We start from the raw sequence: 144,179 nt of genomic DNA on the forward strand, positions 1-144,179 counted from the left end.
GAGCTGGTCCAGCCTCTCACCTCCTGCAGCACTTGGTTAGAGCCTGGCAAATATAGTAGATCTGGCTCTGGACATGGTTTTGTTGGTGACCCTGCCCCAGAGCTTGCTCAAACCTTTGCTGGCTTTGGCATTGGATGGACTATCCAGGGCAAGACAGGAGAACTCACACTGGTGTTGTCTCATAGGCTTCACATTCAATTGTATATTCATTGGGTTTATTGAAATTTGTATATGTTTAGCAGGAGAGATGATGGCACAGTGATTAAGAACACATAAGTACTCTTGCTGAGTTCCTGGGTTTGGCTTTAATTACCCACATCAGGTGGCTCATAACTGCCTGAGACTTCAGCTTAAGAGAATTTGCTACATGCTTTGGACTTTGTGGAAACATGCACTCATGTGTACATGCCTACAAAGCCATACATATATACATGATTTAGATGTTTATATTTAAAATTTTTGGTGTGTGCTTTTATTTCCAATTGATACTTTATTTTTATTTGATTATAATATTTTTATTTTTGGTTTTCAATGTAGTTTTTCATTATTGTTGGTAATAGTATAACTTACCCCAGAGCCCTTTAAAGTAAGGAATACTACAGGATAATGAAATGAACAACAACTTAATATGACTAAGGATTAGAAGCGGTTGTTGAATTTCAATGCTTTAAAATAGAAATCAAGAGTTCAGCTGCATGTGGAAAAACCCAATGTACATTATAACTATTATGGCAGAAAAAGAAATCTTGCTACTAAAGAAAAAGATCACAGTTTTTAGCTGTTAAAGAGTCATGTTAATGAACACATTAACTACCACCCATTTGTATTGCTTCAACTGAGAAAGGCAATTTCAAGTTCAATCAAGAATGGAAAAGTGGCCTCTTTGTAAGATCAGCTTCTATCATATAAAGGTCAACAGTATCTGCCCTTTTGAAAACCACTTAAAGACCCTGGGAGGCCATCATATTTCAAGGCTGGCCTTCCTGCTCTTCCTCTAAATAAAAAATCTTATTAAGAAGCAAAGAAAACAAGGAGTTTTGATGTCAGTGAAGTAAATATGATTCAAACTCTCTGAGAAAAGTGACTGGGTGATTTCTAATATTCTGCAGGGTATACTGTCTTTAAATTTTCAAGGATCATGTTTTAAAAATACTTTTTAAAATTTGACTTTCTTATTATTATTGTACTATAAAAATTTCCATCAGATCACACATACTTAGACCACTAGCATTCATTTAGGATGGCTTGAATGATTTCACATGTATGATTGATTTCTGGTGTGATTATAAATGATAAGGCAGAGGTCATTATATAAATCAAATGCTTATAAATTAGTGAAATCAAGCATAAATAGATTATGGTGTAGTTGTTCAAGATCTTTGTTGCAAACAACTTCAAGAAATGGTTAAAAGATAGAAATGCCCATATTTCTTGTGACTCATATTCTCATTTTACACAATAACAGTCAAGAGTGCTGTGTATTCATACCTGGTAACTTTTCTGACACAAATGAAACAGATGTGAATTGCCTACAAACCATATCAAATGAAGCAATAGTGATATATTTTTATAGTTTTATTTTACAGATACTATCTCCATATTTATTAAAAGTTAGTGTTACCCAAAATTAAAAAATGTCAATCAGGTATACTTATTTTCAGAAACAGAATATACAAGGATAACTTTGCTGTTTCTGAAAATTGTATTTAATGGTTCCTTATGAACACTTGAATGTGCAAAACTTTTTAGACATACTAAGGATTATGCATCCTGTGTATAATATAGCAAATATTCCATAATTGCTATCTCTTAGATTGCCATTGTGTGAAATAGCACCATGGAAATTTTCTCAAAAACAAAAAGAAGAAAAATAACAACAGAGGTAAGGTACTTATAGGAACACAACCTTAATAACAACATCAATAGAACTCAGAAAAGCAATGCATTAAGTTACAGAATTAGCACTCTTTCCACTTTTACACAAGAGGTCTCTTAAACATCCCATTATTGTGTTCTCTGCCTCTTTATAGGTGACAAGGAGTGGCTCTTTATTTATATGCGTAAATATAAATGTATTAAATAGTAGATTCTTGTTATAGGAGTTGTATTTAACATTAAACCTATACAAAGAAAACTTATTCAACATGTACACAATTTCATTTTCTAAGATGTGTTGCTCTGCTGTTATTAGAATGGAAAAGCATGTGGTGTCCATGTCTGAAACAGGTGTCATTTTCCACTATATACATACAAGCAAGCACTGCAGAGGCTATCAGAACAGATCAGAAGGCTTCTATAGCAATTCAGTTTCCTACTTTTGAATTGGGATTGTTTCTGTGAGCTCTTCACTGGCTGTCAACTTCACATCACACTGTAGTAATTGTTGGGTGCTATTAACCACGTGTGGATCCAAGTGGTTGACCTGTAGGTCAAAGACCTATTACTAATCCCTGAAGCACTTCAGGCCCTTACTTATTATATGCCATTGAGTAGTCTTGATTCATGTACACATCTCTAAGAAACATCAATAGAACTTCTGTGTGGGGATCAAGAGTGATGAAGGCTGAGACTTTATTGGAAACATAAAAATATAACAGAAGCTGGATGAATTTTAGGATTTTTGAGAAATGACATTTCATGTCCTATATACATAAATCTTGTACTGCCAATTACCAATTTAACCAGTGCACAAATCTGACATGTGGCCACACAATTATAGATGTATTAAGGACACAATTTCACTTTCACTTATTCTTTAATGTGATGAGTATAAGTGAAGTATCCTATGTTGAATTCTGTTTTCCAACAGAATCTTTTTTATTTAAAATTTATTTTCCTGAATATGAGTTTTCAGAATTGCTTTTGAAAAATAAAGCCTTGTTTGTTAAAGAGAAATGGTGAAGTACTCATATTAACTTTGTGGACACTACGTTTTTAAAACGTAGAATTTAACAATTATGTTGATAGTTTGAAGCTACTAGATTGATTTGGTGTAAGAGGAGGAAAGTTACAATTTTTAACTGTGGGAATATTATTGTTTAGAGTAAAATACACTGAGCATACCTATATTCACAGTTACATAAGAGAGCAACATGAAAGGTTTTTTATTTTCACAAAGATACCTAGTGTGGGTATAAGACAGGAGAAGTAAATTTCTTCTAAAATATAATATGCTATGAAAAAAGGCACAGTATATCAGCCAATGAAATATTGGCTATAAAAGATGTTTAAAGTTTTTTATCTAGGACCACTATTTGACTGGTATATTTTAAAGAATCTTTAATATTCATAAAAGGTATATTAAATCTATAAAACATTTATTGCTAATAAAGCATAAATAATTTGTATTTGAAATATTTCTTTGTTGTGAGTATAACTTTATCATTTATTAAACATAGAGGTAAATTGGCATACAACTGTGATGGATGTGCTTATTTATTTTTGTATAAAGAATTAACGGGTGATCTGCCTAAAAATGGTAAAGCTTGGATGCAGGCAAAGGTAATGGCCAAACTCTGCCAAGACAGTGTAAGCAAGTCCTTAATAGTTCCTGCCTCACAAATATGTCTGTTAATTATATTGGGCCAGAAGGCTGAAGATGATGCTCCAGTGTTATAGAGAGTTTTGAGTGACTGTTCAAGCAGTAAACTGTCTCTGTCATCTTTTCAGTTTGGAAGCTGCTAACCTGCACTTCTGGTTCACTCAGGTAATTAAGTTTTATTCCTTCTCAAGTTTCTGATGAGGTTGAAGACCAGTTGTTTAGTCTTACAATTAAGCTTAGTTAGCTGGGCTTAGGGGTTAAGATTCTTTTTTAGATATAGGTAGATGTTTTAATTTAATAGAGATGAGATAGCTATGGATTTTCATTCAGAATTTTAGACTCAACAAGATAGGAAAGATGTTTATTTCAAGTTGGCCAAATATGAATAACCAAATCACTATGAATGTAACAGTTATAAAATTCCTGATTGTTCTGTGGTTCTTCCTCCTGTATGTAGTTTATTTTATTTATGTGTAATAATATAAATGTGTATGTTAAAAAAGATATAATAATAAAAAGAAAAGAAAAGAAAAAAAGAATTAATGGTCAAAAATATGACATGATGTAGTGTACCTTTGATACTTTTCTGAGTTCTTTTACATTTTTATTTTATAAATATCAGTCCTGGTAATAGCAGGAGCTGTGTTGTGAAAGCATCAATCAGTGTTGTTTATATGCTTAACTTACATTAAGTTACTTTAGATTTAAAAATCACAAAGGCAGTTCTTGCTGCTTTCATCACTGTTAAAGAATAGATGGTAGAGGCACTAAGGATCCATATTATATTTGGAGAACTACATTGCTGTTAGACCATGAATCTCTCATTGGTTAAAGTCCCATAGCTGGTGCAGAGCCTATACTAGCTCTCCTCTACTGAGACATTTGCTGCAGAGGCACCCTGCTACCTTTTGTGCTATTTACATCATTAGAGAGTTACCATATGATATCTTATAAGTTCTCTAAGACATTCATGCAGATACTCATATCTCAGGTTCTATTCCTAGATGATAACATAACACCTCTCATAACATTCAATTCACAAAGCCTCTTCAGTTCTCAACTGCTGAGCGTTACCTTTATCCATCTGAAAAGCGCTGTGCCTGATGCTGGTGGCTGATCTCCCTCACTGCCCTCCTGTTCCTCTTGTAAGCTTGACCTTATCACATTTCCTCTATAAAATTGCAAATATTCTTGGATCAGTTCTTATGATTCAAGTGGAATTGTTTCAAAGTTCTCCATCTGAACCATCTAAGAAATATTTATTGTAAGACCTAAGCTATGATTTGAAATTGAAGCCCAGTGTCCCTTTGACCTAGTGATGTCTCTCACTGTCTCACACACACACTGAGATGCTTTGTTCAATCATACTGGTTGCTGATGTTGTCAAAGCAGTATGTGTGCTGCAGAAATTGCAATTCAAAGTTTGAACTTTTATCTTTCATTAGGCTAGTGATATTCAATTGCCCCCCCCCCCCTCTCTCTCTCTCTCTCTCTCTCTCTCTCAATACTGGACAGAAGTATGAAGTGACAACTCCCACTTAGCCACAAGGTGATACGTCATGAGAGAGGACAGTTAAGCCAACCGTGCACTGTGTCCCCATAGTTTGCAGGTGATATATTCAATCTTTTATTGTAAAATAGACTTTGGGTTTAATGATTTTGACAAGCTGACAGAAAGTGTGCATTCTGAGTAGTTCTAAGGCAGGTCTAAGGATGAACACTATGCAATACTGTGACGTCTGGTAGGTTACGTGACTTAAATACTTTCTCACCTCAGGGTATTGTGAACTAATGATAGCATTATAGGGGTACACTTTCTTATGTCAAGGAATGTGTCTATTTACATGTAAATGGAACAATATGGATTCCTATGCTACTCCCCAAATGCTTTTCATGTCCCATGCTCTTTCACTGGCTTCTGTTCAAATGTCTGACTTTTTCTGGCCTCTGAAGGACAAGGGTAGACAGCCATCTTGCAGGGTTATACACTTTTGCTCCATGGTGCCTTAATGAAGTTAGAAATGCTAGATGAAGATATGTTGATAAGTAAACAATTTTATGTAATAGTCTGTACCCTTAATTTAAAATTTACATTGCTAGGCCCTACCCAGTATCTAGAGAATGAGATTTCTGGGCTCTTCAAGTCATATGCCCTGTCCAGGTAATGCATCCTTTCCCATACAACGTTTGTTCTTAAATCACATAATGATAGTAACAAACTCATGGATGACACCATTTTATCTGGATGTTATTCAGGGTCACTTCCTAACTTTGATTCTAAACACAGTTCATTGATTTAATTGTGGCTTGTGACAGGATGAGCAGTAAAAATGCACGGCCCATATTTTCACTGCAGTACTTAATTTGTTGCATGGTATTTCACAGGTCACCTAAATGAGGTTCTTATTTGAGAAGCAGTTAATGGGTCACATTTTATGTTTTTAATCCCTTCAGTCTGTGTCTTTACTAGTAAAACCACACTCAAAATTTGAAAAAAAAGTGGGTCCCCAAACCACATCCTGTTTCCAACCAAGGCTGGGCTGAGTGCCTTATTCAGCATTGTAAGGCATTCTCAGAACTTAGAGTTATCATGTGTCTCACCGGTCCAGGGACTAGTGTCTCTGAAAAAGATGTTCCGAAGTTCTTACATTGGTGTATGCTTAAGAGGCTGTGTCCTACTTTGAAATAGAAAATAGAAGCAACAACAAAAAGCTTATGCATTTTTACACAAGTATGTCTGATGCTTTTCTTAATACTTGCCAGAGTCTTTTGACATCATGTTGGGTGGTTAAAAGACACAACCGCTTAAAAGACTCACATTTCCTTCTCTTTTTTCACTTGAGATGGAACTTAAAACTCTGCTTTTCAACTCACCATACCCCGTTTCTCTTAGAAAATGTGACTGGAAGATGGTTCATATGAAGAACTCTTAGCCATTCCAAAAAAGATTCAAAGTTGGCTTGAAACATTCAGAACAGCATCGATGAAAGAGAATGTTGGTCCCTATATTATTTCATTAGTAATTGTTTCTAAACCATCCTTAAACAGATTTGATTTTTTTCTTGCCATTCAATTCATTGTATGTCATTCTTTTTAAGCTTCTCTCCTAACGTTTCATAAGAAAATTAAAATGTAGTTACTGACATCTTTGCTGGTTTTATTTACTTTTTAAAGGTGAACACATGTTTTACTTCACGTGATGGCAATAAAAGTCATTTTGACCAAAAAATTTTGTTTCACTCCCCAAGAAACACAGAACATTTTAGAAGTGTGGGTCACTTTCATTACCAGGAAGTTTAATAGAAAATAGTCCCAGAGCTATTCAGAGAGAATGTAGTGTGTTTTCATGTTTACATTGACCTTATTGAGAGCTCATGGAGAAATAAAAGTATATCAGATATTTGCCTCCATAAACATCATCAGTCAAGGAGAGAGCAAACCTTTCTGTCCCTTTTACATTGTGAACCATAATGCATAACAGGCAAGGCTGACTAGCAATAAGCTGTAAGCTTGTTTGTATATTATGTGGTAACACTTTCTATAGTCAAAACTTGATCACTGTCACCAAAAATAAATGTCCATATTCCTTTATGATTTTGGGTTTGGGGTGAACTCATGTATCATGATTCATGTTATTTCCCATATCACCATATTCATTAGTTATATTTATTTATATGTTATGAATAAGACAGAATTGATTTAAATAATGTGTTTTCTATTTTGATGTGTTCTTCTGTGACTGAGATGTGAGGAATAGTGTTACATAGAAGTATTACCACAGACCATGCTGAAAACTACTGTTAGTCCAATTTCTTGCACAGATATACTTTCTGTATATATCTGTTAGTTTACTTGAATCTGCTGCTATGGAGAAAGAATATTGTTTCTTTTTTTGGCTTTTGAGACAGGGTCTTTCTGTGTTGGCCTTGGCTGTCCTGGATTTGCTTTGTAGACCAGGCTGGCCTCGAATTCACAGCAATCCGCCTGGCTCTGCTTCCTGTGTGCTGGGATTAAAGGCATGCACCACCACACCTGGCTATTATGTTTCTTTAAACATTTTTTTCTACTCTGCTTAAGGTCATATAACTTTACCAAGCTTAGCTACTTTTTTTTTTTAAACATCATCCATTAACTAGACTTTTCCCACATACCTTGAATTCTCTAGTAAATATTAGTCTTCAGCAATGATTAAAAAGTAGCACGGATGACACCTAGTGCCTTCTTGAGAAAAGGGCATTTCAAAAAGTATAACCTAGTACAAGTCCAAAACTTTTATCAACTTTTACAAATGTTTGTTAAAATAAATCAAAGACTTGATACCCTATGAGCATATATAGGGGGAAGTAATCCCCCTCAGGAACAGTCATAGTGGAGGGGAATAAGGGGAAAATGGGAGGGAGGGAAGAATGGGAGGATACAAGGGATAGGATAACCATTGAGATGTAACAAGAATAAATTAATAAAAAAAGGAAAAAAATAAATCAACCATTATATAAACATTGCTAATGTATTCTGTAACCTTACCTCTTTGGGAATTATCCAATTAACAAAGAAAAGAAAGCCTAATCTAGCAATTATGTGGGGTACATCTATATATCACAAACTTGTTAGCACCAACCATTTAAAATTAGATTTAAATAATAAACTTGTTGACACCAAGACTTATAATTTGATTGAAATCTATTCCTTGCTAATGTCCTTTGATCCCTATTATATTGAGTTGTAAAGGTTTCTTTTTCCTACTCCACCCTTTATTCACCCTAATTCCTTCTAACCCCCAAACACTAGGTAAGAGAGCGAGGACTAGAGGGGAAAGGAGACTACGTTCTCCTTAGCTACTTCCTGCTGGCTCCCATTGTTAGGTTCCTTTGGGACAAATTTAATCTTCCTTTCAAGATATCTCCAATTTATTCTCATTAAACTGCAATGATAGCAATCAGGAGCAGCAGGGGTAGCACTGGCATCCTTCTTCTTTCTCAGAGCCACCCATGCCCACCGTAGCTGGCAAAGAGCACCTCTCAGAGCCTACATGAGGCAAACAGTCCTGTACCCCACATCTGGGATTAAAACAAAAATATGTTTATGTAACATAACTGAGTTTTTAAAAACATACCAAAACTTTCCACTACATTTCCTCTCAATTATGTGCTGAATTGTAAGCATTATATACTTTTTCAGACCATCCAGCTTTTCACTTTAAAGGAGTTGTCATTTTAGTACTTTATCAGGACACATGAGAATGAGAGATAATCTTTTTTCCCCCCTAAGGGGTACTAGGAATGTATCCAGGAACAGTATGCTACGAAGGGCACTACCACTGAGCTACATCCCTAAACAAATAGCTAACCCTTTGATTCGGCACAAAGATAAACACATGTGAAAATGAAACCTAAGAGTAGAGCAAGCATTACTGATGGAATAATGTGAGAGGTGAAACTATGTGCTCTAAGTAATACAATATGCAATATGAGCGTATGTAATCTGATTAATAGCAGTAGTCATTTTATGTTTAAAAAATTAAAATACTCATTTCAGTTCTAGTTACATTGAATGCTAACTGTATGTCGATATCCAGAAAACTATAGTATTTGCATTTGTACATAAAAGTTGAATTGTGTAGATCAAGAGCTAGTCATGGTGATGCTGTTCATTATCCTAGCACTTTGCAGGAAGAGGCATGAAAACTGCAAGAGTAATGAAACCTAGGTCACAAAGGAGCCTATGCAACAACCTTCCCCTCTCCCCAAAACAAATCCACGGACCAAACTGCTGTGTTTCTACTTCTAATTTGGAGAATGGAAGGTTTGTAATGCTTTAATACTAATGAAGCTCAGGATTTCTGAAAGCTCATCATCCTTAAATGCTCAGGAGACGCCTCCACAGGTTATAAAAGGATGATGCATTAGTGGATCTGACTGTAGATTGTGCAGAGAGCCCAAAGAATGCAGTGTTTACAAATCATCATGCATGCTTTTCTTTGATTTGCCCTTAATGCCCAATTTTGGAATCTGGGGTGCCTAGCAGTCAGTTTATCTCTTCCCAGGAAAAGTCAAACTCCACAAAGAAACAAAGCAAAGAACATTCACCTTACATTCTCCAGGACAAAGCTCAGATTGCAACTTTAGTGGCTGAAATGGGACTTCACTAAACACCCTGTAAGGAGAGAATGAATTTAAAAAGAGTCGAATGAGGCACACCTGAGAAAAGCAGGAGTTGAAATCTCAAGAGAACACATGCTGACTGTTCTGAAAGAATATTTGCGGGCTTATCAGAAAAAGAATGCTGTACTTACTCAGTGTAGGTGACTGAATCCAGAAATAGAAGCCATACAAACGTGAGCTTGTATGGGTCTGCTAAAGAACTTTAAAATAATGCACATCTCGCATTCACTGCCTGGCTTCTCTTTAGAATGTTCATTTCCCTTCTCTTGCGTGGGTGATTAGGGGACACTCCTAGATTGTATGTTGTTATTCATTTTAGTAATATTTATGAGAAGAGAATCTAGAGGTGACTTCTAACATAACTTCTCTTCTGAGTACCTCTGATATATCATTGACTTTCCTTTATTAGTCTGTTTCTTTTTAATGTACAAAAACATTAGCCTTTAATAGGCCAGAAAATATGAAGTAGGTTTGACCTCTTGTTTGAATATCACTTGCCCTCACTGCACTTTTGTTCCTGTGTTCTTTACTCAGTAAGGCCTGGGCTGACCGCTTTCTTCAGAATTCGCCCCGTCATACTCCTCTCTCAGCACTCCTAACTGATATAACTTGCTGTGTATTTTTACATGTGCACAGCATTTAACACTCCCATTCTAATAGCTATTTATCTTTCTTTATATCCATTGACTGGGATATAAACAGAGGTTATTTCTATAATTGGTTTGCTTGATTTTTTAGCACTCAAATGATTTTTACCATCTATAAAGAATTCAGAAAATATATGCCAGATGATTTTTTCATTTTTTTATAAAAATGAATTTGTCTTTAAAGTTTAATATTTCCTCAAAGGTGACACACAATATTTCCCCAGTTGAATTTTAAGAGTCTTTTAGTTTTTATATAGAATGCATGATAGGTGTTAAATTTCAAAGACATTTCGAGGCTTTCTGTGGATACCCCCATTTTACCGATCTGCTTTTTAAGTTATAAAACTGTAAAAATATCGGTTTCATTTCTATTATCATGACTAGCTAAAAATGCTAGAATTGTGTATGATTTCATGCCAGCATTATACAGTATATTTTTTATCTATTTTCAGCCTCATGTCTTTGATTCTCACTCATTTTGTTGAATGCATCAGTAGTATATTCTCTTTTATAATTTATTCTGTTCTTCATTTTAATTTTTTATACCCAAACTATAGCTTGTAAATCAGAATCACTTGTTTTTGATTTTTCAAAGGATTTCATTTATCCTTCTAGGCCTCGCTTTGTAAATGTGTGCCATTTAGCATTTTTGATACAAGATATATGCTGATTGACTATGAACATAGTATTTGAGGTGAGGAAACCAGAGAGCTTGGAGAACCTGTTTCTGTGATTATCAATTTTGCCTCTTGTTTACATGCACTCCATCTCTCAAAAGGATGACGGATGAAAATGCGTATGGGTTCATTTAGCACTTTCAGGCCTTTGGTTGTGTTAAAAGCTCCAGTGAGGTTGGCACTTGGAATACCATCAACATTTTCCATTTAGGATGCTTCCTGATATTACCCATTTTACTTAAAAATGTTCCTAATGACACTAATATTTTTCATGAGCTCTTGTAATTTTACCCAAAAGAAGCTACATGTTTCAATAACCTGATTTAAATTGATTATTAAGGTTACTTTTCCATGTAACTTTGGTAACTTTTGATAAACTGATTTTATGCAGATAATATTTTTATCAGAAAGCTGAACCAAGTGTACTATTGTACACAAACCTCTGACCTTCTACTTGAAAGCCATGCCATGGCTTTAATGTTAAAGCTTTTAAATGGTGAATTACTTAATAATGTCAAAGTATGGGTTTTTTTTGAAATGTTTACTTCTTTCATTAAACTATCTTATGTTTAACTAATTTAAGCTGATCTTTATTATTTATTTATTCATTTGCTTTTATTATGTGTGCATGAGTGTGTTTAGTCTGTTGTTGCATCAACCCACAATGGCACACATGTGGAAGACAGCATTCAGGAGTCAACTGATGCTTTTCTTCTATCATGTGAGTTCTAAGAACAGAACTTCAGTACTCACCCTAGCCAATAGATGATGCGTTTACCTGCTGAAGTACTTTTATAGCCCAGCAAATCTTGGGCAAGCAACTAAACTAAGCTACTCTGCCATGAAAAGCAAATACAATGCTTTAAACAAACAAAAATTTTAAGTAAAATAGACTGTCATCAATTTTAAATAAAACATAATTATGGGACATGGCTTCTGGTTTCAATAACAGGAAAGAATTTTTCTTTTTGCATGAAAACAAATAATTCATAGAGATAAAATATTTCAAGACAATCTGTTTTATCCAAGTCACCTATCCAAGTAATAGCTCATATAGGTTAGCAATTCTTCTTCACAGTCAATTACATAAGCATAAGACATGAAGTGGTATAATTTTTTAATTAGCAAATTTAAAATTTTTATGTAACTAGAAAAGGATTTCATCATATGAAGCATTTTTATTTTCAACCAGACAGAACTGAAAAAAGAAGATAAAAAAACAGCTATCGTTTCAGCTGTGACTTGAGCAGAGAAGATGGAGCATTTCTTGCTTCGTTTGTTCCCTACAAACCTGGATGCTTCCAGAAGAGCAGCTGGAAATTAAGTCATGCAAGTTGGCTAACAGAAGTGGCCTTTACAGTCAAGAGCCACATGGAGAGGAAAATGCTGCCACAGCAAAATTGTGGCTGTCCTAGCTGTCCAACCACAGAAGACTGGATTAAGTAATGCGTTCTATATACTTGATGAAATTTTATACAGTCACACAGGACAAAGGGAGATTGTTTGCAAGAAAATTGATGCAACCATGCAAGCAGAAATTTTCATATTAACTAAATTAAGTCAGACTCAAGAACATAGATAGTTTTTATGTTTCTTTTATGTGGATCCCAAAATTTGTATAGATTCACAGAAGCACATAGCATTTATGAAAATGAAATGTGAAATATGAAAAAAGAGGAGTAACAGGGCTGGGAAAGAGAGGAGTGAGATGCCAGGGGGCACAGAGGAGAAGATGATAAAATATATATATATATATATACTTACGTATCTACTTTTAAATAAAACCTAGTGATGTATACAATCGGTATACTCTAATGTGATGGTCTGAATGAGAATGCCCCCATAGTTCATATATATTTGAATGTTTAATTCAACTTCTACAGTTCATATTTTATAAATGTTTGGGCAGTGTGGCCTTGTTGGAAGAGGCCTATCACTGGGAGTGAGATTTAACATTTGAAAAACCCATTCTCTTTCCTTCCCTCCCTCACTCCTTCCCTCCCTGTCTTCCGTTCTCTATCTCTCTCTGTGTGTCTCTTTGTGTCTCTGTCTCTGCCTCTCTCTCTCTTTCTCTCTCTCTCTCTCTCTCTCTCTCTCTCTCTCTCTCTCTCTCTCTCTCTCTCTGCATGCTTCCTTCATATCAGGATGTAAAGCTCTCACCTACTGCACTAGTGACATGCATTTCTGCTTCTTCCCATAATGACCATGGGCTAATCCTCTGAAACTGTAAGCAGCCATCCAATTAAACGATACAGCGACTATAGAAAAACTAACTTTCTGGATCCACAGCACTAGAACAATTGCTGAGAGTAGGTCTAGAGAGGAAATAACAGTGTAGGATACAGAAGAAGAAAGGTCATGAGTTATCTTCTGTCAGGGATCCACCCTTAAACTCTTTCATCTGCCAATTGGCTCAACTGTGGAGCCACAATGAACCTGCCATTATTAAGTCTCTCACACAGCACCTAAACTTTTTGTGGGTAAATACAGCAAATAGCACAGTTGTTGGGAAGGTGTAAAGTTGACTCATTTCCATCTCTCCCTCTATTTAGAGATGCATTAGTCAGCATTTGTTTCAGTCTCAGCTGTCCTTTATTGGGACATTAATTCATGCAAATTAACTTTGAGTAATAAAGCTCATTGATTAATGAACTTGAGAAGCATTTATTTTGCTAGATATTCTTTTGATTACTGCAGTATTTAGGGGGATGTTCGGTGTTGCACATATGTAGCAACGCCATGTAATTACCTTCTGTAATTTTAGTGACTAAAAAAATTAGAAGATAGTCCTTATTCTTTCATCCTTTTAAATATTCTATTTAGACTGCTTTGCAGTTGACATTATGTTTCAACAAAGCATTTTTTTACTAATAATAAAAACAAGTTGAGGAGAAAGGAAAATCTTCGACAGAAACATTAAAATATCTCAGATGTTAGTAGCTTAGTTAACTTTTCACTTGCTGTGATAAAATACCCAAACTAAAGCAATTTGAGAGAAAAAAGGTTTATTGAGCTTTCAGGTCTCTGTACAGTCTATCACTGTGATGAAGTCCAGTCAACATGAACGTGAGACAGCTAGCCAAGCCCACAGGGAGAATGGGTGGTGCATGCTTGCATTCTGCTCTCTTTCTCCTTATTTGTACTGTTTAGGACTCAACCCTAAGAAATCATGCTACCCAATTTTAGGATGGATTTTTCTGTATTTGTCCATTAAAAAGTTCAAACTACATGCTCATAAACCAACCTAATCAATAAAACCATCATCGAGACTCTCTTCCCATGTGGTTCAAGATTTTCCCAAATTGACACTTAGATATTACCATCCCAATTCCTATTTTTTGTCAACTTGACATATAAGCACATCATTTTCAAACTTTCTAATCCTTCCCCAGAAGTCTCATTTGTTTTTTTTTCTTAATGTAAATCAGTTCAATTTTAAAAGTCCTCATAATCTTTAACAATTCCATTTTTTTCAATACTCAGAAATATTCTTTGAGCTTATGTAAGATGAACACACCGGTAATATACTCCCTACATATAGCGGTGCAGAGACAACATTCTTCCAAGAGAAAAGAACCAGGCAGGATATGACCAGTATTTTAGTTACTATTCTATTGCTGTGAAGAAGCACTATGACCAAGGCAATTTACAGAAGGCATTTAATTGGGGCTTGCTTACAGTTTCAGAGGGTTAGTCCATGTCCATCATGGTGGGGAGCATGGTAGCAGGCAGGCATTGTGATGGAGCTATAAGTTTGAATCCTGATACATGGGCAACAAGCAGAAACATAAAGCGTGACTGAAGCTAATGTGGGCTTTTGAAACCTCAAAACCCACCTCAGCGATACACCTCCTCTATGAGGGCCCAGCTCCTCACCTAATCCTTCTTAAACAATACACTTACTAGGGACTAAGCATTTAAATATATGAGCATATTGGGTGCCAAACTCCTCCAAACCACCACAATAAGGAACTCCAGTAGAGAAACCCCAAATACTTTAGTTCTATGTCAATCATCTAGGATGTATACCATAATATGCTTAATACCAAAGGGTATATAAGTTGCTGCATTCTGCCAGCTATGCTATCAGCCCCATACACAGTTTCTCTCTTAGAGATGGGATGGCACTATTCCACCTTCCCAGCTCTCCTGAGCAGATTGCCATGGTCCTCTTGTCTCCAATATCTTATTGTTTCTGCTAAAACTAAGGATTCACTCTCCTGTCTTTAAATGTGGTATCTTGGGTCTCTTTTCAGAAAATTGTACACATCACATAGCTTCAGTTTCCATCTGTATTAACTGAACGCCAAGTTTTAAAAATAATGAGCCAATCTTTTTAATTGTTTAAATTTGTGACACATGTATATACATATATATATTTGCGATTGATATACAGAAGTGATTTATAAATATAAACACATACATCATCTCATATATGCACAAAATCATAGTCCTTGTTTAAATACATTCAATAAAATGATGTTGATATAAAATTCATATTCAAGGCTATATATGATTAAGAAAAAATAAAATTTCAGAATAGGATACTAGTGTTTGTGGAGAAATACACATGTGGTTTTCTTTCAATACAGCTACTTACTTCTAAAAGTGACATTTGCTTTGTTCTCCTAGAATCATGTGGATTTTTCATGGGTAGAAAGGTTAAACTCCACAGTGATTTTGAGACCGATTCCATTAAAAATGAACTCTAGTTTTGTTTTTTTTTTAAGTAGGAAAAGCAAATGAGTTACTCTTTGAAATTCAGAGAATTTTTTTTTCTAATGACTCAGCTTACATGGGGACTCATGGCCTTTCCTTTGTAAAGAAAGAATCCCTGTTTAAAATGTAGTAGTCTTACAGAATCTCACTGCTTCTAGGTATCTGTAGTGATAAATAGCAATATGTATGTGTATGAAGAAGTAAATGGTGTGCACAAAATGGCCTTTTAAATCATTGCCCAGAGTTATTGTAAAATATTGACTTTGTCCCAACAATAAATTCACTCTTCAGGTCTAAGCCGCCATCTGAATTCCAATGTGATGTAAACAGAGAGGTGGCCCTTGGTGCCTGCAGTCTTCTCCCTCTCGCCAGCCCGTGTGGGCCCCACACACATATGCTCCCATTGATTTGTAGGCGGTGTTAATCCATCCCCTCCACTGGGAGTGTGCTGGCAGGTGTATTTGATCACAGACTCTGATAATTCCACGTTGAACTGTTTACTCAAGTTCTTGACTTTTTTCTTTTTTACTGTGTTTGCCAATGGTGTTACAAAATGTTTTTAACGTTCCATTGTAGCCTCCTCCAGTTGGTTATGGACAATTGCTTTTCTTTCTATAAGACACATGGGGCTATTGTTTGACTTTTTCTTTTCAATTTTAGCACAAGATGAGCTACATATTAATACATACCTTTTTTTTCTAATGTCTAAAAATTCTTGTTTATAAAGACCATCCTGATTTTATAAAAAATTTTACATGATATAGATGCTAAGAACTTATATTCAACATATACTCAAAAAATAAATTGTGAAAATAGTGAAAATAATCTATGTATTTTAAAGGTACTATCATTTAAACACTGAAAACAGGAAGAACAGTTAACACAGTGTTTAAAACGTTAGCCAGATGTTTGTGATTTCATTTCTCCTTGACAGACTAGAATAGATCAATTCATTATATTTATGTGTTCCTTTGAAAATATGCAGAGTTCTAGACTTGTTGCACACTGTCATAATACTTTCTGGTAATTTCTTATTTAAAAATAAAAACAATAATTTTGCTACTTACAATTTATCATAGCACTATGTACACAAAACCTCATTGAAGGCAAGTTCTGTATAAGAATAAACTGAAATTTTTTTCATATAGATGGAGTGTCTTGACAGGAAAATTCAAACTATATTGTATTATGTAACCTTAAAAATGAGTTTCTTAGGAGCTTCAGTTATAAACAAGAAGCAGTGTGTTGGTTAAGGACTAAAGAAATGACCAATGTTAACTCCTTATTGTTTTTAACTTTTTTGTAGATACTCCAATTCCAGGTAAATAAAAACAGTATATTTTTTCATGCATTACATATTGATGCTGCAATGCATTAAGCACACAGTTTATATTCCAAGATCAATGCCTGTCGTTAAATTCATAGCTAGCTGCTATTACATATTTAGCTCTTTAAAATGAGCGGTCTTGTTGTTCATTCATTGGGAGATTTTAAAATGGAAGTTGATGCTCTATTCATTATACATCACTGAACACATTCTATGGACAATTGCACATTTAAATCTCTCTACACACATCTGATCTACAGTGACCCTATATAAGCACTGGCACCTGTATCTGTGTGCATTTAAAAATAATTATTTGCATATATTACTGAAATTGTTATTGAAAACAATTTCTGATGGTATAATGTAAAATGCTCTGTAAGTAACACTATAGCCATTAAAATTTATATTAATCATTTTCTACATATTTTATCAACTACTGAACAAAAAAGTTGTTAGTACTTACTTTTGTAACTACTGCTTCTAATTTTGTGAGTGTTGTTTCATGTATTTGAAGGGTTTGTCCTTAAGGATCTCTTTATTTATGGTCATTTTACTTTCCATATAATTTGATTCTTTTGTGGTTATGAATCAGCTAACTTTTCCACTTTAGTACTTTTCTTAAAAATATTTGTTGTTATTTTGGTTTATGTGTTTGTCTACATGAGCTTATAAAAACATATACACAAACATGTATTGAATGCCCATGGAATCTAGGACATTACACACCCTGAAATTAAAATTTCAGACAAATTATTAACATGGACTTTCCTAATATTTATCACCTACTGCCCTTATTCTTAATTGTTTTCTCTCCTTTATTGTACTCTTTCACTACCCCCTTCTTCACCTCTCTCCCTCTTTCTTGTTCCATAAGACAGATGACAGCACTTAAGCTTCAGGTTTTTCATATAATCAGTTATTAGCAAGTACCTTAAACAGAAGGTGGAGGCCATAAATAGATACATATTCCTTAAGTCCACAGAGATTCAGAGACAAAGAAGTAACAGCTGGTGGTATGGTTTAAGGATTAAACCAAGTTTAAGGTGAGAATAGAATTTTTTTCACTTTTAATTTCTGAAATCATCATTCTAAGCTAGAAAATTTTTATGTTTAAATTTATATAGTTTTCATATTATTTTAAATTTTAAATAAGTGGAACATAATTTCTACTCATGAAATGAAATTTATATTCTCAATATTATAACCTTCCAAGTTCAATGCTGAGTGATTTTAAAAACTATTTCCGCTTATGGATACTTGAATTTGTCAAACATTGTCATATCTACAGCAGTATTGCAGAAAGCAAAAAGAAAATATCATTTGGTCAATATGTGTAAGATTTTTTTTAGTTTTATCTGTAGTTTACCACTTGAAGAGATGAAACAATCATAAGAGCTCTTGTGAGCTCCTGCGACATTTTGTTCTCGTAGTAAAAAGCCCTGTGCGTTTCACTTAAGAAGGAAGCATGTAGAATGGTAAGAAACCTGTTTAACAGTTTCAGGTTCAAGCACAGCAACTTAGGCCCTCACCGAAAATGTCACGCACAACTAAATAAAATAGCTGAAGAAAGTGAAAAGGCACATAACAAAGTCAGATGTTCTATGAGGAGGTATAGGTAGAAGTGCTTCTTAATCTGAAAAGTTAAATGCAAAGGAGGTTTTCAAAGACAAAGCACCAGCTCACCATATAGGAGAAAGTCAGAGAAACAGGATGCACCTGAGAGCTGGAGAATAAAATTTGGTGTTATTTGGCAGATAACAAAAATCATCTGGAAGTGTGACTTTCAGATCTTGATGTCTTTCCCAGAATACAGAGCTGTGGTTATTAGACAACTGGGCTCCTGGAAAAGTGTGACAAGGTGAAGCTGCCCACTCCAGTGGATGACAGAGGATTCCTGACTGTTGCAGGACAGGATTCTTCTTTATTTATGGTCATTTTGCTTTCCATATAATTTGATTCTTTTGTGGTTATGAATCAGCTAACCTTTTCACTTTAGTACTGTTCTTACAAATCTTTTTTGTTCATTTGGTTTACGTGTTTGTCTGAATAAGCATATACAAACACGTATTGAATGCCCATAGAATCTAGACGGGGACATTACATTGCCTGGAATTACTGGGCTCAGAGTCCCCTGAGGATTCTACTCTGCAGACACTAAACATCACAGGTCCTGCCAGACTTTAGCACATACAGTGGAAGAAAGTGGATGTTTGCTGTGTTTATTTCCAAGATGAACTCGCTTCATGCACTCACAGTTCAGAACACTTGAACACAGTTCAAAACACTGTTTGTCTTGTGTTTTGTTGGCGGTTTGCTTGTTTTATGAAGTGCCTTCTCATTCTTACATGCTTTGTGTATGATTAGGTAGGACCTTTCCTTACATGCAATGTATAAATTTGGATTAATAGTCAGGATGGAAGAGCTGTGGTCTGTGGAAGGCAACCACATCCCTTTCTGTGCTATAGATATATCTACATGTGTCTTAGGCATGGAGTGCTAAGAGCAAACGAATGCAATGTGGATTGAAATTTTAGGTAAAATGGGGCTGGTGAGATAAAAATCACATGGTAATCTATGCAGTCGATCCACTAAAAAGACCGTACCTCTGAAATTAGTTAGAAAGTTCAGCACACTGTATCTCACACAAAATGGCATCAAGTGTTTGAACAATAGAATGGAAATTGAAAATTGGTCTCTAAACAATTACCAATATTGCCTGAGGTCTTGTGCCTTCAACGTCAATACTCTTGCACTATCCTTGGTCTTGGTAAGCATTCAGTTATTTTACATGATGATCAGGTTTTTATTTGCCTAAAATATTTTTATAAAAATGCATAAGCTAATGGATCTGATCAAAAAAGCATTCTTAGAACATCCTTCAAAGCTCATTATTTATTTCTACAATCAGACTGATAAATACAAATAAATCATTCAAATTATACAAACATCTATTTACTTCATTAATCTGGCCTCTCAGACCTTTAACTCAAACATTTAACCTAAAATAGTAGCCCTGTGGACTCAATGCCTTTACTCTTCTATTACATCAACATGAAACACCCTGGGCCCTTCTGGCTTTGCTTGGACAAACACTAACTTTCCTAAGACACTTGAAGTGCAAATATGTGAATAAGGCAGTTGCTTCAATTACATGCATCTCCCTGGGTGACTGACAGGCTCCACAAGGTACACTCAGGTGTAAATAAACACATCTTAGATTGGATGGGTATACTGGGTCGTTAACCTGCTTTTAATTGGTTGACTAGTCATATACTTGACCTAAGATAATGGTGAACGGTGGAAATCTAAATATAATTTGACTCTTCTTGAGGAAACCCAAGATCAAGGAAAGTAAATCTATATGCTTCAGAATAACGATTATTGTCCAATATACGCTGTTACCCCAGTGAATTACGGTCAACCATAAAAGTGTTATTGCTTACCTTTAATTAGATTAGGGTTTTGGAAGTTTGAAAAAGAATGGGGAACACTAAACCTGCAGATAAACAGAATTCAAGTGGTGCAGGGTTGGGGGCACATCTCACTGTTTTAATGAATCAATCTGGATTAATAAGACATTTGGAACATGCTTCTAAAGCTTAGAAAAGAAAAGGTTGCAGTCATGTATTTATATTGAGGGGTGTGTGTGTGTGGGACTATAGATATTAAAGCCAGGCAAGAAGACAGCCTAATTTCTGAGACTAGTGGGTAAAATTTAAAGTAGACCAATGCAGTAGCAAGGTGGGTAGAAACAACACTACTTTGCAATAGAGTAGAAATTGAGATACTAATGTTGATACTAAGATTTAAGAGCAGGATTATTGATTATTGGCTACTGTATTATATTATGACTACCTTAAAACAACCAGGAGACTAGATGTTTAAAACAATAACTATTTCAATTTCCCTGATAACTAAGAATGTTGAACATTTCTTTAAATGCTTCTCAGGCACAGATATTCCTCTATTGTTAATTCTCTTTTCATTTCCTTATCCATTTTTAAAATTGGATTATTTAGTTCACGGTGTTTAATTTTTTTGAGTTCTTTATATGTTTTGTATATTAGCCCTTCATTAAATGTAGGGTTGGTGAAGATCTTTCCCCAATCTGTACAGTGTCCTTCTGTTCTACTGACAGTGTCTTTGCCTTAGAGAAGCTTTTCAGTTTCATCAGGCCCCATTTATTAATTGTTGATCTTAGAGCTTGAGCTGTTCCTGTTCTGTTCATGAAATATCTATTGTGCCAATGAGTTCAAAGTTCTTCCCCACTTTTGTTTTTCATAGATTTAATGCTTCTGGTTTTATGTTGAGGTCTTGGATCCACTTGGATTTGAGTTTTGTGCAGGGTGGAACCAAAACAACTCTGAGGTTTCATCTTACACTCCCCAGAAAGGCTAAAATAAAAAACACAAGTGACATCACATGCTGGCTAGGATGTGGAGAAAGGAGAACACTTCTCCATTGTAGGTTTCTAGGATCCTTTGGATACTTCAACTTTGCCATTCTCCCATGCTTCTCTCATCTAGAGTCCTGAAATTCAATGAAAATGAAGGAAAATTCATAGCATTACCTAGCTTGTTTTTGAGCCAAGAACATTTTCTGGTGCTTGTAGGCTGGGGAGTTTCTAGTTACTTTCTAGCTTTCTTCTGTGAATCACTTTCTATCTATAATGATAGATATTGGTTCGGTGGCATTTGGTACAGTTCTCAATGGCTACTTTGCTATTTCCCACATCAGTTATAATCATTTGCCCATATCCTCCTCTCTTACCTGCTACATAAATAACCTACCTACCATAAAGATCTCAATAAATTGTATTAGACTTACATTATCTTTAACATGTTTTTATCAATATTTCATTAATTATTTGAGCATTTTACACAATGTATTTTGATCATATTCAGAACCAGATCCTCTGCTTAATTCATCTCAGATCCCTTCACACTCTCATTTATATCTTCTTTTTCTTTTTTCTATTTTTTAAAGTATATTTTATTAATTTATTCATATTACATCTAAATTGTTATCCCATCCCTTGTATCGTCTCATTCCTCCCTCCCTCCCATTTTCCCCTTACTCCTCTACCCTATGACTGTGACTGAGGGGGACTTCCTCCCCCTCTATATGCTCATAGAGTATCAAGTATATTCTTGGTGGCCTGCTATTCTTCCTATGAGTGCCGCCAGGCCTCCCCATCCAGGGGACATGGTCAAATATGGGGCACCAGAGTACGTGTGAGAGTCATATCCCACTCTCCACTCAACTGTGGAGAATGTCCTGTCCATTGGCTAGATCTGAGTAGGGGTTCAAAGTTTACTGCATGTATTGTCCTTGTCTGGTGCCATAGCTTGAGCAGGACGCCTGGGCCCAGATCTGCCTATCATAATGTTCTTCATGTAGGTTTCTAGGATCCTCTGGATCCTTCTATTTCCCCATTCTACCTTGATTCTTTTACCTAGAGTCCCAATAGGAAGTCTTCCCTTCTGTTGCACTTTCCTGGTAAGTGAAGACTTTCATGGGACATGACCCTTGTGCTAGTGTTCAGATATAAGTGAGTATATACCATTTGAGTCTTTCTGTTTCTGGGTTAACTCACTCATTATGATCATTTCTAGTTTAATCTATTTGTCCACAAATTTCAGGAATTCCTTGTTTTTAATGGCTGAGTAATATTCCATAGTGTATATGTACCACAGTTTCTTTATCCATTCTTCTACTGAGGGACATTAGGCTGTTTCCAGGTTCTGTCTATTATGAATAAGGCTGCTATGAACATGGTTGAGCAAATTTTCTTGTTGTGTGCTGTACCATCTTCTGGGTATATTCCAAGGAGTAGAATAGCTGGGTCTTGAGGAAGCCTTATTCCCAGTTTTCTTAGATAGCACCAGGTAGATTTCCAAAGTGGTTGTACTAGTTTGCATTCCCACCAGCAATGAAGGAGTGTTCCTCTCTCCCCACATCCTCGCCAGCATGTGGTGTCACTTGAATTGTTGATCTTCGCCATTCTGATGGGTGTAAGATGGAATCTCAGAGTTGTTTTGATTTGCATTTCCCTGATGATTAAGGAGGTTGAGCATTTCTTTAAGTGTTTCTTAGCCATTCGATATTCCTCTGTTGAGAATTCTCTGTTTATTTCTGAGCCCCATTTCTCAATTGGGTTATTTGGTTTGGTGATGTTTAATTTCTTGTGTTCTTTATATATTTTAGATATTAGACCTTTGTCAGATGTATGGTTGGTAAAGATCTTTTCCCAGTCTGTAGGCTGTCGCTTTGTTCTGTTGACAGTGTCTCCTGCCTTACAGCAGCTTCTCAGCCTCATGAGGTCCCATTTATTAATTGTTAACATTAAGGCCTGGGCTGTTGGTGTTCTGTTCAGGAAGTTGTCTCCTGTGCCAATGTGTTCCAGGCTCTTCCCCACTTTTTCTTCTAAGTGACTTAGTGTCTCTGGTTTTATGTTGAGGTCTTTGATCCACTTGGATTTAAGTTTTGTGCAAGGGGACAATTATGGGTCTGGTTGCATTTTTTTTTTTACATATAGGCATTGAGTTAGACAAGCACCATTTGTTGAAGATACTATCATTTTTCCATTGAATGGATTTGGCTTCTTTGTCAAAAATCAAGTGACCATATGTGTGTGGATTCATATCTGGGTCTTCGATTCGATTCCACTGATCAACCAGCCTGTTGCTGTGCCAGTACCATGTTGTTTTAATTACTATTGCCCTATAGTACAGCTTGAAATCAGGTATGGAGATTCCTCTGGAGGATCTTTTATTGTACAAGATTGTTTTAGCTATTCTGAGTTTTTTTGTTTTTCCATATGAAGTTCAGAATTGAACTTTCAATGTCTTTAAAAAATTGTATAGGTATTTGGATAGGGATTGCATTGAACCTGTAAATTGCTTTTGGTAAGATGGCCAATTTTACTATGTTATTTCTCCTGATCCATGAGCAAGGAAGATTATTCCATCTTCTCATGTCATCTTCAATCTCTTTCTTCAGAGTTTTGAAAAAATTTTTAAACAAGTCCTTCACTTGCTTTGTTAGAATAACTCCTAAATATTTTATATTGCTTGTAGCTAACGTGAAGGGTGTAGTTTTCCTAATTTCCTCCTCTGCATGATTGTCATTTGTACATAGGAAGGCTACTGACTTTTTTGAGTTGGTTTTGTATCCAGCCATGTCTTCTTTTTCTTAAGTTAATAGCCCATAGAGTATAATTTGTGCCATCTTTATATTTCTAGGTCTGTGGCCATCCACTGGAGCATGGTTGACCTACTGTGAGCTCCTCTGTTAAAGAAAAAAAAACCCTTCTAATCGCCTAGAATATAACATTTGTATATAACTTCTCAGCTGAGATTGTGAGCTTCTATATTCCTTTCCAGTCCAGAGGTCAGTCACATACAACTGGGGCAAAACACTGAATTTTGGACATGACAAAATAGATAGAGTGATAAACTCCAAATAGATATCTTTTTAAGGTTATGTCCAGATTCCCTGTCCACTATTTTATGTACTAGAACTCCTGGTAGGTAAGCTCTTATCATTGAACCCATTAGATACATGAAGTACAGATTCACAAGCTGACACTCTCAAGAGGTCATACTTCAAAGACACACCAAATCTTACACAATAAAAGATATTACAAAGATATGAATAAAGATAACTCAGTATTCAGAAAATAAAACACCAATAGAGCAATAGAAAAATAATGCAGAAACATAGGAAGCTCAATGCTTGAGATTAACTAGCTACCAATAAAAACGGCCACAAAAGAAAAAATTGACAAATGCACAAAATCCTCTACCTGTCAAAAAAAAAAAAAAAAAAAAAAAAAAAAAGAAATGGGGAACTCAGATTTAATGAATCTCTTGATTTTTAAATGTTGGCCTAGTGGGACTCTAGATGAGAGAAGCATGGAAGAATGGCAAAGTAGAAGGATCCAGAGAGTCCTAGAAGCCTACAAGTAGAACATTATGATAGGCAGATTTGGGCACAGGGGTCCCACTCAATCTAAGGAACCAGCCAAGGACAATACAGTCGATAAACCTTAAACCCCTACCCAGATCTAGCCAATGGTCAGAACATTCTCCACAGTAGAGTGGAGAGTGGGATATTACTTTCTAACATACTCTGGTGCCTCACCTTTGACCATGTCCCCTGGAGGGGGAGACCTGGTGGCACTCAGAGGAAGGACAGCAGGTTACCAAGAAGAGACTTGATACCCTATGATCATATACTGGGGGAGGTAATCCCCTCAGGAACAGTCATAGAGGAGGGGAATAAGGGGAAAATGGGAGGGAGGGAAGAATGGGAGGATACAAGGGATAGGATAACCATTGAGATGTAACAAGAATAAATTAATAAAGGAGAAAAAAATAAATAAAAAAAAATAAATGTTGGCAATTATTCTAAAAGATTTACAATGCTGAACAAGAAAACAATATGTGGGCCAAACCAAATATACCTTAGGGAAAAATCTTGCCTTTTGTATGCCAACATTTGACCTCTTCTATACAATATAAGACTGATTTTTAATTGCTTATTAAATCACTCTCATTACCGTATCGTCATACCTTAGGCTGGTTTTGAGAGCAAGTTAGATCTTTCCCCCCTATTTCTAATGATGTGCCATTTATACTTTCAGCCTTCCCTATATTAATACAGCTTTGTACTTACATTTGTAAGGTTGTTTCTATAGAGCTCTAAAAAGTTAAATATCGAATAAAAATAACTACTAGGTAGTTTCTGTAAATTTAATGTAATTGTTAATATAGTTTGTTACTGTAGTTCTAAATAGAGCTGTAGATATTTTCATGAAGTGTAATTTAGAACATGAATAAATTAAAGAAAGTAGAAAAAATAATAAACTAAAGCCATAAAACAGGTATTCATGAAAAGGCTTTGAGGAACATCTACATTGAGATATATGTTGTGTGTGTGTATGTGTGTGTGTGTGCGTGTGTGTGTGTGAACGCATGTGTGAGTGTGTTGAATGTGATCAGGTGCATATGCATGTCTATTTCCTATTGCATCCATACTCATTTGCCAATAGACATAGACATATTAGAGTACATGACACCCTATGTCATGACTATTAGTAATGATCTCATGTCAAATTCACTATGGTCACAGTCACCCTAGCTCATTTGTGTTGATTTGACTGACTACCCAAGACTGGATAATTATTTACAAATAACGGAATTTTACTTAAATCCCAAATCTTCATGCTTGCAAGCCAAAACCATGGCACGAGTATATGATAAGGATGGTGCTGTGGCACAGACCATGGAAGACAACTGAAGAAACAATATGTGAGACGTAGAGAGAACAAAGAGGAGAAGGCAGTCAACCAATTGTCTTAGTTACTTTTCTAATTCTGTAGAAAGACAATGTGACAAGACAATTTATGAAAGAAATATTTTGACTAAGGGTTCATGATGCAAAAGAACATTAGAGTCCATGACCATCACAGTGTGAAGCATGGCAGCAGGTAAGCATGTGTAGTGCTAGTACAGTAGCTGAAAGTGAGAGTGAGAAAATGATCTAGAGGCAGGGAGAGGAAGCAGGGACTAGGAATGAAATGGATTTTGCTCTTCAAAGCCCACCTTCATAGACAAACTTCCTCCAATGAGGCAACACTTCCTAATCTTTTCCAAATACTTTCACCAACTGAAGATCAAACATTCAAAAATATAAGCCTAGCAGGGTCATCCTTATTGAAACCACCTCTCCAATCCCTTAATGAGAGTAAATAACCAATTTTAAAATATCTGCCCTGATATACTCATAAAGACCGTGGCATGATGGACTAATCTCCTTTGAATACCTCTTTGCAACACTGTTACAATGTCAATTAAATTTCAAAATGAATTTTGGACAGGGAGTCTAACCATAGTAACTGCTTTTCTCTTTTTCACTTAAGTAGTATCATTTTGCTATCTACACTTCTTATGGGAGTAATAACACTGTCCTCTTAGTAGTTTGAAAAACAAAAGACTCGATCCAAGGTGGCAGTGAGCAGTGTGGACCATGTTTTAAAGCTCCAGCGAACAATTCAGGGAATTGCACAGATTTCTGAGCCAGGAACACCAAGGTCTCCACACCATGGCAGCAGAAGTGCTCCACAGTTTGGAGGGACCTGCTTGCCCCTGCACACGGGAGGAGCGAGGACTTTCTCGGATCAGAGCGGCGGCGGTGGGGACAGCAGTGCCATCAGCGGCTCCGGCAGCGCCAGCAGCTCCAGCAGCGCCAGCGGCGGTGGCTGAGGTTTGCAGCTCAGAGCCTTCCAGTGGAGGCGATTAGTGTGGTGGATGGTGGAAGTTGCTGTGGGAGAGGGGACTCTGGACAGGATTTGGGTCGCATGGTGCCTTGAGACCCAGGCTGGACTCAGCAGACGGTTCGGCCCGGAGTCCTGGGTTTGTTCAGTGAGCTGTGCTGTGGAAAGGCTGGCTCGGCTCGGCGGGCAATTCTGCCCGAGGCGCAGCTCCCCTGCTGTGACGCAGGCTGGGCGGAGTGCCCTCTTCTACCCTGGGCTCCGGCTCAGCACAGATGCAGTTTTCCTGCTGTGACGCGAGCGGGGCGGAGCGCTCAGTTATACTCTGGGTGCTTGCCCAGCGCAGCCTTGGTTTTCCTGCTGTGACACAAGTTGGGCGGAGCGCTCGCTTCTACCCTGGGTGCTTGCTCAGTGCGGTCTCAGTTTCCCTGCTGTGACACAAGCCTGGCAAAGCACTCACTTCTACCCTAGGTGCTTGCTCAGCGCTGCCGCAGTTTTCCTGCTGTGACGCAAGCTGGGCAGAGCACTCACTTCCACCAGGTGCTTGCTCAGTGCAGTCACAGTTCTCCTGCTGTGGCAGACGGTTCAGGCCCTGAGAAACTAGCTGAGCTCGACGAGTGGCTCGGGCCCAGTATCCCTGGCTGAACTTGGCAGGAGACCCAAAATGTTGTGGATACCTTGGCCTGACCCAACGATCATTCAGAGACCCAGAACGATTGCAGGACCCACAGCAAAGGGGAGCTGAGAATCACTGGCGGTGAGAGCCCAAAACTACAGGGCTAACCTCTTGCCATCCACACCAGTGAAGTTTCAGGGCTTCCAGCCTACGGAAATCATGAGAAAACAAGTGAATCTATCACCAGACTCCCTCCACTCAACTCTGGAAGTTACCCAACAAAAACAGAGACGGCAAGATGCCTAAGGGACAGCGTAAAAGCATTCGCAAAAAACCCCAAAACAACATGATGTCTCCAGTTCCCAGCTATCCCAAAGACAACAACCCGGAGAACTCACATACAACGGAAGCACAAGAAAATGACCTCAGATCCTTGGTAATGAGGATGTTAACGGAGGAAACAAATAAAATTCGAAATCAGATGCAGGAAGAAGCAGCGAAGCAGGTGCGAGACATAAAAGAAGCACATAGAGTGGAAATGGAAAATTTTCAGGAAAATATAAACAACCAGATGAAAGAAATTAAAAAATCTGTTCAAGATATGAAAATGAAAATGGATTCAATGATAAACACACAGACAGAAGAAAAACGAGAACGTGAGGCCTCAGAGAAGAAGGCGAATGACACAGTGCTGAGCTTTTCTAACAGAATCCAAGAGATGGAAGAACGAATCTCAAGTCTAGAAGATACAATAACAGATCTTGAAGCAACCAATAAAGAAAATGCCAAATCTGGAAAACTCCTGACACAAAACATCCAAGAAATTAAGGACACCATGAAAAGAAGAAATCTGAGGATAATAGGCATTGAAGAAAGAGAAGATATCAGACTCCAAGGCCCAGAAACTCTTCTCAGCAAAATCATAGAAGAAAATTTCCCCAATCTAAAGAAAGAGATGCCTATAAACATACAAGAGGCATACAGAACACCAAATAGAATTGACCAGAAAAGAAAAACTGCCCGTCACATAATAATCAAAACACAAAACATACAGAACAAAGAAAAAATATTAAAAGCTGCAAGGGAAAAGGGCCAAATAACATTTAATGGCAAACCTATCAGAATTACACCCGACTTCTCAGCAGAGACCATCAAAGCCAGAAGGGCCTGGACAGAGATCCTGCAAACCCTAAGAGACCACAGATGCCAGGCCAGACTACTTTACCCAGCAAAACTATCAATAACCATTGATGGAGAAAACAAAATATTCCATGACAAAACCAAATTCAAACAGTACCTATCCACAAATCCAGCTTTACAAAAGGTACTAGAAGGAAAACTCCATCCCAAAGGGTCAAGCTACAATCAAAACTACTCAGGAAATAGATAACTATACCATGGCAAAAACACAACTACACAAACGCTCAACTGGAACCAACATCAAAATTAAGACTCTTAATAGTAACTGGTCATTAATATCGCTCAACATCAATGGTCTCAATTCTCCAATAAAAAGACACAGACTAACTGAATGGGTGCATAAACAGGATCCAACATTCTTCTGCATTCAAGAAACACATCTCACCCATAATGATAGGCATTACCTCAGGATAAAAGGTTGGAAAAAAATATTCCAAGCAAATGGACACAAGAAGCAAGCAGGCGTAGCCATTTTAAATCGAGCAAAATAGATTTTCAACCAAGATTAATCAAAAGGGATGAGGATGGACACTTCTTACTCATCAAAGGTAAAGTCAACCAAGATGACATCACAATTCTGAACATCTATGCTCCCAATACAAGGGCACCCACATTTGTAAAAGATCTGCTAAAAAGGCTTAAACCACACATCGATCCCCACACAATAATAGTGGGAGACTTCAACACCACACTCTCACTGAAGGACAAGTCATTGAAACAGAAACTAAGCCGAGAAATAACATCATTAACCAATGCCATGGGTCAAATGGATCTAACAGATATCTATAGAACCTTTCACCCAAACAAGACAGAATATACCTTCTTCTCTGCACCCCATGGAACCTTCTCCAAAATTGATCACATGGTAGTTCACAAAGAAAGCCTCAACACATACAAGAGGATTGAAATAATACCTTGTATCCTATCAGATCATCATGGGCTTAGGCTGCAATTCAACAACAACAGAAATAACAAAAAGCCTACACGTATGTGGAAACTAAACAACTCTCTGCTAAATGACACCTGGGTCAGGGAAGAAATAAAGAAAGAAATCAAGGAGTTTCTGAAATTCAATGAAAATGAAGGAACTACATACCCAAATTTGTGGGATACATTGAAAGCAGTGCTAAGAGGAAAATTCATAGCACTAAGTGCCTTTAAAAAGAAATTGGAAGCATCACACATAAACACCTTAACGACACAACTGGAAGCCCTAGAAAAAAAGAAGCAGAAACACCCAAAAGGAGTAGACGTCTGGAAATAATCAAACTCAGGGGTGAAATTAAGAAATTAGAAACTAAGAAAACAGTCCAAAGAATCAACAAAACCAAGAGCCGGTTCTTTGAGAAAGTCAACAAGATAGACAGACCATTAGCCAAACTAACTAAAAGGCAGAGAGACAGTATTGAAATCAACAAAATCAGAAATGAAAAGGGAGACATAACAACAGACACTGAAGAAATACAAAGAATCATAAGATCCTACTTTGAAGGTATATATGCCACAAAATTTGAAAATCTAAGGGAAATGGACGATTTTCTTGATCAATTTCACTTGCCAAAGTTGAGTGAAGAACAGATAAACAAGCTAAATAGTCCCATTTCCCCTACAGAAATTGAAGTAATCATTGATAGTCTCCCAACCAAAAAAAGCCTAGGGCCAGATGGCTTCAGTGCAGAATTCTACCAGACCTTCAAGGGCGAGCTAATACCGATAATCTTCAAGCTACTCCAAAAGATAGAAAGGGATGGAACATTACCAAACTCATTCTATGAGGCCATAGTCTCATTGATACCTAAACCTCACAAAGACTCAACAAAGAAAGAGAATTTCAGACCAATTTCTCTGATGAACATCGATGCAAAAATACTAAGTAAAATACTTGCAAAACGAATACAAGAGCACATCAGAGATATCATTCATCATGACCAAGTAGGCTTCATTCCAGGCATGCAGGGATGGTTTAATATACGGAAATCCATCAATGTAATCCACCACATAAACAAAATGAAAATAAAAAATCACATGATCATCTCTTTGGATGCAGAGAAAGCATTTGATAAAATCCAACACCCATTCATGTTTAAAGTTTTAGAGAGATCGGGAATACAAGGCATTTTCCTCAACATAATAAAGGCTATATATAGGAAGCCAATAGCCAAAATCAAAGTAAATGGTGAGATACTCAAGGAAATTACTCTAAAATCAGGAACAAGGCAAGGCTGCCCACTCTCTCCATATCTCTTCAATATAGTACTCGAAGTTCTAGCCAGAGCAATAAGACAACATAAGGAGATCAAGGGTATTCAAATGGGAAAGGAGGAAGTCAAATTATCCCTATTTGCAGATGATATGATAGTCTACATAAGTGACCCTCAAAATTCCACCAGAGAACTCCTATAGCTGATAAACACCTTCAGCAAATTGGCTGGATACAAAATTAACTCAAAAAAGTCTGTAGCTTTCCTATACACAAATGATAAGCTTGCAGAGGAAGAAATTAGGAAAACTACACCCTTCACATTAGCCACAAGCAATATAAAGTACTTAGGAGTTACTCTTACTAAGCAAGTGAAGGACCTGTTTGAAAAAAATTTCAAAACCCTAAAGAAAGAGATTGAAGATGACATGAGAAGATGGAAGGATCTACCTTGCTCATGGATAGGGAGAATTAACATAATAAAAATGGCCATCCTACCAAAAGCAATCTACAGATTCAATGCAATCCCTATCAAAATACCTACACAATTTTTTAAAGACATTGAAAGTTCAATTCTGAACTTCATATGGAAAAACAAAAAACCCAGAATAGCTAAAACAATCTTGTACAATAAAAGGTGCTCTGGAGGAGTCTCCATACCTGATCTCAAACTGTACTATAAAGCAATAGTAATTAAAACAGCATGGTACTGGCACAGCAACAGGCTGGTTGATCAGTGGAATCGAATCGAAGACCCAGATATGAATCCACACACATATGGTCATTTGATTTTTGACAAAGAAGCCAAATCCATTCGATGGAAAAGGGATAGCATCTTCAACAAATGGTGCTGGTCTAACTGGATGTCTATGTGTAAAAAAATGCAACTGGACCCATATTTGTCACCTTGTACAAAACTCAAATCCAAGTGGATTAAAGACCTCAACATAAAACCAGAGATACTAAATCACTTAGAAGAAAAAATGGGAAAGAGCCTGGAACATATTGGCACAGGAGACAACTTCCTGAACAGAACACCAACAGCCCAGGCATTAATGTCAACAATTAATAAATGGGACCTCATGAGGCTGAGAAGCTTCTGTAAGGCAGGTGACACTGTAAAAAGAACAAAGCGACAGTCTACAGACTGGGAAAAGATCTTCACCAACCCCACATCTGACAAAGGTCTAATATCCAAAATATATAAAGAACTCAAGAAATTAAATACCACCAAACCAAATAACCCAATCGAGAAATGGGGCAGGGAACTAAACAGAGAATTCTCAACAGAGGAATATCAAATGGCTGAGAAACACTTAAAGAAATGCTCAACCTCCTTAATCATCAGGGAAATGCAATCAAAACAACGCTGAGATTCCATCTTACACCCATCAGGATGGCTAAGATCAAAAATTCAAGCGACACCACATGCTGGCGAGGATGTGGGGAGAGAGGAACACTCCTTCATTGCTGGTGGGAATGCAAACTAGTACAACCACTTTGGAAATCTATCTGGTGCTATCTCAGAAAAATGGGAATAGGGCTTCCTCAAGACCCAGCTATTCCACTCCTTGGAATATACCCAGAAGATGCTCCAGCACACAGCAAGAAAATTTGCTCAACCATGTTCATAGCAGCCTTATTCATAATAGCCAGAACATGGAAACAGCCTAAGTGTCCCTCAATAGAAGAATGGATAAAGAAACTGTGGTACATATACACTATGGAATACTATTCAGCTATTAAAAAGAAGGAATTCCCAAAATTTGTGGATAAATGGATTGAGCTAGAAATGATCATAATGAGTGAGTTAACCCAGAAGCAGAAAGACTCAAATGGTATATACTCACTTATATCTGCATATTAGCCCAATGGGCATGTCCCACGAAAGCCTTCACTTACCAGGAAACTGAGACAGAGGAGAGGACATTCTAGTGGGACTCTAGATGAGAGAATCATGGGAGAAAGGCAAAGTAGAAGGACCCAGAGGGTCCTAGAAGCCTACAAATAGAACATTATGATAGGCAGATTTGGGCACAGGGGTCCCGCTCAAACTAAGGCACCAGCCAAGGACAATACAGGCGGCAAACCTTAAGCCCCTACCCAGCTCTAGCTAATGGACAGAACACTCTCCACAGTAGAGTGGAGAGTGGGATATTACTTTCTCACATACTCTGGTGCCTCACCTTTGACCATGTCCCCTGGACGGGGAGACCTGGTGGCACTCAGAGGAAGGACAGCAGGTTACCAAGAAGAGACTTGATACCCTATGATCATATACAGGGGGAGGTAATCCCCCTCAGGAACAGTCATAGGGGAGGGGAATAAGGGGAAATTGGGAGGGAGGGAAGAATGGGAGGATACAAGAGATGGGATAACCATTGAGATGTAACAATAAATCAATAAAGGAGGAAAAAAAAAGAAAAACAAAAGACTCATGTATAAAGCACTGCCAATTATGTTTGACCAGGATACCATTAAATGAGAATTAAATAAAATAATTTAGTATGTATATGCATATTCATTTAGATACATATATTAACTTATCCCAGATATGAATCATTTAATATAATTATCCATGCCAAAGGATAACATTGTATTTATTCAATGCTTACTACTTTTAAGATGAACACAAACATTATTATGTTGACTCTTTTGATGAATGGCTAGAGCTAGAAAAAAGAATATCTGAAGGAGAAAGGATATTTTCAAGGTCATTCTGAGTGATATTTATTAGAAAAAATAAGTAGTGTTATATTCCATTACGTGGAGTACACAATAAGACATTCCAGGCAGCATATGTGGTTGGCATCGCTGAAGAACATGACATCAACACGCAGACTGTCAGCTGCAAAGAAATCTCCCTTTAATGCACCCACAAATTAAGGACTTCTATTAGTGACCATCATAGTAATTCAGTCATCAGGAAAGACGTAACTCTTACATATTGTATAACAAGGCACTTAAGATATTGTTTCCTAGCTACTAAGTAAGCCACTGCTTTTGTCCTTGACAGGAAGCAGATTGTTTGGCACAGAGGTGAAATAAAAGAAAAATCTAAGATAGATGATCATGGTGCTGGGCACAATTCTGAAGTGCCTCAAGGTCAAAGTTCTATAATGGTAAAATGTCAATTTCAGAAGATGTTTTCACATTGTGCTTTCTATTATTGTTCTGTGAGATTTTTTTTTCAGTGAATCTATTCACTAGTATTCAAAGATATATTCCTGCTTCTCATTGGGTCATTATTTTTCTTCATTTTCCCTCTATAGGTCAGGCTCTTTTTGAATTCTTCACAGCCTTGCAATTAGTTTTCCTGACACCTCCATCTCCACCTTCCTTCTCTTTGCTATTGGAAGCACCCTTTGGAAATGTAGTGACCACTATGCTGTTTGCTCTCTAGTATCCTGAGTAGCCCATTACTGACAATTATATTGTCAACACTAAGACTGCATACTCTTTTCTTGACATGTCTATGTAAGTGTTTAACTTTTGCCAGGATTTAGATCTTATAGTGGAGTTTTACAGACTTTTTGGATATCATGACACAGCAGGTTAAGATTCACTGTGATCCATGACTAATTTTCTCAAGGGTAATTGTTTGTGTAATGTCTCCCTTAGTCTCTCTCATGTGTTTGAGTATCCCAGATGTTGATATTGTTTTGAGATGTTTCAGAGCCTAGGGAACAGGATGCCTAGATGACATACATAGACTACTATGGTCAAGCCTTTGAAGGGGGATCTCATTCCAATCTAAATCCCCCTCTTCCATAGCTTTAGTAGTGATATAAGTAACTTTGTCACAATTCTGTCAGCAAATGAAATGTCTCATGCCTTTGTGGCCATGGCAAAATGAAATACCTGTAATCCACCAGCTCAAATAAATCCTTTCTACTTCAAGTAGTTTTTGTTGGGGCCTGTAGCATAGCAAGTAAAAGGTAGATAACATATCAAGAATAGTTATTCCTGTAATTAATAATAGTAGCTTTCTGGTACTCTGAAGAATGCTATGCTATGTATCATACGTTGGACAAGTGCTTAAATAAATTGTATTTATTTGAGATATACAACTTTTTATTGAAGAAATAGTTAACTGGTTAAACTAATTTTGGACTTAATTTATGATTTATTCAACAAATGACTAAAATGTGGCAGAAATAGGACTTACATCCATGTGTTTAATAGAGATCCTTGCTGATACCATCAAAGTCTACTTATATATCTACAGACATAGAATTATCTCCTTAAATTTCACTGATGTATATGTGAGCTTCTGTCAATTTAATAATGTATGTGAGAGATAATAGTTTTCTTTCCTCCTATCATACCTGAAAAAAATCATGTACCATGTTTAATAAATTAAATAATCTTCATCTCCACAAAAGCCTACTACTTCATAAACACGCAATGTAAATATTAGACTATCTTTTTACCCTCATTGAGTAATATGAAATATATATGATCATTAAGTGTAAATAATGAACCACTAGTCCTGTTTAGAATTGTTAAAAGGCTAAACAAAGATTTGAATATAAATGTTTTCCTAGTGTTTTGTTTTTATGTATAACTGTAGTTTTCTTTTATTGCAGTACTTTTTATAAACATTGTAAATGAGCAAATGTTATAATAAATATTTAAGTCCAATGAAGATGTTTGTGGCCATAATTAAGGAATGGAGATTCTTTACTCATGGGGCTTACCCTGCAAAAAAATTAATCAAATTAAGGACCTTGAAGATAAAGAAATTCATAGAGGATAAATTACTTTTTATTAGTAGGGAACTAGGTCCTTTGATTTAACATTTGAGAAGAAGCAGCTTTGTTTTCACTTGGATTTAGTGTTTTCTAAAGAGAAATTGACAGTCTTTGGGTCTACTCTTCTCAGTGGTTAGATGATGATTATATCCGTTTTCAACATCTTCTTTGCCTTCACTCTTCTCGGATGTGTTTATGCCATGTCTTAAAACATATTTATCGTATTGCATCCCATCTGAGATAGTGGTTCTCTAAGTGTACATTTATTAAAATAAATAATTTTATTTTCCAGATATATTCAAATGTATTTTCAGCCCTGCTTTTCTCCTCCTTCAAAATAGATGCTGAAATGAGACAAAATATGTAATACTTTTGTATCCTATAAGGGTATATAATCTCTGACAGACATTTAGACAGAGTGATAACTATTATCTGCTTTCATATACTGTATTGCTGCCTGAGCTATCTTCTCCTGGTTGAAAATATCCATATTGCTTTTTACCTGCAGGTGTTTGTCTTTAACATCGGTGACACTTTGCGTGTCTTTATTCTCTTTGAGTAGGTTTATAACTGCACATTTCATTACTTTTTATTGTGCCTGCTTTAAAATTCTTGTTGAAATTCTAATAGTCTTATTGAAGTGCTCACTACTGATGATAGCATTTCTAATTTATCTTGAAATATGTTTATTGTTTATCACACTATAATGATTTTATAAGGGTCCTGAATATTTTGATAGTACCTCATGAGTGTTTGAATTACCTATTTTTTCAGCGGTCATCCTTTTATATCATGTCAAGTTTGAACTATTACCTCCCTGGTGCTGGCTGTATAAGAGGATCATTTTTCTGGCATGCCTCGCTTGAGGATGCCTTAGGTAGAATTTGAAGATTTTTTCATTCCGCTTCCTACATGGTTTCCATCGATTCTATGATTGTGTGCTGGCAGTACTTACTGTCAGGTATGGATAGCAACAGCCATGGTGAAAAAGAAGATATATTATGACAGATGAGGGAAGTCGGGGATCCAGCCTTTCAATGACACCAGTGTAGATAACGATAACATTAAGCCACATTTCTGTATGTTTTGTTTGCTTACTATGCATTGTTTTCTTTCTATGTCTTTTCTAAAAGAATGACATTTCTTGATTTTCATCACAATTTTTTTTTATATTCATTGATGATTCTATGTTACTGTCTTTCTCAGAATCCACAGTATATTAACAGCAAAGCAAAGCCACATAAGTCATAGCAGAGTGACTACTTGGATCTGCAAATTCTTAAAATATTTCTATTTTTTCCTCTTGATCTTACATAATCTTTGTATTTCTTTAAACATAGTATCCGGAACTTTTTTGATAAAAATAAAAATATTTATTCTATTTTGTCTTGAGAATAGAATTTCCATAAAATTAAAGGGAATATTAACAGATAGATGTTATTTAGACTCTTTCAACTAAATACAACAAATTAAACTGCATATGGCTAGAATTCAGTAGAAATACACATCAAGGTTAACTTGTCATTAAAAAAAATCATCATAAGAAAATAATCACTGAATGAGAATAAATACAAATGTTCAAAAGGCTGTAGTGATGCCTCATTAGTTTAAAATGTGTAGTGATCTTGCAAAGGACCCAAGTTTGATTTCTAGCAAACACAATGAGCTATAAGTCTCAATATTTCTTTCACACACATTTAGAATGGTTCTTCCAAGTTCTATTAACCAAATCTAGGGAGTCCTTCATTGATATACCCAGGATAATTTCATACCCAATCAAGGTAACAACACAAATTAACCATCAAAGATTGGGGAGGAATTTTGCAAATCCCCATCCCTACTTTAGGACCTATTGATAGTTAATAGTTGTTGAAGAATGGATAATCATTCCTTCAAGGATGTTTGACCACTGGTATACTGCCTATGTTTTAATGTATGGTCTTATACCCATGCACATTTGAATAGCACTAGAAAAATAATACTGAGTTACTTGGGGAAAAAAAACAGGAGGACATGTAGTTTACAAGGAGACATAATTGAATCTATGTGAATTTAGAGGGGGAAATGAAGGTGGCTGGGACCATATTTTGCTCTACACATGTGTTAACTTCACAAAGAATAAATTACAAATGATTAACCATTACAAGATAGTATCTTTTTATTTTATTTTTAATATATTTTATTAATTTATTCATATTACATTTAAATTGTTATCCCATCCCTTGTATCCTCCCAATCCTCCCTCCCTCCCATTTCCCCTTACTGTCCTCCTCTATGACTGTGACTGAGGGGGACCTCCTCCCCTTGTATATGCTCACAAAATAGTATCTTTAAAAAACCAAAATAAGTGAACTTTTCAATTGAGAGCAAGGAATTATACTTAATTAATTGAAACTTTGAGCAAAGGTCACACTAATAATTGGCTACCCACTGAAAATTACTTAGCAAACATTAGGTATACTAAAAAGAATAGTGAACAGTAAGTGACTTAGAATACTTTAAATTATTTAAAATTTACATTACAGATGGAAATATGAAAACAGTAACAAGATCAGTTGTAATAAATTACAAACGGGTCTTATTAGATTGAAACAATCTGATGCTAAAATGATGGATATGTCTCTTCATAAATTAGTCAAACCTGTGCATAGTAAAATTTCAAGAATGAATTCTAATGTTAACTGTAGAATTTAATTAATAATGGCATGTAAATGTCTTATTAACTGCGAAATCCAGTGTACAGTTCTGGAGTGGATCATCTAGAGGGTGTTTGAAGTCATTTGGAGAACAAAGGGGAACTCAGGATGTTCTCCTTAGTTTTTGTCTCTAGATAAGGCTGCTCTGAAAATAAAGCCTCTTTTCCCAAAGAAACAAAGATGTTTTAAAAATATCCACTCAGTAGAAAATGCATATATTGCAAAGGAATTTGAGAAAAATGCCAATAGAAATTTCAAAGAAAATTCTGTTCTGAAGAGGAGGTGAAATGTAGAGGCAGCCAGAGAGAGTAGTATAGTCATGGAACTGGTTTGTCTTCTATTCCAAAATGGAACTGGTTCATGTAGTACAAGACAGAAAAGCAGAAATGGGAGTTACAGAAAAGAGTACAGAATTTCCAAATCAAAATGATTTGACTAAGTTCAGATCCAGCTGAATAAGCAAAGTCTCCATGTAGAAAAAGAGCTTCACACAGAATCAGTCATTTATATTGGGTCAACAAAGAGTAAAAATATGTGTGTGGTATTTTACTGAAAAAATATTCATGCCATTTGTCTTTCGCAGAGTTGACACTCAGATCCATCTTAGTGTTAAGATTTTAGCCTTTGTATGCCATGAATTTACTTAAAGAGTCAGATAATAAAACAACTAGCAACACCCTTCTCTGAGTCAAAATTAACTCTAGATTTGCTACAAGCATGAGATAATGACACAGGAGATTTTCTAGATGTAGGAAATAAGATTTCCTTGGTAAGATATTGACATATTTTAAAACACAGTAAATGACAGAAACTAATAAACTGAGTTTATTTCCTTTGAAATGCTCCTGCAAGAAATAAACGTTTAATATTATGCTATTTATAAAGATTTGGATGTTTTTAACATTCACCTGACCAACAAAAATTAAGTTTTTATTTCATGACAGGCCTAAATTCTGTGCAACATGACTGTTTACTTTCTTTAAAACCATTACCCAGCTGAGCTACTTAGCATTGTTAATTTCCCTGCTTCTCTTTCTCTGTTTCACAACACTCCTCCACATAATGAGACCCATTAAACAGAACAATAGAAAACATTATTGGTTATTTCAATGGCAGATAAGTGAGTCAGTTTATGGGAATGGGTGCCAGTTCAGCTGTGAAGTGGTGTGATACGATCCAGAGCTTTGAAACATATTTTATGCTTGACAGTAATAATATTGAATTAATATGTCTCTGCAAAGCTTCGGAAATCTGGTTCAAATTTAGCCCAATTTATCAAGGTTTGGCAGAGTTATAAGAATTAACAAATCATGCCGTGACTTAAAATTAGCATTATGAATATTTAGGAGCTGTTAAAACTGTGGGCTAAATATATAAAATGTCACTGTCATCATATAAAAACAAAGTTTCAAACATAAGAGGGAAAGGCTTATTACATAGTCCAGTATAGTTAAAAATAATATAGCACTTGATTTTGCATTTGTGTTCAATGTCTATCAAAATGTTTTCTTTTAGTAGTAAAGATCCTCGACATCTGCTTCAAAGATGTGTGTTCAGAATGTCCTTCTTTGCCTGGATCTGGTCTTCCCTTTTTTTACTCATCTCACTCAGGACACCTATAGTGATGCTTTATCCTTTAGCAAGCAGTGCAGAGATGTTTCAGACAGTGTCTCCTTCCTCTATTGCTGCACCATTCATGGGGATGCTGGAGGTTATATTCATTAATTTTAACACTAAGTGAATAAAAGTTGCATACAAACTTGTGACAGTTAAATGCATATGGTATCCATTTGTCTCCTGAAAGTCAGTCATCTACACAGTCATATCAGAACATGGTGTAACTTTCTTCTTCTTTTTAAAAATCTCTTGGTCTGCAATTTAAAATAAAAATAGAAGCAACCTAAATGTGTAGGATGATTTTCTTTTCAGCAGAATGAGGTCAAGTACATCAAATGACATGATGAATGAGTGGCTGTGTCCACAGAGAGCTTGTTAAAAGGTTACTTATGATCGGTAATGAGGATTGAGAACCTTGTGGAAAGCAGATAACTTCATTTTTTATTTAAAAATACTTTTAAATGGAGTTTTGTTCTCATGAAGAAGCTTTGTCTATTTATAGGGACAAAAATTAGGCCATTAAAACAATTTAAGCAAAAATGTTTTGGTTTGGTTTTTTTGTTGTTCTGATTGACCATTACATACAAGTCTTTACCACATCAAGTCTGGAATATTTAGACAAGTTACATTTTCGTTTGTGCAGTTTGCATAGTTAAAGAATTGGTTCAGGTCTGGCATCATATTTTCAAGTGTGTGAGGAAAACTCTTCAGCTTGTCTCAAACTTACGGTATTTCACATGACAACAACTGATGGTGATTTTCAAATTACCTTCGTTTGGAGGCATATTTGTAGAACATTCTTTGTTTTTATAAATACCAAGTAAAGTAAAAGAATAAATCTACTATTAGAAGTGTTGCTTTAAAAATCCAGAGAGACTAGTGTGAGGACCTATACCTGAAATCATAGCAATTAGGAGTTTTAGGAAGAGGGTGGAGGGCCGAAGGTGGGGGATGACAGGAGTTTGAGGGATTCCTATGCTTCATAAAGTGTTTCAAATTAGTGCAAAATGTTTCAGATTAGTGCAAAGTGTTTCAGATTAGTGCAGGTTATTATCTTCAGAACCAAATTACTTTAGGTGAGAGAAGCATGGGAGAATAGGGAAATAGAAGGATCCAGAAGGTCCTAGTACCCTACAGGAAGAGTATTATGACGCGCGGATCTGGGTCCAGGGGTCCTGCTCAAACTATGGCACCAGCTAAGGACAATATAGGCAGTAAACTTTGCTACCCAAATCTAGCTGATGGACAGGACAGTCTCCACAGCTGAGTGGAGAGTGGGGTCTGACTTTCACGCGAACTCTGGTGCCCCATTTTTGACCATGTCCCCTTGATGGGGAAGTCTGGTGGCACTCAGAGGAAGATTACCAAGAAGAGACTTGATACCCTATGGACATATACAGCAGGAGGAGGTCCCTCTCAGTCACAGACATAGGGTAGGGGAGTAGGGGGAAAGCAGGAAGGAGGGAGGAATGGGAGGATACAAGGGATGGGCTAACAATTGAGATGTAATACAAATAAATTAATAAAATATTAAAAAAGAATGCTTATGTAGCAATAAGTGAAATTAAAGAAAGATAAGGACTTTAAAAATCAAATTAAGAAAGAAAACAAAAGACAGAGTGCAATAATGTTAATTTTAGTAAAATAATCATTTTTTTTCTGAAAGTACAATGAGCTCTAAAATACAGATTTGATGAGTAGGTTGAAATACATATGTATAAACAACAAAAGAACTCCCAAAAGAATTCTTACCTTTTCAGCTAAATTGCTAATGCAGTGCTGTTATATTGTCACAAAAATAAAGACTTAAACAAAGTTTGGTGCCAGGAATCTTAGACCACAAGTCTTAGACACACCTAAGAAAATCAACTTATAATTTAGAGAAGAGAGGAGGATCTATTTTTGTCCATTTTCTGTGCTCACTCAAGAGCACAGAATTATTTTCTACCTCCATTAAACCCCTGTGGGATAGAAAGAGTTACCTGTTGGCAAGGGAAAGATGTTCTTTTTAAATGTATGTTTTATTTATTATAATTTATTAACATTCCATTCTGATTGTCATCCCTTCACTCTTATCTTCCCATTCCTACCCTTTCTCCCTCTTCTGCCTATTCCCCTGCCCTCCTACCCCAAAGGTCTGGAGACGGCCTATTAGGTCTCATCAGGATAGCCTGTATTCCCTTCCTCTGTGTGCCTGCTAGGCCATATTGCTAAGGGGCAGTGACCGAATTGTGGGGAGCAGAGTGCATGTCAGAGGTTCAGCAGTAGTCCCCCCTCCCCTCCAGGTGGAGAATCAGGAAAGATGCTCTTTAGAATTTCTTTGGTTGCATCTTGGTGATAGAGAAGGGAAATACTTTCAGTGTAACAGAATCAGACACTTTAATGCTAATGGTGCCTGTGTCTCTCCCGGATGTGTGTCCCTGCAGAAGGGCTCTGAGTGATAGCTGGGAGATGTAAGAACGCTGTGTTCCTGCTCTTGAAGTAGAGACAATAGGTCAGGAAAGAATTAGGGGGTGGGTTTAGCTTCAAGAATGTTACCCTGAGTGTAGCATTGATTAAAGTAGAAATCTGGCTGTATCTTTCCCATACAGGAATGACTATTTATTAATTTGACATGTCATGTGAACATCTGGAATTGTCCTATGCTATAGATCTTGGAAAAAACAGAGAATTATGATGTTATATTTCTGGGGCTTGAGCACTAAACAGGTTAGTTTAAGCATATCATTTCCTTAGTGTCACAGAATAAAATATCTATCATTTATCATCTATCTATCTATCTATCTATCTATCTATCTATCGTATAACATCTATGTAATATATTCCTAATTCCCAAAATCTATAAAATTCTACAAATCATATATGATTTGAATTTTAGTTTTGAACATCAAAGGTAATTTAATTTTAGTGGAATAATTAGGGTCTAATTGTTGAACAAAAATGTTCAAACAATATACTCCCACACAGACTAACAGAATTGGTCAGGAGATAAAAACTGAGTAAATATATAATTGAAGTTGAAAAATGAAGGATTGGATATGTTAAATATTAGTTAAAATTAAAAACTGTAATATTCATATTATCTTTAATATGTGCTTTTCTTATTTTTTAATAATAAGAATAGACAAGGAAACAAAGTAATTGAAAAGTGGTACTAAGACTTGCATAATAGTGACTTATTTCTACAACATCTAAAATTTTACTTAAATATATTAAACATAATATTATGCTGTCATTAAAAGAAGGGGATCCTGTCAGATATGACAGCCTGAGTGAACCTTGCATTATGCTATGTAAAATAAGCCTGTCTTGGAAACATAAATATTGCATGATTGACTGTATGAGGTAGCTAACATAGTCAAAATTATTTAAGCAGAAAATAGAATTGATTGCCAGCAGCTGTGAAGAAGGAGAGATGCCCTTCTGTGGGCAGAAGGAGAGCCAGCTACAGTGGTACACCTCTATAATTCCAGCACGTGGAGGCTGAGGCAGGAGGATTGCTGTGAGTTGGAAGATAAGTTGTGTATCAAAAATTCAAAAATAAATAAATAAATAATGAAAAGTTTAATCATACACAATAAAGAACTTCACAGAGTTGTTACATGACAATGTGATTACAATTAAGAAGGGTTCCACAAATGGGAGGATACAAGGGATGGGGTAACCATTGAGATGTAATATGAATACAGTAATAAAATAAAATAAAATAAAAAGAAGGGTTCTACAATAATACAGATAAAAAGACAGCAATGCAAAATATAGTGATTAAAAGTTGATAAAACAATTTCAACAGTACATACTTTCCAGTCTTTGGTGTATAACTTAGCTTCTAAGCAAACTGAAAATTTTCCTATTTCATCATCCAAATTTTATACCAAAAGAGTTTTAAATAAGGAGATAGTTTTTGAGTAAGGGAAAAAATAAATAGGACTTTGCAGTGTGCTTTCTACACACCCCAATATCTTAATATTGTTCCAGGGTAGGATTTCCTCAACTCAGTCTAAGGTGTTGCATCGTAAGACAAGTCCCACTATCTCTATTCAAAGTCGGAATTCTGAACTTGTGAAATGTAAATCAGAGGCTTTTGATAGGTTTTCTTCCATTATATTTTAATACCATTAAATATATAGTTCTCTACATTTTCTTGACTGTGTCTTGAGAGCAATGCCCCAAAGGTAAAAAGGAATATACATACATGTATACATACATACATACATATATACATGCATGTGTGTGTGTGTCCCTGTTCTTGATTCAACTTGTACGATTTTGGGCTCACCAACAGGTTTTAGAGCACATTATTATGCTTATTGCATAAAATATAAAGGCAGTAGTGTCGGCATTATCAGTGGCTTGTTACTAGAGTCACAGTTCTTATAGGAACTGGTTCTGGGCTTTCTTAGATTGTTGTATTCCCTCTTGTAATAGGCTGTACTCCTAAGGGATGTCTTGCTTTAGTGTCTAATTCTACCCAACACTCTATGTACTATGTAGCCCTTCTTGATGAATTTTGCCTTTTAGTCCTTTTACAAGTGCCATTTTTTTATTTTCAAGGTGCTTTCATTTTTGATGTAGAGAAGCTATGATATTGCCAGTTAATTTACGGAATCTCTAGCCCTTTACACAGTAATTGCAAAAAGTGTATGCTTTCCAAAAAAGAAATACTTGCCCTGCTTTAAATTCTTCAGATATTTTATGTTACATATTTGCATTTTCCTACATGGCTTCCTCTGGAGAAGAAGTATGGTTGTGTAGTTGCACAGCTTGCAAATTCAACATGAGATCTCTCTGTGGAAGCTTGCAGATGCACAGAAATTAAATACAGTAAAATTATGTAGGAAATGAATGATCTGTAAATTCATTTGAAATGCCCATAGGTATCCCCTTTCCAAAGAGGGGATATTTTTAGTGATATGCTGCATTGATTTTCTTGTATGTCACATTACATTGGGTTTGTATGTCTCATTATACGATGTTATCACTTTATGCTACTGTGCCTTATGTGGTGACACTGTGAGCATAATGTAATGTGATGCACCATGGCTGTGAAATGCCATTAAACTATGACACTCCAGAGAGTCAGTGAATTATGCTCTGTCACCACTGCCACTTCAGAAAGCTCAGGGAGCTGCAGGAGGCACTTGCTTTGCAGAATTATTTGAATTTGTTTATATACTTCATTTGAGCTTTGCCAAGCTGTATATTGATAGAATCAATACGGGGTAGCTTCCATTCGGTTTGCTCCTAAGAAAATCACCTGTCCCTGAAGTAGTTTGCCATCATGCTTTGTTTCTTTGGCAACTGTGGAGCAATGATGTAAAACAGAAGCTTCTGTCACCATAATCAATACTTTCTTCTTGTTATACTTGCTAATAGGGTCATGGTGGCTTTTCCCTTTCATGGCTACTTGTTTGGATAGCTCTGTCAGAATTCTCCAGAAATGACTTGGTGGTTTGTGTTGTCATTTTTACTGTAGTTTTTTTCAGGTTTTTGATTCATCGTGAATCTTCTAGTCCAAAGACACCTTCAAATAGTGTAACCTTGTGTTTTCTCTCTTTTTTTCTTTTCCTTTTGATGCCACACTGCTGTGATTTCTTGCCTGAGGGTTTTCACAAAATATTAGTACTAAGTTGGAGAAGACAGATAACCTTCCAGGCTCATCTTTGGTTTTGGAATCTTATATTAAAGGAAGATATTCTTTAAAGGCAATTCTTTTTATTGCAGTCTTTAAAGGTAGAATCCACAGAGAAAATTCTCAGTAGTTATTATGTGCATCAAAGGACATGATGACTCTGGAATCCCTTATAAATGAAAACATCTAAAAATGTGGAATTCTACATTCTTTGTAAGAAATTCTTTTCAATAGGTATATTTTCATTTTATTCTGACAACAAGTATTACATTATTATTTTTATTGAGTGTAGGTAAAGAAAGCAAAAAATTATCTGAATAACCTATTCCCCAGTTTTTCTTTTATGGCTTTTTTGAAGTAAGTCTTTATTGTTTCTATCTCTCTAAATTGTCAATATTTTTCAGGAAGGTATTATTACCTAACACTTTAATTATATGTTTGCTTAGGTACTATAACAATAAATAATGATCTATTATAGCAATATGACACATAATTATGAAAAAAAGCCAAGTAGTGTAAATGCTGTCTCATACTGTGTCATCATATCACCTAAATAAGTATGTGATCTCTTAAAGCCTGTATGTTTTGTAATAATATAATCACCAGCTCTTGTTTGAAAGATCTTCATTCCATTTGGACTTGACTAGGCTCAGCAGGTAGGTGTGGCCTCTGTGAAAGACGCTGCATTCGTCAGGCAGTTGTTGTCTTTCCTTTTGTTCATTTTTTCACATATCTACCACATAGAAACATGGCGCTTCATGATATTTCTTCTGCAGTGATTTTCATGTTGTTTCTTTACACATGAATACAATTCCATTAGGAGATATATTTTATTAATCAACTGAATTGGCCTTCCATCCTGGCAGTTTAAAAAGAAAGAAAGAAAAAGAGTGCCCAGGGTATATATGTCTTTTCAATTTGTACATAACTTTAAATGAGTCAACTGTAACATTGTTTTTCGGACTGCATTTAACTTGATCTTATATTTTGTCAATTAGTAGTCATATCCTCATTTTTCCATATGACTGTGATATATACTAAATTTTTAATAGCTTTAGAACATTTATATGTCACATAAAGACTACTGGTGAAAGGATATGTTAGAAGACTCACCAATTACAGATGTCCAGCTTAGTAAATTGGTTAATTTGTAAGTTGGTTCTCCTTTATCCTTGGACCATGTATACAATTCTTATATGAACATACAGCTTTTGTAAAACAAGTTGTATGTTGTCAGTAGAATAATAAAAAATGTATTTTTGATGCTGCATCTTACAAATCATGACTGTGGTTACATCAGGCTTTAGGATGGGAATTTCCTTTCCTTGTGGTCATCTCCATAGGTGTCTTTCTCCAGGATAAAATGGAGCCCTATATAACATGATAAAATTTCCAGAATTGCATATCTGCTTAGCAATCTTTTGTTGGTTAGGTCATTGCTTTCACCTGCATGTATGGAGATGACGGGACTCTTTGGGACTCACTGAAGGGCGTCTATAGTACAACTTCTCCAACTGCATCAAAGGATATACTTGGTGTGAAACACAATCCAAATTGCTTTTTTTTAAATCAGCATTTTCTGTGCCTCCTCTGGTGCAAGGTTGACTTTGCTCAATGTTCCACGGAGTAATACAACTTTTCAGCAGGAAATTCTGAGAAAAATAATACATTATTTGTACATCCTTTCACATTGACAATTTGATAGGATATTATCAGCATTCCTTAGCTTTTTCTGATTTTAATAATACAATGTTGGAGTGCTCATGTAACCTCACCTAAATAGTGATAATCATGGACACAGTTTGCCCGTTACTTCTTTTTAATATTATAGTGGATTTCTTTATAACAAGGCAAAAAGAGAATCATTCCCCTGTCCTTTGTATGAAACAAGAAAAGAAGACATAATTTGATGAATTTTCCTGAAGAAAAACTAATAATGAGAAAAATGCATTTTAAGTAAAATCTGGATGAAATCAAAGTATTCACACTCATTATAGTTGTTTTGATTTTATATATAAATGCCCTTATTAGAAAATATCTTACAGTTTATTTAAAGAAACTTTTATGAACATTAGGAAAATCTCTTTATGCAGGTAGATTTTGGAGCAGAGTTATTATGTGTAATTCTGGAAACCTTTATGAAAGAGATGGTCATACTTCACTGTTCACGCTTTGTGCTTGGTGATGATCTGTCATGGCATGAGAGTGGAGTCAACAGGTGGTGAACAGAATTACTAGTTTCTGACAGTTGTAAAACCAAAAGTATTTCTGGAATCTGGTAGATATCTAGGAATAAGAGCATTTCCAGAACTACTTAGGGTAGTTTCCATGGCTCTAGTCTGTAAAACTATCTTTGTACCCATCTCCATTTCAGTTCTTTAAAAATTATATTACTGTTTAAAGCAACTTCCAATTTAGTGAGAAAACATGCTTTGTTCATCAGGTAATGAAGTTTGGGTTTTAAACATCCAGTGACTTTCAGATCTTTGAGGATAGCTGTTGTGGTCAAAGCTTTCAGACCTTTTTTACATGACTAATAGAATAAATTAATATTATATAGGCTAAAACAAAAGTTTGTCTCCTCACAAATAATAATATAGGTAGTTTTCTTTCTCATTATCTTAGACATTAATATTACTACATTATATATTAGGTATGAAGAAGATCTATCAACAGACTAACAGATAAGGAAAATGTGGTGCATTCACAAAATAAAATATTATAAATCTGTAAAACAAAACAAACTCTTAAATTTTTCATTAAAATATACATGCTAAGGGTGTACATTAAGTAAAATCACCCAAGTTCAGAAGTTAAAAAAACACCATGTTTTCTCTCACGTGTGTATCATAGTCTACAATGTGTGTGTGTGTGTGTGTGTGTGTGTGTGTGTGTGTGTGTGTGTAAAACATAATATTTATAAAGGAGACTCAGAAAGAACAACATTGTGTGACAATGAAGTAATAAAAAGGCAAAGGAAAGAAGTAATGAAAATAAAGCTAATTATTTTTCTATCTTCAATTCCAACATAGTATTTGTGCATTCATAGTGGATCAGTTCATAAGAGTAATTGATAATTCATGATAAAGCATCAAACAAATCTTTTTGCTACAGAATAGCCATACCAACTGTATAGAGACTTACAGAGGTGCAAAGATTTTTGGACTGGCCAAGTGTTGGATTGAGTGTCTACTTTAATCTACTATATGATGATCATTGCAAGATAATGACTAAAACAATAAGATAAATATAAAAAACAAAACAAACAATTCCATTGCATATAAATTACTTTCTGTGGCTTAAGTTCTCCAAATCAAGTTTAAATAAAAAATATGGAAAAGATAAAACCCAGGAAGTCTTTAAAAGAAAAAAACAGAAGGAACACGGAAGGAGCCTACCATAGATGTCCTGTGAAAAACTCCACCCAGCAGGAGAGCCAAGCAGATAGTGAGACACACAGCCAAACTCCTGGGTGGATCACAGAGATTCTTATGGAAGAGCTGGGCAATAGAGGGACCTGGAGGGATTAGAACCTCCACGAGGAGACCAGCGGAGTCAACAAATCTGGGCAGAGGAGGAGGGTGCTGCAGAGACTGATGCACCAACCAAGGACCTAGACTTTCTGCTCATATGTAGTAGACAGGCAGCACAGTCTCCTTGTGGGTCCCGTAATATGAGGAGTAGGGACTACTTCTGACATGGACTCCAGCCCCGACACATGGATCACTTCCCCCTGGTGAGGTGGCCTTGCCAGGCCACAGAGGATGAGGGTACAGGCAGTCTAGTTAAGACTTGATAGACTGAGGTCAGATATTAGGAAGAGGGCCACTGTTTCTGAGGACTAGGGGAGACAGGGGGTAAGGGGGAGGGAGAGAGGGACCAGGAGGCCACGTGGGGGGAGGGGGCGGCTACAATTGGGATGTAAAATGAACAAATTAAAACTAAAATTTTTTAAATTAATAAATAAAAGAAGAAACAAGGCATTTAGAGATACTGAACCTTCCTAGTAGTCTCTTTTCAAAACATTCAGGATGTGGTGACTAGGAAGCTGCTCAGTGATGTCTGTGTCTCCTTTCTTTGCAGCCCAGGGCATGAGCATCGACCTTTAGTCTTCGCTTGCTTTTCAGAATGTTTCCTCTATCAAACTAAAGTAACTGTTTATTCTGTAATTTTATGGTCATCTTTTTCTTTTGTTTTGCTTTTGTGTGTGTTTGTTTGTTTTCCATTTTAGGGAAAATACATGTATTTTAACATTTCTTTCTATGTCATACCTATTTGTTAGCTCAAGCTACCTTTTAACAAAAATAAGAGTGCTCTCTCAACCTTGTTAACATTCTTGATAAAATACAAATCAGTACTAATTCAGAAAAATTGAATATAGACTCCTCATTTTATTCACTGAGAAGATAACAATTGTGCAGTTCTTAGTTTTCTCATCTCTGTGACAAAGCATCAGACAGAACAACCTAAGAGAGGGCTCACAGTCTCAGGTGGCACTGGGAGGCTCTGGTAGCTGGCACAGACTCATTGTAGTGATTGAATCTGCAGCTAAGGCTCATAGTGCCTCTAAAGATGAGGAGATTAGAAAGACATGGGGCCAATGTATTTTCCTCAAGGCTAGTTCCTCATGACCTACATTTGACAGCTAGGTTTTAGAACCTAAAGTTTCAATCATGCTCTGAAACTGTCCTACCAGCTTTGGATAAATAGTCAAGCACCAAAACAACAGACCCTATGTGCATTGTTTCACATTAAAACCATAGCAAACTACTAAGAAAATAATAAGCAAAGTTAGGGTTAGCAGCAAGAGTCCTGGAGACTGAAGAGTGCACCATCAAAGCCTATTTTTTAAAATCAATTCTGTCATTTCACTTCCAAATTTATTTAGCGGTTACTTATTTAATACTCTACTGCTGTATACTTCTTATATTTGATCCCAAACCTTTGTTTTGAGAATATATATCTCTCATGGTTTATATGATATTAGTCTGCCTTTTTCATATTTGCTCATAAATATCCTGAATTTCTTCTCTTACTGCCACAGTGACCTACAAGTATCTTTACTTCTTCTTCCCTTCTTTCAAATAAAACCTTCCAGTCTCACCCCTAGCTATGTAACAGATCACCAACTTCAGCCTCTCAACTTTCTATTCTCATTCCTAAGTGACCAAGCAGATGCTCATTAACACCCAGCTTTCCTCTCTTTTGTGAAACTCCTCAGCCCTCCCTTTCTACCTGATCCCCATTCCAAAGTATCAGCTCCCAATACTTAGAAATACATTTTACCTGGAATCCCGAATGTCCGAAACTATTAAAATTCAGAAGAATCCCTCACCAGGCAACATACAGTCAACACATTTTTCTAAGAAATAGAGAGGCAGCAGGATCTACAAAACAAAATACCTACCCAACAAGGATAAGACCAAATATCAGCACCTAGAGTTACTATCATCCTAAACCAAGATGCCTAGATGTTAGTATGAAAATCACATTATTAATCATAATAAAAACTAAACTAGAAATTTTGGGAATTCCTTGTTTTTAATAGCTGAGTAGTATTCCATAGTGTAAATGTACCACAGTTTCTTTATCCATTCTTCTACTGAGGGACACTTAGGCTGTATCCATGTTCTGGCTATTATGAATAAGGCTGCTATGAACATGGTTGAGCAAATCTTCTTGTTGTGTGCAGGAGCATCTTCTGAGTATATTCCAAGGAGTGGAATAGCAGGGTATTGAGGAAGCCTTATTCCCAGTTTTCTGACATAGTGCCAGATAGATTTCCAAAGTGGCTATACTAGTTTGCATTCCCACCAGCAATGAGGAAGAGATCTCCCTCATTCACAGTCATAGGGGAGGGAAATAAGGGGAAAATGGGAGGGAGGGAAGAATGGGAGGATACAAGGGATGGGATAACAATTGAGATGTAATATGAATAAATTAATAATATATTTTTTAAAAACTAAACTAGTTTGCTAGATCCCAACAACTCTAGAACAGAGGGCCCTGAGAATTACAGCAGAGACATAAAACAAAAACTGTAAGATCCTTTTTATGAACATGATAGAGGTTCCTCAAAGGGAATATAATAAATTATTTAAAGAAATCTATGAAAAACCAAATAGTAGAAGAAAATGTATAGAAGAGTTTAAGACCTGAAAGTAGAAATAGAATCAATAAAGAAAACCCAAACTGAGAAAAGTCTGGGCATGAAACATTTATGAACTCAAGGAAGAACTTCAGAGGCAAGTGTCACCAACAGAATACACAAGATGGAAGAGAGAATTCCAGGCACTAAAGAATTCAGAATAAAGTGAATAGCTCAGTCAAAAAATGTTAAACTATATCAAAACAAAACTTCTGCCAAAAAACATTGAGGAAATCTGGACACTATGAAAAGATTAATTCTAAGAATAATAGGAATAGAGGAAGGAGAAGAAAACTATGTCAAAGACACAGAAAATATGCTCCAGAATATCATAGAAGAAAATTTTCCTAACCTAAAGAAGGAGATGACTATCGAGGTACAAGAAGCTTATAGTCCATACACCATGTAGACTGGATCAGAAAATATATTCCCCTTAGTAGAAAACAATCAAAATGCAAATATACAGAAAAAATAATACTCAAAGCTGCAAGGGGAAAAGACCAAGTAACATATAAATGAATGTAATGACATTTTGATAGACTCTGATCAGTGCCTTGCTCAGCCACTATCACAGATTCTTCTTCCTGAAGCAGATGTAAGAGATACATGGACACATAGCAAGACATTATGCAGAGACTCAGAGATCCTGGAACATTCACCTTAAATGGAAAATCTCCACCTCTCCTTGGAATCCCTCTCATCAAGGTTCAGTGAACCCTGCAGAAAAGGAGGAGGAAGTAGTATAACAGCCAGAGGGCATAAGGGGCACTAATGAAGCAAGGCCTTCTAAGTTGACAGGACTGATGCTCATGGGAACTCACAGAGGCCGAGGCGGCATGTAAAGGACTTGCAGGGGTTTGCACCTGATTTTGTCTTGAAACCAAAAAGAAAAGCATACACATACTCCCTTCCCCCATTTCTTTCCAGAATATACCTCCAATTGATATCCACCTGCAAATGGAAATCCAGTTTTCTTGAGGGCATCTCACTGGGGAAACAAACTGCTCTGAAGGGTAGGGTGTATTCCCAGAAAGAGACAGGCAACAGAAAATAAAGTCAGTGGCCTTTTTGGAGGTACCTTGTCTCACAATGTTTCGCTTGGACTTTTAAAAATTAACTTTCATATTTTAATTTTATTATGTGTGTTTATATAATATGTGTATATAATATGTATGCTAAGTTTTATTTTTATCTTACTATATTAAATCTAATTAAATTTTATCCTTCATAAATCTATTTGTTTTCTAATGTAAGATGGAATGAAAGTGGATTCAAAAAAGAGAAAAGGTAGGGAAGAACTTGGAAGAGTAAGGGAGGCCAAAACATAATCAGAATATAGTATGTGATAACACAATCTAATTTCAATACAAGGAGAGCAAGAATGCTGGCATGAGAGAACTACCCTTCAGGCTAAGTTTCCAGGAGCAATGCCAACATCTTTCCTGCAGAGTTCACCTGAAGTGTGGCTGCTGCTTCCACTCTAAGGAGCAGTGTTGGTAGCATAGACTACCAAGAGGAAGCCAGCTCTGTTCTGTCAAGTGACATCACTGCTGTCTGACCTTCTAATTTGATACCTTAGGCATCACTGTTATAGGAAATGGAGTGCAATTTTGATGAAAAAATATTCTTGAGATTTTTCTTTTAAATTCTGGTTCTTGAGATGTTTTATAGACTCTCCTTCTGGAGGAGTCAATTTTTATGTCTGAAAATTAATAGGAAAAGTGTACAAAAGTACTTTATAGAAAATTAAACTACATCTATAATTTCATATTCTTTTCAGAAGACAAAAAAAATGTTTAGGAGCTGTTTACAAACACTGAAAGTTTTTCCTTAATCCTTCATTTAGGTTCTAGGGATTTCAAAGTTATTGCAACTTTATGTCTAAAACTTTCAAACTCTAATAACCTTTAATGATATTAATACTCAGGTGTAATTCATATCAAAGACACGATTTTTTAGTTTCTCATCTTTTAAACTTTTTCTAGAACTCTTTCACGTCAGTGTTACAAAGAAGTCCAGGTATACTTTTCACTTGTTCCTCAGGTAGTTCCCATTATTTTAGAATTAAGATCTAAGTTTGCTTTCTGGATTTTAACATATATGTTCCATATATTAAATTCATCTGTGTTTAGATACTCGAAGAGCAAGCTTAAAGCAAAGAGATCCAGAAAGATGCAATTTAGCCCTGGAAGTTGGGTTCAAATGAGAGAGTAGAAATCAGAATACTAGGTGTTGACAGAGTATTACAAACTCATGTTAGAGTTCTCATAATGGAGGTCAACAATATGGACAAAATACGTCTGTGAAGAAAGAAATCTATCTGCAGAAGATAGCTTGTAGCGAAGAGTTTTAACTCTTGTTTTCTAATATCTCAAGTTTTCCTAAATGTTTATTTAAAATTCACATCACACTTATTTAGCTCCCTAAAGAAGTCTATCAGAACTGTTTTCATGAAATTCAACACACACACACACACACACACACACACACACACACACACACACACACACACATTTGCGTGGATATTAACATTGCTGACAATAGCATTTGTTGACAGCAACAAGATTCCTTTACAAATATCATACATTGAGTTCATGTTTAAAAAACACAAGTTGACGGTGTGGTAATAATTTTGTGCTCAACAGCAGTCTCCTTTTCTGCCGTTCCTGGCCCTGCTTCCCGACCCATAATGCCGTCATGGCTCCCGGTAATCACAATTCGTGGACGCTTGGAAGGGGAGCAAGGCAAGAATGGCTGGGGGAATGGAGATTTCAGATGGCAGTGATCAGCTGAGAAGCAGACTTCTCAGGATACAGCTTTAGTGAGAGAGCTCATTCAAGTGAGAGGAACAGAGGGAGCTGGTAGAGGCTTTCAGGGTGAGTGTAAACCGTCGGCTGACGCCAAGGTGCTGGAAATGCCTTATTTGTATGAAGAGGGTTCCCAGGTGCTTGAAGGACATGACCTTATACGGAGAGAGGAAGTTTAACCTATAACTCTGCAGCCAGGCTACATGACCACCTCAACGGTGGCAGAGGTTGGGACTATATTTCCCAGAAGGACATGCGGGCCCAGGGCAGGGAGAAAGCAGCCTGACCTCTGGGATTCAAACACGTCTGGACCCGACTTTTGCTCCAGATGGATACCGTTCGTTGTACAGATCCTTGGATGTACATTTATTTTTACTGCTATCCACTAATTTTTATGGTGCTATGATAGTCTCCAAACAAAATCCTGGTGTTTCTAGATTCCTGATAGGTTTATAACTGTTTATTGAGAATGGTAAAAATAAGATAAATCTTATTTACTTAATTCCTCAAATATATTACACTGAGTTGCATTTGTTTGTTCATTGGGAAAATGACTATCATTCTCAGTTGCTACTTTAGATGGCCATAATAATTTTTCCAGGCCATGCCATCTATAGATCTTGCCTGTGCCAAGTCCTACAGTGTATATTAATATTTCTGGTGTACTTTTTCAAACCCAAGAAGCATAGAAGTAGCAACAAAAAATGCCTATCTTGTTCTATTTTACTCTGTTTTCTGTGATGACTTTCAACATACATTCTCCCCTCTAGAACATTTCCAGGACCACTCGATCCTTTAGAAGAGATTATAGTGCTTACCAGTGCTTTCAACGATGCAGGGTCCTCTTGACCTTATAAAATCAATAATGTTTATAAAATCATTTTAAAATTTACCTGACTTTTAACAAGAAGGCTATCCTGTCCTTCTTACTATTTATGCAATGAATCTTATTCCTTATATTAGATTTATGTAGATATGAGATCAAATAAATAGGAGTATAAGTTAAATATGAATTAGAGATAGGTTCTACAAGAAGTTATTTTATTTATTAGATGAATCTTTTCATAGTCTATATTTATATACATGGTTATATAAAAATATATCTTATAGATACATGATTTTTGTCTTTCTTCATATCCCTATTATAATTTCACATTCAAAGTATACTGAAACTTTCATAAACTTAGATTCTCTCTCTCTCTCTCTCTCTCTCTCTCTCTCTCTCTCTCTCTCTCTCTCTCACACACACACACACACACACACACTTTTTCTGTCTATCATTATGCATTCTTCAGCATCTCTGCCCCATTAGCTTATCTTATTTACCATAATGATGCACTGTCTTTTTCATGCAGACAATATGCTGATTTATCTCTCCCAGTGAACTTTTCTGTTGCAATTTCTAAGCTGTGAGGTATAAGTCTAAGATTAAACACCAAAGTCCAAGCATTTCTGCCGCAGAGTGTATAGAAACACAACAGCCAGCAGGAGAGCCTCCCTCGATTTGATGATCTCCTGGAGTGGAGAAGTGGAGAGACTGTGGAGGAAGTGCAGAGGCAAGGTCATAGAGAAATGCACCCCAAAGGTCTTGGAGTAGTATTTTTCAGTTGTTGCTTAAATGTTTAATTTAACTCCTAAGGAACATTGATCAAGCATGACCATTGTTCTTTGAGACTGATTTATAAGTAGAGGAACAGCTGGAAAGCATGCATTGCTAGATTAAAAATCACAGAATGAGTGTGGAAAATTTTAAGAGAGGTAAGTAAACCTGGTTTTCTCCTTTAAATATACAGGATCCAAATCTAGAGAATCATCTTACCCACTTTCAGGATATGTCTTACAATATCAATGAAATCAATATATGTCCACAGAGGCGTGCTCAGAAGCTAAACAATCTCTTGTGGGTGGATCTGGAGGATATTTTTCTACGATACTTCAAGGTCCTATATAGCTGATCATTGACAATTAACCATCATGAGCTCAGTTCAAAATTTCTCCAAATTTAATGTACTGGTTTTATTAGCCACATCAACATTGCACAGCTCAACCTCTCATATCTCTTACATGAAATATTTCAGTTGGATTTTCATTTGACATTTTTAATTTACTTTTACCTCCAGTTGAGCTATTCTCCATACATTGAGAAATTTGTTTCTATTCAAATATTAGTTAAGTGGCTGGTCTCTTTTTCTCAGTGACCTCCAGAAGCAATGTCTATAGAATATCTGTAAGAAGGAATCATCTGCAATTTTTATTTGGTCTAATTATCTCCATTTCTCTTCTGTTTCTCTGTAGACAAAGCATATCCAAATGACTCAGGGATTTTTCCTTGTCCCAGTTCACTGGAAGCATTTTAATATTCATGCATTCACATTTCTACTCATCTTTCTATATTTTATGAAAGTCATTTTTTGGTGAGAATTTTCTTGACCCAATATTAAAACTTCAATCTAGTCTTAAAAGACTTAAATTCCCTTGTCTAAATCCATATTTTTCTTTAGTATATGTCAAAACATTGGATTATGTGTTATTTGCTTATTTCTATTATTTGTCTTCCTCTCTGGGATATAAATCCCATTGTAAGAAAGATTGCATATATATATGCACACACACACACACACACACACACACACACACACACACACACACAATTTTATTTATATGTGTGTGGCCCCATGAGTTTATGTGAATGATGTGTGTAGGTGTTCATATAGTTCAGAAGAAAGCATTAGTCTCTAGAGCTAGAGTTGCAGACATTTGTGCGCTACCTGATATGTGTCATGGGAAGAAAATCTGTGTCCTCCACAGGAATAGTGTAGCTTAGTTTCTTAGGCAGTGCTAAACACTGGTGACCTATGAGACACAGTTTTTGTTTGTCGTTTGTTTGTTTTGATTTTTCAAGACAGGGTTTCTCTGTGTAGCCTTGGATGTCTTGGACTTGCTTTATAGACCAGATTGGCCATTAACTCACAGCAATCAGCCTGTCTCTGCCTCTCTGAGTTCTGAGATTATAGGTGTGTACCACCATGCTCAGCTGAGAACATTCTTTTTTATTTACTCTTTTATTTTTAAGAGTTTTTTTCTTCTAAAAAATCTATTTATTTATTCTACATGCAATTTGTAGCCTCCTCCTAATCTCGCCTGGGTCCTACTCTTGCTCCCTCTTCTTCTTCTTCTTCTTTCCCTACCCTTCAAAAAAGGGGCTGTCCCCTCCAGCCCACCACAACACATCAAGTCATATCAGTACTGAGTGCATCCTCTTCCTTTGTGGTCTGTCAAGGCCGACTAGCCCGGGGAGGTGATCAAAAAGCATGCAACAGAGACCTTGTCGTAGACATCCCCAACTCCCCTTACTAGGAGACCCACATGAAGACCAAGCTACCTTGGACAGGGCACTTATGTCCTTGTATGAAATGTGCACATTTCATTCAAAAGTATTATTTAGTTTCAATATTTAAAATATTTTTAGAAAAGCAGTCTTATTTGCTTATAATTTAAACTATATAGAATACCCCAATTAAGGGGCTAGAGAGATGGCTCAGACGTTAAGAACACAGTCTGTTCTTCCAACGTTCCAGTGTTCAATTCCCAGCAACTACATGGTGGCTCAGAACCATCTATAAAGAGATCTGGTGCCCTCTTCTGGCATGCAGACAGAACACTGTATACATAATAAATAAATAAATAAATAAATAAATATATATATATAAATATAAATATAAATATAAATAAAAAATTAAAGTAAGCTTGTCTACAAGTTCACTAAATTTTAGAATTTATACTGCTCTCTTTTATCTATTTTGGGCTAACATGAAAGTGTGACATGGAACAAGCATGAATTGTGATGTAAATCTTCATGTTAGGCATATTAGGTGCAAGTAAAATATATTCCTGTCTATGTATTAAGTGAGTGTGACAGTGCTAATATTTCTTCCAAAAGACATGATCATTTTACACACTCCTTAAAATGTACCTATCTGTACACATTACTTCTTAAAATGACATGTTTGGATTTAAGCTGAGCTGAAATTAAACTCTCACCTGGCACTTAGTAGCTGTCCAAACAAGCTCAAACTCTCTATTGTATTATCTGTAATATGTGGATTATCAGTATCATTTGTATTATGTAGATTGTAGTGATACTCCAATGATATAAAAAGGACCCATGCATTTCATTGCCAACATCTTCTCACAAAACTCTGTGCCCTCTCTGTCCCTGACTTATCTCTGGATCTTTCTGTGTCTGTCTCTGCCTTTCTCTTCCTTCCTTTATATGTGTATGTGTGATTTGTGTGTATAGTATATCCATATTGTGAAAGAATCATTTAGCACTCAAGGTCATCACCACACCTTTAGGACCTGCAGTAACCACGTACTTAGAAATAACTTGAATACCATGGTGGAGCCTACATCTCTGGCTCACTGTGATAATCTTTTCAGTGCAGGAAGGGTTTAGTCACTGTAGTTCTTTAGTTTTGTATGAGAGTGAAAGACCTATAATTCATTTCCGTCTAGTTTCCTGACACTCAAAACTCAACATTAATAAAGACAAAGATGGTAATGGTCAGGCAGCCTATGCCCCATGGGTAATCATTGCTTTGACCCCCACCTTCACCCCCTTTTGGTGTTGCATGCATTTAGAGTTATTAGATGCAGCTCTGGACAATTCTTGAACTCCTTAGTTCTTGATAGTCAATATCCAAGCCATTCTAATTGCTCTGTAGACCTGGACCATTTGCTTAAAACCTGTCTGACAAATGCATCTGGAATGATTAGACTTGATTACCTTTCTATGGCAAACCACTCAGTGCTCATAATGCATGGGCTAAGTAAAGGTCTAGCCAACAAGACATTCGGGAGAGATATTTTTTCTTTCATCTCTTAGAGGATCTTTTTAAAAAATTACTATATACCTTCATTTTGTGTTATACTTTAAGATACAGTGAAGTAGTATGGAAAATAAAACATACTCTAGAAATTATAGTAGAACACTGCCTTACATGTGACTGAATCGTTTTTCTTAATTTTAATGTATTACAATTTATTCAGGTTACATCCTGAATGCTAAATGCTATCTCTCAATTGTACCTTCCCATTGTCACCCTCCCTCCCTCTTCTGCCCTCTTCCCCTCCCCTAGATCTCTGACAGAGGGGACCTCCTCCCCCACCATATGACCACAGCCTATCAGGTCTCATGGTGATAGCCTTTTTTCTCTTCCTCTGTGTGCCCACAGGGCCTCCCCCACCAAAGGAAGTGATCAAATGGGAGTGGGAGAGCAGCAGAGTTAATGTCAGAGGCAGTCCCTGTTCTCCCCACAACCATGGAGAATGAGCTGTCCATTGGCTATATCTGAACAGGGGGTCTATGTTTACTAATGCATTGTCCTTGGTTAGTGTGACAGTTTGTGCAGGCTCCCCTGGGGTTAGATCCACTGGCCTTGATGGTCTCCAGGATCCAGGTCCAGGGATCCTGAACCCCCTGGGTCCTTCCATACCCCCATTCTTCCATACCACTCTTAATGCTCCACCAGGAGGCCAGCAGCAAGTTCTAACATCTGTCCTTATCTCTCGCTGGGTGGAGTCTCTCAGAGGACATCTATGTTGGGCTAATATCCATTTATAAGTGAGTATATACCATGTGTGTCTTTCTGGTATGGGTTATCTCACTCAGGCTGATCATTTCTACTTCCATCTATTTGCCTGCTGAGTCAGTTTTTTTTTCTGGTTTGTATGTAAGAAAAAGACTTTTTGGATTTTTTGAGCAAAAAAGTATTTGTGGGTGTTACTTAGTAGTTGATTCCTTTGGAGAACTCTGGATAAAATGTATTTTTATAGTCTTAAAAAATGTATGTGTATGTATGTGTACTTGCATGATTTTATGTGCACCCTGAAGATACAAGTGCCTCAGGAGACCAAACAGTATGCAATCCCTTGGAACTGAACTTCCCACCATGTGGGCACTAGACCCTCTTTACTACTGAGCGACTTCTCCAACTCCCTACGAAGGTATTCCTAAAAATACTACTTCAAGGATGAAATTGTTAAGAAAATGATGGCAAGAAGTAGTAAATAGTCAAAAGGAACTTTGCTGTTCATAAAGCACTATGAGGAAAGATGACATTTCTGCCTATTTGACTAAGCTCTTACAGATCTTTCAAAGAGGCTGAAATGAAATGGAAATTCAGCTTGTTCTGATTCACGGTATCAGAGGATATGAAGTGGAGAATGCCTGCAATATAAATGGCATTCTCCCTCAAAAAACATGAAGCAAGGTATGCAAGGATTTGAAATAATTCACTGCAACGAACATTAATGAAGGAGATGAGTAATTGGAATATGTAATTTAGACTAAAGATTATCATCTATAGGGAAATTCAGCTCCAATCAGAGGACTAGCCTTGTGGCTTTTACACCAACCAGGGCCACTGCTCCTAGAAGATGCCATAAAGGCAGCCTTAAGGTGCATGTGACAAATTATGTGATTCCCTGAGAGGCTGAAGACCTGGGACCAATAATAACAATTTCTAAAAGTAATTGCCTGAGGAAAGATTCTCAAAGAAGGAATGAAGCCAAAACTAAATTAGTTTTAAACAGATCCCTGAAGCTTTGCTCTCAGTGGTGTCTCTTTTGTGTCTTGTCATATTTCTCCAGTCTCAGAGCCCAATTCATATTTAAACTGATACATCCGTATTACATCTTGGAACAGACTGACAGTTAAAATTCTCCCTTTTACATCCCATTTGGAACTTTCCCTGAATTCTAACAGTGAAACAAACAGCAATATGTTGGCCATCAAACAATCATGTTCTAATGTATATTTGCTTTAGTCAAGAAATGCTTGCAGAATAGAGAATAACTACCGACACACTGCCACTGTCTCCTGAACTCATTTTTAAGGGTTATAGATGGTGCATACGCACACACATGAATCATGTAATACCATGGACGCCCAAGTTCTTACACCAGTTTCTTTAGATTTGATTACAACACAGTGTTTGACATTGGTATCATGGTAATTTTGTTCTATAGTTTCAAAATGTGTTCTCAGTCAGATCGGGTGAGCTAGAAATATCTTGTGAGCTAATTTGATATAAAATGGAATTTTTCATTTGGAGTCTTTTTGTATAAGAGTCACATAACCAAATCCACACAGCTTGAGTAAATGCAGTTGTGATTCATCATGTAAGTGAAACTCATGATGTGAGACTATTAAAGCCAGGCTGATTGTCAAATCAAAACAGTATAAAACAACAACAGCAAAACAATAAAATATGGAACTCTATGTCCATTGAGAGGAGATAGATACTGTGTTCAGGGAAGAACAGAAAAGTATTGGTCAGCAGGTACATTGTAGCTAAAATCGTAAAGCAGACAACTTTGCAAGTGCTTCTTTTTCACAAGGAGCTACATAGTCATGTCTTATTGAAGATTTATTTTATAAACTGCATATTCTTTGGTATAAGCATAATTAGATAGACAATATGTAAATTTGCATAGAGCAGTCAATTTCAAACCATGAAAAATATTTTGCATTAAGTGGTCAAAATTCATGATGATAGAATATTTTATCCTTGTTACTGTTTTAGGCAGTCTTAAAGTTTGAAGCTGATTTCAAACTTTCTGTATAGCTGTATAGTCTACCTTATCCTTTAATTATTGATTCTTTTGCTTCTATAGTGTTGAGAATATCTGTGCATCGCCACATCCAGCTGGAGTAATAATATTTTAAGAAATTTAAAAAATTGTTTTATTTACTTTTAAAATTGTAGCTTAATCATATTTCTCCCTTAATTTTCCTCCCTCTAAACTCTGCCATATACCCTTCATCAGTCCATGGCCTCTTTTTTCACTAACTGTTAATACATGTATATATGTTTAAGTATATCCTTATAGTATGCCTGTCTGTCTGTCTGTCTGTCTGTCTGTTTGTTTGTGAGAGCAGCAAGTGCACTTAGTCTCTAACCAATCTCTTCAACATCTTGTATTTACTTCTTATTTGAACAAGAAATACAAACTTCAGAATGACTATTATATATTCTTAGTTAAGTAGCAATTTTACTTTACTAAAAAGTAAGAAGGATCAATAAAAGGGTTAGGCTACACCTCTGCGTAAGTTAAAAGAAAGTGATTTTTAAAGCTTGAGTACTTCATAAATACTTAAAAGCATTTGCCTTTGATGAAGATAGAAAACAAATGAAGATTCAATAAATGTTACATGCTTTTCATATTCATTATTAATCTTAATAGAAATTTGGAAATATTTACTTCAGTTCAACTAAAAGCAATTAAAAGTCAAGTTTTCACGTAACAGATTTATACATGCTCATATATACACACATATAGACTATAAAACTAATTAAAGAAACAAGTTTAGGTGCCTTACTCTTTGCACATGTATTATTTATTAATTTCTTATCAAATTATATAAGGTAACATTTTTTAATAAGCAAATCCTTACTGTTGTTCTCTTGTAATCCTCAAGTGCTGGGAGAAATTCAGATGTCATCTGAAGCAAAAATGTTGAGGTATCCTTTTATTCACCAAAAATCATGTTTCTCGTGATCTTTATCACCAAATTTACCTTTAGGTCAGAAGTAAATGGTATTTATTGAAAAGGGATGAATTTTAGTAGAATACTGTTCACCATAGTTAGGAGATCTAATGTGGTTATATTTTTATTAAAGCATAATGCCTTTCTTTAGTAATATGTAATGGCCATCAACCTTTGACTATGAAGGGTTACTTCTGTGTAACCAGAAGAATAAATATATACTAGAAATGTATATACTTTCCATAGTGTTTTCATTATATGTGATAAAAATATATAAATTACTATATGCTTTGCTATTCTATTGAGTTGGATTTTTTCTAAATTTTTAATTATACCTTCATCTTATACTTTTTTCATTGGAAACAGGTTGGGTATTTTCATAAATGTCTAATGGTATTGAAGAAACTATTGTGTTTGCTAAATTAACTGTGCCATGCTCATAACTACTTAGGTAAATCATTCTCAGGAATGTAATAGAATGTGTCAGGTGGAAACACAGATATTTCTATTTTCCTCTGAGATGTGACCTCTCATATCACAAGCAGAAATAAAGAATAGATTGGATCTGCCTATGCCAATCTGTGTGAATATAACTTAATTTGTTGACAGAGTGTTTTTCCTCCTTTAAAAACATAAGCACAAGGGAGTTAGATTTCCAGTGTATAAAGCCTCTGGTGCACTATTTTCTTTCCCACTCTAAGGGAATGAAATTAAATACCCACTTCTATATGTGTAAATCCTTTAGCCCCTGGGTAAAGTACATACGGGTAACCTGGGAAAACAATGCACTGATTTGTTCTTTTCTACCAAAGAAATGTATCACAATTAAAACTTCTTACTTTTCTCACAAATAGTATAACATTGTTTTATTAATCATTTGAAATGATGTTACTCTGTATAAGAATTCTGCTTAACTGTTGAAGAAACATATAATTGATATCTTTCACCTTTTAGGAGGTACAAGTAACTTTCTAAGGAATTTTCAAGAATAAAGTAAGCAAACACAGGATAACACTATACTTTACTTTGACCAAATTCATCTCTAGATGTAGTACTTAAAACAGATAGTTCATGTTCAAGGCACTGATAAGTTTTTAAAAGTTTTATTGTGAAAATAATATTCAAAGATTAACTAATTGTACTTAACAAATTTAATTTGGAAAATTTAGATCATGTTACCTCTTTATCTCTGCATATATAATAGACAGGAAAACTTGTGGGTTGAATGTTTTGTGGCTGAGTTGGCATTCCTATGCCTCCTTTGGGAGTCTTGTCTGGTTGGAGAGGGTGGCCTTTTCAGGCTGCCTAGCCACGTTTGCTAGGAGTCTTAGGTAGGGTCAGCTTCATGACTACTGGGAATTTCCATTATCTATGTTTCTAGCGCATCTCAGAGGCCCCATGGCTCACCTATTCCAGTTCTCCCCTCCTCCTTCCTCCCTGGAATTTATGGACCCGGCTCCTCCCCTTGCCCAAACTCTTCTCTCACATAGATCCCTCACTCCATCCACTCTAGAGGTCTATATTATCCCCACTTCCGTGAGATTCCAACATCCTCTCTTGGCCTGTTCTTGTTCTTTAGCGTCTTTGGGTCTGTGGCTTGCAGCATGGCTCCACTATACACTATGCCTAATACCCATATATAATTGAGAACACACCAGGTTTGTCTTTCTGTATCTGGGTTAATTACCTCACTCAGGATGACCTTTTCTAGTACATTCATTTGCCTGCTAAGTTCATGATTCCATTGTTCTTAATAGCTGATTAATATTCCATTGTGTAACTATACAGCATTTTCTTTATACAGTCTTCTAGTGAGGGACATCTGTTTATTTCCAATTTCTGGCTATTATGAACAAAGCTGCAATGAATGTAGTTCAGTAAGTGTCCTTGTGGCAAGTGGATCATCTTTTGCATATATACCTAAGAGTAGTATAGCTAGGTCTTGAGGTAGAACTATTTCCAATTTTCTGAGAAACCACCAAATTGACTTGTAAAGTATGTGCACAATTTGCACGCCTATTAGCAATGGGAGTCGTCTTCTTCCACATCATCATCAGTATGAACTGCCCATTGAGATTTTGGTCTTAGCCATTCTTACTGGTGTAGGTTGGAATCTCAGAGTAATTTTGATGTGCATTTCCCTTGTGACTAAAATGGTCTTGAGATTCCTCTGTTGAGAATTCTGTTTAGCTTTGTACCCCATTTTTATTTGGGTTATTTGGTTTATTGGTGTTTCATTTTTTGAGTCCTTTATGTATTTTGGATATCAGCCCTCTGTTGAATGTAGGGTTAGTGAAGATCTTTTCCCATCCTGTGGGCTGCCTTTTTGCCCTATTGATGATGCCCTTTGCCCTACAGGAGATTTCATTTCATGAAATCCCATTCATTAATTGTTGAACTTAATGCTTGACCTGTTGGCATTCTGTTAAGAAATTTATCTATTCTGCCAATGTGTTCAGAGTATTCCCTACTTTCTCTTCTATCAGATTTAGTGTATTTGGTTTTATGTTGAGAACCTTGATTCACTTGGACTTGAGTTTTATATAAGGTGATAGATATGAATATATTTGATCCAGTTAAACTAGCAACATTGGTTGAATATGCTATCTATATTTCCATTGTATGGTTTTGCCATTTTTTGTCATTTGGTGTCCTTGCACCTTGGGCATACATATTCAGAACTGAGATGTCATCTTATTAGATTTTTCCTTTGATAAATATGAAGTGTCCTGAACTTCTGCTTTTCCTCTCACTGCTGCCACTGAGAGCTGCACCAGAAGTTAGCATTTCTCCAGTGCGAGAGTCCGAGTTTGTTGCCTTCTAGGCAGGAACAGAGAAACCTCCTGATCAAAGGTTCAGCTTCTCTCAGGATCAGCTCCTAGTCTCCCTGGGTGTGTGGAAAAGAGTTTTCTACAGGGTGTTATAGTTAGCTCTTTTTAATGAGATTGCTGGTACCAGATGGCAGTGGAAATTTGGCTGATGGTGCCAATGGTGATACTGCAGTGTCAGGGCCCTTTGGTTAAGCTGTTGTTCTAACTGCAGAGGATGTGGTGGTGGTGGTGGTGGGTGACACATCTGTGCTGCTTAGTTGGCAGTCAGAGACTCACCTCCTTTTCAGTGGTGACTGAGGCAGCTATAGTTGTCTGGCCAGAAGCCAAACTTCAAGAATCCAGTGGTAAATTCTTCAGGGAGAAGGTGAACTGGCCTTTCCCCAGAATAAATGACAAGTTTCATAATTGAGCATTTATTTTATGAATTCAGGCACAATATAAATCTTCAGCAGTGGGAGGAGTTTTAAGGGTGAATGTATTTGATTCACTGGGGCTAGGGGTACCAGGGATACTTACATTGCGTGCAATAGCACAGTTCTATCATAAGAAGGGGAACACAGTACTAATTAGTCTATGGGGAACATTTCTAGGTACAGTTAAAGGTTGTTTGCTGAAAGCTAAGGTCTCATTAGCATAGGATGGGTATATACAGTAATCACCAGGTGTTTGCTGAGTAGGTTCTACCAGTGGACAGGGAATTGAATCTGTATTTCCCTAAGGACTACGTGACATTCTAGGGATGTGCATTCTCCAGACCAGGCAGAGAAGAGGGAGCCCTTCTGACAAAGGGAGTCCATCATTTTTGCACCAAGCTCAGGGGCTATCTGGAAATGACAGACTTTGACTTCAACAGCAGGATCCCACACTTACCCATCTCTATTTATTAATTTGGGTTGAAAGTCAATTTTATTAGACATTAGAATGGCTATTCCAGCTTGATTCTTAGGTCTACTTGCTTGGAAAATCTTTTTCAGTTATTTATTATGAGGTAATGTTTGTTTTTATTTTGCTGTGATGAGTTTCTTGTATGCAGCAAAGTGAAGGGTCCTGTTTTTGCATCCATTCTGTTAGCCTGTTTGATTGTCTTTTCCTATATTTATAAGGGATTTCCTCTTTAAAGGCTTATATTATCTTCATAAGATTGGACTTAAGGTCATTTTCTTGTGCACAGTTTCTTGTGTTAGAATATTTAGGGCGTGTTGTAGTAGGGCAGCTGGGCTATGGTGGTGACACATTGCCTTGTTCTTGTTGGTTGTGTTCTTACTTTGTCTTTTAGCTATTTGTCCCTAGTGCTGGCAGGCATTTTTGTCAGGCCTTACTTTTTGGGAGGCTTTATTCCCAGGCAGAATTGATGGCCTGACACTAGAGTGCAGGGGACAAGGTACAGTTTGTGGAGGCTGGGTATAGGCTATGGGAACTTTGCAGGTAAGGGACCTTGGGCAGGGTCCTATCTTGTCCCCGGTACTGGTAGGTCTCTGGAAATGTAGGCTGAATCCTGGGCAAGAAAATGGTGATCAAGTCACATGACACAGCTCACTGCTGCTCTTTCAGGCTCTTTTTAATATATATCTTCTCTCTCTCATCACCAGTCATAGCTTCTTTTTTCATTAATTGTTGTAACATACACATGTATGTATGTATTTATGCATGTATGCACACATTAAGTATATCTATTTATACATAAATATATATGTATATAGATATATAAATATTCCTAAATTCATAAATATGGCATAGTCATTATATATGTTACTTGTATGCATATGACCACAAAGATGACCATTTATATTATATAACTAGTTGATGTGCTCTTTCCTGGGGATGACTATTTGTCCCACCTTCAGAATCTTTAGATGCTTATATTTACTTGCAAATGTTCAGGCCTCATTAAGTTTCACTTATGCACTTTACTGTATCTATTCATGTCATCCTTATTCACCTCCTGTTTTGGCAGTCAGATTGGTGTGTGGCTTCTGACATTCCTAGGAAAAGCAATCTCACAGCAATGTCCCTAATCCTCTGGGTTCTATAATCTTTAATCTCCTTCTTCCACAGTAATACCTGACCCTTAAAATGGGAGTTATATTGTAAATATATGAGTCGAGATTTGGCTCTACAAGCCTGCATTTTAACTAGTTGTGGTTTTCTGTAATGTATTTTTCATCCATCCCAAAGAAAACTTTGCTGATGAGGGGTGAGGACTGCACTCATCTGTGGTGAAAGGAGAGACATGGGGTGTAGTAGGGACTGTGCTAACTTAGTAAACTGCACACAGTGACTTCCCCACCAAGATCTCTAACTTTAGTAGCTTAGTGTAGCTTGCTAGATTTCCAGTACCAGGCATTATTTTTCTATCCTTGAGTAGGCCCTATGTCCAATTAGAGAACTCCTGGTGATGGCCACGGTATGTATGGTAATGCTGTATACTTAGCTTTATTATGCCATGATGATCAGTGTTGTGGTCCATAAGTACCATAACTTGGTAGAATTCTGTTGTTTCCCTCCTTGGATGCCTTAATGGCACTGTAGGTACCCTGAACTTTAGTTCAGTGATGAGCCATAAAAGTCAGTTCCAGCTCAGCTGCCTCCAGGCTGTGTCTTCAGTGCACAGTATATTCAGCAAGAGGGACTTGCTGTCCATCCACTTATGATGTAGAAACTTTGAACAACAGCAATAGAATATAATGTTTTTGGGAATCTTATAGACCACTCTGACCAACTCAAAAGGGAAATTCTCATGCCTGGTGTTGGGATTTTTTTGTTATACAGTTTTTAGGTCTTAGAGGAAGCATTGTCAGTTCAGATAGAAAAATGGCATATATACTATATTTATACAATTATTTAAATAATGACTTACATGTATTTTCATTAGTATTTCATTATTAGTATGATTTCTTTGTCTTCGTCTTTGAAATATCAGGGATTATTACCATTCATCTCAAACTTTACACTGAAACTAAACTGAAATGTAACCTGCTTCTCACAAATGTTTAAAAATAAAGTCTTGTGCTTTTGAAAACACAAGTATAATGGCCATACATAGGAGAACATGGCTTCCTTTTATGCAGACATTTTGTTCAGAAATTGAACATTGTCAATTTAGTCTACATATGGACACATTTCTTGGTGAAATGAAAGAGAACAAAAAGAGAACAGAGCATTGGAAATTGTGTAGCAGAATCCTGGACCAGCTAAGGATTTGGATCGCATTCATTTTTACCTACTGGTCAGTGTAGTTAAGACCATCCACCAGGCCAGACACAAAAGCAGGCTGCTGGGGTCTTGAAGCTTTGTTACCTCATGTTGTTTCCTCAGAAAATCAATCAACTCTAAAATGTTTTTGTTTTTCTAAGGGAATTCAAAGGCAAGAAGGAAAAGAGAAGAGATTGATTTAGATTGGACAAGTTAAGTCACATATCACTCACTAATAAATCAACAAATAAATTGAAGGGAAATTTGATTAGAATACCATTGGGAAACACACTGTACTTAAAGTCACAAGAAGGGAGAAAGGTGTCTCCAAAGCAGAATGCAAGGAACTGTATTACTGCACTTTAAATTAGCATCATTTTAAGAGACAGTATGTATATTTAAATAACAAAACTTAAATCTTTTACCAGGTGTTCTTTTAAAACATCCTAGGAGTTTGTCTATTCAGATATGCAAGTCTGAAAAGTTAAGTGTGGAATTTTGACTTTTTTTCCCTATATAATCCTTGTTGGGAATTGCTTTTTAAAATCACAATGCTAAAGTATTGATTTCGTACTTAGCTTTCCCCCCCCTCTGATAGTTTTTCTTTGTTAGACTTTAAGTCTACAATTTGCAAAAATCAATAAAAACACAGCTCTCCCCTGGAAGAAATGTCCTCCAAAGGCTCACCTGAAAGAGTCTGGGGTAAGATTTCTGTGACCTTGAACTATTTGTAAAGTACTAGTGGTGACTTTTCAGAGTGTCACATCAAAATTGGTTTTGTGTCTCCAAGGAGGGTTCAGCTTGTAATGTCAGTAACAGCTGGATAACGGCAACAATTATATGTCAGCTCCACTTTCTCTTCACAGAGAGTATTTTCCCAGGCTGACACATTGCTTGGGAGAAAAAGCACACATACAAAAGTTTGTTTTCATTTTCAATTATTTTTGGAGATATGGAGCCTGTGACAAGCCAATAATAGTAAACAAAAATGACAGAAATTGACATTGCTGACCACAAGATGTGGAAGCTACTGTGGTCAGCAGATGTTTAGTTTGACCACTTTCAATTTTCTGTATTTGGGGAAGGAGAAACAAAATCCAGAAAACCATCACCATTTAATAAGATTTTTTCCTAGTTGTAAAAATACACACTCTCTCATGCCTTTAAAACTTCCACCTTTTAGGGAAAATAAAAATAATTGCTCAGCGTGAAATCATTGCAAAACAGTTTAGATTGACTCAGCCAGGCATTCTCCATTTTATTAAACACGAGGCTGTGCCATTGTTCACACATTATAGAAGTTTATTTGTGTTGTTCGGGAGCTTGCTGTAAAAGGATCACTGTAAAAGGAAAACAGCAGAACTTGGCTATGACTAATTAATGTTTAATCTACACTTTATAAAATGGAAAAATAAAGACTTTCATTTATTGAAAATAGTATGGGAAGTTGCTGGGAAAAATAAGTGCTATGTTATTCTGCGAAATAATCAGAGGAAGAAACCTAATGCTCTTTTCATTGCACGTAAAGGAGCCTTTCTAATATCACAAGAACCTTGAGCAGAGCCTGCAGACAAAAAGCAACGTAATTAAGTTGCAGTTAAAGGCCTGTCAGAAAACGGTGAGAAGAACGGTGCTATTATTCTTAGTAGGCTCTGCTGCTGGTTCTGAACCCACATGTAAACACCAATCAATGAAAGCTTCCTTTGTTAAGACTTTGCCTGATCAGGATTTTCAGCCATGCTGTTGAAATGTATAGATTTTAAAAAGAAGGTAAAATATTCTGGTTTTACTGATAAAAAATATTCAACTGCTGTAATATAACCACTTTCATTAATTGTAATCAAATAATCATGATTACATGTATTGTAATCAAATAATGATTACATGTAATCATGTAATCAAATTACATACTAGAAAAACCATCTTTTAGAGGGGAGACAATAAATTCAAGGTTTCCCTGGTTTGTGTCTTATCTCAAGCTCTCATTTTATTTATTTGGTTGCTTTTTTGACCTTGTTTTAATTCTGTTTTTTTCCAGATCAAGTATCAATTCAATCTTTCCACATAACTGAAGGAGTTAGAGGTGGATGAGACACTAACAGAGGGCTACAGGAGTGTGGACCAATAAATTCCTTCAGTAAGACTGCTACAGGTAGATGGTCATTAGGGCAGAAGGCCACAAGTCTCTATAAATTGAAGGAAAGAAACCTCAAAAGCAAAAGGTACATTCAAAGGGAAACCAATTAAAGCTAGGGAAAGTCAAGTTCCCTAACAATCCTGAGTGTATTTTAGAAAGTAAACTATTACTTTAAGATGGGCGATGGGCAATTGAATGTAAAACCCTGAAGGGACAGGAGCACTTTGGATGAATTTAACAGGAAAGATTAATGGGGATGCCCATAAACAAGCTATTTATGTGTGTTTAGATTGAGCATGCAAAGGGAAAAGGACTTCAAAACTTTTCCTGCACTAGCCTGAAGCAGTGGGGTATTGCAAACCCTGTCATTTCAGCTATAGAGTAAGCTTCATGGAAATTGTGAGCCAGACATTTTTCCTGAAGGCATTGACTAAACATCCCCAGTGGAGACACATTTAAAGATACTTCTGTGAAAGAAAGGAGACATAAACACTGCTATGCATTGCGAATACTTCTTCTAATAAGGTCTGTGTGCCTTCAGACTTTCCCTCGGAACTGTGTTAACTATTGAGCCTGGAAACATTTGTAATAATGTCCTAGCTCTGAGCCTAGAAAATGTTTAGATGCCATGGGAAGCAAAGAAATCAATGAGGGGTAAGAAGTAAAGTGGCCCTGAGCCAAGGCGTCAAGTAAAGGGATGGTCTAGACACAAATCTTTCATTTCACTAAGCTGAGAATTTTTTTTATCACTTTGTAAAAATTACTTAATTAATTTATTCAGATTACAACTGAATTGTTTTTTTTTACTTTATTAATTTATTCTTGTTACATCTCAATGGTTATCCCATCTCTTGTATCCTCCCATTCTTCCCTCCCTCCCATTTTCCCCTTATTCCCCTCCCTATGACTGTTCCTGAGGGGGATTACCTCCCCCTGTATATGTTCATAGGGTATCAAGTCTCTTCTTGGTAACCTGCTGTCCTTCCTCTGAGTGCCACCAGGTCTCCCCCTCCAGGGGACATGGTCAAATGTGAGGCACCAGAGTATGTGAGAAAGTAATATCCCACTCTCCACTCTACTGTGGAGAGAGTTCTGTCCATTGTCTAGATCTGGGTAGGGGTTTAAGGTTTACCGCCTGTATTGTCCTTGGCTGGTGGGACCCCTGTGCCCAAATCTGCCTATCATAATGCTCTACTTGTAGGTTTCTAGGACCCTCTGGATCCTTCTACTTTGCCATTCTCCCATGCTTCTCTCATCTAGAGTCCCACTAGAATGTCCTCCCCTCTGTCTAAGTTTCCTGGTAAGTGAAGGCTTTCGTGGGACATGCCCCTTGGGCTAATATGCAGATATAAGTGAGTATATACCATTTGAGTCTTTCTGCTTCTGGGTTAACTCACTCATTATGGTCATTTCTAGCTCAATCCATTTATCCACAAATTTCGGGAATTCCTTGTTTTTAATAGCTGAATTGTTATCCCATCACTTGTATCCTCCCATTCCTCCCTCCCACCCACTCTCACCTATTCACCTCCCCTAGGTTTAAGACCAAGGGGGCCCTCCTCCCCACTATATGGTCATGGGCTACAAGTTTCATCTGTAAAGTTTTTGCTTATTTATGTCATATTGTTGAATGTTTTTCTTACTGAAAAAGCACAGAGTTCCTTTTCTTATTGATTATTGCAACTTGTTTCCTGAGTTAGAAAACACCGAGAAACTGTCATTTTTGCTAGCACTATACTTCTACACATGTGTTGGCTGAAGAATCATACATGTGATGTTTACATACATATCTATCTATCTATCTATATGGATTTAAAAATATTATCCACCATTCCTATTGAAATATTACAATAGCATAAATATGTGTAATTATAAGTTATACACCAATCAAATAATTATTTATAAAGATTTATGACATGTCCCACGAAAGCCTTCACTTACCAGGAAACTGAGACAGAGGGGAGGACATTCTAGTGGGACTCTAGATGAGAGAAGCATGGGAGAATGGCAAAGTAGAAGGATCCAGAGGGTCCTAGAAACCTACAAGTAGAACATTATGATAGGCAGATTTGGGCACAGGGGTCCCGCTCGAACTAAGGCACCAGCCAAGGACAATACAGGTGGTAAACCTTAAACCCCTACCCAGATCTAGACAATGGACAGAACACTCTCCACAGTAGAGTGGAGAGTGGGATATGACTTTCTCACATACTCTGGTGCCTCACCTTTGACCATGTCCCCTGGAGGGGGAGACCTGGTGGCACTCAGAGGAAGGACAGCAGGTTACCAAGAAGAGACTTGATACCCTATGAACATATACAGGGGGAGGAAATCCCCCTCAGGAACAGTCATAGGGGAGGGGAATAAGGGGAAAGGAGGAGGAGGGAGGGAAGAATGGGAGGATACAAGAGATGGGATAACCATTGAGATGTAACAAGAATAAATTAATAAAGGAAAAAAACAATAAAATAAAAAAAGAAAAACAAAAAAAACAAAACAAAAAAAGATTTATGATATGTTATTAAATGGTGAAATGTTTAAAAATTAATCTCTACTCATTACTAGAAAGAAGGCACATTTTTCTCTGCAAACATTTGTGAAAAATATTACAAAGTTTTACATTTGAGTTTTGATAGGGCAACCAGATTTCTAGACAGATAATAGATCTTTGTGATGTGTCTAGGTAGCAAAAGGGAGCCAGGTACACAGAGACTAGGGACCAAAGTGCTGAACATTCTTCAGTGTGTTTACTGAAAATGAGGTGTATGGCAAATAAAAATCATTAAAATTGTAAAAGTTATGACAATCTGATTGGACAAAATTTCTATTCTTTTGGAAGTTTCTGCATGTACCTATAAAAAATACATGGATAATGGAGTAGCTGAGTAAAAGGTAAAGGTGGAAACATGAGCAATAGTAAAGTAGGTTACTGCATCAAGGAACTGCTTGTCTAGTGTCTAGGGTTTTACATTATTTGTAATGTCTGAAGTTGAAAGGTTATATAAATATCTGTATATCTGCCTCTGTTGCAATTGGTACATTTTTGTGTCACACTGGGGATTGAACTACCCCAAAATTTTGACCTTTTTTGATAGATGTTCTCTTGGGAACAAGTGACTTCTATAAGTTGGGGTGCCTCTGCCTCAAGCCTCTATGCCTATGTGCCTTGGGGTACTCTATCATTAAAGTACAAAGAATTACAACCTTCCCAAACAACAGAGGCAGCTCAAGTGTTGAAACGCACGAGCTTATGCAGAACATTTCACATGCAAGCCTCAACAGTAGATTTTCCATATGATTCCAGTAGTTCATATCCACTTCAAACGATGTTCCAGAACAGAGGAAGGAAATCTTTCCATTGACGTAAGTGACCTTCTCTGCCCACAGCCTGTACTGTGTGACAGCGTGGAAGCAGCCCTGTCTGGGGTGGACTTTAATCTTGATTGTGGTTTTATCTGAAAACACACAACAGTAATGTAGAATCATGATTTTTTTGTTTCTCCCTCAGTGTATTGAGATGGTTAAATTAAAATATCTTACATTTTTTTCTCCCCCTTCAAACCCCAAATTTGTAAACTTTTAGACAAATACTTAACTGCAGAAAGTTATTTACCATACCTTATTTTCTTGTCACATTGGTCAGTTCCTGATTTCTCAAACTTGTCATTAACCTTAAATTAGAACTTAATTTTGGAATGAACTTGCTCCATCCATTCTGTTCCCCAAACATCCTACGCCTTCTGGCTAAATCCAATACTAAATTTCTAAAACACTTCAAATTCCATGGTATCTGGCCCTTCTTATGTTGTTCCCCTGCCTGCAGTGAGATGAATCATGCCATCCCTTGGGCTTGGCTTGTAATTACAACATGTCTCCGAAAGAATTGTTGCTTTATACTGGAGCTATTTTTATATCTGGATATTTCTACAATTAGATTGAGAGCTCTTAAGACTGAAGATGTGACATGTTAATGTTTTCAATCAACCACAATGTGGAGTATGTGTCTTTTCCAGTGGCCTAGATATGCCTTTTCATACTGACATTAAGAAAACGTGAATTGTCACAAAAGCAAGGTTACTCATGTGAAGAAAGAAATGATACAAAGGACAGAATATAGACTTGTTGTGGTGGGAGACTGTCTGTATTTAGTAAATAGAAAGAGAAGAGAATAAACTTTAACTTTTTGAAGACACAGAATTGAGCATGAAGGAAGTCAAACATAATTCAATGAAAGCTAAATATGAGCTCAAAAATTCCACTTCAATATTCCTGTGGTAGGCACGATCCTGGTCAGTGTTAACTGGAAAGGAAGAGAGAAATGAGAAGGTTCCAGAGTTCTAATTCAAGGACCCAAGAGAGCAGTTTCTAACTGGAGGTAAGATGGCAAGATTATGCTAATATCAGAAAAATGAAGCACTGGGCGATGTTACATTCTGGATTCTTGTGCTTCCTCCAAATACCATATGTTTAAATTTACCCAAAGTAATGCTTTTTGGAAATGTGGCCCTGGGGGAAATGGTTAGAGGACAAGGTTGCAGCTTCCCAAATGTGTTTAGAGCTTCTGGCTTCTTTCACTATTTGAAGACATAGCATAAGATGCAACATTGGGCCAAGAAAAGAGTCCTTAGTAGGCAGCACATGTACTGGTACCTAATCTTTGACTTCACAACCTCTTTATGTTTAAAGAACAATATATAGCAGTTCTTCACCCACTCAGTCTGTGAGGTTTTGTAATAGCTGTCCATAGTACAGGCAAATCTGAACAGGCCACTAGGCAAATATAGACAGTGAACAGAAAAATAAGTATTTAAAATAACCATATAGGACACACAAATTGCAGGTAGGAGAAAGAACCAGGACCCTTAAAACAATATTCAAGGAGAATAGAGAGGATAATGCTGTATATCCTTAACACATTCAAGATGTTTGTGACGTGTTCAAACTGATGGGTTAAGGAGTTATGATGTCAGTTGTCTAAGAAAACTGTCAGTTGCTTGGAAAACATTTAGGTTTTGTTTGTTTTGCACTACAACTAAAGTTACTCTGGTTTTGTTTTTGTTTGTTGGTAAGTTGTTGAATGAGCTGGAAAAATGTAGGTAAAGATGTCTATTTTCTTGGTTTCCTTGTCTTCAAAAGTAACATATGAAAATGTTTTGAGTATAAAATGATTCTGAATACAGAGGCTAAAAATAGAAGTATTTTTAGCAATAAGAAGTAAAAGTATGTTTTTAAATAAACATGTGTGTCAGACATTAAACAACTAAGACAAGGATATTACACTACAGTTTTCAACATCTGTGAACTCAGAGCAAAGAGTTTAGTCTCTCTTGGCTCAATAGTGTCATGTGGGAAAGTTACAAATTCTGATTACTTTTAAGATATAAGTCTATTGCAGTGCAAAGAAATAGATAGATGGGATATAAGTAAATAAATAAAATAAAAAGAGACCTTGTGTGGACTAAAGTTTCTTAGAGTATGGACATTAGAGCATCCTCTGGATTTGGGGAAATCAGCAAATGGTTGGTGCTGGCAGAGGAAAAGTGGCGGAAAGGTTGCATTACACTTGAGCTTGACTTCAGCTCCAAATTTCTGAAAATGCTTGAGTTATAAGTATTATGGTTGGAAAGTCCTAAGGCTGAAAACATCAGCTTGAAATGAAAAAGGAGCTTCTATAATTTGTAATCAAGGCAAAAAGAATTCTGATGTTTGCCTTGAGTCATCTAGTAGTTCTGGATGAGCCATCTACTTACTAACCGCCCAGGGTTCAAAATTATTTAGGGTTTGATGAAATACTAATTTTATATAGCTCACAATTCAAAACATCTAACTCTTTTACATCCCATATTTTATGTGTCATCCTGTCCCTCTAAATTCAGTATCAACCATCAGATTGCTCTATAGTAAATTATTAAGAGTTATCTCTGTGGTTGTTTGTTTGATAGTTTCTGTTATATAAAAAAGGAGCATAATTTTGTCTGTCATTCTTCCACCCCTTACTTCCACACTGAGAATGGGCTGGGCCTCACCTGGATTAATCTATGTTGACTGGACAATAAACGTGCAGACAGAGCCTAACCTTGAATGACTTTATTTTATAAAACCTTTGACCAGAGTTACTCGTTTTGTGTATACGTGCCAAGAGAGAATGGCTTTTCATTTTTTTTTGACACAAGTAAACAACCACCATCTGCCAGCACATCAAAGAACAAAATAATAAATAGCATATATGGTGATAAACAATGACATGTAGAAACAGATTCGATCAACTCGGACACATGGGCTAACCAGTCATACCAGATAGGCTGTCCATCTGCACCTATGGAAAAGAGTACTTCAGGATCCAGATGTGCTGAGGGTTAGGACTAGTCACCAGCCAGATCCAGATGTGCTGAGGGTTAGGACTAGTCACTAGCCAGATCCAGATGTGCTGAGGATTAGGACTAGTCACCAGCCAGATCCAGATGTGCTGAGGATTAGGACTAGTCACCAGCCAGATCCAGATGTGCTGAGGGTTAGGACTAGTCACCAGCCAAATCCAGATGTGCTGAGGGTTAGGACTAGTCACCAGCCAAATCCAGATGTGCTGAGGGTTAGGACTAGTCACCAGCCAAATTTTGTAAGCTTCATTCAAAAACACTGATCTAGAAAAGAACTCTTGTCTCTGAATGCAGGTCGAGCCTGAGTGTCCCGCATGTGATAAACTGTTTGCTTTAATCTACCATCCAGTCCCCTTGATCTGCATTTGCTATCTGCTTGGGAGAACTAAGATTCTCAAGACTCTGTATCTCGGCCCCAGAGATTCTCAACTGTGCCTCTCTCAGCTCTGCCCCTGGCTTCAAAGTGTCTTCTCTGACCTCTGTAATCTGTAACCTGCATATTAGTATATTATTGTGAGAACTGTAATGGATATCTGAGAACTCATATTAGAAATTCAGACTGGACTAAAATAACGTGTTTTGTTTTTAGTCGACAGGCAGCTATCAAGCAAAATTACGACATTTAGAGATTTTTCAACCAACAAAGCTGACACAGCTTTTAAATGTATTATTTAATAAATTCTAACACTTTGAAGCACAAATATGCCATCTGTGCTTCTGACACAGACAGTCACAACACACATTTGTTCACCCATATGTCCATCCATCTTTGTTTATCCGTTTATCTGTACACTGACATTTTCATCTATACTCTCTCACTGTACAAACATGAACACCTTTCTCCAAAACTGACTTCCTTTGGACATTTATACATTTCTACATTTTCTTGATAATTCATTCATGTGATTAGCTAAAAATCATTTTTGTGAGTTTTGTTTGTTTGTTTGTCTGAGACAGGATTTTTCTGTGCAGACTTGGTTGTACTGGTTTCACTTTGTAGACCAGGCTGGCCTCGAACTCACAAGATCCTCCTGCCTCTGCCTCCCAACTATCTAAAAAAGGTTTTATACTATGTATGTTTGTCAATTATACAGATAAGTAAAATCTATTATTAGAAAACTGATTTCATATTTTGCAGTTTTAAGTAATTTCACAATAATAATGTTACATATTTATTATTTTGAAATTGTAATTAGAAATTCCTAGAAGTTACTTTTAATAGAATATATAAATGAATTTTATACATTCTAATAATGATGAATTTTCTCATCATTTGGATAATGAATAGGAAAGTGGTTAGCTCAGTATATTTTTAATTATTATTTAACTTATGATTTAGTCTAGTAAGATCTCAAATATTGAAAAACAATTCCTTTTTATGCATCACATTCTTACCAATCTGATAGTTCGTTTCTATCAGTTGTAAGATATAAGTATTATTTCCAGGTTTTTACAGATTTGTGTCACTTACATACTTTTTATGGTGAATGTACATAATTTAAAGTCATTCTTATAATTGAGCCTTACTTTGTGCATTTTTCGTTTTTATTTGTTTCATTGACTCTCTTGGAATTCAACCCTCCAGTGACCAATTAAAAAGAAGAACATTTTCTTTTTAACACTTTTGTAAATATTCTTTTATCTTCTCTTTGCTTCTCTCTCCCCTCACTCAGTGTTTCCAAAATGTGTTTCCAAACTGGATCTGTTGATTTTTTCATTCCTCTTAGGCATTTTCTTTATTTCAATGAATATATTGGCTTTCACATTTTTCTCTCACTTTATGTGCTTCATTGTCTGTTCCTCTGGTTCTCTTGTCATACTTTCCTACTTCTGCTGTCCAGAATGCTTTTAGTTACAATTTATTCCTGCTAATTTTATTATCATTCTAAATTCCTTTGAGGAAAGAATTTATGCCCAGGACACTTATTCTTTTCTTTTTCAATTTCTATTCCTTTCATCCCAAATAATTAATTATCAAATTATAATTCTAGTCATTCTCCTTATATGCCATTGAAAAGAATGAAGGTTCTACCTTTAACGGGTGATTTGGTTTTTAGAGTTGCTAGGACATGCTTCAACATATTTGGAGTTTTTATTGTTATCTTTGTGATTTCTTAGATTTGATGTTTGTTGTCTGTTTGATCATGATTATCTTTCTTTCTAGTTAAGTGAAATAAATATTTCATTAGAATATCTCCAAAAAAGCTTCAATTCTCCTTTGCTCTTATGGACATAAGTATGATTTTTTTTAAACTGACTTTCTTATTTTCCTGAAAAATTTTCATTTACTTCAGCATCCCTCGCTTCTGAGAATCAGCCGTCAAATAGCAGCCTTGTGTTTCTGATAATCACTCCACTTCTCACTCTCTGAAAGCTGCACTTTTCTAATCTTTCCTTTCATTAATCAAAACAGAGTGTCAAATTTTTGTACCTTTGTTCAGCTCTTTCTCCTGTACTGGCTTCCGTTATATTTTTCTGGTACCCATTTCATCTGTTTTGGTCTCTGGATTCCCAGATGTCACTTTTCCCCCTTAAAACCCAATTTATCTTTTTTATTTGCTATTTTATCAATGCCCTCCAAAATGGAAATAGGAAATGGAACTTAAGCCTCCATGTTCAAGCGGATAGAAACCCCTTTTTCTTATTTAAATACACCAAGCAACTTGTCATGGTTCTCGGTTTTATAGAATCTAAGGATAAAATATACTAATGTTCTTTAAAAGAACTATATATGTACTATCTTCTATAAAAGGTCTGTCTGGATAGACAACACCAGATGATCAAAACTTTATTACCTTCATACTGTCACAAAAAAACCATAGTGTTATAAATGAAACTGCTACCTTTAAGCAAGGCATGGTGAAATACTGTACTGGAGTGGGCTGGGTATCATGCTGTGGCCATTAAAGTATTTAAGATTAAGTTCTACCTCTTAAGTCACATTTTTATGTAATAAGCCAAAGTGTGTGAACATGTGCACATGTGCATACATGCACGCTAGCATGCGCGCGCGCACACACACACACACACACACACACACACACACACACACATGAATAACAATCCTTTACACTACCTTTCTAAAAAAAAAATAAAGATAAATCTGACCCTAAGCATTAAAACAGGCCACTTTTCCCTAGTCTTCTCTGGTCAACTAATCTTTGCATAGAAGGAGCAAACGCATGACAAGATTTCACCTTTCCTAATGTTATCATTTAGAAGCAAGCTTTTATTTAAGACAAATATTGTTTGAAAACATTTTCATACCAGGCAATTATTTTATATGGCAAAGCATTTTGCTGCAATTTTGATACAGCAGCGCAAGAAAGGAAGACAGTATAAGCATGACACACAGACACAACTAATTGAACTACAGTGTAACTTCAGTGTGAACTCAGAGACAATAATAAATAAATATGATAATGCAAAAATAGGCATGAAATCCAAGTTGGTTCACAACAAATAGGTGTGTTTCTAATAGTTGGAATATTCTTATCTTGAATATATACACAATGATCCATGAAATCTGTAAGGTTTTAATATTGTCTATTCAGAGTGATAGAACCCCCACAAGGGTAACCCCCACAAGGGTAACCCAAGGGTCAGGACTAGAGAGGAGATATGAGAATTAGAAAGGTAAAGTTTTCATCAGATGCCACCAAATCAAAGTCACCTTAAAAAAAATACTGTCCTCAGTGGCCAAGTGAGTATAATGTCATTTGAAGTAATGAATTTACTTCATCAGAGTTATAGTGGAATGACTATAGAAAATGTCCCTTGGAAATTGAATATGGGTTGTTTTATATTTTATTGTTCTCATGGCTTTATTCTGTGGCAGGCTTAGGCTTTGGAGAGGATTTTTATGCTTAATCTACTTCGTCCTGATCCCAATAACTTTGACAGTCATATTGTAACAGTCGGTGGTGGGATAAGGAATATAACAGTGAGGAATCTTGGAAGCTTGGAAAACATTTTAATAAATTAGGTTTTATTATATTAAGGGAGAAATGAAATTGCTTGCAAGTTAGTTTCTTATTAAAAGCAGAACCAACAGCTCTCTGTATAAATATATGTGTATATGTATGGAATTTGCTTTGGTACAATAATATTTGTGCATGTATATATATGTGTGTGGAGAGAGTAAAGCAGGCAGAGACAGAGGCAGAGGAGGAGCCACATGCAGAAATACTGATTAATTGAATTGTAATTGGCTCAATGGGCAAGTAGGACCACACTTATGGAGTGTGGTCAAAGGTAGTTTGAAGCTTGTTGGAAACATCATCTTGCCTTCTATAATATTCTTGATTAGTAAAGTCTTTAAATAATAGACAAGACCTATCAATTCCAGGATATTTGTCATAAATTTTACTGATTCAACAAATGCTAATCTCATATGAAACAATTTTAGCAAGAAACAGTCTTTAGATGAAAATATCTGGATACATAATTCTGAGTTTATGTGTAAACTTTATTATCACATGTAAGCAATGGATAGATTATTCTCTCTCTCTCTCTCTCTCTCTCTCTCTCTCTCTCTCTCTCTCTCTCTCTCTGTCTCTCTCTCTGTCTCTCTCTCTGTCTCTCTCTCTCTGTCTCTCTCTCTCTGTGTGTGTGTGTGTGTGTGTGTGTGTGTGTGTGTGCATGTTCTGTTTGCTTGTGTGAACATACACTTGAAGTGTACAGATCAACCTTTGGTGCATGCCTTTGTGTTTATTTGTCTATTTTTTTTTTTTTTTGAGATAGAGTCTTTCATTGGATCCGGGGATCGCTATTTTGGCTGGACTGGCTGGACAGTGAGCCTCTAGGTTCTACTTGTCTGTATTCCTCAGATCTGTAATATAAATTCAAGTCTTCAAGACTGTACCACAGACATGGTACAGGCTGTGATGTACTGATCCATTTCCTCAGCTCCACAGCGAATTTTAAGCCAACTGCAAACTATCTGCAGGGTCTTCAGTTCCCCCCAAATTCTTATCTCATCATATTTAGCAGGTGATTTTCATCATTCAGGTTGCTGCATAGTCATTGTACAGCTGTTGATTTTCATTCAATATTACCACAATTCCAGACAGATGAAGGAGGCAAAACAACAACAATAACAAAATTGCATCAGGGTCTCATGTAAAGCAAGATGGCTTCAAACTTGTGAAGTCAGTGAATTTGAGTTATGATCCTTCTTCTGCATTTGTACTGGGATTACAGGCATGTACTGCCATGACTAGTCTTATGTGGTGCTTATGATGCAGGCAAAGGGTTCTTTCACTCTAGCCAAGTATTCCACTGCCCCAGTGACCAATCCATTCCACAAAATGTGTTCCTTTAGTTGGGCAATTCTCAGAGGCTCCCTTTGTACCACATTGAAAGTTGCATAGAGCCCCTTTGGGCATATCTGTTTCATTTGGTAATACTTATCTGAAGAATGTTTGGAAATACAGTTTTTAACAGGCGTAATCTGTCTATTGACAAAAATCCTGTGATACTATTCGTTGAAAGCAAGGGAGTCCCAGGCAAGAAGCAGCCTATACAACACCACACTGTATATTACTATTAATAACGTCTATATGCCAGATAACCTGCAAGGTATTTTGTATGCGTTGTGGTATGCACTCCTCCCAACAGCCACAAAGAATAGAAACAATTATGATCAGCCTTACACAGAGTGAGTAAAGAGTGGCCTTATGTTGTAAACAATTGAACTAAACTCAAAGGGAAACTGAGAGACAAGCTCTGAAACTGATCGTGACTGTGACAATTATCTTATTGTTGCTTTTCCCTTTCAGTTCGTTGGTGTTCACTCTTTACCTCTTTGGATTAAAGCACACTCCACTAGTGTGGTTCACAACACCAGACACATCCTTCACATCTGTGGATGAAAGCACTGGAACAAAGTTCCATCAGTCTTCAACTTCAAACTCAGACGCAGAAACTTTCTAAACTCCAAAGGTCATATAAAACATTCAGCCTAGTAATTGCATTCAGCTTATGTAGTATATGCCATGGAAAACATCTTGTATTTCTCACCTCATATTGTTCTAGCTGAAATTACTGGTAGATCATTCATACTATTTTTGTTTGTATGTTTTAAGCCATATTTCACAAAGTGATTCAAGTCATAGAATGACAGACAGTTCTGGATAATCTTTGGCTCTTTAAGTGTCAAGCGTGATAGTATTTGGTAAAAAGGTTGTGGCACATAGTGAGGTTTAGATAAGACAGTGAGCATGGGGCTACCATGACAATACCAGTATCTCTATCATATTAAATGCCAGGGATCTCACCCTGTCACGCAGGGAACATGTCCTGACTAAACCTACCTGTGGCCAACATCACTAATGTGGGGGATTAATTTATATTACTTAAAGTGATCTATCTTAAAGTTCCATGTTTCACCAGCCCAGGGAGGGCCTAGGGCTGATCTCCTCCCCACAACCTCTCCCACCCACTTCCTTCTCTTCATCCACTTCTGGTGTCTGTTCTATTTCCCCTTCTGAGTGAGAGTAAAGCATCCTCCCTTAGGTCCTCCTTGTTACTTGGATTCTTTAGGTCTGTGGTTTGTAGTATGGTTATCCTGCAATATATATTGCTAATATCCACTGTATGTGTTTGTCCTATGGGTTCTCCCTAATGTTCAAGGACAACAAGAGCTCCTGAAAGTAGAAGTTGGTTATTTGCCTTAATTATTTATTTACGTATCCTGTTTACCATCAGAAAGGTAAAAAAGTCATAGCAACAGGGTTGGGAGGCTGCTTAGTAGTTAGAAAGACTTCATGCTCATGTAGAGAACCCAGGTTTGGTTCCATTCACCCATTTCCAGGGCCTAACTACTGTCTATCACTTCATTTCAGGAGATCTCGCACCCTCATTCTGCAGGCACTGTGTTCAGGTGTCGAACATACATACAAGTAACACACAAGTAAATAAAAAAGGTCATAACCAGAGAGTTAATATAATATAACACACACACACACACACACATACACACACACATAATTCAAACACCAATAAAGCAAATATTCTAATTTAAAAATGGGCTATAAACCTAACTGAGAATTCTCAACAGAGGAATCGCTAGTGGTCAAGAAGCACTTAAAGAAATGTTCACTGTCCTTACTCATCAGGGAAATGAAAATCAAAATGACTCTGAGATTCCATCATATATATATGTCAGAATGGATAAGATCAAAAACTAAAGTGACAGCACATGCTGGTGCGGATGTGGAACAAGTAGAACACTTCCATTGCTGGTGGCAGTACAAACTTTTACAACCACTTTGGAAATTGATATGGCACTTTCTCAGAAAAATGGGAATAAATCTATCTCAAGACCCAGCTATACCACTCATGGGCATATACCTGACTGATGAGCTACCATATAGCAAGGACATTTGTTCAACTCCGTTCATAACAGCTATTTTCATAATAGCCGGAATCTGCAAATAACCTAGATGTCCCTCAACTGAAGAATAGATAAACTGTGTTACATATACACAATTGAATACTGATCAGCTATTAAAAACAAGGAAATCTTTAAATATGGAGGCAAATGGATAGGACTAGAAAAAAAATCATCCTGTGTGAGGTAACCCAGACCCAGAAAGACAGGCATGGTATATACTCACTTTTAAGTGGATATTAGCCCAACAGGAATGTTCTCTGAGTGACCCCACCCAAAAAGGGATCAGGACAGATGCTGGGACTAGCTGCTGTGAACTCTGGCCTGATAACTGAGAGGTGCGTGGACGTTGAGAAGAGTGGAAGCAGTGGGTGGGGGAAGGACCAGAGGGGTCAGGAAGCCTTCAGGAAGACCACCATGTCTGGGAGATCTGGATCTAGGGAGGCCTGCACACACTGATGCACCAACCAAGGACAATGCATGCAGAGAACCTACACGCCCTGTTCACACATAAGCAATGGAAAGCTTGTTCTCCACTGTTGTTTGGAGGGAGCAGAGGATGCCTGATATTAACTCTGGTTCCTGAGAGTTGAACACTTCCCCTTGGTGGAGTCGCCCTGCAGGCACACACAGGAAGGGGTGCAGGCTATCCTAATGAGACCTGATCGGCTGTGGTCATCAGAGTGGAGAGGAAGGACCCTGGGTCAGAAATCTAGGAGAGGGAAATAGGGAGGAAGAGGGAGGGAGGGTGGGACTGGGAAGATACAAGGGAAAGGATAACAATAGGGATTTAATTTGAATAAATTATAAAAAACAAAGAAAAAGAAAGGAAGGAAGGAAGGAAGGAAGGAAGGAAGGAAGGAAGGAAGGGAGAAAGGGCTGGGGTTTTGTTTATAGCATCATGTCTGGCAGCTCACAATTGACTATAACTCAAGTTATCTCATGCTCGCTTCTGTCCCTATAATCCCTAGATTCACACCCACAGTTACCCTCACAGTGACCCCCACACTCATTTACAAATAAACATAAAAATAAATGAGGAATTTTCAGAAAAGTACTTTATATTTGTAACTCTAGAACTTTATAACTACGTTGATATATGCAGGAGTATGTGCAGTAGGCAAGCGAGCTTCCTGGGTGTACTTGGAAAGGCATGGCTCCAGGGCCTTCCTCTCCAAAATGCTTCCTGCTGCTGCTGTGCCTTCCCATGCTGTGTCCCTCGTATATCTGGCACGGTGTGGTTGAGTGTGGGGAGACCTTCACTGCCTGTAGTCTGCTGTGATTGTTTCCTCATGGCCCACTCACTTGGACAACTTTCCTGCAGATCAATAGGAAGATGAACTTTCACAAAATAATATTGTTGGGATGAATTGATGATTTTACATAATTCCTGATTTGATTTAGTTTTTAAAAGTTAGGTTAAGATTTTTTTTTGTCAGTGGCTAAGAGGTAGAAAATCTTGGGGAACAATTTAAATTTCAGAAAGGCACAACCTTAGTAGTTGAGCGTCGGACATTTTGAGGTTGCGGAGAAAGAACAGTATCCCAAATTAGTGCTGGCTGATCTGACTGTCTTGTTGAGACTGGGCTGGAAGTCATGTGATGACTGATTTTCTTGTACCCATTTTCCCCTTAGCTTCTTGATATGATTTAGTAAAAATTGCTAGTAAGTAAATGCACACTTTGAGGACTTAAAGCAGAAATGGCTGTTTATCTTTTATTTAGATTTGTCATTCTTCTAAGATTTTTATAAGATTACTTTTTAAGATAATTGATTCTTCCTTTGTAACTGATGATTGCAGCTGCCATTAAAGAGAAATTGGCTGAAAAAATTGCCTTGTTTGCTTATACTTTGATATCTATGATAAGTTGCTTAGTTATGTATGTATGTGGATTTTTGGGATTAGTTTGTTTTTCACATTTGCTTGTCGCACGTAATACATAAAACACTTGATCATGTGAGGGTACTGGGGAACATGGTTTTTCTATGTATATTCACTGTAATCCTTCCCTTAAAGAAAAGTAGAATCTAACCACATTTGGATTGTTGCACTGCATGAAAGATTATATGTATGTGTGTACATGTGTATGTAGGTAAAATGATAGGAGCTGTTACAGTGTTTTTCCACCCACCAAATGTGTGAATGTCAATATGTCCGTCTGTCTGTCGGTCTGTATGTATGTGTATGTGTGAAATTCTTGAAATTTTTGGAACTTGCTCATTGGAACTTGTCTTGCATTATTGACCTAGTGGGTAGGGGTGCAAGGTCGCTTTTCTCTCTCTTTTTCCTATTAGCTGGCTCCTATCTGTAGCAGTCCATGCCAGGAGACATGAACTCTGGCCCTCGGCCAGTTACAATCAGTCTGGCCTATGCAGGTGCCACCAGCACCTGTTTCTCCCCCCTCCCCTTCTAGGAATCAGTAGAGGTCAATGTCAGGTGCTATCACATCCTGGTCCCCATTAATTCTATGTCTTGACTCCTGGATGTCAAAGCTGGCCTTAGATAGAAATACCATGTTGATTACCCATTTATCCAAAAATAGAATAAAAGTATGCTTATCAAATATGTTTATTAGCCTCTGGCCATTAAGAGTAAATATGCAACAATGTGATAAGTAAGTTTTGTAGATCCTCTGCAATGTCTTAGCACAAAACTCTTCACAAAAAATCCTCCTTAAGCTTCACACCTTTAGTGTTCTATAGGAATTTACAAACAACTAATTATTATTATTATTATTATTATTATTATTATTATTATTATTATTATTATTATTATTATTATTATTATTACCCCTGTAGAGCAAACTCCATGTTGCTAAGAAACATTAACTCTATACATGTGCTAAGAAATTCAGATAATATGAAGTATTTTCAGATTCTGTCTCATCTTGATTTTAGGAAAACCTTTCTGTGGACAGGAATTTTTAGAGGCTGAAATGGAGAAGAATTTCTATGTTTATTCCATTAGAAGGTTAGAGAGTTGAAAGTAGAATCTTCCCTTGACTGCTTTGGTGGCAATATAACTGTACCATTCTGGTCTTAATATATGACCAAAAAGGGCATAACTGGGAAAAATGAATGGGATATTTTTCTTATGAACTTACTCTTGATATTTATTCTTAAAAAATCTGAACCAATGTGAATTCAAAGATAGAAATTACATTTAATTGAGTATGTGTGCATTCATAGTCATATGTGTGACTCCATGTATCTATGAAGGTGTTTCTGCTTTGTAAGCATTGCATGTCGAATTCAGGTGCCAACTTTTGGTGTTACTCTTTTAGTACAATCCTTTTGTTATTTGAGATGGAATTTCTCTCTGGGACTACACTGTTTGGACAATGAATTTGTGGGTCAAACTTCCCTGTATTCTAAGTGCTGGGATTAAGCACAAACAATACCAGCTGGGTTTCTTGTGTTTTTCCATGGTTTCTGAGGATTTAATGTAGAAACCCAGACTTGTGCATCAAACACTTTAATAAATGATCTATCTCACCAGAGCACAAGTAATTATTTGTTTTACTAATCACCTGGGATGCTTTAAGATACAGTCATTGGAATGGTTTTTGAGGTGGTTAAATGTTATTTTAGAAAATAATTTAACATGCATTTGACAGAACACTCAAATATTAAATTTATAGAGTATGTATTAAAAGATGAAGGAATCTAGATCAATCTCACATTGATTCAAACAGTTTAACATCTAAGTGTGCTTTGATAGTGATTAGCTATGTGTGGAATGATGAATAAAATATTTATAAAATAAAGAATGAATTCAGTGATATAGAAATTAAGTATAATATGCTTACATAGCTTACTTACATTAAGATAGTGATCATAAGTGGATATTAAACCTCAATCCTAGATTTATTTAACCACAAGTTGATAAGTGAAAATGGTCTTCCAATATGTAATAAAATGGAGAAAATCTACGAAAAAAAATTCAACAACAAGTTAAGATGGATGAGTGGAATAGAAACAAAGTAATAAAACTAAGAAAATCTATTAAACTATCAAATGTCCTTAAAAATGAAAGGGGGACATTACAATTGAACACAGAAGCATAACTGTGAGTGGCTATTATACCTGGAAAAGAAAAAGCAGTTATCTGCACAGTTTTTAAAGGTCAAAGAGTTATTCAGAAATTGGTTGGTGAAAGCGAAGGCACACTGACCTACACAGGGGATGTATGACTCTCCTCCCCCTCACTCTACACTGAAGACTAATAAGAAGCCCACCATCAATGGCTGAGAGCAGGTCAAGGCTCTGGTCACTTCAGGGCTACCAACACATCCCATGTTTGCAGAAGGCTAATGTGCAGAACAAGGTTTCAGCATTTTTGGTAATATATTTCTATACTTCAAAAATCAAGGATGGTAGCAAGAAATGAAATTGCTAAATATGAGCCTTCCTCAAAAAATTAAAATGTAAAATTCTATCAAAAGTCTTTCAGTGTGCAATTCTTCTTCATTCTTTGTTACAATTCATTCCTATTTGAGCAATCAATAGCACACGTGTCAATAATGCTAGTGCAAGAGGGGAAAGGCAGGGCAAAAGACGTGATCATTAGTAGCATAGAATGAAGTATAGGACATAGTAAGACGCTGCCTCATTTAGTATTTGACATGCAGAAGGCAGTGAGCCAGGCTGGATGGTGAGAGCCTGGGCATAGACTGCAAGTGCCTAAATGTATAATTCTACCTTGTTAAACAGAAAGGAGAAATAAGATTAGCTGAAAGACAGTGGATTGTAGAAAAAAAACCGTACTAAATTAAATCAAACTGTATACTTTAAAGATGTTTTAACATCACAATGGAATTTAGGGAATATGTTATGTTGGGAAAGAGCATTTGACTATATTTCCATAGGTGATGAAAGACTATGGGTCCCATCAAAATTGATAAAGATCTGGTCCAAATAAAAGAAGCTTCCACATGAAAGGCACAACTCAAGGAAGAGATGCAGAGAAATGACTCAGAAAGTAGGTCCCCCTTCATGGAGACATTTCAACAAGCTGAAGAAGGGTTGACTGTTCATCACACTGGCAGATTTTAAGCCTTGGTGGTGAAATGGACTGCTGTTGAAGACAGATGGTCAGGACAGCCGTTATGAAGGATTCAACAGCCAAACTGAACCAGCCAGCCAGAGTCCAGAAAGAACAAGAAAATGTGAGCTTATTCAGCAGTAAGTCTCAGAGGCTGAAAACATTCTAGGCCTAGATTAGATTGTATGGAGGCTAGAAGCTTCCAGGATTTGACCTAGGTTAGCAGACAGAGGCAGTAAGCTTCTGAAATGGCAATTAAATCAGGTGAATAAAAATTCATTTTACAGGATCCCTTGGAAGTCTTGGAGATAGTTCTGGAGGTTCCCTGAGTGCTGCTTAGTTTGGGCTAGCAGAACTGGCTCTGTGGTATTCAGTGACCACTCTGGTGTAACATCTGTGTTTAGGCTTTTACCTTATCCAGTCTCTCCCTTCTCCATCTCTGTGTCTCCTTATGGGATTTGCCATTATATAATCATATGGTTATCAGTCAGAGGATTAGTCAAACAGAGTGAGGGACATGCCAAATGGAGACTACCCCTTAGTCCCTAGGAACTGCAAGAAGACAAGTATATGAGAAGTTTTGAGAACATGAAGAATAAAGGATGTTTGGGCCAGTAAAATGAATCAGTGGGTAAAAGAATTTACCACAAAGCCAGACTCCCTAAAGATAGTGCTTGGGCTCCATATGATAGGAGGAGAAAATAAACATCAATAGATTGCCCACTGACTTCCACATGCCTCCACTTATAAAGAAATAAAACTCAAATAACAGCCAGACTATGGAAAGTAGCACTTGAGTATCTCTCAGCAGAGCCTGTAAAAATGAGGACTAATTAATTAGCAAAAAATGCTACAAAACTTTTGGTAATAAATTATATATTATACAAAAATACTTGATAGAAGAATGTCTGAACTCAGAGAGGAAATTAACCCCTTAATATCCACACCTGAGGATTTTCTTTGTCTGTCAGGAGGACCCATTTCACTTATATATTTCAGTCTACCTTCAACTATTAGTCTCCTGAGCCTTTCTGTCAGGCCATCTCTTCCTTTCATATCACAATGATGCCCTTTTCTCTACTAAAAAGGCTTTTACAATTCCACTCACCAACAGCATACAAATCAAGTGATGTACATGGCATTTTTCTCTTCCATTTTCAAAACCATGTAAATGTTAAAGGAGAGAGAGAGAGAGAGAGAGAGAGAGAGAGAGAGAGAGAGAGAGAGAGAGAGAGAGAGAGAGAGAGACCCTGAAAAGCATGAAGGATGGGTTATAAGGGTAGAAAAAGAGAACTGCAAGAGAGAAGGACCAAGCTATCACTTTTTTTAATCACTTACTTGTAAAGTATTTAATGCACATCACACAGTGAATCCTGATAAATGTATATCATTAGAGCCTTGAAAAAGATACATTTGTGCTCAAAGGATTTTATGGTTGTTAAATAATCATAATAAAAGTTTTTACTTTAATCTCCAAAATATTTATACTTATTGAAATTTGATATTCTTATAAAATTGTTAATAAAGTTATTTAGTAATCACCCACAGGTTCAGAACCCATTGAAAAGAAATGAAATAGCATCTGCTATATATTTATGCACAAAGAGAATACTTGTAATGCCTTATACCTTCAGAGAGTGTCTAGCAAATAATGTGGGTCATTCATATAGAAATTTAAAAGCTTGAAATAGAAAGAAGAAATTGGACATGGCAGTTAATAAAGGAGATGGGCAAGAAGTGTAGAAGAAATGAATAAGAGTTGCTTAAACAATTCCTTTCTGTAGGTCAGCTAACCTGCCAGGCACATTTTTTCACCAGTTCATGATTACTGAACTATTTCTTCATATTGTAAGGAGCACACTCAAACAGATTTCCTTTGCTTGCCTCTGCTCAGTGTCTTTTACCCTATTTCAGATTAAGGTCATCTCCATTTCAAATCGTCCTGGAGTCATGGACATTGCTGGTAGAGCTTCATTACTGATCTGAAATGTCACATGCTACCTTTCAGTTTTCTTGTGCATAAGCTTTAATATTGGATTATTTTGTAATATATTTTTTAAAATATATGATAAAAGGAAATATGCATCACTTATTTTAAACAATGTCCTAACAAGAAATATTAATGCTGCTAAAAATAAATACATAAGAGAATTAATATTACCTCCTTTGTAGATTTTATATTACAAAAGGGAACTCAGAGAATTATACAGACATATATGTAAAAATGCAGAGAACTCTTTAAGAAGGTTTTAGGATAATAATACAAAGGAACATGAAGGACTGAAACTCACGATATGTTTTTAGGGCTAGTGTAATTTTGAAAAGCTAGTAAATAGAAGTATATTTGTTACTTCTTTTATTTTTATGAGATTATAATATAATTACATGATTTCTTTTTTTCTTTCTATCCTTAAAATTCATGGCCATTTTTTCATTCGTTGTTGTTGCATGCATATATATATATATATATATATATATATATATATATATATATATATATATATATACACACACACACACACACACACACACACACACATACATATTATTTTCTAAATACAAACTGATCAGTCTATATTGTTACTTGTATGCATGTTGTTATGTTTGACCATACAGAATAAAATAACTAATTGGTATGCCCTTTAATATATTGAAGATTCTCAGAAACATGAACTTCACTCTTGGTTCCTAATTTTCTTCTCTTCATCATGACTTTTTAGATGAGCCCTGTCTTAAGGCCACAACTGCCCAGAGTCAATATAAAAGCAGTGCTGGAATGATTAAGGGATAATTGAAACATGTAGAATTGGTAAGACAATAATATGAAATGGGGAGTTATAAGAAAATGACTATATTATTATCTTTAAATCATTCAAGAGATTATCGTATAGAAACGTTTCTCTTCTGTTGAAGAAAATACAGGCATGACCTGGCAGTCATCCTCCTGGCACACTGCACTTCTAATTCTGAAGCATGCCACAGCATGCTCCTGAGCACTCCCAGAGGTCAGAAGGCTGAATGTTGAAGTGGCATGAATAATAGTAACTGTCCGGCACCCTCCATGTCTCATTTTATGAGGTTCCTCTGCATAGAGACCATGGCGGTATGATCACTCAATGTCAAATTCAAGGTAATGTGATACCCAATCATAGTGGGTAGGTTTTCACTAGATAAGTACTTGCTCACTTGCAATAATTTACATTATATTCCCCCCAAACTCTCTCTGGAGTGGTTCATTATGTCCTTTACTGCCCTACAAGCACTTTGATATTATTAAGGGAATGCCTTAGTACCAAATACAAAATAAATGGTTTTTCCTATGCTTATTTGATATGTAAAATTGATAGAGGTAAGAAAATATAGTCAAAAGATTCACAACAATATAAAATTAATGTTGAGTGTCCAATGACAGAACAATGTCACCATCTTCTTTTATCAGATTGTATGATCTGAATTTAGCACAACAACCTAGTAGGTACCAATATTGAAGGACATCAATGCTTCTTTCTAGAGCAATCATTAAACATGTTTACAATGCAACCAATAAATGTATGGAAAGAAACAACCATAAATAAATAAATAAATAAATAAATAAATAAATGTTCCTTTACAAGAGGAACATGTTTTTAATTCCCATACCCTCCCTCCAGCCCTAACCTTTAGACTTTTATAGTTGAATATACAGTCAAGTAAAGACCAATATTATCTTTTTCTTGTTATTATATCTTCCAAACAAACATACAGAAAAACAGTTTTCTCTCTCCTATTTTCATATACCTTAAGGTATGCCAAATATCATTGCATATGTATGCCAAAAATATCTGAAATAATTTTTCTTAAACTTAGTCCTAAAAAGTTCTATAACATCACATTTTGTAGAAGATGATATAAATTACGGATTTATCAACTCCATGTTCCGCAGGAAGTGAACTTTGGTCTATATTCCTTTTTGTTGTTGTTGTTCCTAACATGGTATTCACATAAATATTTATATGGGGAACCTATCTTGTTAAAGTGGAAATAAGAGAGTTTGCCCATAAAGAGAAGACTGTTGTGTCCATTCTCCTGAAAGGGCTAGCGTTTGAGTTTTAGATAATCAATAGTCATTGATACACAAAATCTATGTAAGTACCATGACCAACAAGATAAGAAAGAACAGCTATAATTCCTGCGTTTGGGGCAGAAACATAAAATGCTTATATGTAATCAGTTTCCTAAATGTGTAATTCAATCTAAGTAAACACATAATGGTCAAATAACAAAAGCCCATATTCTTATATACTTGACATTTTATTTGTGAGCATAATTTTCATTTTCAAAATTGAAAATTATGTGTGTATAACAAATAAAACTCTATTTATTGAACATTTTCAGTACCTAAATAGGGCACTGTGAAGCAGTGAAGTATTTATAGAGTGTTTAAAAATTAACATTTTGAGAAATTCTAGAATAATCAAAAGAAGATAGATTGTATTTGGAAATATAAAATTGATAAAGATACTAATGCATGTATATGTTCTTTATGAATTTATTTGTTTCATTCATTGATATATTCTTTCAAAAATATTTATTATTTGTAGTAGCCTGAGGTTTACTTATATGCTTGATTAGTAATGAAATATTTAATGTTATATCACTAATGTAACTTTTTGTTTATGAAATGGAATTTTAACTGTTTCTCCCAATTGTCAAAAATTTCATGGCACATTTTTGGAAAAACTCCAATAATGCAATTCAGATTGTCATAATTTCTTGGAATATTAAGTTAGTTCAATTTAATACTTACCTATGGAATGTGGTTTCTTGGAACATGATATATGAGGAATGATTGGAGGAATACTTAAGGAGATGCACATGAAGATATAAGAACTGAAAACTATTCCTTCTGCAGATCTGCAGGGCTATATGCTACTATCTTCATCAATGTAATGAACAATTTAAAACTGCAATATGGAAAAGCAGAGCAGGGAGATGACTCATGGAAAATGACTTCAGAGTTGATTTTTAAATGCTCCATATAAACTAGGCTTTTACTTAAGGTTTACTTACAGTTTAAGAGAATCAAATAGGCTTCTTCACTTCATTTTTGTAAATGAATTGCCATTACTGCTGGGGCTAGGTTCTGAGAATACATTACTCAGTTATCATATTTTCATGAGTCATGGAATTAAAGGAAAGTACTACCGCACTCCTCTCCTTCATTTTGCCAGTCAGTAGAAGGAACCATTTCTCATACTTGAGGATAGGATGAATGGACATTTTAAAGGATTTTATATAAGTGTACATGGCTGTTTGGATGGAAGGTAATGTTGAGCATATGAACCTGCTATGAATCTGCAGAGACAAACTATAAATCAATCACACACCTGCTTTGACATTTAACCCTTCTTAAATGCTCCAGTTAAAATTTAAAATATTAACTGACTTTTTTTTGCAGTGATTAATTAATTTATTTACTTGCAGCCAGCTCTGGAGCTTCCTCTCCCCCCTGTTGTCCCAGTCCCTCTCAGCAATTGCCCTCATTGCCTCCATCCCTTTTTCCTCGAAGTAAGGGAAACTTCCCATGGGATCAGCCCACCTTGGCGTATCCACTTGCAGTAGATCTAGGTGTATCTTTAATTGAGGCTAGATAAAGCTGCCCAGTTAGTGGAAGGGGATCCAAAAGCAGGCAACAGAGTCAGTGATAGACTGTTCTTGTTGTTAAGGGTCCCATATGAAGACTAGGCTGACTATCTATTACATATGTATAGGAGGCCAGTCTGTCCATGGACACTGTCTGCTTTCTGTTTCAGTCTCTGAACATTATGGGTTCAGGTTAGGTGATTCTGTTAGGTTTCTTTGTGGTGTGCTTGATCCCTCCAGCCCCACTACTCTGTCTTTCAAAAGATTTCCCAAGCTCTGCCTAATTGGCTTCCATCAGCTGCTGAGTGAAGCCTCTCAGATGCCAGTTATTAAGGCCCTGTCTGCAAGTACAGAAGAAAATTATTAATACTGTTAGGGGTGGGCTCTCTTTCATGGCACGAGACTCAAGTTGTGCCAGGCATTGGTTGCCCCTTCTCTCAAATTCTGCTCCTCCTTTACCCCTGCACATTTTATAGGGTTATAAAAGATCATCTTTAGTCAAGTAACCCAAACCAAGAAAGAAAAACATGGCATGAACTCACTTATAAGTGGATATAAGCTATATCCACTAAAGTAAAGGATAATGATGCTACAATCTGTAGACCCAAAAATGTTAAGTAACAAGAAAGGCTGAAGGGAGAATGCTTGAATCTCACTGAGAAAGGGAAATAAAATAGTCACGAGAGAGGCTGGAGAGAGGGCAGTGAGTGGGAGAGGAATTTGGGAAGGCAAGAGGAGCCACCAAGTGTGGGCAGGAAGGAGGGAGAGAGAACTGCCATCTGTGGGAAGAGCATTTTAGGCTTTGAACTTTCTCAAACCTTCTTTATTTGGGATTCTTTAGTGCTTATTCCTCACTTTGAACTCACCTACCCTAGATAGGAGATAGAAGAGGTCAATGGGAACAGGAGAAGTAGACCATTTTAGACTCAGTTCCTTGGAGCAATTCCACTGGGGTAGTTGGCAAGATTCCAGCAGATTCATTAAACAGCAAACCAGCAACTCAGCAAAGGTGACTAAAAACCACAGTGGCTAGAACCTGGAGCAGCAGCCAGAACCCAGAACCTCTTTGGAGTGGTTCTCCCTAGGAGTGTCTCGAAGAAGAGTGACGAACAACCAAGACAAAAAACAAGAAACAAAAAACAAACAAAAACAAAAAACAAAATAAAACAAACAAAAAACCCAGCCTCTGAAAGGATATATATGCATATATATATATATATATATATATATATATATATATATATATATATATATATATATTTGTCTTCTAGCGGAAAAGAGTCACCTGTTCTCTCAAAGGTCTGTTCTCAATGGTCTGTTTCCAGCAGAAAAACACTGCAAACCTCACATAAGTCTGTTTCACATCCCACACTTGGGATCAAAGCAAAACCATGTTTCCATCCATTACAGCACATTTCCAAGACAAGCTAGGAACCTAGGACAATGGAAACTCCCAGATATCTGTGTAGGTGACCCTAGCTAAGATTCCTATAAATAAGGAATACAGAACCTGAAAATGCCACCTCCTGTAACCAGACAAGACTTCCAATGGAGTGATGGAGACACCAACCAAGCCACAAAAATGTAGACCCACAATAACTGATATTTTGAAGAAAAACTACACAAAATGCTGCTTTCTACAGGAAATCCCTGCAAATTCTGTGCAAACTGACCTTCTGTATTTTAGAATATTTCTCCATCATCTCAGGTTATTCATTGTGAGCTACATAACTATATTAGTATCAGTGGGGGTTGAAATATTGCTCCCCAGTTGCTGCTCTTGCATAGGACCTGGCTTAGATTTTCAGCACCATCATGTGGACCACAACTACCTGTACCTCTACTTATAGGGTATCCAACACTTTCTTCTGGTCTCTGCAGGCATATAGTGCACAAATATACATTCACACACGTTAAAATTAAATAAGTAAATGATAATAATATAAAATAATATAAAATATAACATTACTCAGCTATGCAGTAATTAATAAGACACCAACATGAAATTATATTTAATGATCTAGATATATATTTTCATTGTTTTTAAATCACTAAAATTGAGTGGAAATGGTGGTATAGACTGCATCAGCTGCCCATCTTTCTACTTGAACTATGAAAAATAAACCACAAATCATCATAACTGACTTGGCAGAACGATAGAATACAGTCAAAGGTTACAGAAACAAAAAAAAAATGGTTACTTAATCAAAATACAAGCATTTCAATGTTTGAAGAAAACCTTAGACATATTGCCTGAGCCCTAGCTCCACCCTTGCACAGCTTGGTGATAAACAGTATTGCAGACAGAAGCACACATAAATCACCCAAAAGAAACAGTGCCAAATGAAACTTTTATAGACAGATAAATATGAAGGAAAAATTCAGATTTTTTATCACATAAATAAAATGTAATGGAGTCGATCACTAATAAGTGATCCTAAAGTAATGTCAGTCAAGGATAGTCAGGCTATGGGGAGTTAATGATAGATTATAGATAAATAAACAACTCCAAAGAGGGAAATCTTAGATGTACATAAAAGATAGTATTAGTGTAGTCTGTACTCCGACTTCTCCTTCTATACCTTTAAAATGCAAGTGCTTATAAAAACAATGGTAAATTGACATTATTGGTCACAGTACACCACAACTGCACTGTTCTTAAAGATATAGTTGAACTGGAAATTTTGTATTTGATGAGCATAAAGTGGTATATTCATTCGAACTTTAGGGTTTTAAATTGAAGATATTAGCTTGCATCAGCAAAGTAATCATCTTGAACAGATAAAAATATGCATACATAGAACTGATAAATAAAACAAAATGGTCACTTATAAAAATTAAACACCAAGAATTAATTGTGGAGTAAATGGAAAATAAAGAAAGTTATAAGTATCCAGGAAACAAACAAAATAATCGGGATGTGATATCTTTATTAAAAGTAATTATGTTAATGTCGACGGATTACATTTAAATAAAAGACATGTATTGGAAGAATGGATTTTTAAAAAATTGTGAATAAACTATGTACTACATCTAAACGACTCACTTCATCTTCAGTATAAGTGAATATGTAGAAACTCTAGGACATAAAGAAATCAAATAGTGCATAAGCAAAGGGGGTCCGGGATGGGACGAAGAATGTCAGACAGTACAACTCATAAAGACAAAAATTTTTATAAGTGCTAAAATGTAATTATTTACTTATTAAGAGAGCAAGTCATTGACGAGACAGGGTGGTTTAAACATAATGACCCCGCACCTCAGGGATTCACCATACACTGAGCATATATCTACAGAAGTCTGAGAAAAGGAGTTTGGAGTTGCAAGTCAGAAATTCTTAATGTTCCACTCTCAATAAAGACACATCAGCAAAGAAACTTAGGAGGAAATTCAGCAACAGTATAACCTAATAGACCAAAGCTCTCTACTACCACATCTCTTTCTTATATATTTACTTATTTTTAATTGCGAAAGTATTCTTCCAAGAACGAAAACCAAATAAATAAAGTTTGTAGTAAATTTCCTTCCTAGGGGTGTTATATTCTCTCTCTGCTCATTGCATCTCTTTCTTATCTATTTATTTGTAATTTGGAAAGTATTCTTTCAAACAAAGAAAACCAAAAATATCAAATAACCTTTGTAGTAAATTACCTTCGTAGGGGTGGCGTGCCCTGTATTCCTGAATGCTGTATGTGGTGAAGCACCTATCTGCAAAACGTAATCATAGGAATGCAAATTCCCCATCAATGGGACTCAGTGCATAGTAGTGTAAGAAATATACTGTGATTTATATAGATATAGTGATACATATTTTAATCCTAGTACTATGGAGGCAGAAGCTGACAAATTTCTGTGAGCTAGAGGACAGCCTGGTCTACATAGCAAGCTCATAGACAGCCAGTGTCAAAAAGAATCCTGCCAAAAAAATAAAATCAAATGAAACAACAACATGAACAAAAATCCTATGCTTTTACTGAAGATTGACAATTTATTTCTTTTTATTCCCTAGACAGCATGGCAGAACAACTATCCACACAACATTTCTATTGTATTGCTTACATTGTATTGCTTACTGTAAGTAGACTAAAGTTAGATCAAAAAACCGAAAAGATCCTTGCTTGTCCTAGCCAAACAGCATACCTTTTTATAAATGTGACTTGAGCTTCAAAAGACTGTGGCATTCTGTACAGCCCAATCAATTCCTTGTAGAGTGCAAAGGAAAACTATATGTGAAATTGAGAAGGCAAGAACCTGACTGTCATTGTGACGGAGTAGCTGACCTAGTGAGATTTGCAGTCATTGGAGGCAGAAATCACCTGTAAAATCACTTTCCTTTTAGTTACCAAAAGTGGGTTTTATATATATAATGTGATCTATTAATTTGTGTAAATGTAGTGCTAGCATCCTCTGAATTCTCCGTCAGAATTTCATGTGGTATATCGTCCTCTTAGGATATTTCAAGTTATAAATAATGAATTAGTTCTATTCTTATTTCATTGAGGAATTTTTGTTTGCTTAATACTTTTGAAAATATTATTTAACTATCATTATCAAATCTCTACATTACTATTTTACAGATTAGTAATTATAATAAACATAAATATCATCCTAACTACAATGAAGAAATCATAGTGTATTTCAAAATTTCAATGACCAAATATACATGATATCAAATATAATTTCTTAGAAATAATTGTATATAGTAACATTTTATCCATTAAATAAACATTATAAGTTTTATTTTTCACATGATGCTAAGGAAAGCAAGAATTGAATTGTTTGTTCTTTTTCCTAATCCTAATTTTGAAGGTTTTAATTAAAAATAAGTTAACTTACCTTAAGCCAAAATGACAATGTCATTAATTTTACATAATGTAGAGTCTTCAATACTGGAAGCAAGAAAATGGCTGTTGTTTTTTTAAGACACTCTTGTGAGTGCATTAGAATTTTCACATGATAAAAATGACATTTGGAGGATGGCTTGTGTGTGTGCATTTGCCCTAGAGAAGGTCTGCCTCAGGAAGGGCTATGCTGGCTTTTCTGGATACTTGTGAAATGAATAACTCATTGCTCTCAGAGACCATCTAGTACTATTTACTGAATGCAAAGAACATAGCAAAACCAATGAGACCACTAACAACATCAAAAATAATCTTTTCTGAATAAAATTGAGAAAAGTCGCATATCATTGTGTACAAATATTAATATATATTATAATAAAAGTCAGTTTGACATCCTAAGATGACCATTTGATAACAACAATGACAACAGCATATAAGCTACTCTACAGGCGGTGGTTCTCAACTTTCCTAATGCTGCAATTCTTTTAAACATTTCCTCATGTTGTAAAAATAGTAAGTGTGCCAACCATAAATTTTGTTGCCAGTTCATAACCATAACTTTGCTACCATTACAAATTGTTATGAAAGTATCTTGATATGTGACCACTGTGAAAATGGCCCTCAAATCCCAAAGTGGTTCCAACCCACAGATTGAGAGCCTCTGCTATAAAGTCTCTGAACTCACCCATCCATGGGCTTTTGGCTAGGTTCTGTGTGTGAAATGACTGTTGCTCACATGTTGATCAATTTACAGATGCTATGGTTATCTGTAGAACAACAAGCCATTCAACCTTCTAACAATGATGAGAGAAGGACCTCAAAGGCTTCACCCTTATTGGAAGAGCTATTGGCAATTGATGGATCCTAGGAGATGGAGAATTACTTTCCTCTGTGTGCATGACTTCTGCTAGGTTGCTATGCCTCAGTACATGGCCACACATCCATGTGCATCTGGGCTTGGAGTTATTAATAACATAAACAAAAATATGAACAGGACATGAAGTCAGAAAGGAGATTGAATGAGAGGTACTAATGGGAGTTGTAGGAAGTTTTCAGTGAATAGATATGATAATATTTGTTGTATATACGTATGATTTTCAAAAAGGGAAAAAAACTAAAAATATATTGTTAAAATTTTCAATAATGGTACAATGGTTTAAGATAAAATGTTTTTGGTACAAAATAGAATCCAATGCAAGATTGCATTTCAGGAAAATTGCCTGAAATCTCTTAAATTACAGCCCAAATGAAATTACAAGTCATCAATAACTATTTATCTAGATTTCAACACTAATGAGAAAACTGACTGCTACAACTTAACACTTATGAAATCATATTGGGATTGGGTTTTGCCATAAAATATATTATAGTCTGTATACAGGAAGATGTTCTGGAGACAGTTGCCATGAAATACAATACATGGTATTCATATCAAATGCTTTCAAGTTTGGGAATATAACTCAATAGCAAATGAATGATTAGTGTGTGTGAGTCTCTATGCATAAGTCTCCTGCATGAAAAAGAGAGAAAAAGGAAAGATTGACATAGTGATGCCCAAAGGGGAAAAGAACTCTTATATAATCTTATCTTATAAAGTTGTTATTTTATTTTTCCAGTACGTACAATACTTCTATTTAACCAAGTTGTCTTGCTATTACTAATTGATTATAAATATATCAATAGGTTGATATTGAAGGGACAAGTTTTATACTCAAGGATACGGTATGTGCTTAGGTGCTAATCTAGAACATCAGTATGGTGCAGAATTTTCCACCTCAAATGATCATTACTGCAGTTGAGAGGTTCTGGTCTAGAAAAAGAGAAGCCAATCTAGAACTCGTCTACAAGCAACATATCTTAATTAATCAATAACTGGTTGAGGCATCGTGAACCAAGGGTAATGCTTAATTTCTATTTATTTCAAAGTCACAGGGTTGGAGGAGCTATGTATTCTCCAGTCTAACAGATAACTAACCATTAAGTGGAAAGTATGCCACTCCATGCAATCCCTCTAGTGTGTGTTACTGACAAAAATAAATTGATATATAAAGGAAACAGAAAATATGTAAAAGGAAATAAAAGTTCATGTATTACTATTGTTATATGAAACTATGTATAAATGCCCTCCATTTCTTCTTCCACAATTTGTTTATCTGTGAGTTTCTTTATTCACATGAGCTTTCAGTTGCCTATGTTGCTGGCAGATCCAATGGTATCCATTTTAAAAAGTAACATTTTTCTCAACCTGTCAATTTAAAATATGGATTGCTAATTTATTTCTGAAAATACATGTTTTATAGTTATCATATTAAGTTATTTAAAAAACTTTATAACTTTTAGGGTCCATTAACTTTTGAGGTTAAGCCTGCTCCAGTTAAAAAAAAAAGTTTACAACAATTTGAATCAGGTGAATGTTCTTTGTACAATAACTCCAAAGATTAAGGGAAAATTGGTAGCTAATACTATTATCCCATTTCAAAGTGGGTCAAATGAATCCAATTTTAGTTAGAAAATAAAATATAAAATAAGATACTTGCTCTCTTGATGCTATCTTTATGGCTATCACATTGAGGTTATTTAAACCAATACAAAGTGAAATAGAAAAGTGAGATTATGCTGTTCTTTAAAATAATAGAAAATTGGTGGCATCACATTGGATTCTGTATTAGAAATACTTTAGTCAAAGTTCACTTGGGATGTAATGGAGGATGAGACAGCCTTCCACTGAGGACTGACCATGGGCAATCATAACACATGAAAGCAGAAATTTAAATATCCAAAAGCACCCATGCAGGGAAATTTCAAATCTAAATGTTACCAGGGATCAGACAAGAAGACAAAAAAGCAATATGAAAATGATAGAAAGCTCTGCAGATTGGGAGGGAGTAGATATAACATCACCACACTTGCCATTGACCTAATTCTCTTTGTTATTTTCAGTGATTTTAGTGAATTTTACCCAACGGTATTGAGAAATGAGAGATCCACAAAAGTCAAATTGTGACTGTTTGCCTCTCCTCAATGTAAAGGACATGTTCTCCTTACTTTTTATTGGATATTTGTATGACTGAAATGCATGCTCTATACCACAGTAACAATTCTCTCCACCTTGGAATTTGTTACCACCCTGATAAAAGCTGAAAGAACTGGTTTCAGCAATTTAAATTTATTCAGATTTTACTGTCAGATTCAATTCATTCAGTTTCATGCTTTAGATAAAATGTAACAAAACAATTTCCATATTTACTACTTATATGCTAGGAGAAAATTAATAGATTAGGAAAAGTTTAATTTTGTGCTTCTCTTAAGGCATTATTTAAAAGATGAGACTATTCTGCAACACTCTAATACTGAGAAAACTTTTTTAAATTGTCTAAAATATTTTCCTACTAGTTTTTAAAACATGTACAAACAGTTATTTTAAGTTAATATTTTGTTGAATCAGTTTCTGTGATAGTAAAACAGGGACAAACAATGTGACATATATGGTGCTTCAAAGTGAGTATAAAACATCATGTTGAACTTTCTCCTCATGGAAAAACAATCATATTCAACACAGTATAGCTGATGTTGAAGCCTAGTTAAGCTAGTTCAGATTTAAAATTTTAATCAGCTGAACCAAGAGATCTGACCAAAGAAATCTGTTCTTAAATTGTATACACTTCCTTTGTTTCCAAACAAACCAAAATAGCACAGGTTATAGACATATATTTAAGCAAATATAGACCCCCGATTTAGCAGGTATGACCCAACAGGGATTCCTGAGTTCCTTGTTCTAGTCATAGACCCCATGAATGCTTGTTCCACTCAACAACAGTGGAAATCAGACCCAAGATCTGCATATGACCCTCACTCCCAAACAAACATCCTTTCTTCTCACTGTGCCCGAGTTGCTCTTTTCTTTAAAGAACGTTGAAGGAGAGATAAACATGTTTTTTGTTTCGTTCACAAGTGGGGGGATGAGAAAAAGGCTTGTGAGAGAGCAGGTGATGTTTATCCCCTTAGAATTGAACTTTCACGTGGGAGAGATTGGTTATTAAGCAGCTGAAAAACATCCTTGAACAAATGGTAAGAGGAGGTATAAATGTGAGCCAGACACAAGAGGCGGGGCCTTTGGAGACTTGGAATAGTTGTGGCTGTTCACTGCTCCACTTTGAGACTCTCCTAGAGAGAATTGCTCGAGAGAAGGCATTGGGAATCGGGGCTCCAGTTGAGGTTCCATGTTCTGGTTGTTCCAGGTTCCAGCAGAAGAAATCCTGATGATTACACCAGGAGAATGGTTCCTTGGAACTGATACCCTTACAGTTTCATTATTGTATTCTTTAATCTTCTTTTTCTATTGTTTAGGGTATTCAGGTTATAAGTCAGGTACTCTCAGTTAATAAGTTCATAATAAAATATATTTGCTAAGAAAATTGAGCCTGTAGGACCTTTTATTAGTGTTAGCCTATCCCTTTAAACTGTCATAAGGTGTATGTTTTATAGATAACTAAGTTATGGATATATACATGTTATGAAAAGCTCAGACTTTCATTATAGAGACAACTCAATAGATAATTGTTATAGCCAACAAGACTGACAACATCAGTCCAATCATGGTGGCAAGAAACAACCTACTCTGAACATTGTTGTCTGGCCTCCACATGTACACTGTGGCAGTTCTATCTCCCTTGTTCTCTCTCTCTCTCTCTCTCTCTCTCTCTCTCTCTCTCTCTCTCTCTCTCTCTCTCTCTCTTCTCTGTCTATCTCTGTATGTCTGTATGTCTGTCTCTCATTTGTGTGTGTGTGTGTGTGTGTGTGTGTGTGTGTGTCTGACTCTCACACATACACATGTAAATTTAAATGAAAGGCTGAGTTGCTATAATTAATAAATTTCATCATTGCAGAAATACCTTAAAGAATATAGGCATTTCAATATTCTGTATCCTATGTGAGTAACATGAGTAATATGATAAAAATGTCTATGATAATAAGAAAATGAGAATATGTAAAGGTAAGTTTTGTTGAGCTTTACATGTAAATGTATACACTATAAATAAGGTTGGTTAGAATCATGTACTGTTTTGATATTTTATTTAAAATCCAAAGTGTATATTAAGTTGTTCCTTTTAAAGACATCATAGTTTATGTCTACGGAAGATAAAGTACTCAGGATACATGACAAAACCAAAACAAAATAAAACTGACAGGTAAGATTTGGTACTTTTCACCACTGGTATCCAAACACTCGCCTCTGTCTCTATGGGTTCAAATTTAGGCACATTGGTCAAGGTAGATAATTGTCTATTTGGTAAGCTCAGGATGAAATATTGAAGTTTTTGAAGATTTGCATTAAAATTCTCCTTCTAATACCTCTTTCAAAATGACATTCAAAATTCATCTCACACAGGATGCTTCCTTGACAGCTTTAGCAGGGAGACTCATCTTTGCTGCTTCAAATGCTGCTTTGGAGAAATATATTTTCTGTTCAAATTTACATAAGTTCTTCATAAAAGAAAAAAGAAACATAGCAATACAGATAAGGACAAAGTAACTCTGAGAGAGTTATTTGTGTCTTGAGACTTTATATTGGAGTACTAGTAACAGAGTTGCATGTGCCTATCCATCAGCATAAATCACTTTGGGCAAACTAGTTTTACCACTTCCATTCTTGCTATATGCATTGAAAGAATGAAATGGGAAAATGTTTATAGAATAAGCTGACATTTACATTTATTTATAATAGGTAGGGAAATGGAATATAATATTGATCGTCATTAATAATGGTATCCAACTATAGCTAAAGCAACATATAGTAAGTGAATAAACAAACTAACAGCAATCTCATGATGGATTGTAGCTCCTGTCAACACATTCCCATTGGATAATCCTTGGTAACAGGACAAGAGTTGATGAAATGAACACAATTAAAAGCATTGTGTCAAAAGCATTTGTTATAATAGTTTTATCTTAATAGAATATATAATCAATTTAGAAATCATTATGTTTGATCATCAAAACTATAGAAAAGGATAGAAAAGAAGCATTGTGTCAGAATGTGTAGCACAGATCTAAATTTGCTTTGTTTTTTATTAATTTTTAATTAATTTATTGGGATTACATCTCAGTTGTTATCCCCTTACTTGAATCCTCCCATTCTTCCCTCCCTCCTTCTTTCACCCTATTCCCCTCCTCTAAGTATGTGACAGAAAGGGACCTCTTCCCCAACCATATGATCACAGCCTATAAATTTTCATCTTAGTAGACTGCGTGTTCCTTCTCTAAGTGCCACCAGGCCTTCCCACCAAAGGGAAATAGTCAAATATGGGGCACCAGAGTTCATATTAAGGTCAGTCCCCGCTCTTCACACAATGGTGGATAATGTCCTGTCCATTGGCTAGATCTTAGTGGAGTTCAATGTTTACTGCATGTATTGACCTTGGTTGGTGCAGTAGTTTGAGCAGACCCCCCTGGGTCCAGATCTGCCCATCATGATGTTCTTCTTCTAGGGTTCTAGTACACTCTATCTCTTCCTAATACCCCATTTCCCCATATTTCTCTCACCTAGAGACATGATAGGAGGTCCCTGCATCTATCCCAATCTCCTGGTAAATGAAGACTTTCATGGGACAGTCCTTTCGGGCTAGTGTGCAATTATAAGTGAGTATACACCATGTAAGTCTTTCTGGGTCTGTGTTAACTCACTCAGTATGATCACTTCTGGTTCCATTAATTTGCCTGCAAATTGCAGAATTTCCTTGGTTTTAATGAATGAGTAGTATTCCATAGTATAAATGTACCACAGTTTCTTTATCCATTCTTTAACTGAGGGACATTTAGGTTGTTTCCAGGTTCTGGCTATTATGAATAAGGCTGCTATGAACATGGTTGTGCATATGTCCTTGTTGTGTGGTGGAGCATCTTCTGGGTATATACCAAGGAGTGGAATATCTGGGTCTTGAGATAGCCCTATTTCTATTTTTCTGAGAAAGCGCCAGATTGATTTCCAAAGTGGGTGTACAAGTTTGCACTCACAACAGCAATTAAGGAGTGTTTCTCTTTCTCCACATCCTCGCCAGCATGTGCTGTTGCTTGAGGTTTTGATCTTAGCCATTCCGATGGGTATAAAATGGAATCTCAGAGTCCTTTTGATTTGTACTTCTTTGATGACTAAGGACATTGAGCATTTCTTTAAGCGTTTCTTAGCCATTCAACATTCCTCTGTTGAGAATTTTCTCTTTAATTCTGAGCCTCATTTCTTAATTGGGTTATTTGGTTTGGTTGTATTTAATTTCTTGAGCTCTTTTATATATTTTGGATATTAGACCTTTGTCAGATGTAGGGTTGGTGAAGAACTTTTCCTAGTCTATAGGCTGTCCCTTTGTTCTGTTGACAAGGTCTTCTGCCTTACAGATGGACCAGGCAGAAACCTAATCAACTACTAGAAGCCAGCAAAGGTTCAGACACTCTAGGGTGATCTGAGTCTAGGACCCAAAGACCCAGGAACTGAGAGCAGGGCATTAAAACCCAGCCAAAGAAAGGATAACCGGCTCTACACACACTAACTGTACTGATCCTGGGGCTGCAGATTACCATCACCTACACCTGCTGACCCAGTGGGGAGCCCAGGATGTGGAGCAAAGTCTCCAGGAGCTGAAGCCAGGTCATCAATTGCCTGTCCCAGGGAAGAGTTCCCTGATCACCACAGGCAAAGGCCCAGAAAATATTCTCAACAAAATCATAGAAGAAAATTTCCCCAATCTAAAGAAGGAGATGTATATAAACATATAAGAGGACTACAACGTACCATATAGAATAGAGAAGAAAGGAAATTCTTCCTGCCACATAATAATCAAAACACAAAATATACAGAACAAAGAAAAAATAATAAAAGTGACAAGGGAAAAGGGCCAAGTAACATATAATGGCAAACCTATCAGAATTACACCTGACTTCTCAGAAGAGACCATAAAAGTCAGAAGGGCCTTGACAGAGGTCCTGCAAACCCTAAGAGATCACACATGCCCGGCCAGACTACTATACCCAGCAAAACTTTCAATAACCATGGATTGCGAAAACAAGATATTCCATGACAAAAATGAATGCAAACTGTACATATCCACACATGCAGCCTTACAGAAGTTACTAGAAGGAAAACTCCATCCCAAAGGGACAAACCTCAACCAAAATTACACAGGAAAAAGAAAACTACATCATTGCAAAACATAATTATACAAACACTCTATTACAACCAACATTAAAATCAAGGGTCTTAACAGTCACTGGTCATTAATATCTCCCAACATCAATAGTCTCAATTCTCCAATAAAAATACACAGACTAACTGAATGGATGCATAAACAAGACCCAACACTCTTCTGCATTCAAAAAACACATCTCAGCCACAAGGATAGACCTTATCTCAGGGTAAAAGTTTGGAAAAACGTATTCTAAGCAAACAGACACATTTTAATATCTAATAAAATAGACTTTCAACCAAAATTATCAAAAAAGATGAGGAAGGACACTTCATACTCATCAAAGGTAAAGTCAACCAAGATGACATCACAATTCTGAACTTCTATGCTCCCAATACAAGAGCACTCACATTTGTAAAAGAACTATTAACAAAGACTAAATCATATACTGATCCCCACACATTAATAATGGGCTATTTCAGCACCCTACTTTCACTGAAGGATAGATCATTGAAACAAAAACTAAGCCAAGAAATAATGACATTAACCAACATCATGAATCAAATGGGTCTAACAGATATCTACAGAACTTTTACCCAAACACAAAGGACTATACCTTATTTTAAGCATGCCATGAAACCTTCTCCAAAATTGATCATATAGTAGGTCACAAAGCAAGCCTCAACAGATACAAGAAGATTGAAATAATAACTTGTATCCTATGAGATCACCATGGTCTAAAGCTGGACTTCAACAACAGAAATAACCAAAAGCCTACACACATGAAAAGTAAACAACTCTCTGCTTAAGGACACCTGGGTCAGGAAAGAAATAAAGAAAGAAATTAAGAGCTTCCTGAAATTCAATGAAAATGAAGGAACAACATACTCAAATTTATGGGACACATTGAAAGCAGTGCTAAGAGGAAAATTCATAGCACTAAGTACCTTTATAATGAAATTGGAAACATCCCACATAAGCAACTTAACAACACATCTGGAAGACCTAGAAAAAAGGAAGCAGAAACATCCAAGAAGAATAGACGTCTGGAAATAATCAAACCTCAGGACTGAAATCAATAAATTAGAAACAAAGAAAACAATTCAAAGAATCAAAAAAACCAACAAAAAACAACCAGGACCTGGGTCTTTTAGAAAATCAACAAGATAGACAAAATATTAGCAAACTAAAAAAGGCTGAAAGACACTATCCAAATTAATAAAATCAGAAATGAAAAGGGACACATAATAACAGACACTAAAGAAATACAAAGAATCATAAGATCCTACTTCAAAGACATATATGCTATGTAACATGTAGCATTAGCACTCAGGTGAGCATAAGAGGTAAAGTCAAAAGGGTACAGAAGTTCTGAAGGAGAGGTTGGCAATGCCAATGGGATAACTGACAGCTAAAGGAGAAAACTGCAAGGATGCGGAGTAAGAGTAACAAACCAATTTTAATGTCCTGTGACTTCAAGTTTTCTTCAAAAACAAGGCATAATACATATTAATGGAGGACTTGGTCAGGTAATATAGTCTGTCTTCATTTACAAATGAATATTAAGGGAAGCCTGGTCTAAAGAATGAGTTCCAGGACTGCTAGGGCTACACAGAGAAACCCTGTGTTGAATAACCTAGTAAAGGGTGAAAAAAGGGTAGATATTAGAAATGATGACCTTTATAATTAGAATGTGGAAGTGGAGGGAGGAAGGTGGACATCAGTTTTCGCATATTACTTTAAGGCCGAGGAATAAGTATCACTTTCATAGAGAGTGAGTGGATATGCATCTTTCTAAAAGAAAGTAAAATACACTTGGGATGAATGGTCATTCTGAAAGGAGCCTTTTACAGACACAGCATTGCTTATTCTGCTCTATTCTGCCACATGCATTAGCATTTGCCTGATGCAACTTGAAACAATGTCCGTTAAGATCAGCATCTAAGACATTAGGAAATAAATCACAAGCTCACAGTATTTAGTATTCAGGTAGAACAGATATGCAACAATAAATATCCAAAAGCTTGAAGAGATTCTCTTCACAGAAGAGATTGATCTATTCAAAATCTAAAATTATCTATGGCAAAACCTTTGTATCTGGATCCCAGTATTCACTACTAAGTTTTGAAATTCCAGTTTAAAACACTGTGTAATCCCTCTATAAAAAACCAACTTATTTTCTAAATTTGTCTATTGGGCTGATTTGTTTGAAGGTAACAAGAATTTTTTATTTGTTTTCATTATCCAAGTATTTCATATTCAGAAAGTCTGTCCATTAGTGTTCTCTGGTTTTATATAGGTATTTATTATTGCTCTTTTAAACACCAACCACTTGTTTCATGTTGAATTCAATAAACTCTTCATTTATGCCCTGAGGGAGGGATCTCTGTATAAACTAATCCTTTTAATGGTGTGTAGATGGTTTCTGTAAGTCATTTAGACCACATCAATATTTAAATAATTTCTGGGGTTAAACCGCTTTCAGGCCTATGATTGAAGAGCCTGGCTTCAAAATATTTTATGGTCTTGTAAAGAGAAGGAGATTTAATGGTAATACTGTCTGAAAATTAGAATTGTTACACTGAAAAATGAAATTGCAAAGAATTCTTTTAGTAAGATGTTCTGAATTTATAGATTTATGAGAGGATTAGAAAGAGAATAATACAAACACATTCTCTTATGTGCTTGAAACGGGAAGTCTAGAAAATGTTACTTTGATTAGGGAGTGATTAGTAATCAGGGTGAAGCTTGATTTCCAGGACTTGAAATACAATTACTAAAAGAGGAGGTAAGTTAGAAAGGACCTAAGTGGTCTGTATACATGAAGCTCACTGCTCTGGAGGTCTCTAGTTTAGAGACATTTGGAGCAGAGCTCAAGAACAGAGATAGATATAAGAGTTGGAAGATAATTTTGCTATTCATGGGCTTAGTGGTGTTTGTTGGTAGAATCTTAGCATTTTAAAAGTCTAGAGAAAGAAGGTCATGAGATTGAGTCCAGATTGGTCCAGAAAGCCTGACCTTGCTGAAAGAATGAGAGATGAGGAAAGGAGAGAGAGAGAGAGAGAGAGAGAGAGAGAGAGAGAGAGAGAGAGAGAGAGAGAGAGAGAGAGAGAGAGAGAGAGAGAGAGAGAGAGAGAGAGAGAGAGAGGGAGATTTTGACTTATGATGGTCAATGTACAAAGAGGTAGTTATGGTCTCTGTTCTCCAGATATAATAGGAAGCACTTCCTTTCTCTGAATTTCATTCAAGGTGGTTGAACAGAGTGTCTTCTTCACATTGAAGTGATATTTATGCCATTTGTCACCTGAGTTCATCTAATGCATGCCCTATAGTCCTATAAAATATCCTCAGGCAGCAGTAAGCCCTTCGTTGCCTACAGAAAGTGGTGTGGTATTTTTGACTTGCTGAAAGGCAGCATTAGTGAAGATAGGCAAATTGAACACCTTGAGGTATGTAGGGAGCTCCACCTTGGTCACAAAATAAGGTGGTTTTATCTCTCTATCTCCCTATCTATCATCTGTCTATCTATCTATCTATCTATCTATCTATCTATCTATCTATCTATCTATCTATCTATCTAACATCTATCTATATACATACATACCTATCTCCTCTCTATCATCCATCTACTATATCACCTATATATCTATTTTTTACAAATGTATACACTCTTTACAATCTCTTCTATTTCATCTTTCACTATCCCTTTTATTCTAGAAGTAGTGGATAACAGCCTCAGAATGAAAGGCATGTCATTCCACCAGGTTTCAGACCTTTGTGGAGAAAAAAATCCTTTTAACTTACTTAACCATTTTTTATGTTTTATTTATTATTTAAAATTCCATACAACATATTTTCTTTTTCACATATTTTACTTTTTACATATACATTTATGTTATTACTATATGAAAAACTACATATATCAAGAAGAACCATGAAACTATCAGGAATTATATAAATGTTACATTCTAAAATTCTGAATGTAAGTCAATATTTATCATTCTTCATCTCTATCAACTTTAAACATCTGTCTAGACATAAAAACATCTTAAGCCCTAAACAACTAAGTTTAATTGTAAAACTAAGCTCTCTGGTCTTCAACCCCATCAGAGACTTGAGAAGGAAAAATTAATTATCTGAGTATGCAGGAAGTATAGGTTAGCAGATTCCAAAGTGAAAAAATATGGCAGAGACAGTTTGGACTTGAACAGTCACCCAAAACTCTCTATAACATTGGAGCATCTTCTTCAGCCTTCTGGCTTAATATATCTGACAGACATGTTTGTGAGGCAGGATCTATGGAGGATTTGCCTACCCTGTCTTGGCAGAGTTTGGCTGTCAACTCTGCCTGCATCATAGCTTGCCCATTTTTAGGCAGAATTCTGTCTCTAGCCAAAGTGAGGACATTTTGCACAGTGGCTGATGTGCCACATTTTTTGGATCATATGATTTCGTCATCCTCAACTCCTTCTAGAGTTTCTACCCACCAAACATCATTTTCTTTCTTTCTATTAGAAACAAAGCCAATGCCAACAGGTGCACGCATACACAGACACACAGACACACACACAACACACACACACACACACACACACAGAGAGAGAGAGAGAGAGAGAGAGAGAGAGAGAGAGAGAGAGAGAGAGAGAGAGAGAGAGAGAGAGAGAAACATAAAACAAAAATCATGGTATGGGACTTCTGTTACCTGCCCAGTCCTTAACATAGGGCCAGCCTTGAAGGATTGAGGTATTCCGTGGTACTGCATCAAATAAAACTGAATTTGTCTTACCCAGCAGCTAACAGCTGTTGAAACCCTCTTGAGTACCAGTAGGACTTTGTGCTCACGCCCCATTTCTTCATGCCGGTATTTTTGTTTGGTTTGTGCTGGCAGATATATTGTTCATGCTGCCACATTTATGCAATAGGTTATTATTCAGCTGTTAAAATTAAAATTATGAAATTTACAGGTAACTGGATGGAGTGTGGAACAATTCTGAGTGAAATAACCCAGACCTACAAAGATAAACATTGAATGTTTGCTCTTATATTTAGGTGTTCATGTTCATGCTTTGGAAACATGTATTTTATTTAGAATAGCTACAGAAGTTAAGTAGCTACTACCTAACCAGGGGTCATAAGGAAGAGGAAATAAGTTGTTATAAAGGAAAAAAGAAATGTTTTATCATCTAAACTTACTTTAATATGTGTCTTTAAACTTCCAAATATATGTATTTAGAAAGAAATTTCTGTTCATAATGTGAGTTACAACAAATTATAAAGGTGAATGGATAATAGCTTATTTACTTTGTATAGTCACAAAAAGCTGAAAATACCAGAATAAACAAAGTATTGTTTCCTAGAAACAAAATTAGATTTAAACATTTGTTTAAATACAAAATGAAAGAAGAGATAAAAAGAGGTTCTGAAACAGAGTTTGAATTCTCCCATGACTAATATTCATTGTCTGTTATTCTCAGACTTTAATTCTCCTGGTTTAGCAAGGACTAGATGCTGCAGAAATTTGAGGATGCAGATTGTTCTACTTTTATAATTGTATTAAATATATAATATTGAAATATTATTTTAGGGGGAAATAAGATGTTTACTGTCATTGGTATTATTCAGTATTATTTAAGTAGCCATATTGTTGAGGCATCATAGTTGTAGGTACCCAACAGGTGTGCTATTGTGGAAAGATGACATTTTTATGGGGCACCACCTCTAGACAAATAACTAAAGGCATCTAATGACTGCTGAGAAGAAGAGAATTAGTTTCTCCCAAGGATGAACCTCCTAATTGCTTATCCAATACAATGTGTTCAACCCTAAAATCATGTCCAGACAAGTAGCACTCAAGGGACTGAGCAGATAATATTTGTACACTTATGTATAGATATTCATACGTAACATCAGTGAAAAATATGTCATCACTTTGAGAGAGAGCTAAGGGTGGGAAATGGAATGGAAAAGGATGGAAGGAGGAAAAGAAGGGAGAAATGATGTAATTATATTTTAAATATATATTTAAAATAGAACAAATACAGATAATGTGTCTTGTAATATTGTTTTCTCTAATCATCTTCTTTATTCTCCTGTTAAATTCACATATTTCTTAGAAAAGTTCTTCAAATTTATACATCAATAGTTCCTTGGGAAGCCTGCTTCCTTACTCTTCACTCTTCTACTATGAGTGGAGTCTTTTGAGCAGGATCCCACTCTGTACTCTGTATCCAAGTTCTCATTTTATGCCTCTTCCGACCTAATCTGCCATGTTCAGAATATCTTTGAAAATTCAAGTCTGTCATTACTTGATAAGTACAGTAAAAACATTCCATTGCACTCTCAAGGTGTAAGCATATCCTCCAATGCTGTACTGGTCCAGCTGCCACTTGGTCCTCCCTGCACGTATTTTGCATGGATAATGCATTTGCATTTTAAGAGTCATCTGTTGTTTTGATTATCTCTCCCGTAGCAGTTTGATTTCCTGTCTAGGAAAATCACTGTCATCGCAGCTCTTTCTATTCTAGGCTCTGGCATTTGACTAGCAATAGGAGTTTGATGCTGAGACATCTTGCCACGCCTAGGACAAAAAGGAAAGGGAAAAAATGAAAAGGAAAGGAAAGGGCTTCACATTTTCAGGCAGGGGCATAACAATCAAGCTTCCACTCACAGTGTGGAAGCCAATTTGGCAGAGCTGTGATGTGAGGGTCTGCACTGGCTTGGTGAGTGATTATGACGCACTGCCAGGTGTAAGCACTGCTCCTGCTTCACAGTGATTGGATTTTATTCACTTTTGCAATTACTGTGAAAAAATAGTGTGTTAACTAAAACAAGATAAATTTTAAGCATCATTACAAAATTTTAAAGTGAGGAAAGAGGCATTAAAGAGTGACATAAGGGGCAAAAAAGAAGATAACATGCAACCAAACCTACAGGGAAATTGACTCAATGCCGAACATAGGGCTCATATTGAAATTGTCCTTTTGAGACAAGCAGACTGTTGATAGGCCCATTTTTACAGCACTATGTTTATCTGTGCATAAAATTGTAATTATTGCTCTTACAAAAATATACTGGAGTTTTAAAGTTATAATAAACACAATATAGACTTGTGGAAGTTTCTGTTGTTTCTTTGTGATAAAAACATGTGCCAGAGAAGCATAAATGGATGTGAGGCCATCTACTGGAACTTGGGAAAACTATCAGTAGCCACATCTCCAGAAAAGAGGATTCTTTCTGCTCCTGCAACTGTCCATTGTGAATTTGTCCTCCTTTGAGGTAACCTTGAGATGACCCACTTCTCCTATGCCAGGACTTTGGCTGGCGTGACCTCTGTGGGACTTGTGAAGTCGCTACTGATGCTATGAAGTCATAAGTCCAGGCCTTCTTCATACTTCTTTACCATGGTAAAGACCTGAGTAGACTTTCAGACAACTTGTATTTTGCAACTCCTTCCCACTCTCTTCTCTTTGAAGAAAAAAATATTCTTAATATCTTGTACTAAATGTTAATTTTTACAGTAAAAATTCATTATCCCTTCTACATCTTCCATGTCTCAAAGTACCTCTGAGGAAGCACAGATGTTTATGAAGTTGAATATTATGTTTGGCATAACTATGCTGTCCAAGAAAATAGTAATGAAACCAGGAGAAAAAATGAAATGTAAAAATGTTTGATACATGATCCAACGTGAGTGATAATCATTATATTATGGTACTACTGAACTGTGTTTGTCTTCAGTCTCTGTGCCCTATTTTTTAGGCTGTTTGATTCTTGAAAGAAAAATTGGATATTCCAAGAATACTTCATATCTTGTGAGTCTCTTGACATAATAGGTATCCTAGAAATCTTGATTTGGGATAGAATTGGGAAAAAGATAAGAAAAGGACATAGTCACATTACTATAATTTTAATGAGATTTATATAACTATCATAACTATTATGTCTGCATTTACATTAGATTTGCTCACAGTGAGTTTAATAAATGGCTGTTCTGCATTGTGTTGTACTTAAAGTACATTTCAATTAGAAATGTTTCTATGTCCCTTTGCTGTTATCTATACATTTATATCATTAATAAAATGCCTTCTATTTCAATATTTATCGAATTAGAAATGATCCAAGAAGACACTAAGAAAAGTAAGTCAATATTAAATTAATATTTAATATAATACAACTTAATTATACTGTTTTGTGTAAAGATTGAATCAAAATATGAAGTAGTAGTTTGCCTTTTAGTAACTACTGATTTACTTTTAAGTTTCTACTCAGCATCTGGTATGAAAAAAATCATCTGTTTTTGCCTTTAACTGTAGCTTCCCATTTTTAGAAACATTTTATAATGGGTGCAAAAAAATCACAAACCTAATGTGCTTTTTAAAAAAGTATGCTTTAAAAAGAGAGAGAGAGTAAGAATACTGGGCAAGAAGAAAATCTTTCACACTAAACTTCACCTTACTGTGATGACATTTTCTGTGTTTAGAAGTGATGGCATTGTGTAGAAATCTTACCACAGAAATTGTGCTGGGGTACAAAGCATAAAGAAAATATGTTCTTTTAACTTATAAAATATGCACAAAATCTAGTGAAAGAATTAAAAGCATATTTACATCAGGAAAATGATCACTACCAAGGTGATACATATACTAATTACCTATAATCATTTGACAATCTGTGTAGATTTTGAAACATGTTGCATACCATGAAAATACAAAATATATTTTGACTTAATTACATATAAAGAAAATTTCAGACAAAAATTAAAATTTCAAATTTTTCAGATACTAAAAAATATATAAACTGTTGTTCAGTTATACTATATAAATAAATAACTTATTTTTCAATTCCCAAAACAGAAATATTATATATCTAATATATTAATCTTTCTAAGTCATACAATCTATTAAATACTTCTCTAATTTTTGTAATATCTTACATGAAAATACCATTAGCATTGGATACATGAGGAGCAGCTCCTCTGGGTTTGTGTGTGATCCACTTATGATGAGTGAAATAATTACAGTGGAGGTTGGAGTTGTGGCTTCACACTCACACTCACACCAATTTAGATCATTCCTCGAATTCTAGTCACCTCCTACATTTGATATTCTAGGTAGAGCAGTTAGCCAGTAAATTCAAGGAATGATTATGCTTGTGAAACCAAAGTAAGTCTAATATACTAATATACCTGTGTGTGTGTGTGTGTGTGTGTGTGTGTGTGTGTGTGTGTGTGTGTGTGTGAGAGAGAGAGAGAGAGAGAGAGAGAGAGAGAGAGAGAGAGAGAGAGAGAGAGAGAGTAACATTGATTTTATTCCTGATTGTTTTGTGGTTCTTCTTGCTGAATGTAGTTTACTTTATTTATAATAATGTAAATATGTATGTAAAAAAATATAAAAAACCCCAAGGCTAAAGGCATGCTAGATCAAAGCCCAAAAAAGCAAAAGGCAGGGAGATGAGGAACTCACGAGCTAGAGAGCTAAGAACCAAAGAGCTAAAAGCTAAAGAGCCCTTCTACCTCTACAAGCTGTTTTAATGACCCCTCAACTCAAAGTCCCTCCTACTCTTCAATCCATGGCATCTGGTTTCTTGTTGCCCCTCTTGACCCAGAGTTAGCTCTTGGATTAAAGATGTGTGTTAGGGCTCAACCACACACACAAAAGACAGGTTTTTACAGTTTACAATTTGAGGAACCACACTGGGATCAATATCCTGCAAGAGTCAAACATCTTTTATTTGTTCCTCATAAATAGTAAGTTCAGAGTAATAGTTAACTGGGTCAATACTGAGCCATTTGGTACCTACAAGACAGGCAGCTTGTCTTGTTTCTTACTAAACATGTCTTGCTTTTCATTTTTATTTTAATGATCATTCTTACAATACAAACAAAAAGCTTTGTTTGGCTTTGTTTACTCATTATCTTCATAGTAACTTTTGCAGGGAAGTGACCAAAATACCTCAGAATAAGTTAAGGAACAAATGTATATTTCAGTTCATGGTCTCAGAGGAATCTGTGCCTGGTTGTTTGACCTCCTGCTTGGGAAGAACTTCATGACTGCAGGGGCTGGTGGTAAAGAAGATTATTTTACTCCTAATAGAAAGTAGAGAGTGAAGAAAGGACTGAGCCCAGATAGTACATTCTGAGCCATTCTCAACTATTTTCTTAAAACATGCCCCACTTCCCAGGATGAAAGAACCTCACAAAAAACAGCACCGTTAAGTGGATAAGTGGTGCACAGAATCTTGTGCTAAATATTTCCTACTCAGTAACATTGTCTTACACAGCCTTACAGCAGAGATTATCAGGCTGGGTTCACTCTTTTCCACACGTCACGTTCTAGTGTCTCCAAGTAAACATTTAATTTGCTAGTACAAGCACACTTGTACTTGTGTGTTTTTGAATACTTGCATGCGTTCCTGTGTACAGGGGACCAGTTTCTGTGTGCTGATGTGAATTTCAAGTCTTCAACTATTTAGACAATTAAAAATCTCTTCAGAAGAACTTGTTACAGAAGTTCCATGTTAATTCAACCTGCACATCTGGTCTCCAGAGAGCAGTGCTTTCATCCTTTACCTTCCAGACTTGCCCTTCCTCAGCTTCCTTTATACCACTCTCATGTCCTTGTTGAACATCCTTCCAAACTCTCTCCATGGCTTTCTGAGTGCACTATTTTAGATTTCTTTGTTGTTCAATTAATATTGTTTACTAAAGTGGGTATGTTTACAGTCATGGACTCAGTCACTGATGGCTCTTAAACCAGCACAGATTTCTCTAAATATCTTCAAATATACATAATTAAATGTGTGTTTGATATGTGCATTTCTCTGACTCATAGGTGTATCAGAAGTGTACAGTGGAACTCAAGATATTTCTTTCGTTTGTATAATATATAATATTTATAGGCTTTTGCAAAGATTACTAGAATCAGCCAGTAGCTCTTCAGTATATATATTAGTAATAATTATTACAAATTCAATAAAGAGAACCTTGCCACAATAATTGATCTATGGTAAGAGATAAGTGAGTCATTTTAATAGCAGCTATTAGTAATCCCAATTTGCATAATTTATTTTCATGGAATTTGAATTTGCACAGTGAGTCACATTGTTCATTAAGCATCACTCAGCCAAAGAGCGTATACACTGTAACAGCAAATGCTTTGATTGGTATCTGTCTAATTAGTAGATAACAGGTCTACTTTTTATATTATTATGAAAGTGTGCATGTTCTAATTATTGGATAGCATATCACTGTAAAATATAGTGTCTCCACAGGATGGTGTCAATGCACAGGGCCTTCACTCTACATGTATGTATTTCTGTGCATGTGAATTACAATTATAAGATACTGGAATATAATATAAGTTCTGCCTGAGCATTATATGATCCACTTGTACACCAATAATAGAAAGACTCAGAAACTAGAACGAGTAGACTTATTTTTCATGTTTTACCCAATAATATATTTTAAGGATTTACTTAATTTTGAAGCAAGGCATTATTTATTCTGGTTACTAAATTATTTATCTAAGATTGGTTAACAAATCCTGTGTTTGAGAGTGTTTTTGTGTAGTTTCTAAGTTGATTCAGTATTCTTTCTGTAGGCAGTGATGCTCTGAACAGCGTTATTGGTCCCAGCTCAAGCTTTTTTCACAAAGCCATGTTCTGTTCTATGCTTTAACTTTGCCTTTGACTTTTTCTCTTGAAATTTTGTTATTTATCTAACCATATTTCTTCAGTGTTGTAAAACAATTGGTCATATATTTATGAAGTAAGGTAATAATCTCTCTTCCTCTATTAAGGGTGATACTAACAATGCCAGTACTAGAGTGTTTTGGACAGAGTTGAGTTAATATTGTGCAAATGGGTTAGGAAGGTGGTCCATAAAGCATTCTGTGGCAATCAGTCAGAATGCAATATTATTCTATAAAATTCTTCAAAATATTCTGTATAATTGGCTCCATCATTAGTGTCAGCACTACTGTTATCACTGATGATATTAAAACTTATTCTAAGAAAATGCACCTCAGAGTACTTACCATATAAAAAGTCCCACCATATTTAATTCCTAAGTACACAATAAAAATTTCTATTTGAGTTAGTCCTGATATCATTACTATACATGGAAGGAGGGGCAGTTACAGAGATTCAGTGACCCTGCAAAGTTTCAGGAATAGTTTAGACTCTATGTTAAGTCTATAAATAACTTAGGTGTAATATAAATATAACTAATTTCTGAGAGTGGGCAGACTTTTTATCCTGTTGACAAGAAGTCAGATACTGTGTAAGTTGAGGGTCTTTTCTTGCAGATTTCCTCAGTGTGATAGTGAGAACTTTCATGTTACAGCAAAGACATGTTTATTAATATGTTATAATTTATTCCCATTCCCACCCTCCCTCCCTCTTTCACCATATTCCCCTCCTCTAGATCTCTGACAGAAGGAGACCTCCTCCCCCACCCTATGATCACAGCGTATCATGTGTTATCCAGATAGCCTGCTTCCCTTTGCTCTGTGTAACATCAGGCCTCCCTACCAAGAGGAAGTGATCAAATTGGGGCACTAGAGTTCATGTCACGGGCAGTCCCTGCTATCCCTACAAGCGTGGAGAACGAGCTGTCTAATGGCTAGATCTGAACTGGGGATCTAGGTTTACTGTGTGCAGTTCAAAACTCAAATGACAGCACATGCTAGCGAGGATGTGGAGAAAGGGGAACACTCCTCCATTGCTGGAGGGAGTGCAAACTTGTAAAACCACTTTGGAGATCAATCTGGCACTTTCTCAGAAAATTGGCACGTTTTGTATTTTCATTCCAAATTAAAACTAGGATAATTTGAGGACAGCAAGGCAACCTTTTAGAGAATATTGAGAATGTACAAGAAGAATGCTTTTTCTCAGAGGAAGGGAGGGTGAGAACATTGCTCTATGTCGTACTGACAGTTCAGGCCAGTCTTTAAAGCTTTATTCCAAAGATGGAAGTTCATTTCTTTTACCAATAAAATTAACCTTAAGTTTAAAATGTTTTTGCACCGTGGCCTCTGCTGTGCAAGAATACCATTTAAGACATGCATTTTATTTCATTATTAATTATGTATTTGCAGATTTTTTTTACCATGCACCATTTTTACCACTATATTTATTACCAAACTAATATTTAAACAGCATATTTTATAAGATATTTTTGGCTTAACAAGGCTAAATGCTTATAGTTAGACCTGCTGCTTTCATTTTCTTTTTATTTTATGATGCCTCAAGTGTTTGGTTCACTCATAACTCTGTATCTGAAACTTTCTGACAACATTCTGTTTCTGTCTCTCTCAGGAGTAGGTGTATAGCTAGATAAATGAAGAGCTATAAGATGCACAAGCCCAGCAACTCACAGGATTAACCGTTATAAATTTAAACACCAACAACTTTTATACTTTGAAGACTATACATGGCAGGAGCTTTCAAATTTACATTAATCACCTCCATTGAGAGACTTGCTGATTGTGATTTTCCTGAACAAAGTCTCTCTGTGCAACTCCGAGCCTTCAGCCATAGTGATACTCTTGTGCAACTTCCTAAGCACTGGGATGAAAAGAATGCGACATCATACCTGGCCCAACTTATTTCTGTAGGCCACGGTGGTCTTGAACTCTCTACTGAGCCATGGATGTCTTTGAACTCATGTTCTTGTGCCTCTTCTTCCTAGGTTCTTCATTACAGACACATGCAATCAGGAATGCCTCTTGAGTTATCATTTAAAGCATAAAATAAAGCATTGCAAGCTATGAAGTCAGAGGCAAAATGTTGTATAGTAATCACTCTTATGTAAATTGAAGGTGTTTTAATTAGTCTAGAAGGGAGTCCTCGTCCGAGAACCAGTTTCTCTCATCTTCCCCCTTCCAGGGTTCACACTGACTAGTGATTTTTCTGTCTATCCAGTCATCTTTTCTGTTTTGTACATATGAAGAGATAGTCTAATATTTGGCTTCCTCTATCTGATTTCTTGCATTTAGCTTAGTATGTTGCATTTACTTATGTGGCAGCATGCAAACTGTCATTCCACTTTAGCTACATGACTGTTATGCTTATATGGCATTTTATTATGATGAGTGACAGATATTTTTGTATACTTTTTGAATTGTGACTAATGTTAAAATGTACATTTATGTGCTAATATTTGTTTGAGCACTTGCTCTCAACTGAGTATATCCCTTAGGGTAGAACTGTTGAGCCATAGGAAAGCTAAAATTTGCAGAAATAACTGCAATGTTTCCCCCCAACAGTTACATGCATTCTCTTCCTATTCTCAGTGTATGAGGGTATTGTTTCTTAATTCTTACCAATAATTGTTCTTTAATGTTTTTACTTTTTTCTTTGCTAGCTATGCAACTGGGTTCTATTGTTCCCTTATGGTGACTTTCATTCACATTTTCTTGGGTGTGTTATTTTGAGAAACTTGTTTGAAATACAGGGTTCACCTGTAGAGCTTCCTTTGGCCTCGTGGTTTGCATTGGTCAACACAGTAAGACTTAATAGCAGAAGTCGTTCCGTTGAATTTATCCCTATTGTGTCAGATTCCTGAGCCCCAAAATACTGAACACAGAGGAACAGTAACTTCTTTCTTGTGTTGTATATTCTGTTGCTTGGCACTTTTATTTTTCTTGTGTACACTGACCTTTAAAAATATGTAAAGATTTTGTAAATAAAAACAAGTACTAATTTGGTAAAATAGAAAAAACTCCAAGGGAAAACCATGCATCTAAATGAAAGATCATGTGAGCCTTGGGAAATGCAACTAATCTAATCCACAATAAGTGCACAGGTGTCATGTCAGTAGAAAGCCATGGTGAAACAACAGCCTTTTCACTGTTCTATTGAGTAATTTGTCTTTAATACCATTTCTATACTACAAAGGAGTTGTTATTTATGGAAATTAATCAGTAATCTAAATTCCAACAATATTTCAAAGTGTTCATTGAAGGTTAGGAATGATTTAGGAGATTCTTTGATGAGATGGCTTCAAATATGACAGACCATTCACTGGGAAAAACTTCATTTCTGTCACAGACAGAATTCTGCCTAAAAATGGGCAAGCTTGGATGCAGTCAGAATTGAAGGTCAAACTCTGCCAAGACATGGTAAGGAAGTCCTCAGTAGTTCCATCCTCACAAATATGTCTGTCAGATATACTAGGCCAGAAGGTTGAAGAAGATGCTCCCACACTGTAGAGAGTTTTGGGTGACTGTTCAAGTAGCATTTTCTCATTTTAGAAGCTGCTAACTTGCATTTCCTGTTTGCTCAGGTAATCTATTTTTATTCCTTCTCAAGTCTCTGATGAGGTTCAAGAACAGATAATATAGTTTTACAATTAAGTTGTTTAGAGGTTAAGATTTTTTAGAGCTAGAGAGATGTTTTAAGTTGATAATGATGAGATATGCTAGATATGCCACATTCAGAATTTTAGACTCACTGAGATAGGAAAGATGTTTTTTCCAAGGTTGCCAAATACAAATAACCAAAACACTATGAATGTAACATTTATATAATTCCTTATTGTTTTGTGGTTCTTCTTGCTTTATATAGTTTATTGTATATATGTGTAATAATATAAATATATATGTAAAAAAGAAACAAAGGGAAAAAAAGAAGTACTGCCCAAGTGCACAGAGCCATCCAAAGACTTCAGAAACTATGAACAAAATGCATTTTCACCAGTTAAATTGTTCTGTCAGGTATTTTCTTTCAATGACTTAAAAGTCCAATTATTCCTTCCTTCCTTCCTTCCTTTCTTTTTTTTTCTTTCCTTTTTATAAGGACACCAATAGCAGATCTTTGTGAGAGAGAGAAAAAAGAAAGATTTAGGACACAGTCATTTTAGTTAAATTATTCAGTAGCTCTGAAGCTTATATCCACAACAAGAAATTCATTTACTTGGAGTTAATAAATATTAACTACATTCTTTCATTTCTAAGCCTATATTCTTTTGTAAGTTGTAAGAGAATTAAATCTGTGCTTCCAGATTTGTTAACATGATATGAATTAGTTATGATTGTAGTTTAGGTAGAGAATCTACCCAAAATGTAGGAGAGAAAGAAGTTTACTTTGAAAATATAGGAATCATAAACCATACAGAAGTTTCAAAAGTTCAAAATTTTGTTTGTTGCTATCAATCTAAAATAAAACTTTTTCATCTCTTCCTATTTTGTTTTATGTTGGCTACAGCTTAGATCAGAAATATTACCCAAAGGGTTAAGTCTTGGACCCTACTTGGGAGATAGTACAAGATGGTGAATCTTCTAAAGAACTGGCCAGGTAAAGGTTCATGTCATTACCATCAAGTCTTTTATGGGCCCTATGGGATGCAAACTATCTCTTCAACTTCCCAGCCATGAGGTGTGTGTATTGGCTCTGCTCCATGCTGCCTCAGCATTAGAGAAAAATTAATAGGGAAAATTAATCACCAACTAGAATCTCCAAAGCTGTGAGCCCTAATATATATATTCTCTTTATAGGTCGGTGTTCTCACGTATTTTCTAAAGTGACTGAAAGCTCACTCACACTTCTTAGTTATTTTAGTCATTAGCAATATTCTACTACAAGAGAAGAAATGTATTATTGTCTATTCCACACTACTTTTCCAAATTTCTATTCTATATTCAAACATCAGTCACTCAGTTTTTATTAATCTCTTGATATAGTTCTCATTTTCTGTCTCCTGTCTGTCTGCTATTTACTGCCTTACTTCTGGTATGTTTTCTATTGAAACTATAGGTATAAAACCAATTCTCTGAAAATATTTAGAACAACTCAAAATTCATACAGAATTAAATACCATACAGGGCCTGTGTCAGGAGGCATAGCTGAAGTAAGGTTTAATAAACAGCAGATATAATGAAGTTTGTTGATATATCCTCTAGAAAACAATTATATTTTATTATGCAGTATGCCTCAAATTTTAAGAACACGTTTGTTCTGCAACAGATTAACTAAGCACTCAGAAAATTTAGACTTATTTAAGCAACAAGGTCATGTAAGATTTACCTGACTTAAAAATGAATTGATATAATTTTGTTACTTTTTAGCATAAGCCCTAAAGACCATGTGAAAACCAACAATATATTGATGTAATTAGATCTTCAGTAAGATTTATGAAACACTGACCTGAGGAATGAGGTGAGGTCATCTGTAACCAGAGATATAAAATCTTCATTGAAGGTTTTGAACGCAGCAGCATTTATATTTGTTATATTTATTAAAAATCCAAATGTGGGGCTGGAGAGAAAGTTCAGATTAAAAGCACTTGCTGCTTTTACATAGTAATGGAATTTCCTTCACAGGATCTACATGGCCTCTCACAGCCATCTGGAATGTCAGTACCATGGAATCTGATACACTCTTCTGGCACAAAGTATGTGTGTGAAACACACACATACAGAGAGGAAGCAAAGCTCATATACATAAAATAAAAATAAATTTCAAAAAATCTGAACATGTATACCACAAACATTATTGTTATTATTACATATAATAATATATATGTGGGCGTATACACAAATACACACACACACACTCCACACTGTATTTGAAACTATAGCAAATGTTTTATCATTCAGTATAAATGAGAGATAAGTATATCTTCATAGACAATAAATGCATATATGAAAGATGACTGAATAGATATATGGAAAATATATAACTACATTATTGAAGTATAAATGACACAAACAAAAAATAATTTGTTTAGTTGATGATTTTTATTTAATATATTTCAACTTAAATTTATTGGTTTGTTAGAAGATATTTTGAGAACTTAGTTGTTTAATATTAATATCATACAAATAAGAGTGTTATTACTTTGTCAATTAAGTTTTTTCTGTTTTTTCTCTTAAACTTATTCATTTCATATGTGTCTGAGTTGGTGAATGGAAACAGAAATGACTTGATTTTAAGGCTACTTAGAGACATTTTAATATTAACATTGGTTATTAGGTTTTATTGTTTATACTCAAACCCCTATTTTCCCATTCTAAAGAAGAATTAGCTGTATGTTTGTTTATTTGGATATCTATTTATTTTGGAAAAGATTAAGGACTTTGATAATTACTATACTTTCAATCATGAGTTTAATATCCATTGTAAAGTCTGTGGTAAACATTAGCCAGGAGGTTCAAATTTGACTCAGGTGAGTAATTGTACTATAATTATATTTAAATACATGGCAGGCAAAAGGCTCCATGACCAAGAAATACAGGATTACTGCTTAAGGTTATGTTTGGGGTGGTTTTTTATTATCTGCAAATTTAGAGAATTGTGTACATTATTCTTTAGGTACTAAAGTCACAGATTTTTTTTTAATGTTTTACTTTAGCTTAAAAGCACTTTACGTTTGGACCATAATGCATTAGTGTATTGGTTATAAGTAAGGTTTACCATGTAATTTATTCTCAAACGGAGTCACTTGTGAGAGTGAAAAGAACTGACAATGGCAGTTATAATGGAATCTCCATGTATAAACCAACACTGCACAGAGAACCTCAATCTCAGGGCCAGTCATTGCAATCTGTATATCACACAAATAAATGGTGGCATGGCTCTGTTCATTGACATACATATGTACATACATACATACATTCATACATACATACACACATACATACATACACACATTTGCAAATTCTGCCTTTCTTAGGTCTGGTATCTTCACTAGTCCAGTTTGGTTCACTTCTCTAAAATAGACACTAGACCACTCACTCCTTGGTCTCTTTCAAAAACTGTTCTGACACATTGGAAAGAGATTTATCTCATTTTGCGGTATGGTTACCTTCATGTCAAAAGGAGGTAATTGCATTTTATTATTCCTAGATGGATAACAAAAATGCAGAAACTTAGATTCATCTTTTAATTCTGTAGCTCAATTAACTCAAGGTTAACCAGGAAGGCTCCCCACTGAGTCTCAACATATCTTCCAGTAGCTCTTCATAAAACAACATAGGTTTTGTTTTGGAATAGCTTTATGGGATGAAGCTTTAAACAATAATGTTACATCAAACACAGCAATACATAATATCATATAAATAACTTGAAAACATAATTTAAAGAGTAAACTGTATTTACATATATCTATCATCTATGTTTCATCACCTATCTATCATGTATGTATGTATGTATGTATGTATGTATGTATGTATCTACCTATTTATCATCTTCAATGTGGACTACTAAATCTAATTTTAATCTGAACCTAAGATTAAAGCTGTTGTGATTTTATTAACACAATGGCCAAAACCAGTGTATGGAGACAGGGTACTCCTATTGATGGAGTGGCTCAAAAAGTTCAAGTCCTGATTCGGGCATGCTAATGCAGCTGTTGTTAGCCAATCAGCTACTGTCTTTCTTATACCTGACAATCTCTAAATTGGGAGAGGAAGACCCTTCAGAGTCTTCAAACCTCACCCCATGAGAAGAGGATGAATTTTCAGCTCCCCAAGTCACCATTCTGCTTGGATGAAGACCCTTTTCTCTCTGTCCTACTCAGCCTGTGTGTGTTTCCTCAGGCCCAATTAAAAAAGCCTTTCTTCAACTACTATAAGTTGATTAATTAATTATTAATAAATTAAGAATTGTCTGGGTCCTTTAGTCTCTACCTGCACTGTGATGTCATGTCATGGGAGATGTCCAAATTCACAGAAGATTTCATCAAGTCAATAATTTTAATTTTAAGCCATTAAGATATTCGGTACTAATTATTGGAGCATAATTTAGCCCTTTATCCTAAGACAGAGAAAATATTCAGTGATATGTAGTTAAGCATTACATGATATTCTTCAGAATATTACAATGTTATGCATTTTATTATAAAAGTAATTAAGTTGTACATACATTTCTCTGATTCTCCTAGTTCATCATTTTTCAGAAGTTTTAATTTTTTAAAATTATCAAATCAAAATGAGTCTGAGATTCCACCAGAATGGCTAAGTTCAAAAATTCAAGTGACAGCAAATTCTCTCAAGGATGTGCAGAAGGTGGAATACTCCTCCATTGTTGACGGGAACACCAACTTCTACAACCACCTTGAAATCAATCTGGTGCTTTCCCAGAAAAGTAGGCATAGTGCTACCTCAAGACCCAACTACACTACTTCTGGGCGTATATGCAAGAGATGGTCCACCATACAGCGGCATTTCGTATGTTCATAGCAGATTTGTTTGTAATAACCAGAATCAGGAAATAACTTAGATGTCCCACAACCTAAGAATATATAAAGAAACTGTGGTACATTTACACGATGGAATACAACTCAGCTATTAAAAACTAGGAAATCTTAAAATTTGCAGGGAAATGGATGGAACTAAAAACCAATCATGCTGAGTGAGGTAACCCAGAACCAGAAAGACACACATGTGTCTTAAAGTGTATATTAGCCCAACATAGATGTCCTCTGAGAAACCCCACCCAGTGGGAGATCAGGGCAGATTCTGGGTCTTGCTGCTGAACTCGTGGTGGAGGGCTTAGAGTGGTATGGAAGAACGGTGATGGAAGGACACAGAGGGTTCAGGAGGTCCACAAGGAGACCATTAAAGGTCGATGGACCTGGACCCAGGTGATGCTGCACAAAGGACAATGCATACAGGAAACTTAGACCTCCTGTTCGGTTTTAGCCAATGTACAGCTCATTCTCCATGGTTGTGGAGGGAGCAGGGACTGCCTCTGACATGAACTCCGGTGCAACTAATTTGATCACTTACCCTTGGTAGGGAGGACCTGCCTCCAGACAGAGGTAGGGGAGGCAGGCTATCTGGATGAGACCTGATAGACTGTGGTCATAAGGTGGGAGAGGAAGTCCCTTTCTGTCAGAGGTCCAGGGACAGGAAATAGGGCAGAAGAGGGAAGGAGGGAGGAAACAGAGAGATACAAGCCAGGGGATAACAATCATGATGTAATCTGAATAAATTATAATAAATTAAAATTGAAAATAAATGTAAATTAAAACAAAGAAGTTATCAAATAAAAGTAATTAGCATCATTTCAATAGAGAATGTGAATAGTTTTAATGACCTATAATTTTTCAAATAATGTTTGAAGGAAAATAATTCTAAAGCCAATGAAAGCTGAGGAATACGATTTTTGATAAACCTGTGTTTGTTTAAACCCAGTTATAGTTTATTGACTTAAAACAATTTTTCTTCTAAAGCACATCTTAAAATAATGAATGACTTGTTATTTGAGGTATAAAAACAAATTTGTTCATACTGAAGTTTCTCTCTCTCTCTCTCTCTCTCTCTCTCTCTCTCTCTCTCTCTCTCTCTCTCTCTCTCTCTCTCTCTCACACACACACACACACACACACACACACACACACAGAACTCTGTTCCTACTTCCCTATCTACCTCATCCCTTGCTTTCTCTCTGCCTCCATCCCACCTCGTCCTGAGATCTCATCTATTTAGGCTTGAACTTGATATGTAAGTGAAGATGAACTTGAAAATCTGATATTTTCCCTGTTTCTTTTGTACTGTTTGCTGTTACAAGTCATGTCTGGATTACTCAGTGTTGCACTAGATCCCAGGGCTCCTTGCCTGATAGGAAAGCATTTTACCAACTGATCTACATAGCTCACATGTGAACTTCTAGCTCTCATTCATTATTATATGTCCAAATATTTTTAAGTCATCTTTAAGAGTAGCTGCTACTTAGGTTTGATGGAAAAAACCCTAAAAATTGATGATTAAGAAAAGACTGGATGAGAAAAAAATGACCCACATAGGTTCATTTATTTGAACTCTTGTTCTCCAGTTGATGCTCCTTTTTGTCACTTTGTAGAGGTTTAGAACTGTGGCCTTGCTAAATGAAGTGTGCTCTGGGATAAGCAGTGCCTAGGACTAGCTGTACTCACAAGTTGTTCACAACCTTCCTCTTGTGGTTTAGGATTCTGCCTGCTGCCATGCTGTCTACTCTGGAAAAGCAAGCTTGAACAATGCTTTTACAAGTTGCCTTGGTTATGATGTTTTACCCCAGCTACAGAAAAGTAATTAATACATAATTAGACAAGAGAAAAAGTAAGAGAAAGAAGGGAAGATGAATAATTGTATAATGCTTGTCTTTTAATCCCCCAAACAAGTGTACTCATACTATGTATGAGCTTAGGACCAGTTTGGATTTTTGAATCACAATTGGCAGAAACTCCAAGGGATGGGCTTCAGTGGTACTTTCTGATCATTCTTGAGGCAACCATCCTAAGCTGATCAGACAATGAAGGTTTTCAAAAGTATGTTAACATATGATGTGACAATACTGTGTGTTAGACCTGATACTTCAAGACTGCAGGAGGGAAAGGTGATCCTTTCAAACAACTTGTCTTGTCTATTTTCCCACTAGTGTCACTTTGAAAAGTACGTTGCCATTTCAATGTAACTAAGCCAAGTTCCACTTTTTAAATAGTCTTATCTAGCATCATAGATTTCTATCAAAATTCCATGACTAAGGATACAAGAGGCCCTGGTGAGAAACTTACTGATATTGTTTACCTAAATTGACATAGGGTCAAAGTACTTCTTAATAATGCTTATAAGCAGAGATGAATGGCACCGTTAACCTTTACTAGAGGCCTCTGTTTGTAGCGAAAGGTGAGTTCAGGGAAACCTATGATACTAGAAATGAATTCGCTCCGATGGGGTGGGCCTGAAGGCCAGAGAATGATTCCTTGCTCCCTGTGCTAGTCAGATAGAATTATATATAGTCTTCTGGGGGAAAAAAACTTGAATTGAACAATTGCCTTCATCAGATTGGCTTTCACACATGTCTGGGCATTTTCTTGACTAAGGATTGAAATGGGAGGGTCCAGAGAAGGAATTATCTATTTCTGAAATGTAATGTGATGTCATGCCGAACAATTAAAATCTTGAAGTAAAAAGAGAAAAATAAATAAACAGTCTTATCAGTCTGACTTAAAAAATATTTGGTACTGTAGATTGAACCTAGAGACTTACACATGCTAAGGCTGTCACTAAGGTATGCCTACCTTTTTATTTCATGTCTAGTAACATATCATCTACATACAAAGGTTGCCAATGATGCTAAAAATCTGATCTTTTTATATTGTATGAACTTGAGAATAGAGTGATTGAAAAATGAGCGGGTGGCACATGCCTTTAGTCCCAGCACTCTGGGATGCAGAGACAGGTGGATCTTTGTGAGTTCAAAGCCAGCCTGCTTGACAAAGTGAGTACAAGACATCCACAGTTACACAGAGAAACCCTGTCTCAAAAAATGGCTCAGGTTGATGACAACAGTACCATATAACAATGTTCACTTCTTTTTTATGGTCCCAACTATCTCTTTTCTACCAAAGATTACAGAACAAAGTTGGAATAATTTATTTCCAGAAAAGCCAATATACATTTGACTCTTTTCTGCATTGGTAGCCCTGTGTGCTACCAGAATTTAAAAAGGTTTACATATTTTAAAATAAATCTTCTGTGCTTTGTCCTATGTTTCTAAAATACAGTTTATGAACTGCAGGCTCTCACTTGTGAGATGGGTTTGTATTAACATTTCTAATGTGAGAAAACGTAATATTTACTTTTTATATATGATACATCAAATGTATCTTATATGTAAAAATAGATATTATTTCCAGAAACTACTATTGGACATATGCATATGGATCTATAGAAAGGCATCCTGGGTCTTATAATATGTATGTCTATGATGAATAATCAACGGAAAAGCTCTGCCATCCTCTGCTCCAGGGCATTTCATCTGAGTTTGAATAAAGACTTTTATTCACATAGATGCATTTATTTTTAGCTTAACTCTAATAACATGGTACGTTTTATTTGACAGCTTGATATTCCTTTGTATTCTCCCCATGGATATCTTGCACAATTCAAAAAAAATTCAATAGCAATTATTCGACATCAAAATGTCATTATCGCTGCTCATCTTTCTAATTTTGTTTGAAGAGTCTTTGTTTTCATAGTATTTACATTCCATCATCTCTTCCAGTTCCCAGCGCTTTCCTTTCTAAGTGTCATTTTTTGCCTACTGTTCAAGAATGGGTCAAGCTTAGAATGAAAAGAGTTTATTTAGGATTTATTCTAATTGACAATAAATGGCCTGGGGATTTATGTGCCGCAGCTGTCCCTTATTAGATCATAGTTCAGGTCATCAAATTAAAATAAGCTGTCCTAAATTCTGTACTGTACAAGGAAAGAAAGGAAACCCATTAGGCCCTCTCAGAAAGACCTTTAGAGTGAATTATGTTGACGGCCTGTGTATAGAACGGGCCAGATGACAGCAAAGCTGCAGCGCCTGTCACTGCCACTCATGCTCAGGCATCCTGCTTTGGGCAGGGACACAACTGAGGTGCATAATGGCCTGGCTGTCAGCTTTGGGTCAGAAGGTCAAGGTGCATGGGGGTGAGGTTCTCTCCAAGCTTGCAGCATGATGTTCTGAGACTTCATTCCCAATGTCTGGGTGTTATGAATTACATAATGCTACAGAGTTCTCTTGTGTTCATAGATTTCCATCACTGTATGCCTGAAAACTGTATTCTTATATACAATATTCTCTAAGTTAAGTCATTATAAAATGTACCCAATCCTATTTGGTTGGAGAGATGTTGTCAGGCCATATCAAACAAGCGAGGGTTCTAAGACTGAAAACCAACTCGTTGTATGCCATTATTCTAATACTTTTATATTTGTGTGTAAAAATAAAAGTAATGTTAATATAGGTAACTATTTAATATGTTTTTTTTATAGTATAACTCCAAAGTAAATTGAAAGTCTACTTTTCTCTAGTATTTTTTCTAACTGCTAGTGTCAGACAGAAGCAAAATCTTAGACACAGAGCCTATGTGGGCTCAGGCACAGGGAGAGAGTTAAGAAACACGCTCAGGTTTGCTTCAGTTGGGCTAAAAAGAATAACAATCAAAATCAGGACTTTGAGGTTAAGTCTGGGAATATGTTCAAATGCCACCAAAGCAACTGCCAACAAAGGAGCTGCCTCAGAAGCCCTGGACATGTGAACATGAAGGGTAAACGCAGCAAGTCTGGCTTAGTGTCCTCCCCGTGGCCACATGCTTCCATTTAGTGATGCTGACACCGTTTTTGAGAAAGTCCTTATCTTTGGGATGTTCTGATTGTAGTCCAATACAAAAATGGCATAGACTCTTAGAATCTTGTTAGCTGAAGCTGCTTACTGGTCTAAAACATTAAATTGAGTCATTGTTTCTCCTTTTTTCAGAGTAAGCTGTGTTGTGACTGGCATAGGATTATGAAATACTTATGTGTGTTTGTACAATATACATGAAATATATATGCGTACATACATACATGTATAGTGATATTTTAGACTGATTAATGTTAATATCATAGCTGTTTACCTTTTAATTAAATTCATCAGTAACTATTACACATGGGAATGAACTTCATGATTATGTTATGCTCTTCGTTTGAACAACTCACATTAGCTTACTTATCTATATCAATATTTTAGAGAAAAATTACTGAAGGTATTATCTCTTATTATGCAAAATGAGAAGACAAAATGAATATAACTTCTGATGGGGGAATCCTTTTTCAAATTGGAAGTGAGTGTTTCAGATGTTGGGTCTCACAGTATGTGAATTTGATATAGAAATGGTGCAGAAAGATGGAGGATGTGTGTGTGTGTGTGTGTGTGTGTGTGTGTGTGTGTGTGTGTGTGTGCATGGGTGTGTGCACTGAGGTGTAGGAGCCTGGGAGGAGATCATGTACCCTGTCTATAAGACTCCCTTGAAACTGAGTCACTAACTGCCACATAAAGTTAGATTGGTGACCATAGACCCTCAGGGTTAACCTTTTATTTTCTCCCCATCCCTCTCTAACCTCAGTGCGAGGCTTAATGGAGTGACTTACTTCGTACACAGATACAGGAATTTGTACTCAGGCCTTCAATCTTACACATCAAGTGTTCTTATACACATCTATATTTACAGCATTTATTTTTTATTAGAGTATGTAGCAGACGTTCTTGGTGGTTCAACTCAGTGAAACAAGTTAAAAACCTAATTTTATATTGAATCATCATGGTCATTTTCTAAAACAGTAATTATAATAATATCTTAGAACATTTTAACAGTTATCCAGCCCTACTTTGAAAGTGATGTAAGCCCACTAGAATATAACTTAAGGATATCTTGAACATAAATTTGCTTTAAAAACTTTCTCAATTTTCAGAAGAAGGTATAATATATCAAACAGAGACACCATATATTGGCTCTTTACAAACAACAACAAAGCCACAAAACACAACTGGAGGACAGAGTGCCATAAATGATATTGGTATGAATGTGTCTCATATAATTTGACTTAATTTATTACATCTGTTACACATTCTAAAGTGTTATTCAATCCAATAACTAATTGTTGCATACATCATATTTTATATGTTGTTTCACATGTACTGTATTTCATTTTTTCCTGTTCTAAATATGAAAGACTCCTTTTTTTACTGTTGCTTATATTGGAGGGGCTGCGGGGAGGCTGCCCTGTGTTTGAACTCTGAATAACCTCGTTTCTCCACAATACCAAGAGGTGTGGCTAATAAGTTGTCAGCATGGATTTGAGCTTTATCACCACTTATGAAAATAAGCGTTAGTCCAGAGCAAAGTAGAGTTTAAATTATAGGCAGGCTTTATTATATGGAGGACAGGAAAGCTTCTGCCTCCATAAGTGCCTGTTCCCTACTCTTTTTGTGATACAAACAAGTCATGTATTTCTGAAGGCACCTCATAGTGGGAAAAGCTCTCATGGTACCTTTAAAGCACAAGAACAGATGCTTTATGATACATATGAGATAAAATTATAGAATCTATTAACTGAAAAACCCCAGCTGAACCAACAGTAAATCCACGTGTCATCACGATATCTGCTCTGATTGTTAACTTTCTTAGATGCAAGTCAATAGAATAGAAAGTGCAGGCTGATGGGAGGGTAAAGACATCAGTTTTCTTACTCAGCAGCATAACTGACATGTAATATTACAGACATTCCAGGAAAGACATGTCTATTGCTGCACTAGTGGTACAACTCTTGTGGGGTAAATAACCACTTTCTGACTAAATTTGAGGCCTGTTTCACAGGACGGAATTTCATAATTGATACTATAAACCTGGTCAAAGTCCCATTGCTCAGAGGATATAGTCCCTGGGGTAGAACTTGATATTCTTATTTTGTTAAATGTCATGTTGTCAAGTTGTCTTCTAAGTACTTATGCTTATATTTATAAACCTGGTCTGCTCCCAACTTCGGTCAAAAAAGCTCTTCCCCTTCTCCAGTAGGCAGGAATCTATACTGAGAACCAGAGGGTCAATGCTTAGCCCTACTGGACATCTATATTAATTCAAGCACCACAAAGGGTCATTATCATCATAATAGAAGGGGGCATAAGATCCAGACGATGGCAGACAGTGCATGAGATTCTGTCTTCTGAACATGACATGACTATCAAAATTATAAACTCACAGAAGCTATGGCTCTCTGAACAAGACTTATCCAAGATCAAGTCAGGCAAACCTTGTCACATATTAATGATGGCCTCAACATGTGGCTTTGTATGTTTCCCATTTCACTGTGCATTGATCTTGTATATTGGCTTTCAGTGCTACTGCTGTGCTTCTGATGTCTACAAAAAGATAAAATGTGTTGATCAGCTTCTATTTTTAACTACTGTTGCTCACAGTGTGGTTTAATTTTAATCTAAGCAATTCACACTCTTCCCTTCACTGTGCATGTAGGTCTTTTATTTTTTTTCTCTCCCTTTCTGATACTTACTTCGTTTTCCTTAAATTTTAATGAATGTTTATTTAATTGTATTTTATTTATTTAAAGTTTTAGGAACAAGTTTTTTATGGGTAGCAGCACATGGAACACATTACTTGATTATGGTCACTTAATACTCATATACTTATGTGATTTTAAAAATATGGCCCAAATTTGAGTAATTATTGTCCTAATGTGTGGGATCCTGGGTACCACAACCCAAAAATGGTTGCTTAGGAATGCTCAAGTTTTCCTTAATATGACACTTAAGTAGAGCAATGTAAAAAACATTAATAATTTAGCTCTTTGGAAAAACTATACTAGTAATATAGTGGCTATATAGAAAAGATGAAAGTTAACTGGCAAACCCTGAGAAAGTCTTTTATATCTACCTCTTCTGAAAAGCTCCTACACACTAGACCATTCAGAAGAAGAGAAGTTCCACTACAAGAGATACAGAGTTTGTGAAAATAAGTACATAAAATAATACAGATGTCCTGTTTATCCCCCCACTTTAAAGACGCTAAAGAGATGACTGGTGATTTACAGCACTTATTGCTTTTGAAGAAGATACTGTTTTCTTTCCAACACTCACATCAAGTGGGTCATACCAACCTTAACGCCAGTTCCAGGGCGTCTGAAGCCCTCAGTTTGCTTCTGGAAGCTACATACATGATATATATAAAATCACACACCCACCCACCCACCCACACACACACACAAAGAAAAAGAAACATCTTTAAAAGTGACTTGAAGTGAGTTATTTTTTAAAAAGTAGAGTCTAGAATGTACTGCTTTACAATTTTGATTGCAGAAGGTTATAACATACTTTGGCCATTATGCAAATAAATAAATAAAATTATATTTTATTACATAATATTGTTATAAAAAGATCACCAACTTAACTGAGTGTAATTGAATTTCAAAAATTCTGACCATCCTTACTGTAGGGGAGACAGTGGATCTGTTACTGCTAATATAAGAATAAACAAAATCCGAGGCTGCATTTCAAGAAACTCAAATTCACTAAGACTTACTACTAAATTTGCATAACTATAATATAAGGACCATGTGGGTAAATATTTTCTGGGAGAAAGTGGGTATGATAATGTAATTTGCATTGAGGAATTTGAACTACATCAGCACAGAAAGCATCATCTACCAGGATGGGCTGAGCTAAGACAGGCTAATGGAATTTGCAATGGATATCAATAGTCACTTATTGAAACTTTTTGGAAATGGTTTCTACTTAGTGGATGCTAAATACAGCAAACAGAGACAACTCTGGATGTTTTAAGTGGAACCTCACTTACTCTTCTGAATAATTTGTTTAAAACAGCAGACCACTGAAGAGAGCAAACTTCAGAAGATCACAAACTCTACATGTCGTGAACAACATTGCCTAAGCAGACCCTATCTCCATAGTATTGATTGCTGTGTTAAGGTGGGTGTGTTACATAGGAAATGTCCAGATCTGTCTGTAAAGCTTCATATTAAGCAAGGATCACATAATTTGCCAGAACAGAGGTAGATCCAATGATCAAGGAGATCACTAGTGAAAACGTTGAGTCTTATCTCCTCTTTTACCCCAGGACTGTTGTGTTTTGTAGAAATTTGTATACTCATCTGTATGTTTCCTGATTCAATAAAGTCAGCTTATGCCTAAAGCTGTTCTGGTTTAGGTCCTGTCGTGTTCAAGAGCAGGCATTGTGTTTAATACAAGTGCCCTTGCTTCACTGGCATTGCCTTCTGCTTAGTGTCAAGTCAAAGCTATCCATTTCCGTAGTCACTCCAGATTTCTCTGTCTTCAGCAGAAGGTTATAAGGCTGTTTGGAAGATATAGATAATGTCAGATTTAAAAAAAATCTGGTTCATTAATTAATCTTTCAGATATCACAACTGCCTACTTAACTTCAAGGACAACTGTGTTCAGTGGCTAATCATGCAGATGTCTGTTTCAAGAGCATCGAGATTTTCGGGTCCACTGAGTGGCCTTGGATTAGAAAGCCAAATGCTCTTACACTGATTCCTTGTTCTGAGTGAAAGAGATAAGAATTCTGATCTCTAGGCCAGTAGGGAATGCTGACTACTTAAGAGTGTTTTGTGTGACACTGGGAACACACAGAACAGATGTGTTTTATATGACATAAGTATTTTGAACATAGAACCTGTACCAGTGTGCAAAAGTGAAAAAAAAAAAAGTCTGTCAAACAACGAGCTGCATATGAAGGAAGTGAAAGCACAAAAGACACTTCTCATCTAATGATTGCCTAGGATCCATTATTCATGAGAAATAGTCTCCCATCATTTAAATTGAAACCACTGAATGTAGGAAATGAAACCAGGGACACTCACATCTTATACTGACCTTTGGATTAAATGTCTGGCCTAAGGAAAGCACTTCAATTCCCTTCTGTGCTTCAATTTGTTTATATGCAAATAGGGGGAAAGGGAGACTCTGCAGAAGGTATTTGACATAGTGACTGCCATGAAAATAAATTCTAGTTGTGTGTAGCAACTACACTCCATCATCAGCTTCATTTTTTATAATGTATCTTATTAGTATAGTAATTGTACAAAATGAAATATTTCAGCATATGTACATAGATTGATAATGTATTTAATGCCAGTTAATCATATCCTTTCTCATTACCCTCATTTTCTCCTCTCTTCTTCTTCTTTCTCAAATGGTCTCCTTTTACTATCTTTATTTATCTGGAGATGGATAAAAGGGAAACACAAGAACAAACTCACTTCTCATTTTTTCCTTTAAAGTTTATTTTGTATTTTGCTTTCATTGAGTATATTCATGTGTATCCACACATGTAGAGGCCAAAGAATATTTGAGAATTGGTTTCCTCTTTCAGTTTTATTGAAGCATTTTCTTGCAATGTTTCTGTCACAACACTGTATTCCAAGCAAACAGACCCTCTAGCATTCCCCTACTTCTGCCTCCAATTTTCCTGTTGGATTGTAAAAACTACCTATGCCAAGCACTGTTCTCTTTCTCTCCCTCTGTCTCTCTGACTCTGTCTTTCCCTGTCTCTGTCTCTCTCTCTCTATCTGTTTCTCTCTCTCTCTCTCTCTCTCTCTCTCTCTCTCTCTCTCTCTCTCTCTCTCTCTCTCTCTCTCTGTGCATGTGTGGCGTGTGCGTGTGGTGTGTGTGTGTGTGTGTGTGTGTGTGTGTGTGTGTGTGTGTGTGTGTTTGTTCTTTGGATCAAAAGCAGATAGTCAGTTGTGAACTTTACAGCCTGAACAACATTGCTAGCCTCCTACTTTTATCTTTTGAAATGTCCAGGCTTGGGTTTGGGAGATGTACCCATAGGAAAGAATGTTTGATTAATAAGTCTGGAGAACGGAGTTTGAATCTTCAGCACCAATGCAAAAATGTGGAAGTGGTTGTGAACCTGTATAATAGTAGTGTTTTAGTGGTTCAGGCAGGAGAATTGCTGAGGTTTGCTGGCTAGAAACCCAGTACCTGTTCAATAAGAGGCCTGTTCTCAATGGAATAAGGTGGAGAATGAAGAGCAAAATATCCATAGCTCTGCTCCACCCTCTCTGTGGACACATAGCGGTATCCACCAGCGTCCCAAGTACACACATGTACTTCTCTCCTCTCCTCTCCTCTTTCCTTCCTTCTCTTCTCCTCTCACCCCCTCCCTTCACCTGCCCTCCACCCTCCTCTGTTCTCTTATTCTCTGAAAACAAGTCATAAAAGGGAAATAGCTCCTAATATTGCTAACTGAATTCTTTTTGGAATTCATATGAGGAGTTTTTAAATAGCAATACAATCTGGTCTTCAATGAACTGCAGCAGGAACTCTTGAGGTGAACTTAGACTATGGGTACTTTAAAAATATACTGCCTCTTTTAAAGTGAAACTAAATTGGGGGTCACTGATTTTGATCTCATTACTAATTCCCCTTTCCTAAAACTCTCCAGAAACAAATGGTGCATGATTTGATGTCAGTATGAACAAGATTTTAACACCTACATGCTGACTGCTACATGAATTTTGATACATGATTTGATACATGTTTATTTATTAACATGAGAAGATATCAACTCAATTATATGTAAAATTATCATCAAAGATGCAAAGTCATTAAAATAGTTAGTTGTCTTTTAAGGTACTTGATTATGTGACTGTGGAAAGAAGATACAGAGCATGAAACAACTGCACAGATGTATAAGGAGGTCAGTACTGCTGACAGCTTATGTGCCGGGATGCTTTGGACCCATGCGTATGCAGCATTTCCTTCCAATAGCCACACTTCCACATTCTTTTGTTTGTATGTAAGACCTGACATCTTTGAGAAACCTCTATTTCATAAATTTACTGTTTATAGATAAGAACAAGTCAAACTTGATTTGATGGTTTTCATGCTATTGTATTGGCCCATTATAAAAAGAATGTATAAGAAATCTTTATGTAAATTTATAATAACATATTTGAATTCAACCTAATTGATGAAGGTAAGATTGATTCTCACTTAAACTTCTATTTAGAGGAACCAAGGAAACTTTGGTTTTTCTTGGGCTATGCAACATATTTATATTTTAAATATTTGTTACATCTAAAATTTTTTGGAAGAAGACATTGATCAGCAGTTAAGAACACAGTTACAAAAGTCTATTTAATATAAGTTGGAAATTACTAAATTTTGGGTCTAGCTACAAGGAAAACTTAAATGCTACCACCTCTCCCCCATAAATCAGAACATATGAATTCCATTATCATTAAACCTTAATTAGCCAAATAGAAAGGAGGTCAGAAACTTAATTTGGATACTGAGGGTTGCAGATAAAGATGGAACTTTTTCATGTAAATGACTCATGTATGCAGAGGAGTAAGGTCTAATGCAGACAACACAGTTTTCTAGATAACCGACTTTTCCAGAAGTTGAATACAAATGCGGTTCAAAGTGCAATTAGAAGTCAGTTAGGGCGAGATTAGTGTAACATGATGATAAGATAGAGACAAGCTCATCTCAGCAGACACGAGGCGGCATGCTCCTTTTAATCAACAGCCTTCTGTTTTCTTTACCTACTTAGGCTTTATTTGAAAGCTTCATACCACATGCATTTATAATATGTGGTGTTTTCTCACAGGCAAGGTCACTGTGGAATACAAACAATTTGGTATTTAATGTGCTATTCCAATAAATACTAAGAGAGAGAGGCTTTCCTCCTTGTTAGTTGTCATGGACCAGAGTCAAATTATTCTTGGTTCTCATCCAAAGTCCTATATCCCATTCCATAGTGTATTTATGTCTACTTGTTGCCAAATTTAAATGATCAGCTTAGTAGTTGATATGGTTTAAAGACCTATCTTGGGAAATAGAAAAAACAGCTTCTTATTATTTGTAACCACATAATTGTCCAGTAAAAACCAAATACTGTCCATTGCTTGATGGGAATCTTGTATGTATTATAAAACTGAAAGAATAACATGTTTAAAACAATAAACATTAATTTGAGCCTAAACATTCTTATCTTTCTATTTCTATATTAGTCAAGTATATGCTATATTTATAAATATATCTGTATTACAATAAAGTGCATGATGAAATTAAATTTAGGTATAATAAACTCACATCAAAGTAACTATGTAAAATATTTAGAAAAGTTAAAAGAAAATAGATTTCATAAACTCTTGACTTTGTAGCACAAATATAGACCTACACTTCTATAAATTTTTGTAAAATAGATAATTTTATTTCTTTTTTTTTCTAACTATGTAATGTGTTGAGTGTGTCCTTTGATGGAAGACTTGAAGATTTTGGAACATTCTTTCTTAGAGATAGAGACAAGCTTTAATTCTAATACCATCCCAAGCATATACTCATATGTACATCTGTCTCTGGGAATTAAAAATAACACCATATCAAAATTAAAAATTCACTTAATATTTGGACATATAGGCCAGAAGAACTCTGTACCTCCATTCTCCAGGTGAAAGTATAATCAGGAACAGAAAGCTTTCTAATGGTTTTAATTCATATTGCCTTTCTTCTCATGGTATATTCCTGAGAGTGAGACTTGGGACATAATCCTTGTGTGATGGTTTGTGTAAAGAATGCCTTTAAGAAAAAATAGTAAAGGAGAATGGGTTACAAGAAAAAGCTAAACAAGAATGTGTCCTCAGGTGTGGTATGACCCCAGTTGATGCCAATGGAAATGTGGGACATGGAGCAACCTTACAAGTGGCTTATTTTACAGTCACTTTTTATGGTTCTTTGGCCTGTGACTGCGTGTGGTAGGGACTGGATGCTTGGGTGGGACAAATGCACAGTCCATGGAACTGGTAGCATTGACTGACTTAAATGAATTTTAAAAGTGAGGATTCCATCAGCTGAAGGATGATACCAGCCTCATAGTAGAGAACAAAAGAAAGTACAAAACACCCTTATCACTTTTTGTGCTGTACAGAACATATATCCAGAGTAAATATATTTTAGAAATCTTTATTTCAACATTTTCTGAATATCTAATATCATATGAAATATTAGAATTTTTTCTCCTGAAAAGTATAGAGAATATTTTTGGTTCGGGAACCACAGGTTTTTAGTTTTATTATTTATTAAAATTGTTTTTAGTAATTCATTTTTTACAATTTTATACATGGTATATATTTTGATTACTCTCACTGCAATGTTCTTTTATATTCCTCACACTTTTGCTAAGCTTCAGTCTTTCATACAAATATCTTCTCCACATTCATATTTTTTGTTTTGTTTTTGTCTATTAACTAAGGTTCTAGAAGTGACACTGTGTTTGGAAAAATCCCTTGCAGCTTGGATAACCCAAAGACAATGACTACTCCTTCCTCATAATCCATTAGTGGCCAGTAGTTCCTATGTAAGGGAACAGAACCCATGAGCCCCCTCAAATTCTATTGCTCATGGATTGACCCAGTGTTGTGCAGACAGCTATATCTGTGTGAGGTCACGATTTTGATAGCTGTATAATATACTAAGTATAACATTGCACAGTCCTCCTCTCTATGTTCTGGCTTTAATGTATTTTCTATCTTTTTGATCATGTCATGTAAGGCTATGGACTGGCATTGATCAATAAGCTAAGTAGCACTCTAGAATTTACCAGAGTATAGAGCAAACACTTTTCAAAAGATTTGCATTTAAAATAAACACGCAAATATTTTAACTAAAAGACAATGACATGGTCATATTCAAGTACACTCACTGGTGA

This window comes from Acomys minous (assembly GCF_964271855.1).
Source record: "Acomys minous genome assembly, chromosome: 15".
Classification (NCBI taxonomy): Eukaryota; Metazoa; Chordata; class Mammalia; order Rodentia; family Muridae; genus Acomys; species Acomys minous.